The sequence below is a fragment of the Teleopsis dalmanni genome, chromosome 1 (assembly GCF_002237135.1).
Source record: "Teleopsis dalmanni isolate 2A chromosome 1, ASM223713v2, whole genome shotgun sequence".
Taxonomy (NCBI): domain Eukaryota; kingdom Metazoa; phylum Arthropoda; class Insecta; order Diptera; family Diopsidae; genus Teleopsis; species Teleopsis dalmanni.
This window is the reverse complement of record NC_051846.1, coordinates 177,990,960-178,135,138: the sequence shown is the minus strand read 5'-3', so window position 1 is coordinate 178,135,138 and position 144,179 is coordinate 177,990,960. Positions and strand designations below refer to the sequence as shown.

Genomic DNA, 144,179 nt, shown 5'->3' with positions numbered 1-144,179 from the left:
GTTCATAATTTTTTTTACTAGTGTGAGTATTTAGACTGTATATAAATTGCTGGTAGTTGCAGCAATTTTGATAGCTCTGGATATGAAAATTTTTATCATGAGCACCAATAGACTAGTGATCTTTGTAAACCGCCAAGAGTTTTGCCACTTTAATTCCACCATTTAATTCCATCATTGCAGTATTTTAACTTGGATATTGTTATTTAGCTTCTCTGTAGCGTATAATGATCTCTATATAGTCAGCTTAGATTAGGAATGTGGAATGCGTTTATTTGTCACTTGATATTTCTTGATCGCAGAAAATGCTTTTTTTTTGACATGTGTTATAATAAACCAGTGACCTCCATAAGCCTCCTTGACTTTTGCTACACTGGTAGCAGTACTATCAAGTTATATTGTTGTTTGGAGAAAAGATTCTTCACAGGCTATAATGATCTCAATACAGTCTGACTAGACTTGATATTTAAAAATATTGTCACTTTTCTTTGTCTTCTCCATTTCTTACAGGATAGTGCAGGATAGATTTTTTTTAAAATTAAATTTTGATTTTTATTGAATCTTCTAAAAATCAACTTAGAACTAACTATAAATTATCGCTGCTAATTGCTGTATTAAAATATTTGGAAAAAGAATAGATAATTAATTGTCCTTAGCCAAAGCTTCGTCCAATTTCGTTACCATGTCGGGCGTTATTCTTGAATAGCCGGGTTTATAGAGTTTCTTTTGAGTCGCTGAGTTCCAGCGCTTTGGGTAAGGTTGCTGATAATTACATCTGTGACCGTGTCAATTTGAAGATCTCTATGAATATTTGCGTTTTTTATATACCAGGGGGCACCGACTATTTGCCGGAGGATTTTTGATTGAGTTCTTTGGAGTTTTTCAATGTTTGATGGAGAAGCAGAGCTCCAGATTTCAATTCTGTAGGTCCATATGGGTTTTATCATTGTATTGTAAAGTTGCATTTTATAGGTGAGATTAAGTTTAGAATTTTTGTTTATCAGCCAGTTTAGTTCTTGTTGTTTGAGTTTAATTTGGGTTACTTTGGTTTCTATATGCTTTTTCCACGTAAGCCTTCGGTCACGGTGCATTCCTAAGTATTTTGTGTCATTGCATTGTTGTATTACTTTTCCCTTAATACGAAGGGCAGGGCAGATATCTCGTCGTAGAGTGAAAGTTATGTGTACACTTTTCGATTCGTTAACTTTTATTCTCCAGAGATCGAACCATTTTTGCAGTTTGTTGAGGTGGTCTTGAACTGATTTTGTGGCTGTGAATGGGTCGTCACTATGGCTGAAAATGGCAGTGTCATCCGCAAATGTTGATGTTGTTGTACAGTCACTGGTTGGCATGTCTGCTGTGAAAATCAGGTACAGCAAGGGGACCAGTACACTACCTTGGGGTACACCGGCCATAATGGGGAAGGCATTGGAGACAAAAGAATTTTGTTTTATAATATATCTTCTATTTGAGAGGTAGTTTTTGATAACTGATGATATATTGTATGGTAAATGTTTCTCAAGTTTTCAAAATAATCCTTCGTGCCAAACTTTGTCAAAGGCTTGGGTTATGTCTAGAAAGACGCCTGAACAATACTGCCTCTTCTCAAACGTTTCCTTAATTACTCGTACTATGCGGTGTACTTGTTCTATTGTGTTGTGTTTCTCTCTAAATCCAAATTGGTGGTTAGGTATTATTCTTTTCTTATTTATGTATGGCATTAGTTGTTTTATAAAAAGTTTTTCAAATAATTTTTAGAGAATTGGAAGTAGACTTATGGGTCGATATGAGGTGACTTGAGCGGAATCCTTTCCGGGCTTGGGTATCAACATGATTTTGGATAGCTTCCAGTCGTTTGGAAAATATGCAGTCCATAAAATAGCGTTATAAATAAAAAGTTATTGGTCTTTGGCGATTTGTGGGATCTCTTTCAGCATTTTCGCTGTAATTAGGTAATTAGGCTTTTTTGGTATTTCAATTTTTGATTTCGCTTTTTAGTGTTTTTTTACAGGATATATGTACAATATTTTGAATAAAATAGAATTAATTATTTCTTAGATAAAAAACAAGACAAAAAGCTAGGTTATGTTTCCAATATAAAGATTATGAACATAATGTAGATACAAAACTTTTATTATTTCAGAAACAAAATAATTATTTTTTTTGTAAAAACCATCTGGGTATATACAAAAAACTAATAGATTGAAATAAAAAACTTCACATCATATACTAAAATAATTCAGTCATGTGTAGAAATAGGTACTCTCTTAAGGAATGTTCTCTAAATACAATTTTTATTATATACATCAAGTACCTGTATGCTCTACCCAAATGAAGAGGTTATTCTGAAATTACAAGTCATGCATACACCTATACTAAAACAATCAAAAGTCAACATGGTATTACAAAAAATCTAAACAATAGAAGTTTAGATAAGGCATTATAAATGGTTCAAATCCAAACTGCCAGATTGAAATTTAAACTTAGCTAAAAGCGACAAACCCGTTTTTTTCCTAATTAATGCTTTTATTTTATATACAAATCTTGTATTAAAGTTTTACAATTTCATTTATTGTTTTAAGTTTAATTTATAACTATTCAAAGTATATATATTTCAAAAGTGTCACCAAGTTACATTTATATGTTACACAAATGCACTTTTATTAAATGAAACCTTTACGCCTTTTCGGTGGCTCGCAAGTATGGCAAAAAACAGCAAGTTGCTGGCCTATCCTGGCCTAAACTGGCCGAAATGTACGCGAAACAACAAAACTATTTTCTCTACTTATGCCAGTATAGCTATGTTGGCCAACCACATCGGCCAGTAATAAAAAAAGTGTTACCAACGCAATAAGCGAACTATTGTGAAGCTTCATTGGAAATTCCAACGAATATTGTAATCATATGTCAAAAATTATATGTAAACAAAAATTCAAATAGAATTCAAAAATTTCATAAATTTGAAAATTGGAAGAAAGAAAAATTTCAGAGTTTTATTTTGAAATTTTCAACATTTTTTCCATTCCTCTTGATTTTGTATTCATTTTACTTTTCAATCTATATTAATTATTTATTTTTATACAAAATGTAATTTGTCAAAATATAACACTTTGCAGATTGCAACAGTGATACCAATGGCTCACGTGACCAATATAGGCCAGTATGCATGTTTTGCCATACTTGCGAGCCACGGAAAAGGCCTTTTGTTTTTGTTTTTATTAATAAACAATTGATTTAGTTATTTTTCTTTCCTTTATATATATATATCATACTAAGCATGAAACGCTGTATATACTATATTAAAGCTCTAGTAAAAACTTGAGGCATTTTTATCATAAAATGGAATAGGGGTAGGTTTTTTTAGCAGGTTTCCAGTTGAAGATTACAAAGTAATCGATAAATGGCATTTTCAACTAGGTATTCTTCTATATACTGATTAATTCTATTTATTTTATAGGTTATTTATATATAATACATTAAAGAAATGCTTTAAAGTAACTGAAGTGTTCCACACGTTAGTCATTAAATTCACTCTTACTCGAACAAGGTGACTTAATACTCGTATATCATATCGCATCGCAATAAAAAGTATCTCAAATGACTATTTTATGAACTCAATTTTATATTGTTTATCGTGAGTAAGTTGGAGGAATTTAAATTTGTTACCACGCAATTGTTTTGTTAAAAGGACATAAACGACAGCAAAAATAAGCAATTAAACTGAAATTGTTTCATGTGGCAAATGTTATCTGTAATAATAAAAAATAAATGGAAATTAAAATGGCAGCAGTGCCAAGAAAATAAACTTAAATCGTTAAAGCACAAATTACAAAATACAAAATACCAAAATTCAGAATACATTTTTTTATGACTATTTTTCTATAAATTCATTAAACTAATTGTTTACAGAAGCAAATAAATATTTAACACGATCCGAAACAATAAAAGCCAAACTACACCAATAATGAATATTAAACGGCGCCTCTGACGTTAAGTGCAGAGAACAGAGACCATAGACCATAGACCAAGGCGCACTGAATTGCATACACTTGGAGGCATGTTTACTTGAGGATTTGAGCATGTTTCACCATTCGCCATTCAGCATATAGTACTCAGTATTTAGTATTTAGCATTCACCGTTCAGCATTCGCCATAAAAATGTGAATTTTATGAGCTGTTTTCCACAAATGAAGAAACTTGCTTTGCTACACTGGCGAAGCGTTTGGGCCCATCGAATTAAGGGAGGTCTTTTAGAATAGTGTTTATGATTGTTGTTACACAAACACGTTGATTACTTGCTGTACGAAATTTGGTACTCTTCGCGAAGTACTACCGAATCCATGGGCACATATGAAGCACATGAGAGAGGAAGTAGGCGCTTCGACTTAAAATTGGTGTGGCAAATGTCTGCACATTTCCAGATTTTGTTTATAATATCTGCTTCTGTTTTGTTAAGCATTAAATTTAATTATAAACAAAATTTGCGGGCAAAGGCGCTAAAGATTTACGAAATCTTAAGACGTCGTTTGTGATTATTTAAGCACATTTTTTTCTTTGTCGAACCAAAAGTTTAAATGCATTTTTGTCTTAACTTTCTTTAAAGAAAACTTTAAATCTTAAATTGTTGATATTTAAAACAAAACGAGATCCATAAAAATCAAACTTCACTGTAGACTTCACTGTAGGCAAATATATATGACAAAAAAAAAAGATTGAAATACTTTAATTTTGAAGAGTCATCAAGTAGCCAGTTGCTGTTTATTGTTTACTTTTTATGGATTTTATCGCTTTGATTAAAGACATTAAAAAGATAACAAAGCCTTCCTGTTTACATAACACCAAAGCGACTTTTTAAATTGGAAGCAGTCTTAAAATTCATTAATGATTGTAAATTTTCAATAATATTGTCGGCTCAGCTTTTTAATTCAATCATTGAGTACCTTATGACGGTGTGAATGAACATAAAAAACTGGCAGCTGCTTTGTCTTTAATAAATAATTTGGTCTGTTATTTGAAGGAACAATAAAGTTTTATTTATATTAAATTAAATAAAATCAGGTGAATCTATTTTTCCTTTTCCATATCAAGAGTTTCAAGGACTTTTATAGCCTTTCTAAATAATTTAAATTGGATATTATACTTGGGTAGTTTCAATAGATTTTCAGAAAACTAATAAATCCTTTGACACGTGGTAGTATTTGAATTGCATATACAGTCAAACTACCAGAACTCGAACTTCTGTAACTCGAATTTTTTATAACTCGAACTAAATAGAGTGCAATAGGGTTTAGAAGGTAAATTACATACAAGTAGAAAAAAAATTCTTTAACTGGAAGTCCCCATAAATCGAACCTTTTCTTTGCAAAATGATACTTCGACTTATGGAAGTTTGAGTGTACTTCGCAATGAAATGTTGAAACTATATTTTGTAAAAATTATTATTTATAGAATTAAGCACATATATATACTAAATAGGCAGAAAAATCCCAATTGTGATATAAATATAGCGCTTCTGTTGAAAGAGATATGTTTTCTAGTAAAAATATCAAATATATCAAACATATCAAAAACATGTTATCTTATCTATAAATAAACACATTCAGAATTTTATTACAATTTGACCTTTAGTTAAAAAGTTATATTAATCTTGAATACTTAATACCAAATTTTTTGTTTTTAAAACAATAAATTGTATTAATTTATTATTATAGAAAAAAATAGGAAATTGATACTAAAAATACCTTTTAATCTGTTGCTATGCCTGACAGATACTGATGACCCATAACGCGCTGGTTATAGGCTTGAAGCCTTGCATATCTTCTTTAAAAAATATATAAGAAAAACAAAATATAGGAAACCAAACCAAAAAGTAGCTTCACTATAATTACTTGCTTTTAAAACAGAATTCTATTTTTTACATACAACTTTTCCTGTGGTTCTTCTTTTCTTAATAGTTTCAAAACATTTAGAAATATATTTCAAACCAGGTATTTGGCTCTTACATTCTTTAAACAAGTGTATCTCTTGACAAAAGTTGGACCTAAGTATTTCTTAGTCTAACATTATCTTCCTATTCTATTTTCATTTTTGTTGATTCCAGCAGAGTGATAATCACTCTACTATGGGAGCTTTATTTCAACACAAGTTCTAAGTAAATATCTAAATTTCCCTAATTAAAACAACTATAATTATTAGAAGGGTTCCAACAGTAATGAAGAAACAACAACAACAACAACAAAAACAGTGTTTTGAGTATTGTCTAGTACTCATCTCCACTAATCTTAAGAAATATTTAAATTATAATTATATTATTTAATTAATTTATGGTCCGTATATAATTTGTTGGACTGCATGGGCCAAGTTACTAGTTTTTCTTTCGTCGTAAGACTCGTCACATTCGATAAAAAAAATGAACTTTTACTGTAATTATTAGTAAATTATTATAATATTTTTTTGTTATCCTTGTTTTGCCATATAAATATGTACATAAATATACATATTTATGTTATTATTATCAACAATATTTTTTAACAAATTCTAGCTATTATCAATTTATTAACATAGGTATTATATGTAGGTATATTGAATTTATGTGATGACAAGTTAATATGATATATAAAAATGGTTATTGAACGTTATATCTCTTTATATCTTAAATTTTTTTGTGGTTTTATTTAAAATCAAATATAAATAAAAAATTAAATCGTATCTTCGTTTCATAAATAAATATACTACCGAAAAAATTCAATCAAAAAACTTCATATTAATATTCAGAATAAAAGGACATGGTATGTTTCGCTTTAATTGAATTTCGCATTCATTGCCTAATAATTTTTGTTTGAATACATGAAGTTATGATTTCTGATTTAACGTGTCCTTTTTTGTGCCTCAGTGCTTTTCACTTAAATACGCTCAAATAAATTTTGGTATCTTCCACCTGCTTAACTATGGATAGCAAAGTGGCAGCTTACTCAAGTGAAAATTTACGCATAAGAACCTCCACAAAGAAAATTTTAAACGCAAAGTTTCGATTCAACTCGACTCGATTGGGCTCGACTCCCTAAAATCCAATGGGAAATAAAAGTACAGCAATCTGACTTTGACCTCAAGCTTCTGCTATTTGTTTTGGTTGTTATCCATGCCGTTGTTATTTTTGACTAAAAATTAACAATAAAACAACAACAAAAACCTAACAAATAACTTGCAAAAAAAAAGAAATAAAGAGTAACGAAAAAGGACTTCCAAAAAAACACAAAAAAATCCTTTGAAATTGATGCTCATAAGTCCTTGTTTGTAGCTTAGCCCAAAGGAATTGAATTTATACTTTTTTTAATTTTTTTCAAATAACTTTTTTTGTCTTAAGAAAATATTTACTTTTTGCTTTTGTTGTTGTAGTTTAAAAACAAAAACAGCAGCAACGAAAAATCATTGTTGAAAATTAAATTTTGTCTGTTTCAATAAAGTTGGTTTTGTTATTTTTTTTTTGTTTTTGTGTTTTTAAACATATCCTTTCATCGAGTCCTTGCTGCCTTTTGTTAGAGCTACTGCTGCTGTTGCTGCTGCTGCTGCTGTTACTGCTGTTTCAATTGTTACATTTCACATGCAACTGTTAGCTTGTCAAATTTTACATGTTCTATTAAATTTGGAATCCCTTGAACCCTTTTGTGTCTGAAAACACATCAGCATATGTGCGTTCGGTCTCATATTTATACAGGGTGGAGCAATTAAATTTTATTAAATCTTCTCAATTGCCCATCCTTTAAAAAGAAACAAAACAGTACAGCTATATTTCTTGCCATTATTTTGGTTGTGTACAGAGCAACTTTTATGACTTTACATATAATAAACTACATATTATTAAAGGACCCTGTATTATTGTGCATTTTATGCCATTTAATTTAGTAACATGAAAATGGAATGCATAGGTGTTAAATATGTAGCACCTAGAAGTGACTTACAATTCAAATATGATTCTATGGAATTCTCATTTATGAATACCGTCAAAGTAAAGGACCTATGTCCTTCATTGGATGAATACAATAAAAATGTGCTTCTTTAATACTGTCTAAGTATTATGATCGCGCTTTATTAACAATGTAATTATCACTATTATGCTACTACTAGACACTCAATTTCTTACTATAAGGATATTAACATATGCTTTATAATAGCAATATTTTTATTACTTAGAATTATTAGAAAGTCCACTTACCAACAGTACACAGGGATTGATACAATACATATTCTGCTTATATTGCATTCAGAATAAAAAAATGACTAAAAGGTTTGAATATTTTATATATTTTGGTTAATTAATAATTGACCAAGTGAATCAATTATCAATTGATGCAAGGACATCAATTTATTAACTATATATAGTATACAGTTTTCAAAATACCGTTTTTATTTTAAAACATTTAAAAATTTATATTTAATATTGAAAATCTTCGCGATCAGCATCGCGATAAATTTGATATAGTGTATTGCATTTCCTCCGTTCAAAATATATTCGGAAGAAAATAGAATTCAGAAGGGTTAAACTGATTATATTAATCTTCCCATGTTCTTGATGTATTATTAATCTTTAAAATCCTTTTATTCATCATAATATTAATTAGTCATTCATATTATTAATCATTTCATTTGATTCGTATTTCAATCATTTTTTTTTTACATTACATATAGATACTCTAATCCTGAAAACTAGATTAATTAGTCAGCAATTGGTATCCTAAATTGTCTTATACTCTGGACTGATGAAGTGATGGTTTAAGTTTAGACTACGCAGATCGGTAATAAATTTGTCCCTGAAGTCATATTTGCATTATAGTTTACTTTATTTTATTATTGCTATCAGGATTATCGCGAAACAAAAATAATCTTCTTCACTCCATTCTAGCCATTCTAGGCATATCACATTATTAATTGATATGAGAGCCTTTAATGGTTTAACCACTGTTGTTAAAAAAGTTTCTTAATATGCTTCCATCACTATAAAAGGAATGAAATCACTGCATCCTGGATAAGTCTAAAGTGTATAGTCTTGATCCTTAACACCAATGGATTTAGATTTTTTTATAAATTTAAACGCAGCTTAGGGTTTATTACTCTATAATATATACATAGGAAGAACCATACCACCTAAGTAGTGGGTAAGACTTTAGCTTAGATCCGGTTATTGTGCTTGTCAGACTAATTAAAAATTGAAATAGAAAATTCCACTTAGACAGGATGCTAACTGTTTGCTATGATTCTTTCTTAGTATTAAATGATTCTTTCAAATGACTTAAGCTATGTCAAAGTTTTTAATATACGAATTAATTATTATTAATTTATATTCCTTAGAACAAATGAATTAAAATAATAGCCGAAATGAATACCTTATTTTTTTACAATGGTATTAGTTCGATTTTAATAAAAAAAAACGTCATCTGACGTAGATCTTGGCGTATACCTCATTAACACAATAAGATTTCAGAGTCTCTGATTGGCATGTATGGTCTACAATGTCCATTTCTTATGAAAATTGTTTATCTTATTATTTTAAAAATACTTTCTTTTTAACTACGTCACTAACCTTCCTGCTTCATACGTAGAATTTTACCTTAAACCAAAGTTTCTGTCCTTACGTCTATATAATAAATTTTTTTTTATTTTGTTTTTTAACTAACAAAGAGTAGGGTGTTTTACCCTTCATTTCATTTGTTTGAAAAATGGGTCTTGACACACGATTGTTTGGGCAATTAATCAAAAGCTCGTTTAGAACGCAACGGAATATCAAACATATTTAACTTGGTTTTCTTTTTATTAATACTTCCATGAAGTTTAATGTTCCTTTTACTGCTTAAATAATTTAAATATTTTGGAACTTATTATAATAAATAATATTTATAAACTTATGAAAATTATAACAATTCAATATTTATCGAATAAATGATATTGTGAGTACATCTTTTGCTATTTCATGCTTCACAATTTTATGGATGAAAGGTATATTAAAGTTGTTGGGATATTTGTTACTTGGTGAATGACATTTGAACCACATATATTCATTATAATAATACAATGTATATCTGTTCTTCTCTTTCGGTTTGTCTATTTACAAGACAAGAGGAACTTAACTCCATTACGTGAGTCAATTTAGTATTAGGTCCACTGTCAGCATGGCGCTAGATTTTAAAGTTATAATTATGGAATACTATCCTTAGCAAAAAAAAGGTAGAGTTTGTAAGCGCGTCAATGATATCGAAAAGTTTCAGTGCTTTGTCGAGTACGTATATAGCTAAATTTCTGATAGGATTATCTCTATTCAAGTCCGTTTATCAAATGTGAACGTTCTGACGTTCCGCAGCTATGTTGTTCTTTTGAAGCGTTTGGAATTGTCTGTTTAGTCTAGTCGAATGATATAAATATGAATAAATTGCTTAGCTGAAACAATCTTTAAAAATTGAGATATATAAATTTTTTATATATATAATGAAGATAGAATAATTATTTATATATTTTATATCATTTACAAACAAAAGCTTATAGCTTATGCTATAAGATGTATAATTGGATAGTGAGCCACAAAAAAATTCAAATATAATAATTCACACGTGATCTCCATGGATGTTGGTTCAGGGCTGAGCTTCCAAGAAAGCATTTATGTTACTGTATTGGACTATATAGTTGTATGGCTTAAACTGGATTAAAAAAGAATCAAAGTATTTTTTTGTGTTGTCAAAAAAACACAACTTGAACCTATAGTTTGTGTGTACTCATGAGGCACTGTTTACTAAACCGATATTGCAACGTTGATGAAATCGAATGATCTTCTATGTCTGTCTCTGGATCTGCAGAGACACTCTAAGAACATTTCATCATTGATCTGGTAGAGACATGAAAAGTAGATGTACTGTGTTTTCTTCACTTCATCGGAAAGTTTAAGTGGCATACTTAGACAACAGATAGTACTACACTGTTCTATAGGGATTAAATCATTTTACTGTTAAAAAGGGTAAGAGCTGATCTTTCTAGTTTCGAGTGTCTAAAATTTGAATTCAGACAGTATATGAATAAACTAGTATATGATAAATATGCATTAGTGCACTTAAAACAGCACAACCAAAATTCCTCTTAACACCCATAAAGGGTTTTCTAAACCCTACCACTTCTACTCCTTTTTTAAAAGTTAATCTAAGTTAATTTATCAAACTGATAAGCTAATAGTTTCATTTTAATTTCTGGAAATAATTTTCAAACTATTAAACATTATCAAGACAGTATGTGCCACACTCCGTTAACCAATAATGCAAGCTGTCACATTGCAGTTTCCATTAATAACTGAAATAATCATTCTACTTGCCTATGGATGGTTCGAACGAACCTTAAGCCATTTAACCCCTAACATTTGACGGTAGTGCCTACATCTCGTGTCACATTCAAGCTACTAACTTGTCCATTTATAGTCTGTGTAACTGCCCATATTCGCATGTCGTATGTACTGCGTACTGTCAGTACGTTCATCAGTCTGCCTCTCAGCCTGCCAACCGACCAGCTTGCTAGCCTGTCTGTCTGTTCATTCTGAGTTTTTGGCTTCCAGTTTCGGTGTTGCCCATTTATTGTCGCTTGATCCGCGCCTTTTGACCGTTAGCCATTGAGTACGCATCACATGTTCATGTCACATTTTATTATCTACACGCCTCGCATGCAACAACAACAACACATACAGACACACGCACACCTTCAGCAATATGCACGTATGCACTCAAAAATGGATGTAACAAACACATGTGCACTTACTGTCAAATTGACAGTTGATTTATGATTTTGCCTCTGATTGCAGTTTACGACACTGCAGTGTTTTACAGTTTTATTGTTTTTGCTATTATTATTGAGCTTGTTTTTGTTTTTGTTTTTTCTTTTCACAATGTTATTCTTATTGTTGTTGGTAGAGTTTTTGCGTCGGTGGTGTTGTTGTTGTTGTTGCCATTTTTGCTATTATTACTGCAGCATTTGTTGTTGGTGGTGAAAATTTTTAATTGTTTTTCGCTTCATTTTTGATGTCGTTACGCGCAGTTAAATTTTGTTCGGCGGTTCGGTACTGTAATATTTGGTTCCCGTACGTGCTTTACTATTGTGCAGTATATTTAACTTTAATGGTTTCCACATACGAGGACATCCTAAACCTTTTTATATTGCTGTGTGGGTTCACTTAATGTTCGAAACCATTAAAACGTATTTAGTTTGGGAACAATTAATTTGCACCAGGTGTGGCATGTGACAATTTTTCGTACGAATACATGATATTTTAAACTATGGAGTATGTAGAGAATTTTTTTTAAATAATAACTCGTAGATATAATTTGCGTTATTTTGCAGCCAAAAAAATTATTTCACTTTTAATTAAAAGTTTATACTTTTCAATAAATGAAATAGTCAACTTTGACTTTACATTAATATTCGTAGCAATTGATATATTACTACCAATTACCCACTACAGACTTTGTATTAAAATACTTTATTTTTTTAAATCCAATACTTCCACATATTTAAATACATAAGTTAATAGGCGTTGAAATTATTATGGGGCCGCTTAATGATATAGTCACTTACTGAGTAGTCCGATCAACTACACTCTAAGTCCACTTTCCGCCTAATTTTTTTCCCAGATATCATTGTCTACACGCATCTGGAAGCATTTGCGTCTCATTAATCAGAAATTACATTTCCGTTTGTTTAAAGGAACTAATGCATGTGTAATAACGCACTATTTTACCGGAAAAGTATGAATGGTCATATACCTTAATGTAAATATATCATCCGGATCTCGAATTATATATAGCACACTATAACATAAATGAAAACGTTTGTTAATCGTTAAGGTCATCTGTGACAGAAACGATTTGATAAGTTAAAACTTGAAACTAGTAGTGCCGTGGGAACCAAATCGTCATTTACAGACACTAAAGTGGATATATTGAAAAAAGTAATGCTCAATGTAGTCGGTAAGCCGATTTTATTGGAAACATAAATTAATACTTGAAATAAGCTTGAATTAAATATTATAAGTTCCAAAGAACAAATGATTTCACTGATACTCGAAAGATTAACTATAAGTGCGTTAGGAAGATCGAAGAAGTAGCTGTTTCCCTTCCATGAAAGACGATTGGAGAACAACGTTTCTTCGGATAAAAATAAGATGATAAGACAAAATGTAGAGATTATATATAAGTATGGTCACAAAACATCCTGCCAAGAGGCCATAAAAGTCAACCAATGTGGTGGTTTAGGTGGCTGTGGTGGCCGATAATCGTACCTTCTAAGTGTTATTAGATGGTGGTATCTAGATTAATGCAAACAGACAGGGAAAAACTACCTAAATCTTTTAGTAAGATAGAAGATAGAAAGAGACAGAGAGAGAAAGAGAGAGAGAGTAAAGGAATGAGAGAGAGAGAGAGGAAAAGAGAAAAGAAATGTATTAACAAAATTCAGCACCGTAACGCAAAATGTATGTCACTGAAAATTTTTAACAAACATGGTTTCACTTTACATATTTCTCGTAAAATGGTCAAGTCGCCTTTACGATTAGCAAATGCAAATCTGTCAGACTTGCAGATATGCACCATTTTATATACCAAAATACGCACTAACCTATACCTATATGTTTACTTACTTAGTTGGGCATTACACACGTTTGTCATTCTTGTCCTGTCAAGTAGTCTGTGCTGAGACTAACTCTTCATTGTCTTTGAAATGTAATTTTTAATGGTGGGTTCCAAGTCCCACGCATAATACCACCATATATATCCATGACGAGGATTTCGCTGCATACATTAGTTCAGTACTCACATATGATTGTAGCTATTCAGAGGAGGCCACCAGGAGGCTGTGTGTCAATTTGGAGTAAACAGTGACAAGTATCGCGCTGCCATTTGTCATTAAAAGTGTGTCACCAATTTAATACTATGAAATGGATTTTTTACCAAAAAAAATTTTTTATTTTATACTTCTTCTTAGACTACTGATGTCACTATTTTCAGATAACATATGTAATTAATCAATTCAATCAAAAATATTTTTACTTAAAAATGGTGCCAGTTGGCATTGTATTATTTTCACTTAAAAGAAATTTATCTTATATATGACTTCCTTGATTTATGGAAAGTATACAGTGTTACCTTATTCGTTAAATAAATAGTAAACACTTGTACGTATACATTTTTACAGTGAACGACATAAGGCATGGTAAGGCAGGTAATGTGCATGAAATCACACAAAACAAATCAAAACAAACACTTGAAAATTACTTCTGAAAAAATATCTCAAATTCGCTATGAAAATAAATCTTATAAATTTTGGCCTAAACTAACAGTTGGTTAGATAAATTGCGTCTTCAACTGCTGCCCTCATTTCCAAAGTATTTCCACAGAATCGTAATGCCTACGGCGTATTTAATTTCTTTTGTTTATCCTTGGCATTTGTTACTTTTTGTTTTAACTTTCCTTGCGTCCGCAGTTTGTATCTTTTATGCCACAAATGTAGGCGTAATAATATTTCAACAGTAACATCTCATGTGCATCGCTCCAGCACTATTTCGTATTAAGGACTCGTCATGAAATGTGCGTCAGCTGTGAATGACCGAAATTCTTTCAAATATTGTGCATAAATGATAAAAAGGATATTGCAAAACACAAAATAAATAATGTAAAAATGAAAGTAAATAGTTTGCAGTGAAATATGAAATGATTTCCCATACAAAAATGCGCACATGTGTTGATATATTGCTTTTGCCACATAATATTTTGATAAATATATAAGTAGATACGTGCATGTATGTGCATGCATACACTGCTAAATATTTAATAAACAGAAATTCGCCAAAAAAAGGCAATCACATATCTATTTGCAATAACATCAGTACGGATAACATGAGCAACATCAGCGGCAATCATCTTTGCTTTTGGATCATTTGTCAGTTACATATGCCATAATGGCACACCATGAATTTCTGTCCAAACCATTGTCCTTCCACACATACGAGCACTTTCCGTTCATACACTGACAAATTCGCATTAAGGATGCGCGTGCATATTTATTATATGTGCTTTTATTTGTATTCATGTTCAAATTTTTCTCATTCTTATTTATTTAGTTTTATGCTCCTTTTTTATAATTCCTGCTGAATCTCAACGAGAATGAAACATTTTTAGAATTTCAAAAGTGCATTTGCATTTACAATGAGCATTTTCGACTAAACAAAGAAATGCATAACTGTGTTTGTGTTCGTGCTTGCAAATGTAATGCAAACATTATTACACACATTCACACACACACGCACACATCTACATATTTATATGATATGCATGCAACGTGTATCCTTTCCGCAATATATGAAAGCTGTTGTCTTTTGTAACGTCCTTGCAAAGGATATCGGTAATACTCGTACGTATATGCACTCAGATTGGCTCCTCGTTCATATCCTGCACCGCAGTCGTAATATTTTTTTAAAGGACTTTGTGTTTAATAATAAAAGCTTAAATTTGAATAAGACTTGGAATTGGTGTATCCTTGCATGGAGTTCTTGTAATCAGATGAGTTGGGAATTAGTTTTCGAAAAGAACATTTAAAAAGAAAACGATTCAACGATGATTTTGAATGTTTACATTATAAATGATATTCGTTGTAGAAAGGGAGTCATCACATAAAAATCTAAATATAATTAGAAATTTGTGGGGTAAAGTAAATATGGTTGAAAATATCGTTCTTTTATAGTGACAATTCTATTAAATTCTATTAAATAAGAAGAGGGACAACTTTTCTGCAAAATGTTGATTACAATAAAGATAACGTATTATGAGGGGCTAAAAGTCTACTGAATCTGAGATAATTTAACCAGAAAATTCAGCATTACTGCTGACAATACAATAAACCATTGAAAGCAGAGCAGAGTTCCTATAAAAATTTTAGAATAGTTACGTATCACCAGTGCATAAACATGTACTGAACCGGAGATAATTATTCTAGAACATTCGGTATTATCAGTGGTATTAGAATAAACTACCAATAAAAGGGAGAGCAGAGTTTCTATAAAAATTTTAGAACGGTTATTGTATTGGGACTACAGAGCAGAGTCTCTATAAAAAATAAAAAAAATATATATAGAAACATTTTGAAACAATTACTGTATCGGCACAACAGAGCACAGTCCTTATAAAAATTTTGGAATCACTGGATCTGAAATTTCCAGAAAACTTCTTCGGGGAAATATTAAGCTAAGTTAGGTTGTACCGTCGATCCAAACGGATTCACTTAGACCTGTTGGCCCATTGTATTATCGTATAAGGAAAAAACTCAGAATTTTAAAACCACATTAAACCATTATCAGGTAGTATGACCTAATGGTAGCTTCTGAAACCTATCATCAAGGTTGTTTTTCATAGTTAACATATCCTACTTTAAACTCGTTGGCTGCACCATTAAAATCTTCTCTTGCAAAATGAACTATTATTAAATATAATTTTATAGAATAAATGTTTATAAGAACAATAATGTTATTAAAATTCTGAGTAGAATGCTTTACAAAAAATGCAATAATCCCTTTTTTATTACTAAATAGGATTTTACTTTAAGTGCAGTATTAACAGATATTAAAATCCGATGTAAATTTAGTTCAAATATACAATACTACCATCAAAAAATTAGCCACCAAACAAAATTAATCAAAGTGAATTATGGTTGTAAAACAAATTCCTCAAAAATACGTCAAATTAGGTACTAGCGTATAAAAGACGAACTACGACAAGTTGACATTTAATAAGAATTCGTTTTCTAACCGACTTAAGTGGTTCGGGAATGTATCAATAACGCTACATTCGAAAATATTCAAATACAAATCTACAACGAAGCCCCATCAAAAAAAATCTATATGACATACAGGATTTATATTCAACAAAAATTTATCAGGCTCTTTAATAATAGATGTAAAGTAATAGGAACAAATACAAAAGTATCATAAAGGAAGAGAAAAAGAAACAACTGAACACTTTCTTTGCGAATGATGAGACCTGGTTCTATTGAGACAATTCACTATAAAAGTCTATAATCCAAATAAAAGCCAGATGACAATCTAAACGTAGACCTCAAAAACACAATTTTCTTTATCAATCATAACATATAAGTTGGATTTGAAATAAAGTTTCTTATAAACGGGTTTGAGGTTAATAAATGAATTAATATGTCTGGCAGATTTCTACAACGTGGACTTTCAACAAAAAAAATACCCTTGATCAACCATTCAGGTTGGATTTAAAACTGTAATTTTCCATATCCGAGTGTCTAGTAACAAAATTTCGCTTATGAATTACTTATATAAAAAAGGCTGGATGTAGAATAATCCACAAAATTCGAATAATCAGCTATGAGGGAATATAAGGAAAGTGCAACAGCACGTATAAAGTACAAAGTAACAGATATTTGTTCGGGCCACAATTCACTGTAACGACAATAAAAGAGTTGTGAGTGAAAGAAAGAGACAGAAGTTAACAGAATAAGATATTAACCAATTTGGAACATATGTCTTATGTTAAGATGTAACTTTAGATTCCTCTTAGTTTTTGATAAGAGCGCTTCTAAGATGTATCCATTAATATTTAAGTGTAAGAAAAGTTTTTTAATTAGTTTTGGTTTAGTGCAAGTAGCATTTTTCTTAGAACTTTTAGAAAGTAGTAAAAAAGAATTACATTACGCAAAGGTTAACTAACATTAAAATTTTAAATATTTGTACTTACCGCATAACATTTTCGGCGTACCTGAAAGCCAACCGCAGGTGCTACAGCTGCTCATACAACTTTTTTATAGTTTTTCCAACGCGTTTTCCTTCTACAAAAATTCAATATTACAAAAATTTGATTTTTCCTTAATTTTTTGTTGTTTGATTTTCACTAATTTTTCTCCTGTTATTTATAATGCCAGCCGTTTACCACTGCGGATACAAAAGTAAAGATACACGCCAACCGTTGTTATTTCTACAGCTACTGTTGTTGGTTGTTGCTGGCGTAATATCGGCAACATTCTGACATACAATAAACTTGTATATTTTTATTTGTTTGGTTTTAATTTTTAATCATATTGTTGCCAACACAAAGTGTGGAAAATTACATCACATCAACGTAAAAAAAAACATTTCCACTTCTCCTCTTACATTTCCTCATTTCGGTTATTAATGTGAGATACTAAAATTTAATTGCAGCAATTGCAAGTTAGAAGAAGTATCTTTGTTCCGAAATTCCATTGAAGTCATATAACGGAATTTCGGCGTCTTTGCGGAGGGTGAAAGTACCAGTATACATTGAGGAAGAGTACGAGTTACTATGGTGCCAGGAAGAAGATTGGGTTTAGCATTTTATCTTAATAATGTAGCGTGTTATTCGCACAAGTGCTTCTGTTAATTAGGCAATTTTATTTTATTTTTACACAAACCGAAATTACTAAAATTTATTTCATTTGCAGCACCTGTGTGAGTTCCTAAAGAAAAATTATCAAACGAATATAAAGATTTATATTAAATATCTCAATAATATATTATTGTAAGAAAATATTGTATCTAAAATTTTAGTAGAATTGGGAAAATGTTCTAATTACTGAGCAACCATATAAAACTATCAAAATGTAGGCGATTAGTCACATCTGACCAACGGAGTATCGACATTAAATATGTAGAAAAGAAATAGGAAGTCTAAGTTATCAAAAGAATATTATTTTATTTATACTATTGGTTAAAAATGTTTAGATTAGGTAAGAGTTTTCATTTTTAGGGTATGCATTGGAATAAAAACAACGAGTCCTAAAGCTTTGCAGTGAATCCCTGCAGTTGTTTTAAGATAATACAGTAGAGATTGTATCACAGAAAATATTTTTAATGATTAACGAAGACACTCACAGTTTTCTAGGAAAAATCCTTTTTCTAATGCAGTGAAGCTCCATGTGGTACATATTTTATGGGCTATACTGGTTCTCGTCTTAAACTTAATCATTATTTGCTCTTCGAACCATTTCATGAAAATTGAATCAAGTTACGGGGTGAATTTTGTTAAGTGTAAGTAGTTCGCTTCAAAGGACTTTTATAAGAAAACTATTTAAATTATTCGCTTTTAAACCACTTGGAACTTTTTTTAGGTACACATTTGTATGAGAACCTATATATCGATGAACTCTCGAACCCAAAAAAATCCAATGAATATAAAACTGAAAATAGCTTCCAATTTACCATTAAAGCTAATATTTATTTCACATGAAAAGTTAACTTGGTATTTCATATAAAGATATAATGACCATAACGTGTTAATTTTGCATTCAATTTGTATAGCCTTTTATGCTAATTTTTCATACGATATAAATGTCAGTACTAACTTTAAGATATAAACTAAAAAAAAATTCATTTAATTATATTTTATTTCTTATCTTATTTAACATAATTTGATCTAAATATTATTTAATACACTAAATACAACTACTGAAACAGTACTTTAACCGACATTAACTCGTCTTCTCAATGATACACGATCAATTTTTCCGCAAGTTACACGCGGTAGTGATTTCATGAATAAAATTTCATTTATACTGTTAAATTGTTCTTCAGAAAGGTTTGCTTTGAGTTTGTGTCTTATTTTATTACGTAAAACATCATGGTCCTCCATAATATTATCTTTCAATTCAATAAATAAGGCACCAGTTTCACTAGAATCATATATGGATTTCTTACAACCCACGAGACGTGCAAAAGCCACCTCTGGTAATAAACTCACAAGATCTTCAATGTCGTTTGGTATCAACTAAAATGAAACAAAAAAGTTAAATCTATATTTATATTACCTCTTCTTCCTTACAGTAACATTTCTGGTATGTACTAAATCCTTATAACGTCCTGCTATATGTAAATCATTATTTTCGTCCACAAATCCATAATCACCATTTAGAAAAAAATTATCCTTTAATATGTACTCATGTTTATTTGTTTTTAAATAGCCATTAAAAGGTATAACTGGCTTTATGCAAAGCTGTCCATGTACATTAATCCCAACTGGTTCCAGTTCTTCATCTAAAATTTTTAACTCTAATCCAGCTAAGATTTTTCCACCATTCATATCCTTTTCAATAGTAATGCAGCCTGAAACTTCAGTCATACCATAAACGCTAAACAGTTGACAGTTTTTAGCTTGTATTTTGGTAAGATCAGAAATTGACTTTGGTGATGGTTCACCACCTAATAGAGCATAACGTAGAGTAGACATGACATTTTCATTTTTTGCAGTATATAGCACATCTTGAAAAGCGGCGGGGGAACCAAAAAAGTGTGTTACTTTTCCCTTCTTAATAATATCTGCTCTAGCTCTGCCACTTGTATAAATACGTTTAATGCCCAATATGCTGGATTGTAACATTATGGCAATAGCACCTATCCAGCGTAGTGGACTTGAAGCAAACATCACTGAATCGGCAACAGGTACTGAGCTGTTGTCAGCATTACACCACCACTGTTTTATGCCGCTGAGCATAGCTGCATGACTTAAATTGACAGCTTTAGGAAATCCTGTTGAACCTGAAGTGTACACTAATGAAGCTGTTGTCTCCTTCGGGTACGGAATTTTAACTGTCCTAAAACTTTCCATATGTTGTACAGATGTTGGTTTCAATAGTTCGCTCTTGATGTTTGGAAACTCTTTGCTATCAATTGATATTAAATATTTTAAAGTGACTTGTTTGCATCGTTTGAGTGATTCATCTATGTCATTTCTGTATGCTTCCTCATAAATAATCATAGTCGGTTCCACTAAGCTTAATCCATGGTCAATATGTTCTGGTAAAAATTTTGTTTCAAAATACGTCACAACTGCACCAATTAAATAGCAACCAAATGCGAGCACTGATATATTAGGATTATGCATGGAGTATAGCACTACGACATCACCTGGTTTGATGCCAATTCTCTGCAGATTCATGGCTATCACAATTGCTTCCTTATAAATCAGTTCAGCCGACTTCTCTTCATTAGTATCGTAGAATAGTTCCAGTACTTTATCCTTTGGCATGTTTAGCATTGATTTGAGAAAGGCTTCACCTAGAGATTGATTAGCGAAATTATGTTCCTTATAATTCAATGATCTCCATATTTTGTTTTCTTCGTCGTATACAACTTCTCTAAACGCCTCCATTTCTGTAACTTCTGCTTTCTTTAAAAAATTCTGTTGAACTGTTAATGAATCCACAAATCTTTGTTAATTTATAGGTATCTTTATTTATGACTTACAAGATTTCGAGATTAAGTTTACATATCGTGACTACGTCAGTTTTAGGAGCGCAGTGCGTTATTAAGTTTATTCTGATTATTGTTAGAAGATAAGATGTTCGGTTTGATTTTAGAAATTTTTAACGAATACCGAAAGAGAAGTTCTTAGAATTTATTGACCCTATTGGTTGTATATAATATTGAGTGTCTATATAATTTAATACTGAAATTTAGAACCCCCATTTGACTGCATTGGCACTGGATATTGAGTGTATCTGTTCAAATTTACGCAAAATATAGATTGTACTATTTTCAGTTAAGAAACAACGCTCTGAAAATGATTTTAAGTATCACAATTAAGTGTTTATAGTATCAATAAAATGGGACACACTTATTTGTATTTTAAACAGAATTATTCCGCTGTAAGTAAATCTGGTGGTTTTATATGACAATAGTACCTTTTATAATCTTTTATTACTTAAGTTTTAATTAATGAGATTACTCAGATTTCATTTTCTTTTCATTACTAGTTTTTTCTGAGAAATAAGGTCTAATTAAAAAACGTGGTTTTTTCCCAAGCAGTTAGTAACAATACGAAATCTCTTATCGATACTAAAATGTGCAGCGAAAGTGCAGTACTTGGAAATTTCCAAAAACTTTAAGACTTTTAAAATTTTTATTCGCGGTGGGTAAAAAGTTTTAAAAGCGATTTTGAGAACCTCAGTAATCAAAACCATATAGAGAAATAGTAAGTTTAACACAAATAAATCGAAATTTATCTTAGTAAAGCAAGACGAATATTTATGGATAGTTGAGCAGGTAGACAATTTGAAGAAGGTAATTGAGTATAAATGGTAGAATCGGGTTTTGAAAACTACGGTTATAAAGAAGGGTGGTATATAGGGTATAAATGTCAGAAGGAACTTGTTATATAGATGGTTAATATATCACCGGTCTTTCTTTTTCATTCAGTTAGAATAGTGGTTTTAGAAAATTTTATCATGAAATGTTAAAATATATATGTCCGCAGAAAAAGCATAGTCTGTAGAATAAGTCTGTAGAAGTATAGAAATGCTGAGTTTTTCCTCATAATATGATAATAATTTATTTAAGTTTTAAAAAATGTTTTTAAAAAATATACGATTAGAAGTGTAGACTTCAGATTGTAATACTGATTTAAATTCATGCCAGTTTTTTATTTATAAAAATTTTGGCACAAAAATATCAATAAAGTCATTTCATTCTATTTTAATAATCAATATGGTATTGGCCTACCACAAATGTCTTTCAATTAAATTGAAGTTCAGAGCAATATTTTAAAACTAGGCTAAAATTGACATAATACATTCTCGGATTTTATAATGAGAAACAGTTGTAATTGCTAGCAATAGATGTACTGAAATCTTTCAAGAATTTATTGACTCCTACAAGAACCAGTGTTTAAGCAGACCGATCTTATAATATGTGTCTGCAATTGGATTGTTTAAGGACTGATCCGATAATTTTTTGCTATCTCTTTACCATGTGTTGGGTATTCCCTCTTTTAGCCTTGTAAGTCTTCTAGCTCCTAATGCATAGTAATATATTTCGTATAGAATACATTACATCCTTTCAATGAATTTTTGGTGTTGAATTTAATCCTTTAGGAAATATGTATGCCACCGTTTTATTGTACTATATATCAGCTTTTATTTCAAATATTTCACTGACGTCATTGGTGTTTAAATAATAAAGATTATTTGTTACTTTGTTAACAATTTTTATTGTAGTTTTATAGAATTTTTATTGTTTTCTCATTCTATTACTTATTTACTTTAAGATTATTGTGAAATAAAGATGCCATGCAGTTTTGCGGTGTTTTTAAACAATAATAAATTATTGTTTTATGACAACTACTACATTGTTAAGAAAGTAATCAAGAAAGTGATAGTTTATAACGAGCAATCAGATGAATAAGTGATTAATGGCATGCTTTTGTCTCGTGGTTTATTATTCATTCATCAAAAGAAAAAAAAAGTATTTGTTATAAGAGACTCAGACTCTTTTGCAAGAGATTCAGAAGTCTAAAGCAAAATATGTTGCAGATTTTGGCAACCCTAAAATTTCGGCTTGACGCAGCATGTCTTCTCAGGCGCCTCTGTGGCGTACGTGCCTCCTTCATTTTACTACATCAAATCCGGCAAGTGCTTCCTCAATTCGAGCACTCCACTGGAGATACGATCTACCTTTACGTCGTCTATCTCCAACTACTACTTCTAATACCATTTTCATTGACGCATCTTCATCCATTCTCACGATATGACCAAGCTAGTGCGAAATTGACCTGGCACGATTGAAAAATCAAATAAGAGAATTTGTCATAATTTAAATCAATCAAAATAATACTCATATAAAAAAAATAGAAATTCAAAATGTTTTAGAAAGTATCGCCAGGTGGTGTTTTGTCAGAATTATCATGAAGCCGTCACCTTCACACGTTAGTTGACACTTCGGTCATTAATTTTCTCTCCAAGTTTCATTGGTATTTTATAAATATTTTGAACTGAATAAATAAAATTTAATAGATATGGTCCAGTTCATAAAAAAGTTTTTATTTATAGAATATTAACCAAGAAATATCGTGATATTTCAGGTAATTGCCAAACTAGAAAGGTAGTACTAAGTACAAGAGACATGATCACTCAATAAGCAAAGTTCACTTTCCTTATCTTCTCTAGAAGATATATTTCTCTGTAGTTTAGAAAGAGATTTGACTTGTAGTCTTATTCACTGAGACTCCCTAGTTTTGATCAGGATCTAAAGTAAAATACTAGGCTAGAAGACTATTACCCCTAAGGTATAACCGTGTGATACTAGGAAGTGATTATCAAGGCACATTTTAATTTTCTTTCGAAGAGTTGACTGTTGCTTGATCGAAACTTATATAAAATATTCGTTACAAAGTATCAATATTCTGCTCCGTATAGAGTTTGAAAATTTCTTGACTTTTGTTTTATATATTTAAATATAGTAACGACTTTAATGCAGACAAGCTTGAAATGCAATATATACTGGATAGATATTGTATCGAAAATTAACAACAATTTTGGAGTATCGTAAACCAAAAACACCAAAATGAAAAAGACCACTGATGATGGTTGTTTGATAATAGTTTATCTTGTCAGTCAAAATTTCAATTAATCAAAAACAAAAAAAAAATTTTGTTAAACTCTTTTTATTAAATATAGTTACATCTACTATAAATTTTTGACATGAGACTCTAGAACTAGTAATAAATCGGGCATAGAAGGGTTAACAATTTTTTAAAGTTTTTTTTAAGTTAAGCCAAACTATTCTCGTATAACTATTGTGTCATAAATATATTTGTATGATGTATATATAAAACATGTTGGCTATTTATGCGAATAGTATCTGCCTATAGGTGACATTGGGCATCAAGGGGTTAAGAATTGTATGCGATGATACTTTTTTTAAGTTGAGTACCGAACTTTCTAGATTTTTTTTGCGTATTTTATGAATAATAATTTCAATTAATGGGAAAAATATTTATGCTATTTAAGATAAAATTCTATGCCCAAATGAAAGCTGTCAAGTCTATTTTTATTTAAAAAAAAATATTATTGGTAATGAAATATAACTTGACCTATGCTCACTCGTCAATCGGCAGAATTATTTAATTTTTAGTAATGAAAATTAAGCAGTAATTAAATGGTATTGTTTTTATCTATTAAAATTTATTGTCGATACTTTACTTTTAAGAATTCTGTTTGTGATGTTATCATCATACAAAATACTGCGAATTATATATATTGGAAAAGTTTATTATCAATTTTTATGAACGAATAAAGAATAATTGTTTTTGTAATAGAATATATATAAATTAATACTAATTATTTTATAAAGATTTTGAATTATATGAGTCTTTTCGCATAAATTTTTATAATTGTTATTGACCCATTATAGTTCCTAAATCGATTAGAATAAAATAACAGATTACTATAAATAAGCATTTATGATGAAGAAAAAACTGCAAATGGCTATGCCTATATTTAAATAAAGCGTTTTTGAGATATTGTGGGCTTTTGGGTAGAAGATTTCTCGAAAATCAATTTTTTAGGTCTACCTGAAACTGGCACTCTGTATTTGAGTAATACTGAAAATACATCCCTACTCCATATAATGTTTTTCGTTTCGTGGGTAATGGAAATTGAGGAGTTGAGTGAATACTAACCGGACTTGATATACGAGACTGGAGAAGGCGCGCACGCTGCATAGGGTCCTGGAGAGACATGGTATGTCACGCTGAAATTCGGTAACGGGTTGTTATGGCTAAATTAGTCAGTAACTTTGGAGAATGGGAATGTTTTCCGTATTATTGCTGAATAATTCCGAAAAACTCTGCTTATATTATAAACTAATAAAGTAGTAAATGCCGAAAGAAATGCCTAAATCCTAGAAATAAATATAATCGACTATCAAAATATCTTATATAAGTTTATAGTAAAAGTTTGGTGAGTTATTATTAAATAATTGGAAGTAATAGTAGATATTTTGTTTTCTCAAATCATTATCAATAGTTTAATAAATTTTTTGGTAAACTTAAAATGTCCACTGACTGATTAGCACCTAACGAAATTTAAGCTGAATAAATTTTAGATTTTGTAATAATAAAAGTATATTATTCATACAATATATTTAATCAGGTATCGATGAAGCAATATGTATCATTTTAACTTATCGTATTTATTTTCTTATCTAATAGTTAAATAAATAATCTATATGCAATAATCGCTGACACATGACAATTGCGTCTGGGTTAAATATTTCTTAAGAGATTTTCTTATCCAAGTAAACAACGATTTTTCAAAATCTTTGGAACACCAGACATTTTAATTTATTTTTATTAGTTGAAGATTAAATCTTATGAATTTTAAAATTAATAAGGGTTTATCATTTAAATGTTGTGTAGGTAATACAGATCATGAATATATCTTTCTACTTATACAACGTGTTATTTTCCAATATTTGCCTATATCTTTTTTGAATATCTAAAACGATTTACACATGATTTGTAACATTTAATTAAAATATCTACATTTATAAAGTCATTTTCTGGGCTTGTTGTCTTAGAGTAACGCGATTTACTTTGCCAGCTGAAGTCAATGGCATAGTATCAATAAAGTGGATGTGACGTATGACATCCAGTTGAGCAGTGGAAAGTGATGATTCTAACAAATAACCAATTTTCGAACGTATTTCTTGCTTTCGTTCATCTTCTTTAAAATTGTCCTTTAATGCAACAAATATTGCACCGACATCATAAGCGTCCTCTGGAGATTTTTTGTAACCAACCAAACGAGCGCTTGTTACTTCAGGCAAGTCGGCTACTAACGATTCAATCGGATTTGGTATTAACTGTAAGTGTTAAAAAATAATATGATAAATAATTATTAAGTAATTCAGAAGTATTGCTAATTATTTAAACAAAACCTATAAAAACAGTTAAATACTCACTATTCCATTTTGTGCTCTCACTAAGTCCTTATAACGTGACTCTACATGTAAATTATGTTTTTCATCCATAAATCCAAAATCACCAGTCAGAAAAAATCCATCATCAAAATAGTACTTCGAGTTATCCATTTTTAAATAACCCTTAAAAGGCACTGGAGCTTTTATACACAGCTGGCCGCGTATATTAGGCCCCACAGGCTGTAGATTGTCATCTAAAACTTTCATTTGTAAGCCAGGTAATAGTGGACCGCCATTTATATGTTCATCATTCGAGATACAGCTAGAAACCTCAGTCATGCCATAACAACGATAGATTATGCTATTTCGTGCTTTTTGTCTAGCCAAATCTATGAGTGCCTGTGAAGGTGGTTCTCCACCTAAATGCACAATACGTAATGAGTCCAAGGCATGTATATCTTTGTCAGAAATTGCGCGTAAAATTTCAGTAAAGATAACAGGTGTTGAAAAAAAATGTGTAACACCACCTTTCTGTATAATTTCACGACCATAAGCACCACTTGGTAAACCGCTAGCACAAACGCGTTTAAGACCCAACAAAATAGATTGTAGCATAAAATCTACTTGACTAATCCAACGAATTGGACTAAAAGAAAATAATATCGAATCAGCTTGCAAATCAGCACGATTGTCAGCTTGACACCACCAAGTTTTGAAACCATTTATGAGCAGTGCATGACTTATATCAACCGCTTTTGGTATACCAGTTGAACCCGAAGTAAATACCAATGAAGCTGTTGCTTTTGTTGAATCTCCCAAGTTGACGGTCTTAAATTTTTCCAATAAAGTTGGTCCAACATCTATTAATAGTTCAGTAGTTACATTAGGTGCAGCTTGACTATCAATAGAGAGTAAGTATTTTAAAAATAATAATGGACTGCGATTAAGTGAGTCTCTAATATCAGTTTCGTAAACATCTTCGAAAAGTATAACTTTAGGATCGACAATGCTGAGTGCATAATCAATATGTTCTGAAAGATTACATTAAATATATACATTGTATATGATGATCTTATTTTTGAAATTTAATTCCATACCTTGTTCAAATTTTGTTTCAAAATAATTAACTACTGCACCGATTAAATAACAACCAAATGCTAAAGCAGATATTTTTGGATTATTCATCGAATAGAGTACCACCACATCGCCTTTCTCGACACCCAATCTTTGTAGATTTATTGCTATTTTTACTGCATCAGAGTAAATTTCTCCAGCTGTCCTCTCAATACCAGTATCGTAGAAGTATTCTAATACTTTTTCTTCATCCAATGTGGACATAGTTTTTAGAAATATTTCTCCTAGTGTTTGCTTTACATAATCACCAAAAGCATAATTATTCGATTTCCATATTTTATTTTCCGAATCGTACACCATAGTTTGCGGTTTCATTTTGTTAATATGCGAGTTATTCTGAATAATAAAAAATATAAATTTTTTTTTATTGAAAATTCAACTACTCCCTAACCTATGAGTCTTCTTGAGCAACTGAATTCGATTCGTTTCGTTTCTTCTAAACTACTAAAGTACTTCGCTTAAATTGTATTTAACTAACCAATTTACCTGCTATCTCACTTTGTCGGCAGTGATGAATTTTTTGTGGTGCTATTTTGCAATGTTTAGCTAATTGCTGTGTTAATATTATAATTATAAATTTATTTATTTTTGCTGGGCTTATAGACGTTTATTTTTAATTTAATTAAAAATAAAATTTAAAAAAATTTTAATATATGTATTAGTTAATAATTTTCTAAATTAAATAAATTTAATAATATTAAAGAATTAGTTTAATTTGATTTTCAATTGATGATATAAACGAGGCAAAGCCCGGTAAACGTAAATTATGTATAAATTGTAATCGAAAATAACTTTATATTATTAATACAGATTCTTTTTTGAAATATTGTACTTAATTATTTCTGCAAATATTTAATAAATCGGTATAGGGAAATTAGTTAAAAGTGCAATTTCTATTAGAGATAGTATTGCTTACCAGAGCTACTTAATAAAAAGAGATGTGAATGCTTCAACTCATAAAGAAAACTAATATATAATTGCATGATCTTATATATAATTGATGAATAAAATGAATAACTTTAAGTTGTTTAAGATAATTCGGTTTCGTCTGCCAAATGCTTTAGCCTAATGACAGGCTGCTCGAACTAAACAATCTGTTTAAATAACTGATAAGTATCAGCTAAATCAGAATATTGAGAGGTATGTGGAGACTTCTGATAGATAAGTTCTTCACCAATTCCTAACAGGTGGTTTTAATAAATTCAAATCTCGCATTGTGGCCTTAAATACTTTCCACCTTAAATTGTATATGGTGACTCTAAAAACCGAGTTCAGTAGTTATAACAGTCATAACTTTACTCTCAAAATTTACTTAAATGTGAGTTAATACAGCAAAGCTAATGATAAGTTTGAAACAAGTTAACTAGTTATATCGGCAATCAAAGGAGACACTTAGGCTTATTTGCCCATGAGGACTATCTCTGTAACTAAACTATAGTACCTCTTTATTATTCTTCAAGTGCCACCCTTTGCACAGTATAGAATGTCTCTATTAAAAAAAAACACAATTTCATTCTTTTATTATTATTCATATTAACAAGACGAACTAATGGAAGTAGATAGTCCACACTTCGAACTAATGGAAGTTTAGGTCCACACAGTGGTTAAAGTGTAGATGTAGCTGACAATTAACTCCGAACAAACTATTGTGCAACACAGTATGATGTCACATAAAGATTAATAAACAAATGAATCGATCGGAAGTTTTATTATTGATGTTTTAAAAACGTTAAAACTGTATAAAGTTTATATATAACACATAGAGTGATATTGTTATTGCTGACAGTAGAGTAATTTGACTTGTGAAATCTCACAGTTGATTAAGATTTTATTAGTTGACATATGTGACATATATTGCCTATTGCCTTAAATTTAATTTGACTCACATACAGCTGTTTATAGCGATAAGATACTTTTATTATTATTTTTTTTTTATTATTGAGTAGATTTTATTACAACCATTAATATCACATGTTTAAAATATACTAATTATTATTTTAAATTATTTAAATAACTATTATATTGTAGAATGACTAACACAAAATTACCATAAATGACAAACTAATAGTTTGTAAAATTTCTTAAATAAAATCTTAATGCAACGTTTTTCTAAAAGATATTTACACAAGTATATATATATACAAATTGATTTTTATGGTGCAAAGTTTGAAAAAAAATATACTAATAAAAATTATTTTAGTTTTCACCGAAAAAAGTTTATTTCTTTAATTTAAAATTATCATTTGATGGAAAATTACCACTAGAATTCTTAAGTTTTTTGTTTACAAAAATAAATAACTTTGTTTATTAAATTTTATTTACAGTTCTAGTTTTTTGCAAATTCACTGTTCTACTTCTCACTACAGACTGCCGTTATTAATCTTTTATTTTCGTATCTTAAGCCCATTACACAATTGAGTCTTACTTCATTGTGATTATGAACTGTGACGTTATTGGCAGTTCAACACAGGCTTGATCAGCAAAACTTATTATAAACAAAAAATATAATAAAAAATAACACTGACATTATAATGCCTATGACTAGAATATACAAAAGTATTACTAAGACTACAAACGCAATAACAATAATATTTTCCAGACAGATATCTATCTGTCTATATATCTATATGTTTATCTTATCGTTGCGTTATCGAATTTTTAGAAAATTGTTAGTTTAACTATGTATGTTTTTACACTCTTTACTCTCTGTACTTTTCTATACTCAAATTTTTTCTAACATTCACATTATTGTAATTATTGTGTATATTAAGTTAGTCAATATGTGTGTAATGCACTGATATCGGAAACCTATTATTTACATACGAGTATTATTGATAAGAATGACAAGTGAAATTTTATTTAACGGAAACTGTTTGACGCTCTGTACGTCTGACCGCTTGTTCACTAAAATGAGAACTATAGTTATCTCTTAGTTTATGAGCTCATCAAACTGAGCTATTTACATGATTTATTGTATATGTAAATGCAGGGTGATCAAATCAATACTATATATATTTTAAAAGTCATTGCGGACGTTTTTATTTCATTTGATTTTCACCAAAACTGACATTTGTCTAGTGTACAGTTTTTTAAATCATTTTAAACGAATATGCAATTGAACATTTTAAAGATTATAGCGCATATTTGTATAATTGAGTAGTATTTATGAGTGCATAATATATATTAAGGCCTTGCGGCAAAAAATCGTACCGTGCGCTTACGTAGTTTTTCTGTAAGTCAGCATCGGCACATATTATGGTCACCTACTTGCGTGTACGCACCTTTTTTGACCGCAAATGCTTAATTCCATCAGACCTGACATTTAACTCAATAATGACTAAAACCGGTTTCCGACCTAAAAACTATTCCGTTATTATAGGAGCACCTTTTCTTTTTTCGCTTCGCATACCTATCTATAGATTCTTACTATCGCTGGATACATAGTATATATTATATACTCTTATATAACATTAATGACTAAAGCCAACCGGTTTCCGGCCATATACAGTTTCGAGTTTATTTAGGAAGACAGTCTTTTTCCGCTTTGCCTACGTATTTACAGACTCTTTACTATCATTGGTGATTTACACTTATTCAACATAAAGTACTGAAACAAACTGATTTTCGACGGAAAAAGTTTCCACTGAATTTAGTAGGTATAGATTCTTTACAATCGCTGGCGATTTTCTGTTATATAAAGTTCTTTAACAGTACTTCTTTATACAGATCTAATTTGTGTTTTCGTACCTATATTACAATTAAGCTTTACGGAGTATTGAAATTTTCAGTTTTAAATAATATTATCTTGAGTAGAATTTAAGACCGTATTGAAATCTCATAGCTTTATAAAATATCATTATTTTGCTACCATATTTTGAAAATGAAACCAAAAGCCATTTTTTTAGAACCCAGGGTACAACAGTTTTAAGAATTACACATTTGATCAGATCCCAAGACACTCGGGTGTGTAGATATAAAAGGAACTCAGCATAAACAAAAAAGTTAAGATCCGGTCAAAAATATTCACACATTTGCTGTGTCAAAAGATCATTAAAGATATCCTGTTATCTCGTCACTAAAGTGGCCATTGTTCATACTTCCTTCCATTATCTTCTCGAAGTTTGCACATGCGCTATAAGATCTTTCCAATGATCTTATGGATATTTCCAAAAACAGCATTGAAGGTATTCGTCACTGCTGTAAGCAGGGTTTGAATGATAATTAATAGTTTTCATTTATTTTGTAACATTATCTGTTATCTTGAGGCTTAAAAATAATGCAACTTCTGCTTCATGCTCTGTTCGGTTGAGGTTCAATAGATTTTGCACAGTTTTTGCACAGTTTTTGCTTGGAATATATCTCTATTTGCTATATCTGCTACCAAACTGGTGTGAGTGTTTTGCAACTACCGTTAGTGTAATTTTATCTGCGAAACCTGCTTTTTATACTCTTTCTGGTTATTTTAGACTCAGTGTGCCGTATCGTTATATTCGTACATAATAATGCACAATATTGGGTCCAGCACTAAGCCGTATGGGATCGGTGATATAATTCGGTACTTTCTTTTATCTCTGCTCGCTATGAAGAGGAGAACTCCATGATTTATTTTTTTTTTCAGCTTTGAAGCATTTTTTAACAAAAATTAGAATATTGAAGTCAATTGATCTGAAATCAATAACACTAAAGATGGTCTACAAAGTGAACAAAAATATCTGTTAAACAAAAATATATAGATAACAACGGTGAAATTTTTATTTATATTTCATATAAGTTATTATATAAAAATATAAATCCTAAAGCCCGGCGAAATTTAAACATTTAAAATAATAATAAATAATATATATAATATAAAAAATATAATATTATTATTAACTTGAATTTAATATTATTTATTATTATTATTTATTATTATTATTTATTAGTCGATGTATATATCGATATATATTTATCGACTGTTTGTGAATAATATATATATCTTATATTTTGGTGAATTAATTTATATTCTTAAATGCAGTAACAACAATTGCTATATTTTTGTGTTTGTTAGATATACACAAACTTACTCGTATATAAAGACAATAACCATTGTTATGCGTCACATTTGCCATACGAAACTAATTGAGTTATGGAACTAATCAACGTTTCAATAATTTTGTATAAAACTGCCTTCATGGATGTGGGCGAAATTGAATGTATGGGAGAAAAAAAGACTAACCCTCACATCAACGTCGGAGTGTTAAGTTAAAGCACACAGCAGATTAAGCAGAAGTGCATTAAGTCTGTATCTTTTTATCTAGCAGAATCCGCAGACATGCAATGAGCCAACCACGGATTCACTGTCCAACGTCATTAGCACCGACGCAAACATTACTTGCCATGTACGAGTAACGCGGCTGCCAACACTTTGCGGTCGTTTAATTTACAAAATTATGACGAATGGCATATAAATGACCCCTTTTAAATGGAACATAATTTTTAACAAGGCATGGAACAGGCATGGGCTCTGGGTATGAGTACTCACTTTTCGTGAGCACAAAAATCGCAACGAAGGGAAAATAATGTACACATTTCAAATTTTTTGTGTAGCAATTTTCGTGTATTTACACAAATTGATGAGAATGTTTCAATTAATCCCAACGTGCTGTGTTAATGTTCCAAATTGTTATTCTAAACAAATACGCATTTTGTACTTACACGTACCCATTCATCCCAGACTCCTTAATGGCTGCAGTACCGTTGGTGGGATTGAGGGCTGATTAACCATAGCCCACTAACGACATGAAAAGTCAACACAATGTTGCATTAATTTCTAACCGGATTTCGGAACTGTTGCAACACTCTGCGCGCTGCTTGTTAAAGGAAGAAAATTGTTGCCACATAATTTTAAATATATGCGCTAGTGCTCTACGGGTAGCTATGGTGCGAGTATTTGGTATGAGGCACTGTGATTCTTGGGTCAACTTTGAAAATTCGTTATAATTTTGTGTCCTGACAATGCGTCGATTGCGTTTCTTTGTCATTTGGCCATGTTTTTTACTTTTTATGCGTTTAAAAACAGAGTCAACATTTTGTGTTTACGCAGTCACGTGGATAATTGCCACCGCATGGGTTCATGAGGGTAGGACACAGCATGCTTAATGACATAAAGACAAGTGATAACTGCAGCAGAAATGAACGAAGGGAAATGCTACCAAAAAGTCTGTACCGTATTAGCAGGCAGTAGTGAAAATTTGTTTAATGGAAACCCAGAATTTTGGAAAAAAAAATTTTGCCTAATATGACAATAATTGCCAACAGTTTTCTAACGAATCTAAGGTTGACGTTATTACATCTATCTAAGGTTGACGTTATGGAAATAACTACAAACATGAGTAATAAATTTTTTTTTGATTTTTTGTCTTAACAATTTAAACAAATATAATTTAATATGAAATTTTATTCAATTCCGTCCCATCCACTATATGCGCAAATATTTACAGAAATTAAAATAGTAAAAATATTTAACTATGTGAAAACATAAGTTTTCTTATGTCGTCCCTTGTTTTATTGCACACCACATATGCATTGTGTGTCCTAAAACAACAAACCGCCAAGCATTCCTTGTCCAGGACACTCAAGAGATGAAATGTGTATTTATACGTAACGAAAAGATGTAAAAAATTCCATGTGCTCATACGAGAAAATCTTTGTCCTCTGCGGTTCAATTATGCGGTATGTGAAAAATTATGCCAGACAACACTTAAAACAACAAATCATAACACTGCGTAATGAAGGCAAACACAACACAATTTCAGTGTTTGTTTTTCCGCTCAGCCAACAGCAAGGATACAATATATTAGATGGCAAAATATTAATACGGTCACCCATATATGCTGCTGTCCTTAGCTGAAAGGTACATAAGTGGTGGAATAAAACTTGTAAACAATAAAGTAACAAGATGTTCAAGATATTTAAATCCTTAACAAAATCCGTATCAGTACAATCATCTAAATTACTTTAAGATATACCACAAATAGTGGGACATACTATAAGATATTTTTTAAATCTCATTGAGAGTAAACATTTTAACTCTCATTGAGATAACAAAGGATATGGTATTAAGAGATAAAGTTTCTTATCAATAAATATTTTATCTAACGCGTATATCATGTACATGGTAGGCTATATAAGATGGAACTATCTGCCTTGTTTCCGATGTCAAATTTAGAGATTTTTTGCTGTGGAATAGTAAAGACCAGTCGTATGTGCTGAAGCACAGGAGAGTTTTTGGCAAACAATCATTTTGAATAATGATGCCTTCTTCATGTTAAATGGTACCGTACCCAAACAGATGTGTCACCGGGGTATGACAAATGAACTTTTGAGGCCCATTGTCTGTGAAAATAGTAGGCAGCACTTCTGACTTTAACAAGATGGCGCACAACCTCATAAACAAATAAATTATTAAAGGAATTTTAACCGGTTGTTTGATATCAAAAATGGAAATTATGACTGACTTCCTCGTACACTCGATTTGACAACGTTCGACTTACTCCTATTTCAAGCCAAAAGTATATATTAACAAGTCAAAGACTATAGACAAACTTAATCCAACATCTAATCAAGAATAAGTCGCTAAAATATCTGAAACATTGGCAATTACGATTGGAAATGCTAAAAATCGGTCACATTACGCCATTCGAGCTAAAGGTTGCCATTAAAGGTGATCTTATTAAGTAGCGTTCTCCAATCAGTGGTCCGCTGTCGCCAGTCGTTAATAGCAAGTGTCTCAATATCGTTGGTCATTTGGTTTTTCTACGCAACATGCGAACGTCCTCTACTCTGTTTTCCATTAATATGAAGATAACCGCTTTTTGCCCATCGTTCGATATTTATTACCAACGGTACCACAGATCTTCTACGAATTATTTTCCCAAAACTGATTTTTCCGGAAATCTGTAAGCTATAAGCTAGCTTAAGAAGCTTAAGAAGAAAAGATTGTAATAGCTTTTCGTCGGTCTTAGTAATAGTTCAGGTTTCTATATTATACACCACAGGATGATAGATGACTTGAAGAACATTGTTTTTGTTTGTTGGCTCAATTTGGGTGGTTCGTTCTTGAAATAAGCGGTGTGTATGAGTTAAGTCTTATCAAAACGAAGACTGTATAGCTTATTAAATACCTCAATTATAAGAGGAATACAGTATAATACAAATTCTTACTTGTCTATCTCGTTTACTACTCTTGTTTATTACTAAGAGAGATAAGTTAATGCAAAAATATATAAGTAAATAAATATTGATTCAATGACAACCAACTTTTTAAAAAAATTTTTATTTAAACTAAAAAAATTTGAAAACTTTCATACTATACAACCTTTGGTAAACCTGGTAAATCTGGTACAATTAGGACCATATTAGGGAAATTAAACTCCTACCTATGGATTGAAACAGGCACTTCACAACAAGGTATATCGTATGTTTGTTATTAAAACGCATAGCGCCAATAAAAATATTCTTCCAAGATAGCTTCGTAACTATATTATCGGGACAGAAAGTGGAGAATATTCACTAAATCATAATATTAAAGAGTGTAGCCATATTTTGTGAACTGCAGACTACTGCATTTATTCACTGCTGGTTTTCCAATTCTTTGTTCTTAATTATGTTGTCAGTATGTCGGTAAATTAGTAACAGCAATTGAAAACTTTTCCAAAATCTTACTTAAAAGCCAGTACACTTTTTCGAGTAGCGTTTAAGTAAACTTGTCCAGAAGAAAAGGCACACTTAAGTTCGCTTAAAATCTATGCTCTTTTGCAGCAAAAGTAAACAACAGCAATTGTAGTTCTTCCAAGAAAATAAAAAAGATTAACAAAAAAGTTGAGAAAACGCAAACACGCAGCAACTGTAAAGGACAATGAACACTTTCGTCGCATGCCTAATAGGATACAACCGAATGAAGCTAATGATGCAGTTAATTGTGATAGTCGCGTGGAAAGGACTTTCATATAATGAGCACTATGACTACAATTGAGGCGTAACAATGAAAGATCCTTAATGAAAGTAAGAGAAAGCAACGGAACCAGCATCGATGGGAAGTTCACTGGCATGGCTTTTAATTAGTGTTAAGTTTTCCTTTTGCTTGTAAGAAGTGTAATTTTTGTTTATAACTTTTGGCTATGTGCTACATTGCAGCAATATAAATCTTACTACAATGTTTTACTTTTTACACTTTGTGCTCTGTAACTTTCGCTTAAGTTGAAAGAAGCCTTTCTTCGGAAACAAAGGTCATCTGAATACAAACAACTTTAATCTGCCGGCAACAATGACAATTTTATAAACTTTTTCTGTAACGAAAATTTATTAAATTTTACTTTTTGAACTGGCATCTGCTGAAAGCGCTAAAAGTAGCACTTTTCTCTGCTATGATTTTTAGTCAAACATAATTGCTGAAGTACTAAAAGTTTATATCCTTTCCGAATATACGACTTGCACACTTTAGTTTCACATAATTACAATTTGACTTGTCGGATAAAACAATGCGTAAACATGCCTTTGGTATATGACCTGTCCATGCCAGAGGACTACAAAGGCCAATATGCTGGTCCACGTCAACAAAGAACAGTTGCTCTTTGTGCAGATATTTTTGTTTTTTTGCACAGCAAAGTGTTTCATTAATGCAATTGTAATTTGGGGATACATTATTTTAGATACAAAATTTCTTAATTCAACAAGAAAATATTTTTTGTTGTTGTTATTGCCGTAATAAAAACAAATTTTTGGCCAGCTTTTATATGTTTTAGAGCTGAGATAAAATAAAAAGTATATGAAAACAAATAAAAATAAATACGCATGGCTCTCTGGTGTGTATCTTGTAGATATTCTTTTAGTGAAATTACAGCAAAAACAAAATAAAACAAACCGAAAATAACTTAAGAAGATAAACTTAAGCAAACGAAAATCCTTAGTATGCGCAATTTGGGTTGGGTTCATTGCGGCGATGGGGCCCATAAAACATATGAAGTACAATTGTTTCACTTGTTTGCGTCTTAGCGAGTGTAAGACCCATAATGATATGGTTGATCTTAGATTTGTGCTGCAGCATGATGTTATCTTCTTTATTACAGCTACAAACAAGCCATGGAATATTTAATGTTACTCATACGCTTAGCGTGCCACGCTTCTTATGATGCTCTTTGTCCTGATGTTTAAAGTGTTGCAATATCTTTAATTAAACCATATTTTTCTCGGTTCATATAAATTTGTCTAAATTTGTTTGAATTTGTCTGAGTTTGCCAGAAATTGTTATTTAGTTTCGCTTTTATACTGTATGAAATTTTTATTATAATTTAATATTATTTTCTCATTTTATTTATGTGTTAGCACGCTTTTCTCAAACACTTTAGTTTAGCACAATTTAGCCATAAAGCGGATTAACTGCCAATGCCCTCAAATCTTAAAACTGTTAAGAAATTTTTTCATTTCGAAGTCTGATTACAAATTACTCAGCAAATTGTGGTTCATTTGAAGTTATTCTATCAAGAGTTGCTCTTATATTTCATCCTTTATAAAGAAGATAATAATACGCTACATGGGTGTACCCAGACGTATAGTTAGGGGGAAAGTACTGTGACAGATTAACTTGATTTTCTAATGTAAGGCTACATATATTACGGAGTATACTGATGTGACAGAAAATATTCCTATTTTAATACAAGGCCACAAATACGTTAAAAGTGAGTTAGGGGTAAAGTAAGGGGGTATAGAAATGTAAATAAACAAGTTACTAGTTCCCAACGGAGCGAAGCACCGCGACTATAGTTGATCTTTTATGACGCAACTGATCCTAACGGAACAAAGGACAAGCCCTCTATCGAATGCAAGTCAGAATATCCACCGTTTAGGACTTTCTAAGGGGGTATACTGATAAAGTACCTTTTCTAAAGCATTGTCACCTAATGCATAGGTTGGAGTGGCGATTTGCACTCCAAAGCACACTTGAGCACAAATATTAGCCCATTGTGATGTAAGCAAATTAGTAATGAATTAATGACATCAATATCAATAATATTTGTGGAAAATGCTTGTTTTTAATTTTACAGGCACGTGTTCTAAGTCCGGCACTTGGAGTTCAATAAATTATATACGTACTATAAACAAATTAAATAATAATTCTAATATTTCCTAAGATCGCTTATGATGGGTACTTAGATATACTCGAAACAGCGTTCTATGGTCTGCCAAATTTTAATAAATTAACTAAATTTTTGTTGTTGTCTCTTCATTTCTATTTGACCTCTTCTAACTAACTTTTACCATATATAGTTTCTTTTCGTCTTAAGACGCGTCGCTCTTTGCAAGAAAAAATTGATATTAAATAATCTAATTTTTGTTATTCTTTGTTCATTACTCTTCGAACCCTACTATTTTCTTTTTATCATAAGATAAGTCATATTCGACAAAAAAATTAACGTTATAAATAATATTTAATTTTTTTCAGATTTATTAATTTTTGACAGAATTCATCGTGAATAAGGTGTTTTAATAATAATATTTTTATTTATTTTAAATCTTCTTACCTCTAGTTTAGTGTATACATTGTGACCGAAAAGCTTTCGGAAATTCTCATTTAAAATTCGCGCGCTGTATATTTTTCGATATTTTAAGTTTATGTAGTTTGGCAGCACTTTCCTTAATTACTATGCCAAAAATGAGCGCGATCTGTCAGACAGTTCGTTTACGGCAGCTGTTGAAACCAGTTCACCTCAGTAGTGCGTTGCGAAAAAAACAATGGAAAAAAATATTGAACAAAGAGTTTGCATCAAATTTTGTTTTTCGAACGAAATTTCGTGTGCAGAATCGTTGCGAATGCTACAAAAGGCTTATGGGGAATCAGTTTTATCGAAAACTCAAGTTTATGAGTGGTACAAAGCCTTTCAGGACTGTCGTACGACCGTCGAAGACATGCCGCGTTCTGGACGACCTTCGACCTCTACCACCGACGAAAACATTGAAAAGGCAAAGGAAATCGTGTTCAAAAATCCTCATGTGAGTGTTAGAGAGATAGCACGAGAGCTAGGCATCGGTCGTGAGATGGCTCGTTTGATTTTGGTGGACAATTTGTGTATGCGACGTGTCAACGCCCGGCTTGTTCCGATTCACCTCAATTTGTTCAACATTATCAACGATTTTAAGGCCAAACATTCAATAAATACCATCGAACAGCCACCGTATTCACCTGATCTTGCACCGTGTGACTTTTTCCTGTTTCCCAACCTCAAATTACCACTCAGAGGAACGCGTTTTGAATCCATAGAAGACGTAAAACAGAATTCGCAGAGGGAACTCAAAGCCATACCGGAAAGCGCCTATAAAAAATGTTTTGATGATTGGAAGAAACGTTGGCATTTGTGTATCGCTTCTAATGGAGCATATTTTGAAGGAGATAAAATAAATATTGATGAAGATTAAGAATTTTGCGTTTTATTTATTTATTTCCGGAAACTTTTCGGTCACAATGTATGTTATAAAGTGTTGTATAATAAAAATATATTGAGAAATATATAAAACCATTATCCCTGCGCATTGTTGTACATCATAAAGTGCTGCATAATAAAAAGTAAAATATATAAAGATATAAGTGGAACATTACCCTAGTACATTTTTGTACATTATGCAGTTTTGTATAATGAAAAGTATGATATGTTAAGATACAAGTGAAACCATTACCCTTGTATATTTTTGTATATGGTATACAGTATATAATGAAAAGTATAGCATGTTAAGATACAGGGTTGGATTACTAACCCTAACTACGTACACCCATGATTCTCCGTCAGTGTCTTTTTTAATTTTTGAGTTGAATATTTCTCCTTTCAACATGATTTTGGCTATTTCTTAACAAACCCTTAACTAAATCAAATTAATAAAAACTTAACGAAACAGAAAAAGATAATTTACCAAGTCAAAGTCATCGCTGAAAATGTTAGTATTTTCCGTTTAACTATCAAATGCTTCCAAAAATATTCCAACAAAAAGTAAATGATTGTCCTTATTGTCCTTTTCGCTTAACAAGCATAATGAAATACTTTTTAGACCAAAAGCAATAATTTTCCATCACATTATTCATTATCATTAGTCATTTCATTCATGAATAATTTTTATTAAGAAAAAACAATAAAGTTATTTCAATTTAATGCCGAAAGCTATAATAATCAAATTACAATCAGGATTAATTATAAAAATGATAAATTGTTAAAATATAGGAGAGATTAAAGAATTATTATATATAAATTAATCAATATTGATAGCCACATATTTGAGTGATTTCATCCTTAAAGCCAAAAGTAGATGAAAAGATCAATTTGAAATAGTTGACAACAGGGAAGATATTCACAAGCAAAGAGTAGCTGACAATTTTCTCTACTTAGGTAGATAAGTGGAGGATATTATTCTAATAGGTTTTGCCATTAGATCTACGATTGTGGTTGCTGTCGAACATAATGTTTTTTCGTTTCGAATATGCGTATCCCTTCTATTTAAGAAGGGCTGATGGAAGTCCAGATCGAGGACAAAAAAAACCGACATAAAAAAATTAACATTTTAAACGGTTCATATTCTATGCCGTAAATTTGCTTTTACTGAATGATTCGGTTAATATGAGGTATGAAGATGCACTTTATGGAAAACATCAGAATATTTGAGCAAACTGAATAGTAGAACCTACAGATATTATATTCAAACCAGTTGAAAAACCCTTAAGCGTATCTGACGATTACAAATTTTTCACAATATGATGAACATATTAATATTCCAAGATATGACGGAACCTATGAATGATTAAAAGCAAATACAAAAAATATCAAATGGTTAGACATTTTCAGGGGGTTAATAATAATGATATTAAAGTGAAATAATATTCGTACAAATTCAGAACTTTGGGTATCTTACGAATAAAGTTTTATGTAGTTCGAATTTTGTTTGTTCGGTGAGTCAAAAACTGATATATGAGACTGTAAAATGTTAAAAGGATATTGTAATAAGAGATTCCTCGGTTTGGTTTGCTGGTTTAGTTACGTTGTAAGAATGAGTTGGTGGAAGAAGACATGAGAGAATACCGTGTCTTCGGTTTAGGAATCAAGTTAACCGCACTTAATGATCATGACTAAAGAAGATACACAAGCAGCAGGCGCGCCTGGAGAAGATGTCTGTGTCAGACCGATATTCAAAATTGGTTGCTAAATTCAATTGAGTTAGTAAGTAAGTTTATGTTGTTTTTTTTGATACAAGAGGAGTCTTTTGACCGCAGTACCGGCTGATGAGTGAATTCCCACCACTACTTTTAAAAAAAATGTTATGCTTCACTGTAATTGATTTTAGAATATTTTACGCATTTCGGTGTTTTCTTTATCATCTAAAATATTCTATTTCGAAAAAAATTATTTGTGGTTTCCTTTTTATTCCTTGTTGTGCTATTTCATTTGCATTTTTATGTTATTTTTGTAAACATTTTCTGTTAAGTTTTTTCTTTTGTAATTTCTTTACCCAGTTTGACTTGTTCAAAGCTTAAAAATACATATGCATCTGTATCCTTTCGCCCTTTCGCCCTTTTGACCGCCTACAGATCCAACATTTGTACACTTGCATTTTTATAATTTACTACTTTAATGTTTCCTTTAGCATTGCTCATTACTTCCGACCACCCACTGCTTAACCTGATTTTCTAAAGCGTGCATCACCGACATTTCTTTTGTGGATTTATTTTTTCAACATTTACAACATTTTTGCAATTTATTGCATTTTTTGCCTTTGATCCTTGCGTTTAGTTTCATCCTTTCTGTATGTAACTATGAGTGTTTGTATATTCAGGATTGTTTGTTTTGCTTGTTTCTGTTGACCTTACATTTGGAAAAAGTGGCATAGTTGGCTTTTAAGTTGAAAATATTTGATATATTGAACAATTTTTTTTTTTCGAGCAAAAAAAAACTGCAGAACCTTTATAGAAGAAGCGAAATTTTTCACTTGGTTGCATATATTCATTTCACTTTTACATATGTATTCTATATTCAAGGTCAGAAAAGGATAAATAGTTGCAACTTTGATGCACTTTGATGAGTGTAATCCATTGGGAGTAGTTTCATTTGACTTGCATTAATAAAAAAATGCATTTAAATTGAATATTTTTATATCAATTTGGAGAATTAATTCTCTGGTGGGAATGATTTTTTTTAAAAATTAAGGAAGCATTAGTTACTTACTTACTGAGTAACTTACTGTATCATCAACTGAGTGATGTATAGTCAATATCACTCAGTAAGTGATTTTAAGCTCTATAGTCGACTCTTCAGATTTTCTATGCAATGAATGGTAGCTGTTTTTGACGATAGCTGGAAAGCTACAGTGTGGAAGTTAAACCCACTTAGATCATCAATTCTTAGGAGCGAGTTCCGAAGATCTTAGCTATCAGATTATGAAAGACTTTCGACTGGTTATTTATGTGGGTCATATTTTCCATTAAAGTTGCCTTGCTATATTTCTTCTATTTGTCAGTTATTTTCTGTTTTCGGTTATTGTTTTTTAGAAGACGTTTAAAAAAAAGTCCTTCTCAGAAATAACTGAGTTATCTGAAAAAGTAGTACCATTTATAACAAATTCATTAATTTTTCTGTAATTTTTTAGAACTTTATTATGGCCTACAAATCACTTATACGAATATAAAGTATATGAATATGATGTGAATGCAAATAACTTTTTTTTGCTTTAGTTTTTACTCCTCATATTAAAGTCTGAAAATGTCCTTTGACGATATAAAATATGAAAAACCATGAAATAAACAAGTCTAAGGATAAGTCTACCATATATATGCAATTTCATACTGCCGACTTAGTTATAAAATTTCTTTCTGGTACCATAAGTCCTAGGTACACATTATTTAAAATGCTTTGACTTGTCTTACTATAAAAGAAATATAATAAATAATTGAGTTCAAGTATGAGAATAAATGGTTTTATTTATAAAACATAAATTATAATTAAATTAGAGAAATAATTTATTTTATTTCGGCATTTTATTATCGGCATTGTAGTGCATATTCCCGTCAACCTTACCGAATTATTGCCTGTTAATAATTTCTTTCTTTTTTTGTATTTCCCTTGCGTTTTATTTACTGCGTTTTGTACATGTTTTGTTTTTTTGAATATTTTCCGTAGTGTTGCATTTATAAGTGCAACACAGAATCATTTTCATTTCTTTTGGGGCTTTTTCGACACTTTGTCCGGTTCTACCCACGCCACCAATTCGAAAGATTTTACCAGTTATTTTTTTTATTAACACCAACAACAAAATGAGAGGAGAAGGGGAAAAAAAAATAAAACACAAAAAAAAAACGAAATCCTTTCTTGTTTGTACTTTTTACTCGCTCGTTTGTTTGTTCTTTCGTTAATTTGGTATCGCTACTCGCTGCTTGTGTTTGTTTCGATTCCGACTCGGCGTGTTGTTATGAAGATTACGTTTTATGTATCCGTTTCCGTTTCATTATTCTTGCAATGCTGCTCAATAGTATCGTTGCATTTGTTGTACTTATCAATGCTTCGTTGGCGATAGCATAAAAAAGTTTATGCATGAAATTTTAAGCTGCATTTGTTGGCTGTAAGCAAATCGCTTGCCAGTAGAATTAAAAAATGCATTACAAATAAAAAATAAGACAAAAAAACTCAGGCCAATAAAAAAAATATCAAAGGTAGTTGAGAGAGTTTAAGGCCATCAAAAAGGATACAAAAAAATCCTTGGCATATTAGAAAAACTTTGAAGTTTTTAATCTTTTTCGTTAAAAAAAAAACGTAAATGTAACTGCTGCATTTTTAGTTGCAGTTCAGTTTTACTCGGTTGTTGCTGTTGTTGTTGTTACTAATTTTTCCCCTTTCCGTTTCGTGTTGTGTATGGCTGCGTTTGTTACTTTCCGCTTTTCTGGCCATAATATACAAAATGCAGTCTTTATGTGCAATGCGCATTCCGGTCGGACTATCATTGAGCGCGAGTCTTGTTTGGGTTGATTTTAGAAATATTATGTTTTTGTTGTTGACGGTTTTCTTGTTGTTGTTGTTTTGTTTGCTGCTCTGTTTTAATTGTGGCCAAAAGTGCACAAAACAAAGCGCAGCACCCAAACAACAACAACAATACTAAAATTGCAAATTTTTTTCCCCCCTCTGTTATATTTCTCTGCTGATATTAACAAAAAGCAGCCAAAATACGTTAAGGAAAATAATCGAAAAAAGTCAACAACAAAGAAACCTTAATCAAAAGCGGAAACGTTAGGAAAATGTACAGTTTTATAGCCTCCGCAGCAGCAACAACAAAAACAACATCTACGCCAAAAAAAAAAACAACAATAAAAATAAGACCCAAAATTGAAAAATTCTAACTAAAAATAAAATAAAAACATTTAACAAAAAAAAAAAATAATTTTAAAACTGTAGCTCACATATACACATGTACATGTGTTGGTACATTGGCATACCACACTCTACACAGTCTACACACATACGCATATTCGCATGTAAATAATTACTTATACACATAAGTAGCGAGTATTTTTAATTATTTTGCCCAAAGGTGCATAATAATGCAGAGCTGTGCCCACAATCATTGCGCGGGGATCCTTTGGCGTTTGTTGCCGTTGTCTAATTTGTCCAAACCAAACAATTTTTGGAATTTTTGCCGTTTTCGGAGTTTCAGTGTTTTCGCAGCAGCGCAACATGAAAGCGGATTGGAAAATTTGTTGAAATTTTATTTGTTTTAAATGGTTTTGGCATTTGAGGATTATCAATGTATCAACCTTTTTCCCGCATATATCTATCCACAAAATCCCATACTCCACATGCACTTCCCCACTTCAGTCTCACACTTACGGCGAAATAAATTGTTAAAAATATTCATTTCGCTTGCATTATTTTTTGCACCCGCCTCGCCGCGCCGCTTTGTTATTACATGGAGAGGAAGTAAAATTTAATAAAATTGCGAAACAAAAAAAAGAAAAATAAATAAATAAATAAAATAAAAATGTTTGAAAAAAAACTTTAAAAACAATTTGTGAAATGAAATTCTAAATTGTTTCTGTTACAAAATTTACGCTAATTTAATTTTCGTGGTACTTTGGATTAACAAAAAATATTTAATTGCATCATCATTTAGCGAAGTTGGGTTTTCCAAAATAAAACTAAAAAATTTATTGAAGCGAAAATTGCTTGTTTCACTTTAATAAAAATATTGTAATTTCATAATGAAATGAAAATACTACAATAAATATTAAAGCATTTTTTTAATATCTCGTTTAAGCTTAGACTTATCAAACCTCATTGGCTTATTTTTATATCGATTTTGTATAGATTTTGTATAAAATATGATATATGTATATTTGTCAAGTTAAGTACAATAGTCTGAGGTACGATTGGGTTAAAGTGGCGGCCTTATGCCTTAAGCCACTTAACCTCAAATAATGGTCCATTGTGATACTTAGATAACCCAAGTAAAGACCTAAACACTTTTAAAGAATTGTAAATATTAGATATTAAAGTAATATTTTATGCCAAACTGAAACAAATAATGTTGCGGATCACATATGAGATATGAGATTTCAATGCTGAAGAACAGTCAAAAGGAAAATAGAAAAGTTTCCTACTGGTATACAGAGGAAATATTTCAACTGTGGACAACAGGTTTCCGCATGTTATGAATATATAAATCTGTGATATAGAGGGACGAGACTACACCCAAGCCAAAAAGAACTTAAAAAACACAAATAGTGCAAGTCAGCAAAGAATATAGGAAGAACTTCGAAATTATATCAACCGAGATCCATGGAGTCAGTGGTAAAAAAATAGGCATGAAGAAACTAGGAGTAAACACAGTAGTTGGTGATTTAAAAAAGGGAAAATGAACAAAATTATTAATACTCTATTTTCAAAATCACAATATTTGGATTGACGAAAACGTCACACAAGTTCAACCATGAAATTTTTATAGATGGAGAACTTATGGTCACAGCTAAAGAACTTTAAAGTAATAAAGCACCTGGACTAGATGTGGTGTCAGCTGAGGTTTTTACAGTAATACCGACAAGTAAACATCAGTTATTGATCACAATATACAATGTATGTCTTAGAGAGGGATCTTTTTAAATATATGGAATGGATAGTGATTAGTGCTACTCGACAAAGGCAAACCCAACCGAAATAGTCTAAAAGTATTCAGCCTACCTTGTTAGATAGATAACACAGGAACACTAAGAAAAAATCATGCAGCCTTGATTAAATTGGGTAGTGAATGCATTTGGTGGACTCAGTATTAGACAATATGGTTTAAGAGCTAAAATATCCAAAATACGAGCTGCCGCTGGAGTTATATCAGCTGCAAAAGCATCCCAACATGGCAATCATTTGCAGTAGTACCTATACAAAGGTTCCAAACAGAGGTCGTTTTTAAGAATTTAGAGTTTCTTGTAGCGCCACATGAAATATTCATCAGCTGATGTAGGAATTTATAAATTATAATTGTTTATATCATAAAAAAATTATCTTTAGCAATAATTTTCATTTTTGTGTAAATGACTATGAAAATAAGCAAAATTAACACATTTGAAATAAAGACAACTGACACGCTGTCTAACAACTTCTACATATAAAACTAAAAAATTTTATATAAGGCAAGATATAGTATTACCTTAAATTGTGGTCGATATTGAATGAAAGTCTTTATTGAAATTAATAGAAAAAGTGTTTAGCAAGCATAATGCATTTCCTGTAAAAAAATTTGAGTCTATGCTAAAAGAAGTTTTAAAAATATTTAATCAAAATTTCACGTACTCATTTACTTACTCAATTGCCCAAAAGAACCTATTCCGGAACTACACCTTGAAGCGGTACACCTTTTTGGAGTCACTGTTGTGTGCGCGTCTTTTACAGTCTCAGAGCTTGCGGAACTTGCTCATTTCAGCGGACACCCGCTTTTTTCAAATACCTTTTTTTTTCCATATTTTCTTCAAATATCTTTTTATCAAATCTGTATGGGGTTATAAATATAACCGCATCTTTAATTTATATAGTCAATTAGATTACTTTATTTAAATGTAGCAGGTAGTAATCGAAAGTCTGTTTTCAAATTACGATAAAGTTTTTTTAGAGATCATGATCAGTCTTGTGTTTCTAACAAACTTTAGGAAAATTTTTAAGAATATCTTTTAAATATCTTTTATTGCAATTGGGTCGACGCATTATTGCGACATGACCAAACCACCCAATGTTATTTAATGCAAAGAAATTTCTCTTTATTTATAATGGTATTTACTCTAACTCGTATATTCAACACCTACGGTATTTCTTGTCTGCACATAATTGTAGTTTATCTATACAAAAAAAAAAGAATTAGTCATTTTTAAAAACTAATCGAAATAAAGTTAAATTCATTTTCAAACAAAAAAAAAATAGAAATACAAAACATTAATACTCTACGGGTTTTAAGGCCAGACTTCGAGAACATCATCATTCGATAGCATTGAATTAAAACAAACCACAAGTGAAATTGCCTTACACAGAAAATTATCAGCGGAAAGTTTTTAGTTTTCGAAATCCTCTGCTCCATTGCTTCCCGCACACCCGCTATTATAAGTCCCTTGTGACATGCCACAATTTCTAAAGCTTTATTTTGAAACAATTTCGTAAAAAGCCAGCAAAACTTAATCCTTTCGCAGCGGATGTGATTCGTTCACAAAGGGCTTCGCATGGTGCATAACAGAATTTTGTGATTTTTCTCTCATTTTAATTTGCTTCGGTTTTTTTTTGTTAGTGTTTGTGTTGCTTTGGTATTGGAATTGTTGAATAAAATTGGCCAAAACCAATTCTTTGGAAATTCTCATCAAGCGAAGCATGAGTTGTTTGTTGTTACCGCTATTGCAGTTGAGCAATTGTCGCTCGACAACTGCGATGTTGCTGCTGCCCGGTTGGTTACACTAGCATTAATGGCCCGGTCCGGCCCAGCCCGGCCCGGCCGATGCAGTTTGCCTGAAATGTTACTTGTTTTGTCGCAATCGTCCTCAGCATTTTTGAGGAAGAAGGACATTTTTCGCATTTGTGTGTTTCGCGGTTGATTGTATTAAACGAGCGACGATGGAGTAAATGAAGCTGCGGTGTAACTGCGGTGCTGTTGCTTTCGATCGAACGGATTGCGAATACTGGGCTGTTGGGTGATGGTTCAGTAAATACTGGACGTGAAATGTTTTTTTTCGGGCTTTAAGCTTGTATTTGGAAACATTTTGATTTTTAGTTTTTATTAATGCTGCAGTTTTAGTCATAGTTTGTGATTGTATGATTGCCAGCTAGCGTTGTTTTTCTTGTTGTTATTGTCGATTTATGCTGTTTTTCCTTATCAAACCGTCAACAGGCTCGATTTTGGTTATTCCATAGCGAATGGACAATTGTTATTTTTCCATTTTCCGAATGGCGTACAAAATGGAATATTGTTTTCAATTTTCTTTTTTTTTTAGGTTTTTATTTTGTTTTTTTGTAATTTTGTGTTTTCTGTTATGGGTTTGGGGCTGATGCGGTTTCATTTGTTGGCGTTTGTTTTTGTTTTTTAGTTTCTTGAACTTAAATTGTTGTTGTTGTTACTCTTATTCCCTTGTCGATTTGTAAAAATGCAAAATCCCGGAAAATCCCTGAAGGGGTTCCGTTGAAATTGTTGAAAGCAACATTTCAGTTTTCGCATTGCCCATTATGATATCGATGCATCTGAATGGTGGGAACCAACGCCATGAATAGAGACAGCCAGCCACATTGCTGTGAGAACGACATCAAATTTAAGTGTCCCCTGAATATTTAGCATAAAATGAAAACAAATTGAAATTAAAGAAAAATAAACTCTCACACCAAAAGCCACACGAACAACATAATCATTATCATCAACATTCCCATCAACTTCGCATCAAAATACACAGCATCGTCAATATTAACATCCACATCAACATCAACATCGTCATTCTCATCGACATCGTCATCATTATTGTCACCAACATTTGCATTTAATGTATATTGCATTTGTTCTTGTTGTTGTTGTTCTGCATTGCTGTTGCTTTTGCAAGCAACATTTGCGTTGCATCTCTGTTGTTGCAGATGTGTTTATTTGTTGCTGCAATTGCGTAAATCGTTATTAACAGCAATTTTTTACAAGTAATATTTTGTTTAAAAATTATATTTTTATTGCAATTTTTTTCTCTTTTCTATTTAGTTGTAGCTTTGCTTTGCTTTGCTTTCACTATTGAGTGAAGAGGATTTGAACGGATGCTTTGCGTTTGGCAGGATTGCTCCGGCTGATGACTTTTTAAAAAATGTTTTTGTTGAAGGATCCTTATTTACTTATTTGCTTATTTGCTTATTTTCAGCGTGGTTTGTTTAGTTTCGGCTTACTTTCTTTTGATTAAAATCATTCATTAGGCACGCATTCATTCATTTCTGTTGCGATTCACTTTTAAAATATAATTTATGCAAATTATAGTGAAATTTATTTGTTGAAAAGTTTTACTTTGAATTCATCAAATGCATAGATTTGCATTAACTTCACAATTTTTAGGTTAAATGTAACAGAGCAGCAGGATTTAATAATATTATTTTCAAATAATAGTTTTTTTTTTGGTGAATGCTGCCAGTTACTATAAAGTTTTAAACAATTTTTAAAAAAAAATGTGATTAAAATGAGTTCATTTTGAAATGATTTTATTTTAACATATTCTCTCTCTCTAGATTTTCATTTAGTCATGGGTTGAACGGATAAAACGTCTAACCAACACAGAAACTGATATATTTCGCAATTAGATTGAAATCTAAGCCCGGGTTTTTATATTCCATGCCAATTAGTGCGAGAAATTATGGTGCGTCTTGAATGTAATGCTACTTCACACAGAGAATTGCTCATGTTTTTTTTAAGAAAAATTTTAAATTCTAAATATATAAAACATTTAAAGATAAAATATCCGATAAACATTTTGTTTCGAAGATCCTAAATAAGAGAAGTTCGAGGAAGTTTGAGTGCGAAGCTGGTATAATATATGTATGTAGAAGTTTGAGTGCGAACTTGGTATAATATATGTTATACTAGGAAGAATTAATACATAGACTAATTAATAGATTAATATAACGGCCCATTATATATTTTAATACAACCTACTCAATTGCTGAAAATGCACATATCTTAAAGCAACATCCTTAAAAAAACTTATCAAGAGCAGATCCTATCGAAAATCTTAATGAAAGATACTTAGATCACGCAGTTCAACCTGAAAAGAATTTTATCCAACAGTGTTTTAAAAGTGACTAAGTGTCTCGTAAATGCGCATAAGCCTCTCGAAGTAATGAATTTAGTGGTTTGGATCCAATACTAAATAATCTTAGCTTATCAAAATTCTGTCACATAACTGAAATGTTATTCAAATTTAATTAATCGTATTGACTGAATGCTAAGAGTAGGTTCATTATCTGATCATGCTTTAAGTAATATATAGATGCAAAGAATAGCAATAGTAGGTTAGCAGATATTCTTTCAATTTTCGAAATTAACGACCTTTCGCCATTTTAGCTACCTTAAGAAACCTTAAAAGATAAAAAGAAAACAAAAACTTAATGCATTCCGTTAAGAATTAAAGTAATTTAACAAATCTTTTATTCTTACCGAAGAACAGTCAGACAAACTGTCCAAAAAAAAAACTGCCCTAAAAACCTGCTGTTTCCAGAAGCAAAAGCTGGGCATTTCCAGAGCTCAGCATTATTTTTATTATAAAATCCCTTAACTCCTACAGTGTTTATTGAAATGAATGTACAGCTCTGCTGAGCAAATCCCTAAACACCAGTCAGTAGAGAGTACTAGAGAGTAAGCCTTACAGTATTCAAATGGTTTCCTTTAATGGGTTCTCAAGATCTAGAATTTTACATGAAAACCATTCATATTCATTGGAAACTTACACATGACCTTTGCGTAATTCATTTATTATTGACAAGCTGAAAAATGTAGAAGAAAGTACTTCTCTTCACGATCTCTAGGGGATCTTCAGATAAGAATCCTCTCATTATACATTACGAATGAATTGGTATTCTCGTACTTTAAGAAGAGGGCAGTGATTGCGATATGGAAAAAGCTAGAGTTTGTAGCCTCGTAAAAATCTAGCATTACGGGGCAGTGAATAATCGCTTACAATGCAAGAAACACTGGGTTTATATTAAATAGCGAACTACGAGAAGTGAATTACATTTTACCAGCTTGAATTGATAATGTCGTAAACAAACAACAGAAAAGTGGTTGTGATAGGGAATTGGGTTGAGTTTGTAGCAACTAACATTATAGAACTTATTAGTAAAAACAAGAAAAAGACTTGAATTATACCAAATACTAACCTATGAAAGGTGAATACTCTCTTACTTGTCTCGCAAATTAATACCTAAATTAGTAATATTATGTAGAAACATTAAAGCACTGACAGTGACAGAGAGATGGGTTGAATCGATATATATCCTTCAATCTCAAAGTGCAGATGACTTGCGGCTTTTGAAGATTTTCTTCAATGTTCTTCTGGCATTAAAAAATAAAACATTTCCTAGATTATATTTCGATTTTTTCTCTCGTTTTCCTTTATGTTTCCTTCATTTCTATAGAAAGGAAATACTTACATATATATTCGTGTATTTATAACGAATGCTCGAGAGTGTTTGAAGATATCTTTCCGTACTTGTTTTGAATTCTAATTTAATATAAAAAGTATATAAATTAAAATTAATTAAAAACTATTTAAAATGAGAATACAAGTTAATTATTTTTTATTTAAATAATTTTTATTTATTTTCAATTTTATTATCATTTGTTTAGTTTCTCATATTTTATTTAATTCATATTTTTTTAATTTTTTTTATTAAATTTTAATATATTTTGTTTTTGCCTGCTGATACACAATAGTTTACATAACTATAAATTACAATTTCATTATTTTTTATCTTCTATTCAATATCTTAAATTAATGAATTTAAATTAACTTTTTTGTAATATCTTAAATTTAACTACAAATAATTAGAGTTATGCACTTTACTTGTTTTATGCTTACACATATATGTATAAAGATATACAAATTTATTTATATATATATATGAAAACAATTTTTTTTGGATTTAAAATATATGCGATTGCAAACAAAACAAATTAACTGCAAAGTAAGCGTTTTAATGAATTATTTTTAAACTTTTAATTGTAATAATTATTTGCAGTTCTATATTAGTTGTTTTTTTTTTGTTTTTGTTGTGTATTATTTTATTTTTGTAATAATTCACAAATGCTATTTGGAATAAATTTTAAGTAATATTATTTATGTTTCATATAAATTAATAATTACACAAATTTTTAAATATTTTTTTTTGTAATTTAGTTTTGTTCGCTAATTACATTTTTAATGCAATTTACAAAAAAAAAAATAAATACAAATGTCAGCCATTGTGTGTGTGGGATCGTTGATGCAAAAATTTTAAATATATTTGAAATAATTTAAATTTTACTTAAAATGTTTTTTGATGCATTTAAAAATTATCAATATATATAATAACAATTTAAAACTATATACTTTTGATTGAATTTTGATAAAGATTATAATGTATATATGTAAGTCAAATGAATAATATGATTTAAAAAGTTTTTAAAATTGTCACATTACCTCATCAACACATACCCACGACTTTCTAATACTTTCTTTTTTATATTTCATAACTCTTAATTTTTATTTATTTTAAGCAAATTTAAATACTAAATTTATTGTAAGTTTATTATATTTACAAGAGTTGCATTTTACCGTATTTTTTGTTGTGCTTATATACAAAGTTCAGTACTCATAACTGTTTTATTTTCTACTCGTTTCTGTTGGGTTTTCGATTTAGTACATTCACATATTCTTTTTCTATTCTTATGCACTAAATAATTATACAATTTCTAAGTTGGAAGATATTTTTGATTTTTTCCTTTAATATTTTGCATTTTTACAAGTAGCTTTGTGTTAGCTTTAATTTAATTAATTTGGCTAAACTTCGCAAACAAAAAAAAAATTAATAACAAATTCCAAAAAGAAAAAATTAACAACAATTGAAAACCTAACAAGAGTCCTTCACTGGGTTAAGAGTGTCTAAAGGAGTGCTTATTAAATATTCAAAAAAATTTTAATAAAAATTTATAATAAATTTTATTATTTTTATTTAATTATTTTATGCAAATGAGACTAGAAAACATATTATTCTAGCATTTTTATTTATTTTTAAAATAATATAAAAAAAAACTTCTCACTCAAAATCCTCTACAAATTACAAGACGTTTTTTTATATGCAGGGTGACGTCAGGTCAAAATTAAATGCTAAATATTATTTACATGATGTGGTTGATTATATAGGAAATTCTTTTAATGTAAAATATACATTAAATTATTAATACATATAGGAGAGAATTATTGGCAATGAAAGAGAATGAGTATGTAAAATCAATAAAAATGATTTGTTATATGCAATATTTTTGAGGTCTTCAATACAATAAAAAAAATTGAATAATGCAGAAAATAATAAAAAATATAATTTATGATATAAAAGAAGCATTAAATAATAAACAAAATAGGTAATAAAATAAAAAATAAAATATAAAGCAGTATACAAAATTATATATATAGTAGCATAAAAATGAAATAAATAAATAATTTATAAATAATTTTAAAAATATAGGTATATAAAAAAAAAATGTATAATAAAATATAAAAAAAATATATATAAAAAAGAATATGTATAATAAAATTAAAAACATATGTATATAAAAAAAAATATGTATAATAAAATATAAAAAAAATATAAAATAAGTATAAAAAAAAATATATAAAATAAGTATAAAAAAAACACATATAAAAAAAATATATAAAAAAATATATATAAAAAAAATATATATAAAAAAAATATATATAAAAGCGTATAAAAAAAAAATATGTGAAGAAAATATATAAAAAAATATGGAAAATATGTATAAAAAAATATAAAATAAGATCGTAAGTATAATTTCCAATATAATATGAAACTTATGATTGTTTTCTTCAAAATAAAAGTATACATGAGCTAATATATTTGTAGAGTTTTATGAAAGAGTAAGACTTATATTACATATATTAAATATTTAAATAATGAATAGTATGAAACTAAGAAAATTAAAAATTATTTAGAGAAAAAAAAAGCTTAGTTATATATATAAAAAGCTATATAGAATATAGCATAAAAATAAAATACGAATTAATGTGAAAAATTAAATAATAAAAACAAAAAATAATACTTTTAAGTAATCTAAAATATAATATGAGTTCGTATGGTTTAATAAAGAAAAAAAATAATATATTTCAATAATGCATATCATTAAAAATAAAATTATAAATTAAAATATTGGAAATAGCATATAATAGGCAATTAATAGATAAATTTTAAAAAACATTTTATGAGACGTTATACAATAATTTATGTAGAAAGGCATGTAAACTTAATTTTAAAAATAATATAGAAAATAAAAAAATAATATAAAAAATTTTAAAAAGAATAATACGAAATATAACAGGTGATATATTTTAAAAGGAATTTAAATATATAAGGCATGAATGATAATGACAAACAAAAACAAAACGAATTTTAACGGTTTTTTTTTGTATCGAATCTTTAGGAATTTATTATTATTATAAAAAGAAAAAAGTATTTAATAGAGAAAATATATTAAAAAGCTTTTAAAATAAAAAAAAAACTGTAAAAATTAATGAAAACCTTTCAAAATTAATAAAAGGCTTTGCAAATAATTAAAAAGCTTTAAAAATTAATACAAAGCTTTAAAAATTAAAATAAAGCTTTAAAAATATATAAGAAAATATTAAAGAATATGTATTATTTATCAATATTGCCAACATTCTAGTTATGGGCTCAGCTAGAACTCAATTTGTAGGTAAAAGAGATCATAACCTTACAAAATAATTTTTTTTTTGGTCATAATAAAGTCCCTAGAACAATATAATTGGCTGCCCATTACTAACAACATTATCTGAAGATTTCATTCAATAATTTTTGATTAATATTTATTAATTTTAATACTAAATACTAATATTGCTATTCACGCGCTCCATACCTTTAATGAATCAATACCACAATTGATCCTACAAAAACTTTTAACAAACTCATACATTATATATAACATATACATACATAATTACATATACATATGTATATGAGAACATATATATATATTTATATATAATTAAAAATATATATGTTTTATATTATTTACAGTTCTAAGAAAAAAAAAATAGCTAAATTTACATCACATCTAAATTCGAAAATAACAAAAACTGAACTTTTTTAAAAGTTATTAATTAATTAATTATTTAAATAATTTATGTTTTGAAGCAAATATTTACAAACTAATACATACAGACATTACATTATATACATGACACGCATATGCCATTTACACATGCAGCGTCCGTGTGTCAGCGGCAACTGTTGTCAGCGCAGCCGCGGATATGACTGTATGTGCTCCTTGTTGTTTGGCAGCTGTTGTTTGACTTGGTAGCAGTTCGCTGTGTATCAGAACTTCCTTATCAATGGCACTAGCGCCAGCAGGTACATCTTTGCGTGCAGGTCTTGTCAATGCATATAGTGTCAGTAAACCAAAGAAAACGACAACTGCACCGACAACAGCAAAGACCATGCTTTGTGTTAGGAAATCTGTTGGTTTAGCTGGCACCATTGGTGCAATTAGTTTGGTCCGCAGCACTGAATTCATATGTAATGTATTATCCTTTTTGGCATTAATGCTGTTGCTATTGATATTACTGCTACTCTTGTCTGTAGTGGACGAACTGCTTGAGATGCTATTATCAACGTTATTTGTATTATCTTTGGTATTTGCTACATTGGCATTTGGATTGTAAGGAGTGAGGAAATCCTTTGAGCTATCCTTTAGTATGCGCATACGTGAATCTGTCTCAGCTGAATTGGACAGTTCGTTGCTATATATATTGGGTAAAGTTTTTGTGATGCCATTACTTAGAGTTATCTCTTGCATGCCAGTTGCAATGCTATCGCTTAATTTGTGTGTGTCCACGATCAGTTTATATGAGCGACGCATGCCACCAGTTTCCTGTAAATAAAATAAAAAGAAAATTAATAAATAAAATTAATTTTATAATAACAATTAAAAATTAAAACAAGTAAGAATGTTTTTTTTATTATTTTGTTTTCTTTTTTTTAGTAATGTTTCAGTCGTAAATAATTTTATGCGGTGAAGTAAAACTGTTGAAAGGTACTTTGACTTGGATATTGATTTCATGTTTACCAGTTAAAAACTACTTGAAGTTTTTTTATGTCCTTTTCTCGTTAAACAATTTAATTTCAACAGGAAAATAAAAAAAAACATTTTTTTTATTATTTTATTTTTGGTTCTTTTAAAACGTTACATGCAATTTTGAGTGGGCATATATGGATGGATGGACAGCACGTATGCACTTTTCAACTGCATTTGTGCTGTGCTAAAGATCGCTCATGTCAGCAACATCCACTTGGATGTCCGATCGATCAATTATTCCTACGTCAATTAGTGTACAAATATTAACAACAATAACAAGGATATGATTTACTTTCGGCTGCAGTGCAGCAAATCATTTATAATTGCGTGTCATGTCAGGAACGTAGACTCACTAATCACGTGCACGCAATGATGCTGCGGTAAAGATGAAGAGTTCATCATTGCATATAAGCAAAAGTAACAAAACAAAAAAAAATTTGTATTGGAATATAATTTAATATAATAAAAATTAAAAAAATTTGTTATATATGCATATAACTATTATAATAATTAAGTTTAAAAGTTAAATGCTATATAATTTATGCACATAAAATTCGACTTACAAGAAATTTTATAAATAACATTTTTATATATAAATTAAAATAATAAATTATTGAAAAAATTTTTTTTTTCTTTTTGCAAAAATTTTATAGTAGCCAAATGCAAAATTCTTGACGACGTAACCTAATAATTTTACTGCTTCCAAATTTATGTTTTATATTCTCTTCAAGCCTAAGGCTTTACTTTTTTATGTACATTTTTTTGTAATTTTTGTTTTAAGCAAAAAATGCAATAAAAAAAAGTATCTTATGCATGCAGCATGCAAGGCCTGCAGCAAAGCCTTGGCAACATGCAATACAAATGCAACTGAAGGCATGCAACAACAAATTAGCCAGAGCTTATACGACTAACTGATATAATAACACTATAGTGTACACTAAACTTAAGTCAACTGATGGCTTGTTTGTTGTTGTAATTAGGCAATTATTGTTACTTTCACACCAAGTGTTGAAGATCTTTGCCACGAGATGCATTTGTCTACCCAACAACAAAAATTGCAATGTTGCCACAAACAGTAGCACGAACGATTTTTCCTTAAAACAATGCCAATGACTGTGTTCTCTTACTTTTGTTGTACACTAAAAACGAGTTCTCTACTCTAAGCCTTAGCGTGATCAAAGTTCTAAGTTTAAGTCTAATTCTGTTCAGCAACCATTGCATTATTGGCACTAATGTTGCTAACAATTGTTTTTGTTTGCTTGCAACATTTTGCTATTCAATTATATGAGTGTGTGTATGATGTAGGCATAGTGAATTCTCTTGTGCTTACCTTATGCTTGCACGTAACTTGTACGTGATAAACCGTATCTGACCAAAGGGATAATTCAACAGTGGAACTATCAGTCAACAGATTGCCCATTAGACCGCCTCCGGAGACCTCCCAAGTGACTAAGCATTGCTTGGATGCGTTTGTAATTGCCTGATCCCAAGCAATATCAGTGAGTACCAATGAGCCTTGCCGTAATGCTGAATTGATGTTCAGTGGGAAAGGACCCAGTTGTTGATCGCAATTATTCCAACACTAAAATTAAGATAAAGAAAATCATATTTAGAATTAATATTATATATTTCATTTGAATTGTTTTTATTATATAAAACAACATATTTATGTTAAGTATTAAATAAATATTCATATATTAATATTATGTTATATTAAAGTATAAAAAATTAAGATAAAATACTATATTTATTTATTTTCTATTTTATTAGATTAATTACTAGATATAGATTACAAAGACATCAGATCCATCATATTATAAAGCCCCGTATTCAGTTATTCTTAGTGTGACTTAAAACTGTCCACAGATAAAATAGAGTAAAGGTGCTGATTCACCAACTCAGACATCTGAATATCAATAATATATATTAATTTTAATCAGTAAAAATAATTTTCTTTTTTAAATAATAATATATTAAATTTATACATTAAAATGTATGCTAATGTTTTTATTTTAAAATAATTATTAGATGATTAGAGATACTATATAAGAGAGATATACATAGTACTGTGATTATGTTAGAACAATGTGGTGCAAATATTAGTCAATTTTTTTAAATAAATATTAATCAGATAAGGTATAATAGAGCCGTAGGTACCCAGTGGAGCAACAAATTGAAACTATGTAGAGTACAGTTGTATACATTTTAATTGACTTTAATTATATATAATAACCCGACAATGTAGACGATAATAGTAGACGCATGGGCACTTAAAGGATCAGAGAACTACACCCCTATAAAGGCACAAATAATCATTCTCATACCATTTATAGATATAAGTTAGATAAATACATGAACAACATGTATATAGACAGCGAGTTAAGTGGAACACTGTGATCGTGTAAGAACACAGTTGAGTATAATATAATTGATATTAATTTTTTCATAAATGATACAATTAATGAAAATTAAGGATAATATGCTACTAAATAAAAACAAATTAAGAGTCATTACAGAAATCTTGACAGCGTATTACGTGTGTTACAAAACTAGAAACTTAGTCAAATAGATTGTAGGTTTCAGGGGTGAGAGCATGAGACCATAAAATACGTGTTATGAACTTACTAGGCACTGATTTCTAAAAGCATAACGTAAGGAACAGCTAAAAGAGTGTCACTAGATCAGAGAATATGACAGTTTAAAAAAGGTTTAATACAATTTGTAAAGAATAGAAATTCATAAAGGGGTTACAAGAGATATATAGATCCTAGTGCAATCTATCAATTCAGTAATAATAATAATCTCTGTTAGTCTATTAGGAAAAAGTTCCAAAAAAACATATAATGAAAAATGTTTAGATCGCGAAGAATTGATCAGCTCAATTGTAGATATACTAAAGAAAAATACTTTTCATATATGAAAAAAAGATATAAGATAATTCAGATATATAGTTCTGTCATTTGAACTCTCACGAATTAAATTAAATCAAATTAAGTCACTAAAGTAAATTAAATTAAATTATTGTAAATTTTGAAAAGAGAAGCTTAAACTTTATTGTAATTATAAATATTTTTCAATTTTTAACTTTTTATTTAAATTTTTTCCTGTAAATTCATTCATTAACACAGCAGCAAATTTTTATTTGGGAGTTCAAAGTTCGTTTAAGTAGCGTTTAACCTACTTCAACTTTGTTGAATGCAGTTTGTTGTAGGCAATTTAAATGATTCAATTTTTCACTATATGATGCCTTCATGCGATATATTTAAAAAAAAACAAAATAACGTAAACAAAGCATATATAATTTATATAAATATTTATTTTTTATTTATATTTTAGGAATGGAAATTGCACGTAAAATGTAATTTTACATGAGTTGAGGTTATTGAAATCTGAGAATACAGAATTTATTTATTTATTATTGTAAAAAAGAGTAAGATATTATATGTTGTGACTTATAAGATGTATGGTACTAGTCCTATTGAAAAATTTCTAATCTAATAATTTGAGACTAGTTTAATAGTATTTTTTGATTTAAGATAACCGACTTTAATAAGTTCAATTGAAGCCATATCGGGGCTTATTTCTAATCCCATGTTTGTGAAGTCATATAGTAAAAGTCTAAGTCAGTCGCAATCAAACTTAGATAGGGTTCAATTTTTAACAGTTCCAGTCTAAAACCTATATAAAGGCAATTATATCAAAATATGCTTCTTAAGACTATTGATGATAGATAGTTTGTGGTATCCGCAATAGCTATAAAGTCGATTGATTAAAATTTTATTTTTAAATAGAGAATTTTTTGAATAGTAGTAAATTACAACAACGAAATTTTAATTATTTTTTTAAAAATTATTAATATTTTAATGGAATATCTCTAAATACCAATAATAAGTGTAGTTTTTCTAAATATTTCTTATATTTAATTACTTATATATAATTACTCTTATATTTATTTACTCTTATATTTAAATACTCTTATATATTAAACTCTTATACCCTGTCAAATTTGAAACTTAGAGTCATTGTTAATTAGCTAACTGATCTAAAAATTAAATTGTAGTATTTGAAAAATCTACACTATTACTGACTTAAAATAGTATCCCTGGTTTAGGTCTTACAGGTATCATCTTAAATAAACGCATGTAATATTTTTTTAATATTCAAAATAGGTAGGTACAGGAGTAATATTTATATTTTAATTAAGTAAATTTGTGTTTATTGCAATTTTTACAATATTTCACTCCTCTGGTGTTGAAATTAACAAATAATAAATAACTGAAATATGCATAAAGAAATCTGGTAAGTAACAAGAAGTCAAGTTAATTTACACTTGCTTAAACGTTATTACTCTTTCTTCTTTTATATATATACACGTCAATTGCTTTTAAAACAACAAAATGTCAACAAAAGCAACAAACACGCACATTTTCCTTAAGACAACTCTACTACACATCCTTTAACAGAAACAGAACAGAATATCGCGTTAGCAAGTATAGTACAAAGCATATAGCAAGGATATATGCAACACTTGCTTGCGTTGTTAATGCCAAAGTCATTTGGAGTTGAACAGAACAGCAGCAGCCTTCCAGCACAAATATTTTGCACCAAATTTTAATATGCTTTGTGCAAAATGGTTGCACTTCATATCCTTCAAATGCACACATACACACACACATACACATGGTATACTAAGTAACAAGTGTGTATGCGCCGTTGCATATGCAGCGAAAAGTTAACGAAATTGCATGATGTGCTTGGAAAGGAGCAGACGAGTGTATCGCTGCCATTTACCAACACCGCAACGACATACTAAACGCAAGCGGAAACACTTTTGCAGCCATTACAAGGATATGCAATCGCATATCCTCGCTTTTGGGATTTCTCATGTGTTGCTTTCGCTTGAATGTCGTGTGCAAAACGCAAATTTAAAAAGTTTTCCCAAAAATTCTAAAACTAAAAATAATAATAATAATAAAAAGTATATATTTCTTTTTCATTTATTTGTTTAAAAATAGTTCAAGTTGAAATTTGAAAATTTTAAACACTTAAAAGACCATATTCACTCGTTGTTGCTGTTGTGGCGCTAAGTACGTACTAGCGAGTATTTTGGCATGCAAATCAACAGTTGTCGGTTGGTTGCTTGGTTCATTGGTTGCGATTCCTTGGTTTAGTTGCTCGCAATTTCGTTAGTTCGTACTAATATTGTTGTTATTGCATTTAAATGCTTAAGAGACTCAGACACATTTATTTAAAAGTAAATTTAGTATATAATTTATATTCTAAAATTTTGCTTTTTTTTGGTTTTTATATTTTTGGTTAGAATTTTTACCATTGAATATATATTTTTGCATATTTTCGGTTGAATTCGGTAAATTGCAGACTGTTTGCGTAGAACTTCAGATTGGCAAGCTGCTGCCACTGGCGTTGCTCCCTCTATGTGTGTGTTTGGTAAGTACGTGTACTTGAAAATATGGACTTTAAAATGGTTTCACTTTGTAGTATATATTTTTTTATATATATTTATTGTTAAGTTAGAAATAAACTTTTACGTTTAGTGCAAGTTTTATTTATTTTATATTTTTCTTTTTTAAATAAATTTAAAAGAAATATTTTTGCCTAAGGAAAGCAGAATACAGAGCAGTTTGCTGATAGAAGACAGCAAATCTTTATAAGGATTTCATCGTTTGAAGATTAATGGACTGATTAATGGTTTAAATTAAATTCATTTTTAAGAGCTTTGAAAAAAAATTTAATTCTTTAAGTTTTTGATTGCAAACAAGAAACGTTTGAACGTTTCTTGAAAACAGAACTATGTATAACATAATAAAAAGTATCAAAATAAGATATTTACTTGATTATTTAAATTTATGGTTATGAATAATAATTAATAAATGTTTATATCGAAATAAACATATATACAATTGAGAAATCTTGGATATTAGATATTGGTAGAGGTATTATAGCAGACGAAATTTTGAATTTCTATGGTTTCTGAACTTAATGTACCAAATTTTCTGATTTATTTTATCAGATGTTTATATTTTCGTTACCAGTCGGGGTGTAGACATATAAATATTTATACATATTATTCTATTATATTATCATTATATATATATTCTATATCAAATATATAATACAGAAAATTTTAAGCGCAAAGAAATCAAGATCAACTAAAAATTTACTTTTAATATAAGTTGTAATACATAATATTACGGTAAATTTCTTTAGTTTAGAAATGAGGTCAGCCGAGAGATTCAACGAAGAGTCACTCTTTCTAACAGATGTTACTTCGGGTTAAGTAGGCAATTGAAAAACAAAATTCTCTCTCGATAAACAAAAATCACGTTTAATAAGTTTCTTATAGATGCCTTTGAAGGCAAGGCATGTCAAGGCTTAAACAATTACCAACAGTGATTTGTAGGCGTTAGGGAGTATTTGAGAGAAAAACTCTTTAGAAGATCTATAGTCCCTTATGCGTTGACAATGACTAATGATATACTGACATTGACATAGTTGCGGCCAAGGATGAGATTGACTATTCGGTTGTACATCAACCGGTGATAGCATGCCACTGATTGGGCTGACTGAATTTGGAGTCTAGTACCCTATTGATTTATGTTCTATATCATCAATATGATTAATGCTACTTTCATCATATAAAAACATCAACAGCAGAGTTTCTACGTTAGAACTTCTTTTTATGCTCTTTATGTGTTCTTTGTGAACCCAGACTCAAACGTTATAATAACTAATTAAGCAAATTTATCTTTATAACTATATAGTAAATATAATGAATACAAAGTTAATTTGATAAAAATATCTAAAAGGAATCATAATAATAAAAATATTTTTGTTTTTTGTTCTTCAAATTTAAAAGATAAATTTAATGAATTGAAAAAGATTTTAATAAAGAGGCAAAAATAATTTCAATTAAAAGCACTTGAACTAATTCAAGGATTGTAATGAAAAGCATAGAAAATTTGTTTGAGGAGCAAAAAAAAAAAATTTAGTAATCCAATTTAGCCATGCAATAGTAACGAAAAAGCATCTATAAAAGCATAAACTCTTAATAAGAAAATTTTGTTTACAAAAACCCAAAAATAGCAACGAATTTATTAATTCACGAGCCTTCATACAAAAGAAACTTTATTATCCTTGCATACGGCGCGGACGCTGAATACACTTGAATGTTAATTATTTTTAATTAATAAAAAAATGATTATTTTTTTTAATTTTAATAGAATAAAGAAAATATTTCTAAAGGCTATAAGGTTAAAGAGTATTACTAAAAACAAAAAAATTTGATAGTAAAAATGATTTTGTATGTTATATGATTTTGAATATATAAGCATTGATTTTTAACAATTAAAAAAAAAAAATATTTAATTATAAAAAGCAAACTGATTTGAAAGTTACTTAAGCTAAATTTGAAAAGCTGTTGTTTTAGTTAAGTTAGTATCTTTGGCACTCACCAGAAAACTGAACGCTTCTGGGATATAACTATTGATATTAGGTGGTGTGATGCACATCTGTAACGTAAAAAGAAGAAAAAAGAAAGAAGTTGTGTTTGATTCCGTTTTTTTCTCTTTTTTAAGAATTTTAGTTTTATTTAAATTAATTTTTAAAATTTTAAATAAAATTTTATTTTGTTCAAGTTTTTTTTTTAAATTTTTTTTAATTTTTTTTAAATTTTTATTTTATTTTATTTTTTAATTAAAAAAATATTATTTTTTTTAATTAATTTAAATTTCATAAGCAATATTAAGCAAATAATTTTTATTATTATTATTTAATTGAATAAAAAAATTTTTTTTTTTTAAATATGTTTATATGATATTTTTCATATATGCAAATATAAAATATATACTGAAATGGAAATGAAATGAGCGCACAAAAAACAATAAATAAGAACAAGCAGCAAAAATATTATTTAACTAACAGAAATGAATGAATATTATGCAAATAAATTTTTTATTTAATAAAATATGTGCTTTGGTTTAAATGAAAAGTAAAATATTAAAGAAAAAAATTTATCTTTATTGTAAATGAAAATTAATAAAAACAATGTTTAATGTTTATATATAGATATGATATATGATATGTTGGTTTTATATGAAATGCAATGCCAGTTGTGTTGATATTAGTTTTTGTCGTATATGTGATGCATTTCGATAGATACTTCTATCTATAACAATAACTATTGTGTGTTATATTTAAACATGCTCTATATAAAGGAGAGATAAAAATTTTTTAAGTTATAATTTAACTTTTCATTTTGATAGTAACCAAAAGTAAAACAAAAAAAAAAGAATAAGATTTAATTTTTTTTTCTAATAAAATGCTAAACTTCTCAAATTTATGACAACAAAATACGCATAACTTTGCTTACAACTTTATAAATACCGAGAACGGGTATGAGTACGAGAGATGGAGCACTACGGGAAAGTGCTCCCAAAAATCAAAATATATGGGAAATATAAAGATACAAGTAGAGGCAGGCAGGCAGGCAGCGGACACATCAGGGCAGAAGCCGGTGCTGGGCATATTTTAGCAATTTAAAATAATATATTTTGTACAGAAAATACATAAAATACATTAAAGTTAACAAGCTGAGCTTGTCAAAATGTTTTAGATAAACATCAGTTTGAGTTGAGTTTATTGTGTTGTGTGATTGAGTTCCGAAATTTTTGTGTTAAATAAAATAGCATTTAATAAATTTGAAATTTATGTAAATTTTCTTTTCAATTTTTGTTACATATATTGAGAGACAAACAATAACAACAAAAACAATTTCATTCGTCTAACAAAATCATAGATCGAAATATTTTCATTTAAATAAAAACATAACAAAAAAAAAAAATCCGAAGAAAAAAAAACTAAATACAACCAAAAAACAAATACAAAAATAGTTTGTTGATTTTAAAATTTAGAGAAATTAATTTCAATTTTCCCCAATTTTGTATATTTAATTTAAATAATTTATGCAGTCTCACCTGCTAGATACATTTATGAGATACATTTTCTGTGTGTGCTAGTTAGGAATATATTTATAGTATATTATACTACATATTAGATATATACAATATTTACATATGTGAAACATAATTAACAAGCTTGTTTGCATAGCAAATTGTGTACTTAACTCTATTATAATTATTGATTATTATATTATTTAAGTATCTAATTAACAAACAAAATACGCATAAATTTAGTATTAAATAATATTTCGATTTCGACAAGTGTGGTAAGGAAATTTTGTATACAAAAACAACAACTAAACCCATATTTAAATATAATTATACAAATTTTCATATGATTGACATAAAAATTGATTAATATGAAAACATTTGTATACATACATTAAACGAAGAGTTTATAAGAAGTCTTATATATATATAATACTGTGTAAAAGCGGCAAATTGTTAATAATTTTCGTTATAACAAGTTATTATTAATAACTAATAATATGGCATCAAAATTGCTTTAGATTATAACTGCCAAAATATTATTATTATTATTTTTTCTTTGTTATAAATTTTTTTATTATACATAATTTCATTTTAATATGTACCATTAACATTTTTATTAAATATATTTTCTTAATTTTTTTTTTATTATTGGCATTGGTTTTTGTTGACTGTAGTTAAAGTAGCCATTATCACTTTTAGCTTTTCTATAATTTAATACCAAAACATTTGTGTTTAATTCAATGTACAGAAAATGAGATTTATGACCACATAAAAATATTCAAAAAGATTAACCTATAAAAAAAAAATTAAGATTAAAAATCGTAGCAACATGATTTTTATGATAATTTTATTGGCAAACTTTAACAGAGATTTATAAAATATTTTTGCATAATAAATTGAAATTTTTTTATTTTAATTTGCCATTCTTTAAGATAAAACCACAATGGGAATAGATAGAAGCTAACGACTCATAAAATATTTAGACAAAAATTTCAGATGCGATATAATTTTATTTTTAAATTAAAAATATTAATTTATTTTTTAGAAAAAATTGCTTTGAACTAAATATACGAGGGATTTAAAATAGGAGAAAAATTTAGTACACATTTTTTTTAGTCTAAATCTTAGAGTAGAATATTTTAATTACGAACAAAAAGAATAATTTTTAATTAAACGTAATTAAATAAATTTATAACAATCAAAATTATCAATCGTATAGAATAGAATTAAAAAATTAGACCTTATAATATAACAATATTAAATAGAAAATTAAGTCAATAATTATAATTTGGGTCTTTAGCTCTCTACCCCTGACGTAAAATTTTGCATATTATGAGAAAGCCAAATACCGCCGCTAAACCAGAGAAGTAATTATTCTTAAATGACGTTTAAGTAGAGTGTAAGATTCAATGGATTAGGTATGTTTGAATTACTTGCTCCAACAAAACCCTTTATAAACCAATTCGGAAGACGACCATTTACGTAAATAGCGACGTTGCGGTTTTAGAGAAGACAATTTGGCAACCCCTTTTTTTTCCACAGCGCCATTTTTAAATTTATATTTAAAGGTTTATACAAGATTTTCTAATTTTATTATATCTACACTCCCTCGTAGTAATGTGAAAGCGATTCTGTGAGGAAATAAGTTTCTCCGAAGAAGAGGTCTTTTAGTTCATATACTACATATAAATGTTAAGGAGTCAGGCACATCATTTCGACGACTGTCGCTCTGACGGTCTGAAGAATATTTGTTTTTGTAGTTTACTGGTTTTAAAAACCTCTCTTTTAAATACCACAGTTTTAGTAAAGTCTCATATTGAAGTTAAAATCAAATATAATATAGTATAATAATATAACTATCAACTAATATTAGATATAATTTTTTTTTTGACCTAGTATTGCTCAGTCTTAAACGTACTGTGAACTTGATAAATATTCAATGTGCTTTATAAGGACCAATATAATATTCAATATATTTTGCAGGGACTAGTATTATGTATCTTCTTAAAAATAATAGCGCTAAAGACGAAAATGTAATATTTTATAGAGTGATGATGCTTAATAGCGTAGACCAGTATCAGTTCGCGAACCAACAGTTGAAAAACTATGATCTATAGTGAACCTTAAGTCAATTTTCTTTTTTTTTCTAAGTTCGGTTGGTATTTCTAGTTTTATTAATGTAGAGCATATAGATTCACTTGTATTTAAAGATTTTATGTAGACAATTAAGAAGGTTTTAACAAGTGCGAAATATAGTTTTCTAGCTAAAATTCGACAAAATCTTTTTAAATATTATTAAATTGCTTCTAATATGTAAATATCTCTAATCAAAATTCAGTAACTACAAATTTAGTCTGCCAAACATTTTTACTTCAAAAAACTGTTAAAAACCTTTACTGAATTCCCCAGCATTCTGAAATTTCAGCAGATTTATGAGAAAAAAAAAAGAATTCATTTAGGTATATCATTGCTTTGCTAAAAATTAATTCGTTATTTTCAACAAAATATCTCAACTGACCTAATCTCGAAAGTTATCAAACCAAAAAAGTAAATGTTGCTAGCAACCCAACGACACAATGGTTCAAATATTTACAAGATACGTGTAGTAATACTCGTAGTATGTGGCATCAAATGTGGGTTGGTATACATGTTTTTGGGTTTTAAAGTGCTCCAGCAACCTCTCCAAATGTCTGTCCATATGAATGTGTTCAGTTTGTTATATTCTTTTTTTTTGTTTTTTTGGCTAAGTTTTAGTGTAAGTGCCAGCAACAATTTGGCATATCAAATATCAGTTGACTCTTGTGTCATACAAAACAATTTGTCACAATTTCGTTTCGTTTCGTTTTTGTTATTTATGCTGTAGGAGTAAATGTATCTCAACTGCCATTCCATGCGATGTGCTATGCGATGATGTGACATTTCTGTTTCAACACTGCACACTGCATAGCTCTTAAGTAAAAGCGGTGATTTGATGTGGCTTAAGTGGCACTCTTGTAAGTCAAATTAAAGAAAAAAAGTCATTTTTCAATATACATATTCCAAAAAAAAAATATATATTTTAGTTTTGTTGAACTTATCTTAAATTTGTCAACAGTTGCATTTATATGACACACATGTTGAACTAAGTCCAATTCATTTCTTAACAAAAGTAGCACATTTCTAACACATCTTATATATTATATGCTTGAGATACATTGTACATAATGGAAAATATAATTGCTTGAGTGCATTGAAATGCAAAAGATTGTTAAAATAACATAAAATTTTAATTAAACGAAGTTTGGAAAAAGGATGCACTTAAGTGCTGTTTGGACATGTGTGCTACATGGTGTGGCTATTGTTTTAAGAATCCTCCAGCACACTTTTGTAGATTTAAGTTTTTGTGCTAAAATGTTGTTTTTCCCCCGTATATGTGCTATACTTGTTATAATTTAGTGTATTAAGAAATCGACAGAGTGCAGCATTGTGAGTGAAGTAGTAGTTTTAAATAGCCTGCGGGCTTAAGTGGCAAACAATGCCAAGAATATTTTGTGAAATTTTTATTTAAAAATAAAATTTCATATCATCTTAAGTACATTTATTTTAATTTAATTGAATTAAAAATAAACAGAAAAACAAATTTTTATTTAATTGCTGCACTTATGCCTTTAAGTAGTCGTCTGTGCCTCCCAACATTTGCTTTGTATCAGTTTCAGTTTGGAAGGCAGGCAGGCAGGCAGGCAGTCAACATTTAAAAAAATAATTTTTATCTCAATTTGCTGCCATTTTAAACTGATTGACAGTACATCAATATAATCAATGTGTATCTCAGCAGCGTTCATATACTACTACTCCAAAGAAAGTTTTGTTCACATATTTTTTTTTCTTCTTGGATATTATTTTTTTTATTTTGCTTACACTTAAAAATCCATTTGCATTTGTTTATTTCTTGCCAAAGCATATTTTACTTTATAAAAAGTTGTAGAATCTTTTTCATTTCATTTCCATTCAAATCTTTTACTCTGCTTTTCTTTTATTGATCACTTATTTAGCTTTTTTTCTGCTTTTGTCTTATGTATCTTGTATCTTGTGTATATTATGTTTATTTTTTTCCCATCTCTTTTTTTTTTTTTTCATTTTTGTTTGTACTACTGCAAATGGAATTGAATTCATCTCTTGTTGTGTTTGACTATGCTGCACGTATCTTCATATCTGCAGATACTTTACTCGTATATCGTGTAGTTTGTTTATTGTTTTTATGCATCATTTCAAAAATTGAAATCTTTATTTTGTCTTGTTTTAATTTTGTTGCTTATTGGGAAACTGTTGGTACTCTGTGAGCGCCCCCATTAATACAGGATCAATAAATATGTCAAAGTGACATGTACTCACTCATTCGTACAATACTGCACACACCAGGCCAACAGGCAAGTGTACTTATCAAACAAACCTCTTGAGCAATATCCACTCTGTGTACATTAGATTTTTATTGGTGTTAAACCATACAACATATATCCACACACCCCACCATGTAGCAAACATAAAGGAAAATATTAATATAAACGAAAGTGATTTGATTTTATTTGAATAATATTTACATATCTATTTTTTTTTTGTTTTTAATTTAAAAATTTTCTTATATTTTTTTTTAATCCATAAAAGTTTTTTTTTGTTTGATTATGTAGTTATCAATAGTTGAGCAGATAACAGATATGGGAAAAATTGCTTATTGTAATGTATGAGTTTGCAAAATACTTATTTATTGTAAATCATAGCGACATCTATCAGTTGGAACTTAAAGTGCGTTTATACAATAACAATTAACACGTTAAATGTGCAGTAACATATAACACTTAGTTATATTTCATACAAAATGTATTAACCAGGGTTGTTATTTGTAAGTGTAAGCAGTGCATAAGCAGTTATGAAGTTACACATACTGCTATTTAGTATAGAATTGAATATAAATTAACTTTGCAGTAATAGCGATTGTTACAAGTGTTAAGTTGTAAGCACAATTTTATATCACAATATAAAGTTTAGAACACGTAACAAATAACTAACTTATTCTATACCTAAAGTCTAAAAAAAAGTATTATCAGTATAGACTTCACTCTTCGTTTATTTAGCCCTAAGTGGGCACTCAATCGCATTCAACTCTGAATTATAAAAATAAAAATCATAATATAACTAAAGAGCACATTACTCTAAGCTTAAAACAAGTCATGTTTTTTAGTTTCTAATAATAGATTTTATAATTATAATAATTTAATTATATTCAAATATAATTTTTATAAATTTAATTATAATTATAATAATTTAATTATAATAATTTAATTATAAATTAACTAAAATTGTTTTTGTTTTTTCACTTCTATTCACTTCTTTTAAATAATTTCTTTTTGTTGTAATACAGGTAAGTTTTGACAAAAAAAATTTACATTAAATAATTTAATTATGTTTATACTACAATTATAAAAATTTAATTATAATTATTAATTTAATTATAATAACTTAATCATAATTTCTAAACACATCACGTTTTTTCTTGTTAACATTTATCTTAGAGGTATTATAATTCTCACTAACTAAAGCTATAATTTGATGTATAGCAAGTTGGATTAACACTAGTTTCCAATATAACTTTAATAATATCGTAACTTCTTGAAATTTTGTTTTGCCATCTAAACTGTATGCAAACAATTAAATGATAACGACTATTTTACAAATTACTTGCTGTATCTATACTATGTAATATTACTACAGAAATTAAATGGCAAATTATATGATAATAACCTTATTTAGCAGATTTGGTATTAGTATTTTTTGATCAGAAAAAGAGATGGTGTCTCTTGTAAATAGTATTTTGTATAATTTTGCACAATATTCTTCTATATATAGCTTACTCAACTCAAAATATATTGCAAATAAAAAAAATATTCAATATATTTATAAGGACTGGTGCCAATACCTTCTCAAACTATAGCATTGTTAAAGGCAAAGATATAATATTTTACAAATAGGTAGTGCTAATGAAATGGATCGGCGTTTCAGACACTTTGATAATTGAGAGGGTTAAATAGTTGAAGTATTGTTAAGACAAGGAGTAGTTAAGACAAGTTAATGAGATACAAGAAGACTGTGTCGAAAAAACAATATGATATTCAAGAATCTATCTATGTTATGTGTAGAAATTTTCTTCTATATTTGCACCGATTAGTATTTATACAGTTTGATATATCTATACAGACATATAACAAACCTAACGATACAATACTTGCAAATAACAACCATAAAAAATGCTCACACTAAATCCTAAAATACCTAGTATACATTAAAAATTTAAGGCTCCTTGCTGAAGGAGTCTAAAATATGCATTCACGTTTCATATTTACTCTAAGAGCAGCTGCAACTAGAAATTTGCGTAAAGCATGTGAAAAAAGAGAGGCAGCAATAATGCAAAAATGTTTGTATTAACTTTTCTATAATAAAAGAGAGTGTGAAAACAACAAACACATAAACAACAGTAATACCTTCAGCAGATTGAGTAGTTAATGAGCATTAATTTGCTTAGTATGAAGTGGTTATAATATCTTTAGTTGTACTGAGTGTCGATTCTATTGTATGAGAAATGTAATAACTAATAATTTTAATAATTAATGAACTTAATAATTAGTCAATATAATAATTATTTTTTTCCTTGATTTAGATTACTATGAATTTTAGGAATTGTTTACCTATTTTAATCAAAATATCTTAAGTTAATAAAATTAGTAGCTTTAGAAGTTTAAATTTATTAACTAAGAACATGCATAACTTAAGTATATGTTATATGATTCAATTAGTTAATTAAAGTTTCTACTGATATTTTTTTTTACTAAAAAGTTTAATGACTTCTTAGTTTAAGAGTTAGATTACTATAAATACATAAAAGTATCATTTATAGTACAGAAGGGTCAATTGTGATTGAGTTATAGGACACTCAGTGCATTCTTTTTGGCGCCAGTATGCCTAAAACCATCACACATAAATCTTTCTAAGTCTATCTCAGTGTTGTCAACTTATATCGATAAGAAATTTTAAAATGTGCAGCTCAATAGAAAAATTCATAAGATAGATACTTATATTATCTTTTGGGGGTACTGAAATGATTGAATATTCAACATATTTTTCATTTTCCTCTTTTGGATACTTTTATTTTTAATTTTTTCTAAATGTTATAGCTTAATAGTGTACACATTTTTGGTTCACCACAAATCAATCGAGCTATACTTAGCTTAGCTGCAGTAATTAGTAATTTTTTTTCAACACTTTTATTATCGTGAATATTTTGGAAAATTATTTTAAAGAAAATTTTCAGATGTTTTCACTTAAATGCAATAAAATCATTTGTACGTCACTCAACAATTTCATTACAATTCTTCAGTTTTTCCCAAAGATATTTTTGAGAAAGATACTCGTCGTACTACTAAATTAATACCAGATGATACCCTTACCTCCCTGCACTGTTGTAAGAATTTTCCTATTTAGAAAGAAATATTTTCCTTTTTTTTTTTTTTTTGAATTTTTCTAATTACTTTTCATTTGTGTGTGGTATAAACAGAATTTGTATCTGTTGCTGTGCTGTGTTTGCGGGGTGCGCTAAGTAAACGTACTTTAATTACTTTCTAAGTGTGAAAAAATTTGTTGATAATTTGAGCATTGATGGATTTGCATGTCAAATATTTGCCCAATATGTAGTATGAGAGTTTTGGTAATGGAAAAGGATAGTATGAGTATGTACACCAAAAGTATCTGTATCTGTAGCTGTGTATCTGAGTTTCTTTGAATGTTGCTGATAGCGGCGTTTGTTGCTGCTATGGTTTAATATTGACAGTTAGCTGTCAGTAAAGCAATGAAATTTGTGGGAATCTTTCAGAAGATTTATGATGTCTGAATTTTCTAAAATAATTCATTGCGCTATTTTGCTTTAAATATTCTGTATGTAGATATCGTCTCTTTCTGTTTACCTTAAGTTGCAAGTACTTACTTAGCGTAAAACCAAATGAAATTGTTTTGATTTTTTTTTTTTTTGCTTTAATGTGGTGTGTAAAACGCGTTCTCATTACAAATTCTCGTCATATATTGCAATGTAATCATTATCGCATTTTTTTTTTCTTTCCTATTTTTTCACTTTTTATTCTTTTGTGGAATTGGTTTTTTTTTGTTTTTTTTTTTTTTGTTTAGGGAAGTAAAAGTTCTTTTGTAAATATTTGTGCTTTGTGACAAAATAATGCGATACGCATTTCTATGAACGAACGAGTATATTAAAATTGATAAACGGTATTAGCTAATGTCATACACATAGAGCTAAGGCACACAAGTATCTATCTACAAATATCTATCTACAAATATATTAAAATACTTTTGCGGCGAGGTTTATGTTATGTTATCAGGCTTAACTGTGAGCTAAGCCTTCATACGCGTACATCCATGTCAGGCACTGTGATTTGGTTTGGAAGTAAGAATATTGCTGCATTATTTTGTTGACAAATGAATTTTGTAAAAAAAGTCACGCGCCATTATTTTCCTTATTTTTTTTTCAATATGAAACAAAACAAAAAATAATTTTTTTTTGTATATATATTTATTATGCCCATGTTAGGGTCTAGATACGTATGTGCTCATACATTTATGTATATTGAGCTTATATAGCGCATATAAAATTCAAATAAAAACATTTTTAATTTCTTACTGAAATCATGTTTCTCTTGTATTTGCTTTTATTATCATTTTTACTGTTTTTCCAATGCTGTTGTTGTTAATTTTGTGAATTTAATTTATGAGTAGCATAATTAAGTCTATTTTCCACTTTATATAGAATCTATCTATCGCTTGTGGTACAATAAAAGCATATCTTATCTGAAATACTCATAATTACAACTATGCATGACATGCAACCGTGTGCAGGAAGGCTTCTGCTGTGACTTATTGATTTAAATGCAACTATTACTCTTTGATATTTTTGTAAAGACATTCTATGAGATATAGTAGAGCAAGTCTCCACCTTAATGGCAAATTAAGAGTCGATAGTTAAAAGTGTTAAAATTATTGTTTTAAGTTTTAAACTAAAATCGAATAATTGCATTATTATTCCATATCATAATCGCCAGTATTATATCACACCCGGCTGGAACAATCAGGTGCACCTAATAGGTATTCCGGGACATGCTGGTACCCAAGGCATTGAAATGGCAGACAAACTTGCAAGAAGAGGCGGCACAGCCTTAAGAATGATAGGCTCAAAACCATTCTGTGGTCTAGAGAAAGGAACTCTATTCATTCTTATGAATGGCGCAGAGGAAAAAGACAGAGAACTCTATTGGGAAAGGCTTTTAAGAACTTACAACAATCAAAAAATAACCTGAGAATTATAACGGGTTTATCGACCGGTCACTGTAGACTGAATAATCACCAATCGAAGTTAGAAATTCAATCCAATTCTATGGATATAAAAAAAAAAAGATATTGTGTACTTGGTAATCTAAATTCGCATATAACCTGTTTCAATTAAGATTGTTTATTCTACAAAACATTCGCCCTTTTTGATATACTTAAGAAGTAACTCCAATTATTTTTTTATATATTGAATTTTTTCTTGAAATTTTTTTTTTTATTTTTAATTGAACCAAAGCAACTGTCAACTTGTTATCACAGCACGATTCACTTCGCTATTATATTGACAAGTGTTAATCCAACTACTTTAACCATATCTTGAACTGTCGTGAACGAATGTTAGGAGGGTGCGTCCGCACTGCAGCAGGTAATTCGTAATTCCTGAAATTTATAACTTTTTTTCGTGTACACAAACAAAAAAAAATATAAAAAAGAAAAAAGAATTCCTCTACAACTTCTTTACAATTTCACCAGTTAAATTTAAACTATAAAACCTTTTTCTATTTGCTAGCTATTTGCTGCCTTAGCTGTTAGCGTCGTACTGCACTAGTAAAAACGATATCAATTTTATTTTACCATTTAAACTTTATTTTAGACATTTTTTTCTATTTTTTTGTATTTTTAATGTATTATATTATATTCGATTAAAATCTTTAAATCGAAATTGATTTTGCTTTTGCTGTCCCCTGTGTGTAAGGGCGCATTACTACTGGCTTTCTCCGTTCGCTCCGTTTGCCACTATTGAGTATCATTGAATCGTCTTCCTCTTTGTACGGGTATCTTACATATTCTCGTATATTTCAAACAAATCTAAATCTATTTTCGTTGGTTTTAGATACTGAAGGCTGATAGTGGATTTTGATTTTATGTTCAATAAAATTTCTTAGAAAAATACGTGCACTATTATAAGGCAAGTAGAAAAATACGCTATATGTGCTCTGCTCTACTATGCTATTCTAGCTGGCTTTCCTGTCCAGTAACTTGATATTTTCTTTATAATTTCCTCTTTTTGTCTTTTAAATATATTAAAATATTTAATTTTATTTTGAGTTTTTTATGCATTTTTTATTTGTCTAGCTTTTGTTTCAATTTTGGTGAATATAAATTCTATATCGAACTCTACCCAATTTCTTTGTCATTTCTATCTACTTTTGTAATTGGTTGTAGTACATTTAGATAGTTTACGTTTTCTTCAGGATTTCTTTGAGGATAATATTGCATGATATTAGGAAATACTTATATTTAGAAAACATTCCTCTTCTCGTTTAGAATCAAGTTTTCTTTTGTGAAGCTCGTAGTACAAAAAGTGAATTGTATTTAATATGCAAATGTGATATTAATATAAATTAAATCGACTTACAAAAAAAAAAAAAACGAAGTAAAAAAAAAAATAAATTACAAAAATTTTTTATTTGATTTTTAAAGTCAGTTATGACGAAAAAAAACTGTCTTCTTAATAGAATTTATTTTTTCTATTAATTAATTAAAATTAATAAAATTAATAAAATTAATAAAATTTTGTTGTTACAATTCACTACTGTTCGAAAACTCCTCTCATATAAGGTTATGTTTAATTGTGAATCCATATGTTACATTGGCATATACCCCGCTCTTGTGCCTTTTTCTAACGATTTCAAATATTTCTATATAAAGAGGATTTATGGTTCATGCATACCTGATTCACGAGTTACCACCTACATTACTTCAATAACTAAATTTTATATGAGAATTTTGTGAGGCTTCAGTTATCACTTTCCATTGGTTCTTTGGGGGTTTAACAAATTTGCCAAGAGTTAAAACTCTGGTCTTTACTGAAGGTAAGCATCTGAAGAATAAATTTCAGCTTGATAATTTTTATTCTTTCTCTTAACACATGCCTTAAAGATCGTTAGTCAAAAATTTAACTTTCAATGTTTACCTACCTATTAAGCTATGGAAGATAGTTTAATAGGCTATTAAAAGGAAGACAAGATTAAAGATCACAGTCGTACTTCAGTTAGTTAGTTTTCTAGTTCTAACTCCGTTTATGACTAGCTGTGTTTAGTCTTCTTACTGAAAGTGGTTTTATTATAGTACTTAGTTTGTGTTTCTTTTTTTAAATTGATCATTTCTATGTTATATCTCATGTAATATCTAATTTATGTGATTATTTTTTTTAAATATATTTTTTTATTATTTTTTTTTTTAATAAATTTTCTTTTGTTATTTAGAATATATTTTTAATGTATAAACGTATAGAAAAATTATTTAAATTGATTCCAAGCGTATTTTATATAGTAAGATAACGATTCTATTTATCTGTACTTATAATACAAGAAGATATCCTTGTTTTTTATAGTTTTGTATGTATGTTTGTTGTGCTTTAGTTTTTAGATATTCAACTATAAATGTATTCAATGTTATCCCTTAGGGAACATTGTTTCCATTTTAACTATAATATTTTTTTTTATTTTTGTTGTTATTATTCCCTTTAGGGAATTTGCTTTAATACGGGGGAGGTTTCTATAATAACAAATGTTTCTATTGTGCAATATAGTGTATACATTTAATGTACAAAACAATGATATATGCCTTATGCATATGTATATGTTCATAAATATGCATTTACAACGACTTATATACCTAAAAGATTTTCGCTTTTGTTGTGATTTAAGCTGAAAATTACTTTATAGTTGCATTTTAACAATTCTATGTATATGCATGAGTGGCTACATAATATGAAAACGTGTGTACTCAAGTGTCAGGATTGCACATCGCATCGCATGGCATCGCATTGTATCCTTTTGCTTTTGCTCCACAATATTTAAATTGTGTACAGCACTGAACTTAAAAATTCCTTGTTTTATTATTTTTTTCTTTTTTTGTTTACTTTTTGTACTGAGAGAGAATTATTCTTGTTGCATATTGAAAAATTGCATTATATATGCAAGTTGGTTGCTTTTTGCAACACTGGCTTCCCTCTGCCATTGTAATAGCAAATGAATCAATGAATTGATGTCACTAGTAAAATTGCACAACACAGCTTCGCGTTGTGATATGTGCAGATATATGACAAGATTTCTCTCAAATATAACAAATATACTTTAAAAAAATGTAGATATATATATAATATATATGCAAAAAATGAGGTATTTTCTTTTCATGACTTCCCTGCACTTTGTTTTGAAGGTACACCACCGTAGTGTGTAGGTGTGTTTCTGTGGCACAGTGTTTGCATTTCAATAGGTCTTTGTGTGCTTTATCGATAAATTTTCAATTGACCCACATTTTTCACTTTTTGCTTTCCACAAAATCCCAACTTTTTTTTTGGTAATTTCCCTGCTTTTTATTTTATTTTTTTTTTGTAAGATTTGTGCAATTTTATGCTGCCATTTCTGTTCCAATAGTTCGCAGTAAAATTATTAAAAACAAATAAAAAAAAAAAGTATATTAAATGAAAAACATTAAATGCATATTTTATTGAAGACCAAATACGAATTACACTCTACGGTGCATAAGATACACAATGCCAAATGTACAATAGACTTTCGTTTGGTACGAATATCTATGATTTGTGAGGCCTTCATGCGAATGGCAAAAGCAGGGTTGACTATTGACTGTGGCAGGCAGGCAGGCAGGCATATTTTTGACAGCGAAAGCATTTATCTTTTTTTGTTTCCTGTGAACTATTTTTTTCACTTCTTACTCCATTTCTTTTTGGCTTAAAAAACGAATTTATATTAAATTTATTTTTCTTACTTTTTTCCAAAAGGCCGGAAAAATAGTTCACTGTGCTTTTAAAGCAGAAATTTGTTGGTTTATTGTAGTTTTTTGTTTTGAATCACTTTCATGTAGAATACTACTATTTTATATGTGTGCATTTCTCCGATTGCTCAGCAATAAATTGCATTTACGAGTCTGTTTTTCTCCGTAAAAACTGAATTGTTCTGAATTGGTTTTTCGTTAAAAGGCAATGGTAATGCAATGCAGCGCAGATACTTTTATGGTAAAAACTTACTTAGCTAAAAATGTGGAAAATATTGCATGTTGCCAAATACATATTCCTAAATGCAAAATTTACAATATATAAAAATTGGCAAAACTAATAAACTTAAACAAAATGGTTTGTTTATTACGAGTATAAGCAATAAAACTAGCAAAACATCAAAAGCAGAAAAAAAAATAAGGTTAATTAAGTTGATTTAGTTATTGACTGATTGTGCTCTTCTTTCCGGCTAATGCAACAAAATTATTTCATTAAATAAATAAAAGCTGCCAAATACAAATAAAATAAAATTTTATGATATTTTTGGTTTCATTTTATTTACAAAATAAATTATTGTTAAAATTAAAATTGAAAAAATTGTAAAAATTGTGAAAGAAAAAAGAAATATATATAGTTCAACGCTTATTTGGGTCACTTTTTAATTAGCACCAAAAGAGCAAATACGTATAAACATAAAAGAATTTGTAATGAAAACAAGTGAAAGATGTAACCCACTCAGGGTCGGCCGGGCATAAAACGCTCCAGCAGCCTATCAAATTAATTAGCACTTTTTTTGGCACTTATTAAATTGTGTAAGTGTAGATGTTTTAACTGAGGGACGTAGCAAAGTAATATCTTTTGTATTAAAAAAACAAATATTACTAAATTTAAAAAAAATTGTAGAAAAAGGCAAGAAAATAAATATTTTTCCATAATTTGGGGAAAATAAAGTATAATTTTTTATTGGCCCATGCCACACTTGAGTAAAATTGAGGATTAAAATTAGTTTTTATAACAGTTTTCGAACAGTTTACTGAATTTAGTGGATTGAAATATCACTCATGCTTTACTGTTGTGTAAAACTTGATGATATCAAATATGCACAATACTTTTCTTCTGTCATGCCTTGATATATACTTTTTATATTTATATAGGCTTTTAATAAGTAATGTCAGAACAGAACAATGTATGTTAAAATAAATGTATGTTAAATTTATACTAGTCCTGAATAAATACCTTGTTAAAGCAAAATTATTCAATTTTTTATATTGTATATATGAGATATAAAATAAATGTTCCCGTTAATTACTCTTAATTATGACATTTTCGATTTTTAAATTTATGGTATATTCTATTTAGATTGATCAAAGTTTGTTGCCCAATTGAACGTCTTTAGACTTATCTAATTTTTTTTTTGTTGTAATTATATTTTTCATAAATACATATATCGAATCAAAACACTTTACCTGTTAAGTCATATGAAACAGTTGTTAATTTCAGAGTAATCTTGCTACTCTGAAATGTTATACATTAATCTCAAGTGTTATACAGATTTACCAATCGAAAATGCCATTACTAAACAAAAATGAAAATTATAATTAAGATAAGAACTAAATTGAAAATGTTACGATACATTTATTAATCGAAAACGGCATTAATATCCATAAAACTATATGCTATATAATTAAATATATTTAAAAAAATAACATTAAATAATTTTTTTGAAAGTATATTATGTTATTAAAATTTTAGTACGAGAAAAAATATACATATAATAAATGTGTGATAATTTAACCCGGTTTAACATCCCTGTTGCATATAAAAAATATACTTAAAACAGTTAGTTACTTAAGCATATTTTTAGCTTTTAAACATATTCTGTTTTTTTTTTAACAAAATGGTAGGGTGAAGCTATTTAAAGTATAAAAATTAAATTTTTTTTTTTCGTATTATGCGATTCAATGATCAAAGGTGTCAAACAAATGTCGCAGTGATACACTGACATGTCAAGCATTGATTTAACTTTTTATATGGATCAATTTTTTATATTGAGCAGTACGTATATACATATATGTGGTAATAAATTTTTTGAAACCAGAAACAAAAACAATTTAACAACAATTTAAAATTTGCCTTCAATAATATATAAAATATATTTTGTTGGTTGTGGTTGTTTTTGTTGTTGTTGGCAGTTAGGTGCATTGACATAAAAATCCAACCACAATGACTGCAACAAAATGAAATGCATGCTTTGCAATGAAATGAAATAAAATACACTGAAGCACGCAAGTGGGTTGGTCAAGCAACAATTGCTGCTGCCATGGCACTTGGCTTGGTTGACAATAACTGCATAACTGCAACATGCAGTAGAATGGTAGAATGGTGATGGTGCGGTGCAATGACAAAATTGTAAAATGACGTTTGCACTAATAAAATGGCAACTGAACTTAAAACTGAGTTGAATAGCATACTACCGAGAAGGTAAAAATAAATGAACAAATACAAATACAACTATATATGAAAAAAAAAGGATAAAATGCACGCATAGCTACACTGACACACACACACACATCCATTATATAGAGATTTACTAGAGAATTTATACCTCAAAAAAAAAAGAAAAATTGTATAAATTAAAATGAAATCAAAAAAGCTGTGTAAAGCCTTAAGCAGTGGTGAAATAAAACCGGGCTCATTGTCTTTTCCAAGGAAGCAAGTTGTTTTTTTTTTATTTTTTGTTTTTGTTTTCTTGCATGTGTATGTCATAGTGATATTATGGAAGCCAATGCGGCATTTGACATACGTCATAACACAACAAAACCTGCAACGTTTTACTGTGCCTTTAAAATGCCTTAACTCATTTCAGAAAAGTAATGAAATTCAATACGATTTTTTTCGCTTTGACAAAATAAAATAAAAGGAACACTAAAGTGTATCTACAAGATAAAAACGTAAATGAGTGCAAAAAGCGTAGCATTAAGGAAATGCTCATATACACAAAAAACAAGAACAAAAACAAAAAAAAAAAGAATTATAAAATATTTAAACCAAAACTGAAGATGAGTGAAGAAAACTCTATAAGCTGCCTGAAATGGAGGTTAAGCGTAGTGTATACGTCTGGAGTGTTAGAGTAGCATACCCAGTAGCAGCAAAGCAAGAGTTGCAACTCGAAGTTGCAGTAGTAGTGGCAAGTGGACACTTTGTTAGGCGCGATTGCTATAGTGTACCTACACGCTTGAGTTAAGCCGACAATACTGATATATATACCACAAAGTACTGAACTACTAGCAAACATTTAACCAACTAACCAACCAACAAAACAGCTAACTAGCCGGGAAGTAAGGCAAGTAGAGTTAGTTTGCCCAACAAGCACTGGCAGCGTTTATGCTTACTGCCTTAGTAAACGTCACTGCTTTTGCCTTTACTGCATGCATATGCGGCTTAAGTGTTTAAAGCTTTGAAGTTTTTTTTCTGTTTTTTTTATTTACTTCTCATACATAATTTCACTTGGTCTTTGTAAAATTTTTTTTGTAAGTGCATTACTTTTCCGTTGTTGTTGTGTTGTTTTTATAATTATCGTTTTTAAACCCTTCAAAACGTTATTACACACAATACAAATGCGGGGATGTCATATCTACTCATACTTTGTAAAGCGCGCACATATGTTTGCAGTTCCTTTACTTCTTCCAGTGTTGAAAGTTGTTGCAACAATACAAGTGTCAATTGTCGCTTACCACGGTTCGGTAAGCCAACTACACAGCAACAACAACAAATGCTATTTCGCTGCTTATTTTAAGGTTTATTGCTTTTTTTAAGTATCAAAAAAAGTGTAATGAAATTGATACGAAACTGACACACACTTACACCGTGCAAAACTTTGAAGTTGAGTTGAGTTGCTTTTATATGTTTATATATGTGTATGTGTGTTGAATGTCCTTTATTTACTCCTTTTTTTGTGTGTGCTTTATTTGCTTTGCTTTGCCGCTGGCATTTGCAGTTACCATTAAGTTGGTATTTAATATTTTTAATTAGTTTAATTAAACAAGACAAAGTGCTACACAGCAACACTGGCTGCATTTGCAATGATTTTAATTAAGTGTATGTTAAATTGTAGCTATTGTCCTTACAAACCCTACAAACTTACAACTGACAACTAGCAACTGCTACCCAAAAATTTATAAATATAAAACGTATTTGCAGAGAAGAGAAGAAATAAAAATGCTACTATTGTAGTAAATAGCAACTTTACTAAGTAGCATAGACAATACCAATTCTTTTGTATCTTTTCTACTACTTAGTAATATTTTTTTACTATTCTTTTTAGTGCTTCTAATAACTATTCAGTGTTGTTATTGTTTTTTTTTTGTGCTTTGGCTTTAAATGCAATATTGTTGCAAAAAATGACGTGTATAAAATTAGTAGTAAAAAGAAATGTAACATAAGGCAAGGTTTTAAGTTAAATTTCCAGGAAAAATGGTAGGTAATTTGAAGTTGCTTAAAACGGAAGCTAAAATTTTAAGCGGGAAATAGTGGGCGTTATAGAGTAGTTGCAACTAATTTAATTAATAATGTAAAAATGTTTATGTTAGCACAACATATACATGCAATATAATTTGTAGTTAGTTAACTTAGGTAAGCTTAGCCAGTGGAGGGTATTTAAATATCACTTAAAATGCATGTAATAAGGTTACTTTAGTAGCTGTTATGTGAAGCATTTGAGAAGAAAAAATTTTAAAAATTTTTTAATATAAATGGTAATATAGGTAAGTACTTGCACGATTTAAGCACGCAATAGTGACCAACTGTAGGTATTGAGTTTATGAAAAAAAAGAAAGTGTTGCAAAAGAAACAAAAAAGCAAAAAACATAATTTTTTTTTTGTATATATAATATATATAATTTATTGTTCTAATGACTAAATTTATTTTTAATATACTTCTGAACGAGCGAAATGATCAATTGCTTAAATAAGACAAAATTTCTTGAATTATTTGAAAAAAAATATTTTTGTTTTGCCAGCAATTTTTCGACTAGTCTAGAATTATACGAAGATGATACGAAGACTATATGAAGGTGACTAATGAGTATAGTCGAAATATTAGTTGATATAAAATATTTTTATTTAAAAAAATTTTTATAGGCTGTGTATTAAACTAATAAATTAGCTCGGAAAAATATACATAAATAATATATATTAGGATATATTATTATTTATATTTATTTTTGAATATTGTAAAATTGTCAAGCGAATTATTTTTTAAAATTAACTATTTTCCTAACAATAAACGAAAAAATGTCATTAATTTAACCTGAGAAACTAATTTAAAGTTTTAATAGAAAAACCATTTTTGCTAAGAAGCGAAATATGAAATTCTCTTTAATAATCTATTATAATGTGAGTATTTGGTCATAACGCACTGTGACAAAAAACAACAAGTCTCTTGTTAAAGTCTCTAATTTGTATGTAAAACAACAATAATACTCTTTTGGTCTAACAGACTAGTTATGAAGTTTCTAGTATGTTACACTAAGAGATTGCAGAAAAAAATGTTACCAAAGCGTTAAGCGATCTGTTGTGAACCTTTATTGATAATTTTAACGAATATTTCAATCATATGTCAAAAGAATGTATAAAAAAATTTAAAGAAATTTAAAAAGTATTAAAAATCTGAGAATTGTGGACAATAAATAATTTAAAAATTTACAAACAATTTTTAGAAACATGAAAGTGTAATTAAATGGATATCTCATTTTTTTATTTGTTAATTGCAAACATTGTGAAAACAAATGTCTGACAGATTGCAACAATATGCCGCAAGAGACTTCAGCAAGAGACCTGTTGTTTTTTTGCTGCACTTTAAGGATTTTCTAATTTGAGTGTTGCTATTCTTAACTATAAAAACTATAACAATTTAAAGCTCATATTAAAAATATGTTATCTTATGAACATTAAAATAAAACAACTATCAATAAAAATATTTTTATTGTAAGTATATACTATGGAGTGAAGGGTGAGAGGGGGTGGGTACATGCTAACAATACTTTTGTTAAATATTTTTATTTATTTTGCATTTGTAAATTTTTATTACAAATAAATATTTTTTGATTTCAATAACATTTTATTTAATTCATAAACATTTGGCAATACTGCGGGTAGTTAAATGCAGGAATTTATTTAAAAAGCTTTCATATAAAAAATGTTGTTATATTTCTATATAAATATTTAAATGCTTTATATATTATGCAAAATACTGTAGTATTAATACTTAATATTAAAAGTCTTTTTGTGAGTATTTTTCTTTTTTGTTAAAATTTTATGCAAATCTATATGGTAGTTTCAATAAATATTTAATTGTGTATACATATTGTATATATATTGTGTGCATTAAATAAATTTTTAAAATAACAAATAATTAATAGAGTAAAACAAATAACTTAAAATTAATATTAATAAATTTAAAATTAATATAAATAAAAAACAAAAGAACAGAATAAGTAATATTTACGCACAGTTGAACCAATTATTTAAAATTAACAGTTATAGGATTTTTACTATAAAAACCTAACTGTTTTTTTTTGTTTGTTTTTCTCAGGCCGAATTATTTATTAATTATTTAATTTTAATTTGTAATAAAAAGTAGTGGTACTAGGTTATAAAAAACAGCCAACTCTTCAATTTAAATGGCAACTAAAAGTGCAGTAACTTTTCATTAATAAAGTTCAGATATTATAGAATTTTTCTATTACTTATTCTTTCTAAAATAATAATTATTAATTATAAATGTAAATTAATATTTTTTATATTCTCATAAACATTATAAAAGCCAATAAAGCATATATGTAAAAATATTCAATTCATATTTTATAATTTAAACTTACATTCTTGCAATCCTCGAAATCCATGCAGTGATGCCAATCTTGCACAAACTGTAAAAAATATAAAAAGAAAATAATTATTATTAAAATTCAAAACAATTTTATTGAACAATCAAATTAAATATGTTAAAATCAATATAAATATATATAAATAGTCGATTATTATGTATACCTAACAAAGCTATACTTATAACTATTTATGATTACCGCTGTCTATTTTTAATAAAAATATTTTATAGCCCACTGTCGGTATTAAAAACAAAGATTCTATAAAATTAACAAGAAATAAATATTTTTCAAGAAAAAAATTTTTTTTTAAGTATAAAGAAATGTACTTTTTAATAATAAAAAAAAAACATAATATAAGAATGAAGAGAACCTTTTTATATGAAATTTATGATTTTTTAATTTATGGATTTTTAATTTATAACTTCTGCTGCACATTAAAAAACAACTTAATCGGAGAACAAAAAGTGTTATAGGCAAATGCTTAACTAGTTAGTGTTGCTACTAACTTGTTAATTTATTTTATATATATTTTTTAATAACCGGAAGCACTTCAACTACGCCAAGAAGAAGCAGATACAACCGTTACTCAAACGGCGCGGCGATAGCACCTGAGCGCTTTATGGGACCCAACCAACTGCTGACTCTTCTGTTGAGCTCGCGTGCCTTACACGTTATCGTAAAAAAATGCTCATTTCTAGACAAGAACTAAACAAAAAAATAAAAAATATATAAAAATTCTATGCAACAAAAAATAAAATAACTACAAACGTACTTAAAAAACTAAATAAAAAAAGCATAAAAATAAAAAATAAAAAGTAGTAAAGTTGTAAAAGCTGGAAAAAAAGTACGCGTATGTGCCTCATTAAATTCAATAAACAAAAAACTATTGAAAAAAATTGTTTGTACAGAAAACAACTTAATTAAATGCATTTTCCAACTTTTCCAACTGTAATTTTATTGCTTATTAGACGCCGCCACTGTTGACTCTGCCGTTGAGTTGACGACGATGATATGTTGGCATGCACTTTCCCAACTATGCACTACATTTGCTTCTGAGTGCATACTTGATTGCAGAGAAAAGTTTAAGTGCGCTATACTCTCTTTTAGCAAAATTAAGTTTTCTTTCAGTTTGCAACAATTTGGTATTTGGTATTGAGTGCTTTTAACAATAATTTGCTGATTGACATGGTTAAAAACTTTGAAGTTGAGTAGAGTACCTTTTATAGTAGGCAAAAACAAAAAAAAAAGAAATAGTAAAGTTTCTTTGCTATAAAAGTCATCAAAGATATATGTGAGAAAAGTTCGTTGTTTGCTTTTCAAGCGTAGAAAAGTTAAAGGAAATTCTAGCAAATCAAGAGTCTTGTATATTGGATTTTTTTTTCAAAAATCTGACAATGTATTATAATGTATTATTAATAGTTAGTGAACCAAACTGCTGTGAAACGAAATAAACTGATATATATTTTTTCAGTTTGGTTTAGATTTTTGTTCCAGCGAGAATATCGGTCATTTCGGTTTAAGTTTTGGTTCACAACCATATTAACTATATGTTTTGTTTTAGTTTTGAAAAAAAATATTACTATACTAATATAATATTACTAATATAAATTGCGAACGTGTTGTTTTTATTTATTTTTTGTTCAGATTTTACATTTATGATATTAAATTTAAACTAATATATTTTTGTAAAGAGATATATATTATTCTTATTTTTATTGTCATCAATTCGTATTTATTTTTATTTATTTTATCTCCTTTTATTTATTTTATTTTTTTTTGTTTTTTATTTATATTTATTTTTAATTATTTATATTTATTAACGCATATCTATTTTTATTTACTTATGTTTATTTTTACACATTTGCTTATATTTATTTATATCTATTTTTATTTCTATTCATGAATATTTTTATTTATTTATTTTTGCTTATATTTATTTATATAAATTTTTTTTTTTACTTTTCAATTCAAAATTTCTCTCTTTATTGCTTATAAACATAATTGCAGCTGACGTTTTCACATATAAAGAATATTTATTTTGTTTTATTAATTTTCTTGATTGTTTTTTATTATTAATAATTTATTTGTTTTAGTTTTTATTATTCTTATTTTTTTCTTTATTTTTATTAATTTGTTTTTTTTTATTTTTGTTTATTTTTATTAATTTATTTATTTGGTTTTATTAATTTCTTTTTTATTTTATTAATTTTTTTCTCCGTAACTTTTTTAACTTTTTTTTACTTATTAATTTATTTCTTTATTTTTATTAAAATTTCTTTCTTTATTTTTTTGATTTTTGATTTCTATTAATTTTTAATTTTCTTAATATATTAATTTTTATTAATGTTATTAATATTTTGAATTTTATTAATATTTTCGTTTTTATAAATATTTTTATTTTTATTAATTTTTTTATTTTTATTAAAAATTTAATTTTTATTAATATTTTTATTTTTATAAATATTTTTATTATTATTTTTTTAATTGTTTAATATTTTTTCTATTTTATATATTCTTATTTTTTAGCTTTTTGTTTTTTATTTTATATTATTTTTAACGTTTTTTTATCATATGAATATTTTTTATTAATACTAATATGTTTTTTTTTATATATTTCTTTATGTTTTTTATTTTATATTATTTTTTATGTTTTTTTCACATATTTTTAATTATTACTTTCTAATCTGTATTTTTTTTGTTTTGTTATTAATTTCTACTCCATATTAATATAATTATTATGATATTAAAGCTGAACTAATATTTTTATCTCTAAAGCTAATATAATAATTTATTAATATTAATTAAATTTAATTTTTATGTAGTGTACTTTTGTAGTAATATAAACATAATTAGTCATAGCTTCCTATTCATAATTGCTATGACTCCGACTCCTTCGGTGGATAAGCAAAATGTGTATTTCACATTGAAGTATAAGTTTTCATTTTAATACTTTGTAAAGTTGATTATGCTCAAGTACGAGTATGAATATTAGGTGAATATATCTATAAATGCACCTGTACACATTTTGCTCTTTTTATTATATGTCAACATATTAATATACAACATAGTGTATAGTATAGTATGACTAATTCATATTTATTCCATATGTCATAATTTAACTTTACGGAAAAGGTTCACTCTTCTTATGACAACAAAACTATATGAACTTTGCAATAATTTAGAAGTGAAAGTGAAACTAATGCAAAAGAAATTGAAAAAGAAAATGCAGTTAAAAATGGTTCTACACTAATATTTACAATAAATTAAAATATAAAAAAATATGAAAAGTAATTAAAAATAAAAACAATTAAAGAAGTTATTGAAGTACAAATGGAAATTGAAAAAAAAAATTATTTTTAAACAAAATTATATATATTATATATTATATTAGTATACATTATATTATATATTTTATAATACTAATACTTTTTTTTATTAGATTTACATATTAATCTACATAATAAGAGTTTTGTTGCAAATTAATTATATTAGGGAAATACTGAGAAAATCGTTATGTGTTTAGATTCACAATATTTTTATACAATATTCATTATACAATATTAGGAAAAATGAAAGTTAATGGATGGAATGGACAAGTAAAGACTCTTAGTAGATCAGAGTTGGTTGATAGTTGTATCACCTAAAGTAAACTAAAATATATTTGAAATGTGATGATACATAAATAAAAAGCAATATTGCTTGACAGGTTTAGAGTTGGAATTAGCAAGGTTCTAAACGTAGGTAGACGAGCCATAGCTTCAAGAAGAACAGTTGAATGCGATTTGAATGACGCAAATTAAACTTGTTAACAGAGGTTCTATACTCCACTTAGAAGAAAAATATTATGTATTTTGTATATAACAATATAATATATATTTTGTACATATTATATATAATATGTATTATAAATCTGTATATCACGTTTTCAATAATAAACTATCCTGACATAGATTTTCTTTTATTAAGCTTGTTTTAACATACTGTTAACCTTGTTATTTAGCGAATTATTATAATATATGTTTGTGTTATTACTGTATATTGTTAAAAATGTTTGTTTTTGTTTTTTCAAATTAACCTCTCTTGTTTGTTTTGAAATATTTTTTCCAATTCAAAATCATTTCATTTGTAAAAAAATATAAATCAAAAGGCGAGACAATGGTAACAATAAATTCAAGTTTCAACAAGTTGAACCTAATCATAATAAATCAAACTGTTAAAACTCAAATTAAATTGTTAAATATGTATACATATCTACTAAATATAACACTATATAGATACATATATATAATGATACAGCTATGTTATGTAAAAAAACAAAAACAAACATTTGTCTATCTAAATTAACAATGGCAAAATTAGTTTTAAAGGTGACATAGCCAACGGAAAATAGTGCGGATGTGCTGAGTAAATTTAACAAGCCATAAAGTAAAATAAAATAAATTTAAAGAAATATAACAAAAAAAATAAAACCGATGATCGTGAAGCTCATCCCAAGCGTATTAAGTTGTTTCATAAAGTTTAATTTAAAATGAAACAAAAAAAAAATAATAATATAAAATATATATATACACAATGTATGTATATATATGAAGCACAAAACTCAAAGAAGCTGTTGTAAATCTAGCATGAATATTTGGAGGTCTTCACAGTTGCACTGGTACACTGGTACATCGTAAATCATTTTGTTGAGATATACACAAAAAAAAAAAACAAAACAAAAAAAATAAAAATAATTTGAAATTTAGGGGGGAAAAAATTTATTATTAAATTTAAATTAAAAGAGAGTTTTGAGAAATTAATAATAATATAAATTTATTATGAGCAATTTTATGCTCTAAAAAACTTTAGCCATATTTTGTAGAGAAAATTGTTACAATTTTCTGAAGTTTGGTATTAATTTTTTTTTGGACCATTTTGGAAAATTTTAGGTGTGGGGCGTTTTGTATGTCAATTTATGTACAAAAGTGTTTCGATTTTTTATTTCTATTTTGTTGAGATACTATTTTTAGTTAATTTTTGGTAATATACAATATATATTTAAGCCCTGTGCATATCGGAGCTTTTTTTGGTTTTTTTTTTTGTTTTTTTTTTTTTGGTGATTTATTGGGAAATAAATTTTATTCTCCTGCAAGTTTCTATTTAATTGGGTATTTTTTTATTGTTTAGTGTTAATATGCCGCTTATTTGGCTTACTAATTGGGATTAGCACAACTCTTCACAGATTTAAAGTATAAAATGTAGCATAATCTGACGCATCAAATGGGTTGGCTTAAATGCCAATTTGTTTTTTTTTTCATTTTTTTTTAAATTGAATTTTATTTCCATAGATTTTTCTTGCCTATATAGGCAATGCTTTGAAGTTGTTGACTGCCCTCGCCGATGGTGGCCGATTAAAATGTTAAGCAAAAGTTCAAAATAATTTTTGAAATAATAAAAAAAAAATTTTTTTCAAAAATAAAAATAAATTTCTATCTATTCTAAAAACAAAATGTGCCAGTATATTTTGTTGACTTGATAGTTTTTCCTTTTTTTTTGTGTTTCTTGCCTACGAAGCAAGCAGCAACTGTGTTGAAATTCTTGTATTTAAAAATATTTTCTTAATGATATTTTGAGTGTATAATTTGAATGTGAATTTATTGATTAGCTATGCTCATAAATTATTTAAATTAATTTTTTTCCGTATGTGAAATCTTTTTGAAAACGTAGAACAGCCTGCAATGCTTGAGATACGATTTTCATAATTAGAATTTTTCGTAGCTAATGAGCAAATGTGATCATACGCTGCCAAAGAATTTGCATAAATTTCACTGACACTATTGTAATGCTAAATTTAAATAAAAATAACAAACAAATTACTTATGAGTATTTGTATAATTTTGTAAATTACTTTTGAGTATTTGTTTGTATCTTTGCCCCTGCAATCGTGTTCATGACTAACAAGTAACATTCAAGGAATATCACACAAAAGCATATTTCAATTCATTTGATAACATCGGAGTTACCTAAGAAAAGAAAGCACAACACAAAAAAAAAAATTCTCAATGAAGTAATCTCACAATATTGTAGTTGCAGTAGCAGAACTAATAACCCAAATAGTTCACTAGAAGAAAAACATAAAAATAAACTAAATTAGCATAAATTCAATTACTTAACATATTTTTACAACAAGAATAAGAAGTTGAAAAAAAAAAAACACATTATATAAAAAGTATGTTATGAAAAACAAAAATAAAATAAAAACAAAAACAAAAACAAAAAAAATATTTATAACACAATTGCACAGCTGCTCGCATTCATAACCAGCAAAGATAGTAGTAAGATTTCCTGCTTTATGATATGTGTAGATGTGAATATGTAGTAACTGGCATCCGTACTCTACTCATATACAATGCACAAAAGAAATTAGGTTTTGAACTGTAGATACTGTCACATCAGTAAAGATATTTGAGCGCCCGCAGGGACACAAACATACACACGCACACACATGCATACATATCCATGATCTCAATACTCAACCCCAATAATAACAACGAGTATTTCGCTGTTGAAGTAGTGCTTGTATACAGCATAGCAGCATTACACAGAGGGTATAAATCCTTAAACATAAATATATACTTGTATTCATACAATTTTGTTACTCAACATAATACAGACAGATAGCTATACCGAGAGATAGTCAGTCAGTCAGTCAGTCACTCATAAAGTCCGTTCATAATACTTACAACAAATAAGTGAAAAATACACTGACAAGTTGTGAAAGGCAAAGCAACTGCACTCTATATAGTTAAATCTTGCCACTGAAGTTGCTTTCAGTATTTGCCTCAATACACTATAATATTATGTATACTTTGCCTACGGCATTTGCTACTGCTCCATTGGTTAATGACCTACCGCAGGGTAGGTAGCTTTTATTTTATAACAAAATATAAAATAATAAAAATTAAAAAAATTTTTTTTACTTATTACTACGCGATGACGCACTTCATAAATTCCGTACATTTACGATTCACTCTAATCCTGTAAAATACTTTGATGGTCTTAACAGCGTAACTCACAGATACTTTTGGTCATTGTATGTTAAAAATTACAACAAAAAAAAAAAAAATGAATGGCTCTGAAAAATGTGCACAATTTCCGCTGAGTGTCACTGTTACACTCACTGCTATTTGCACTCGGAGCAGTGAAGTAATGCCCTTTGACCGCCTATATATGTACCGTCGTGTGCATGTGTCATCTGTGCATGTGCATTGTTGTGCAGGAGCATTGATTAAAAGGATAATAATGACTATAATAACCATTATAGTTTGATTTTAACAAAAAAAAAATTTATTTTTGTATAAATTTTCTCAAATATAATTTTTCAAATTTTATACCTTTAATGTCATTTTAGGTGCTGTCTCTGATTTACTTTTGTTATTAGAATTTTTCTCTTTTAGATTATTTTTTTTTATTTCATTTATTACTTTTTTTGTTCATTCTCTAACTGCTAACAAAAGCTACCAGCCAAAGTCTTTTGAAATCTCACAAACAAATATTTGTTAAGAATGAAGTGTAGTCGGATGTCGACTTGACACTAGCACGAGTAAAAGTAACAACTACTACTACGCAATGGACAAAAACATCTATAGGTCCTATTATCCACTACGTTGCAGTTGCATTAAAGTTTGAATAGAACACACCTTCATTGGTACATAGCTATTTATTTTCTATCATTTAAACAGAAGTGAGGAAAAAAAAAATTAAAATTTTTTAATGCATTCGATCATAGCTTTTCAAAGAAAGTGAAAATCTTTGTTCAATGTGCAAATAAGAAGAAACTTACTTTAGAAAAGTGAAGTCATACCGACCTATAAATTACTTACATATATTTCCAAGAGGATATAGCTTACTTAAACCTTCTTAGAAAGAACTATTATAAGTTTTAGTCAATAAATAGTTAAAATTATGGGTCGTATTATAGTCTGCTACGTATGTTTATTTTTCATAGGTATTGCTTCACAAGCTTAGGCCTTACTAACTCGATATATAGGCTGATAGGTTGAACAATTTTTTTTTTTTTGCTTTAGAAGCTTAGGATCTACTAATTCGGTTTAGTGTTTTGATAGTCTGAACTAATTGTTCGATTTATAAATTGGTTAACTTTAATTCCATGAATTTTAGCGTATCGTTTCAATTCGGTTAAAAATAGTGGTTCGGATTTAAAATGGGTAGAGCTCACTCGCATCAAGTTTGAAGATATTGATTAATTTAAATAAAAAAAATATTTGTTGGTCTATGGTTTCCGATAAGTTATCAAATGAGCAATATTTGGGTAAGATATATGCAATATTCCGCCCCATAACGTAGTAGATTGGTTCTGCGTTATAGGAGTTTTTTCGTATAACCCGTTTACACACGTGTAATGGTAGCCGAAGCTAAATATGAACTGTACAAATCCCCGCGTTATATGGGGGAACGCTCATGTTATACGGGGGATTGAAATCGCGTGATAGGAAAACTCGTTTTAAGGATACCGACTTATAGGGGGGTCTTACCGTAAATCGTTTCCTATATTCATATATTCATCCGTTGGTTTTCTAGAAAAGTGCTTGGTTTTTTTATTTACTTTGATTTAAATTTTGGGTAAATTTAATAAAATTCCTTCATTTGTTATTTTTACCTTCATTATAAAACACTCTAAGTTTATACTATACACTGTATGCTTTAGTTACAGACACAATAATAAATTTTACAATCAATCATTCAGTCTCCTATGACCAATAAATAGGTGTACGTAGCGGAACATTAACCAGGAATTTGCCTTTATAAATTTTATGCCAGCGAAAATGAAAACTACGTGCCATACACACGCAAAAAATAGGGAATTTTTCTATTTTATGCTATTTTATGTTCTAAAAAGCACAAAAATTCAATTTTATTACATTTTCACTGAGAAAATCGCAATGAAAAGGTTCATTTTTTTTATTTTATTTATTTAATTTTTTTTTTATATTTTTGTTAATATAATTTTTTTTTTTTTTGCCTTTGTGCGATTACTCTTACTACATATTGCCCCGGCAGGCTTGCAGCAAGGAGGCAGGCAGTGCAATTGCATTTTCCATAAGCATTCAGCGCTAGCAGGGCATTTATCCTGTACGCTGCATTTCATTGGGTCCTGTGCTATGTTTTTTTTCCGATTTTCGGTCCTCACTTTTCGTTGTGAAAGAAAAACTGCTTTTTAGAATTTGTCGCTACATTCAAGACTTGAATTTGCAATTTTTGTGCAATTTTTATGATTTTAGCCTAAATTTTATTTATATTGAAATTAAAAAGGATATTCGTGCTTTGACTGCTAATGCATTTGTTCCTATTTCTTCTACTTTTATTTCATTTTTTTTAGATATTTTATTTTTATTTATATTTTTTTTTTCGTCTTATGCACGTTTTCAATATATTTTTTAATGCAAAATGTACATGAAATAGAAATTTTGTGCTTTTAAGTGAAATTTTTATGCATTTTATTGAGTTTTCTTTTTATTTTGTCGTTTTTGGTCAGGGACAAAACAATTAAATGTATTTCCTTTAAATAAAATTTTTCCGATAAAATTTTTTTCTTTGAATTTTTTCAGCTAGGAGCTATAAATTATTTTACTTTTCACTTGCATAATTAGAGATAGCGGATATGATTAAAAATAATTGAGTTTTTGTGGTAATATATATATTTTTATTTATGTTTTTTATGATATTTGTGCCATTTTTGCGGAGCATTGCAATCATGACTGATTATATACATTGTATAAGGAGAATAAAATAGAAGAAAGAAGAATTAAATCAGAAGAGAATAGATTAGAATCAGAATAGAATAAGAATAAAATAAAAAAAATAGAACAGAAAAGCATAGAAAATGGAAGTGTATTGGCTCCTTATGAAGCAGAATAGTACGATCATGGTCGATCCTTTGAGCTTCGCACTAATTTCTTCTGTGACTCTTTTGTGCTTTTCACTGACCTCAGCTAAACAGAAAACACTCCGCTTTTCTAATAAAAGACAATATGTCACCAGTTGAGAATTTTTTTAATATTAAGCGGTGGTGGAACTCTTGGTCAAATAATCTCCTTCTGGCTTAGATCAAATTGTGGAATACACAAAGAGTGTGACTTACTACTTTAAGATAAAACCAAAGTTTTGTATCTTCAAAAAGAGCTAGCTTGTTAAGTTGGAAACGCAGGCTTTTATAAATCGTAAGATAAAGAACTAAGATAGTGAAATACTTTTATATACATAATAATTTCATTAAAAATGTATATTATAATAATCAAATGAAATATAAATCAAATATTTCTCATTAGGTCAGGTTTAAGGACGAGTCTACAGTAACAAATTAGAATGTTAAGTTCGTAGTACCAGCTTTCTAGTACTTTAAGATAAAACCAAAGTTTTGTCTCTTCAAAAAGAGCTAGCTTGTTAAGTTGGAAACGCAGGCCTCAATAAATCGTAAGATAAATAACTAAGTTAGTGAAATACTTTTATATACATAATAATTTCATTAAAAATGTATATTATAATAATCAAATGAAATATATATCAAATATTTCTCATTAGGTCAGGTTTAAGAACGAATCTGCAGTAACAGATTAGAACGTTAAGTTCGTAGTACCAGGTATAGGGATTTGTTCAATAAAGACCTAAGGAATTGAATACTTTTATATACATAATTTTATTCAAAATATATTATAACATATGTATTATAATAAGGAAGCGAAATATAAATTATACATATAAGTTTAGGTTAGGTTTAATTTGTTGCAGACTTCACGTACTCTTGTTTTATTGTATTCTTCTATTAATGATTTGTTTTTTTCCTTGTTCAACATCAAACCCACATTATTTTAACCAATTTATTTTCTTTAAGAATTTCGTGAGGCTTCAGATATTAGTTTGTATTTGATTTTAAGTGTTCTCAAAAAAAATTTTCCAAGATGATATATAATAATAGACGAGAACTTTATAAATTTTTTCTTTCTTGTTGGCTAAGACTACAAAATTCTTCGGTATAATATAATATAATACAATATACCTAAAAGGGATTTGAAAGAATAATAGTCTTGCGTTTTGCTAAGATTAGACATATGCACAATAGCTGACAGTTTCAAAATTATTTCTTTTTCTTTTGGCTAAGTTCAAATCGTTCTTGAGGATCCTCAAAAATCAGTTTTTCAAGATTTGTAGTCCTGTTTCTTGCCTCGATTTGACATTTGCACGATAGATGACAGCTTTATTATTCTTTCTCTTCTTCTTGTTTGATTGTGTTTTTGTCGCAAGGATTATCAGTTAGAATTTTAAGTCTCTGTGCATGTCTGCGCCTTAAGCAATGACCTTTTACAAGGTAAAATATATTTTAGTTTTTAACAAAAAACAATTATATTATAAAATCATGAAATCCATCATAACCACTTCAGTTTATTTTTTTTATAATTTATTTATATAGCATGTTCAACTATCCAATTAAACCTTAACTATCCACTGAATGTATTTTTTATCCTATTTTTTGAAAGCAAACACTCGTTTAAAAGTATGTAAGCCTCTGGTCATTGTGCATTAATGAATCACATAATGCATGCCATGTAATTTATGAGGTCAACAGAAAAATATAAAAAATGAGCAAAAACTATGGAAAATGTGGAGGCAGAAGGTAAAATAATTTAATATCCTTTGTCAGTTTGCTTCATTTTTCCATTCATTATTTTATTGAAACAATTTTGAGTTGAACATTTATTTTTCTAACTGAAAAAAATGACAGTTCCATTGTATCTAAAGGATAACAATTAGACTACTACACACATACAATATACAAGTATTTAAGTAATTATACTGGCATATGTATGTGTCGTATCTATAGAATTTTTGTTTGTAGTTCTGTAGTTTTATTGGACGATTTAATGTACACAAAGGCTTGCATGCGAAAATTCAATTGAGCGTAAAAATATATTGTCACAAGGACATCTTTTGAATTCTTATTGTGTATAATGATGACAAAGTACTTGTAGGCTGGAAAAAAATGGCATATCAACACATTAAAGTAGAGAAACAGAAAATCTTACAAATAAAAGATATTCTATGTGTAATTGTAGTTTTGTATTCAAAAAAAACAAAAAAAGAAAAGTCAGTTGAGCTGCATATGCTCAGCTTAAAATAGACATTTGGGCTATAGGTCCTGATCCTTTGCCATTGCTCGTCGTTTGTCGTACAAATAAAGCAGTTAATGCTAACAAGCTAAACACAATTTCATGCTAAATTATCATTTTGCACGCCAATATATAAATAAATTTGTACTTTCCCACACCACTTACTTTACTTTACAAGCTGCTGAGACAGCCAGATACACGTACTTTTGCACATACTTCAACGCAGCAATACGCTGGTGCTGGTTGGTTATTTGTTAAGGCTTATAAACGACAAACAGACAGACTGACAGACAGATAGATAGCAAGACAGACAGCCAAATCCGGCATATGTGTAACATATGTGTGCTTTGTAACAGTTTAAATGATTTGCCACCGCAACTCAAACGACAAGATTTCGTACTTATTTTTAAATTTTACGTATTTGTTGGTTGGCTACGCGTTTTAGATACTTTTTGCTTTCATTGCTATAACTCGTTTAATTTAAAAAAAAAACGCTTATAAATAAAATTAAATTAACAATTTAAGCTTTATTAAAAGCGATTTATGTGAACGTATCTATAAAAAAAATCAAAAAAAAAAAAATAACCTGCGGCACACTTTTTTCAGCTAAGTAAACTTATTGACAGCTAATTTATCGTTTTAAATGTAACATTTTGTATCTCAAATGAAGTAATATTTCGTTGTTGTCATTTCGTTTTTGGTGAATTGATATTTTACTAATTTTTACGTAAATAAAAATTAATCAAAACATTAAGCCAAATCGAAAGATACTCACAACAAGAAGGAGGAACGAGTTTCATCTTAACTGAATAATGTGAAAATATTTAGTATTACACAATTAGTTCGACAGACATAGACATACCCATAGCCACATAAACTAAAACTTTTTACTGGCCAACATATCTATAGAAAACATACGCAATAATCTACCCATAACATAGTTAAATAGATACGAATAAATATGCACATTCTATACAAGTTATACACTCATGTTTTGTATCTAAGTTACTAGTTTATTGCGTACAAATGAGTTTATCTGCTTAGACTTAAGATAGTCGTATCGTACATTTACAACTGTACAAGAAAGCCTCAATTAAGCATAAAATACAATCCATTTTGAGATACTTAAATGTACGAGTGTTTTGTGCATCCATTCCATATGCTCTTAAGACTTAAAGATACATTCATCTGAACTGTATAAATACACATGTATGTACACTAGGGTGTCCCAAAAAAATCAAATTCTTTTTTTTTCAACGCATACCCTGTAATTATGTTTGAATAGTGTCAAAACAATTGTAAATAAATTTTCGTGTCATTTGAAATAAAGGAACCCGTGCCGACTTGTCGAAACATGTCAGAACTTGCATCCTTTAGCGCATCACAGCAAAGTTATTGCAGTGCTCGTTATTATTTGTTTGTTTTAGTAGTAAGCGCATTATTTTGATTCAATCAATATGTCAATAGGATTACGCAGTTTTAAAAAGGAAATATTTTTAATTGGGGATGTAAAACATCAAATCACTGGTTCAAAACTTCCCTCTAATGGACAAGTATTGGCAGTTCTGTTCTACAACATTCGTGAAGTGAATTTAAGTATTACTGAAAGCGCAAATCTTACTATTCGTGAGTGCATTATTTATTGGGAAAAGGCACGTATACCAACTAAAGCTATACCTAACTGTGTTAAGAAGTTAATTACATTATACCAAGTTTGGAGAGGTTTGCAGAAAAATGCGAACAAAACACAATACGTGTACGAGCAGCGTCGACAAGAGTTTATTACAAACTTAGACAATTTGTTTGACATTGCACATGCTGACGCGCTTAAATTAATAAAGATAAATGAAGATAAAATCTTCTTGCAGCGCCAGAGAGAGCCAGGTCGACCTGGTTACTTAGCTGGAGCGGACAAAAAATTAGCCGAAAAAGAGGAAAAAGCGCATCTTAGAAACATTGAGGAACAAAAGCGTCGTGCTAATTATTGTTTATCCTTAACTGCTTCGACGATATCTTATCACGAAACTTTATCTTCTGATTCTGAAATAATGGATCTACAAGAAAATTTACCCATCCAAACTGGGAGTGCGCAGTCCGCTACTAAAAAAACTTCTATAAGGAAAAATTTTATCACTCCAAAGTTAGTGGCAGCTTTAGATAGGTGTCAGTTAAGTATGAGAAATTCTGTATTTATTATTGAAGCTACTCTTGAGGCACTTGGACACAATACTGACGAATTTCCTATAAGCAAGTCCTCCATTCAAAGAATTCGCACAGAAAAACGAAAACAGCGTGCAGAAATTATTAAAGTCGATTTCCAAAACGAAGTACCAGACATTGTAACTGTCCATTGGGATGGCAAACTGTTGCCGGCTTTAGATGTCCGCAAATGTAGAGAAGAACGTCTCCCGATTGTTATTTCGTATGGTGATAAAGAACAACTTATTGCGGTGCCAAAATTAGACAACTGTACAGGAAGTGAACAGGCACAGGCAGTTTGGAATGCGGTTACTGACTGGAATCTCGAAGATAAAGTGCAAATCCTTTGTTGTGATACTACTGGTTCAAATTCTGGTCGTATTAATGGTGCTTGTGTGCTTCTCGAACAAAAATTTAATCGAGATATGCTTATTTTTGCTTGCCGTCATCACATCTACGAATTGATATTGAAAGGCGTTTTTGAAGCTAAAATTAGTCAAGTTACTAACAATCCTAACATTCCATTATTCAAAAGGTTACAAGAAAACTGGACAAATATCGATCCTAAGAAAGTACAGTATCCTACAGAAAGGTTATCTTACTTGAATGCTTCAGAAATTGACAAACTGCTGGAATTTTATCGAACTGAATTGACTAAGAAAATTGTTAGAAACGACTATAGAGAATTAATAGAGCTTTCAATAATATTCCTTGGTGGAGATACAGAAAAGAAATTTAAGATTCGACCTCCAGGTGCCATGCACCAAGCGCGATGGATGGCGAGGGCAATTTATTTATTAAAAATTTCATTACTTAGCTCTCAATTTATAATGTCTAACAAGGATAAAGCGGCTCTGTTAGACGTCTGCCTTTTCATCGTGACATCCTACGTCAAACCTTGGCTGCAATGCATTTCAGCGGTAAAAGCACCTTACCAGGATTTGTGTTTTCTGAAGACCATGAAGGCTTATGAAACAATTGACAAAATTATCTCAAAAACAGTTTTACAAAAGTTCTGTCAGCATTTATGGTATTTAATTGATGAAGTGGCTGTCTTGTCCCTATTCGACGATGATGTTGATTATGAAAGAAAGGCAAAAATAGTTAATAACTTAGCCAAAGAAAACCCATCAGCCTACAGTAAACGATATATCCCTTCAAAAGATGAACTTTGTGGTTCACTTTACGAGAAAAACATCGATGACTTTGTTTCATTGAAAAGCAAGGCTTTGTTTAATCGACTCAAAATTGATGACAGTTTTCTCAACGAATGTCCTACTTCATGGTCTAGTAATGCTTCATTTCAACATGCTAAAAATAAGGTGCTGACACTGCGAGCAGTTAATGATACAGCAGAAAGAGCGGTTAAGTTAATGCAAGACTTTCATGGCAAAATCACTGTTGAAGACGAACAAAAGGAATTTTTACTACGCTGCGTACAAGAACACAGATATGTTTATCCTGACTGTAACAAACAAACTCTAAAACGAAAATTAAATAATTAACATCATTTTAATAATAAATACTTAATAAATATAAGAGACAGGTAAAATAGTGTTTTATTTACTAAATAAACATGAAGGTCTAAACTGTCTTCTATAGTTTCAATACAAACTTTCTGTTAAAAGTTTGGGATCAAGTCGGCACGGGTTATCGTTATCCGATACCAATAATATTTATTATTTTAGTTACTAGTATCAAATAGAAAAAAAATAAGAGGTATGCGTATTTCAAATCGAAAAAAAAAATTTCGCCCTTATACCCTGGGACACCCTAATGTACACGTATGTCAGTTTGTTTCGGTAGATACATAGTGTTGCCTTTGTAGTTATAATTGTGTCTGCATAAAATTTATGAGTTAAATTGAAACAAGTAGCGATCAAAGCTTTATGCGATGCATAAATTTTCGTTAATGAATTTAATTGATTGAAACAATTTTATTGATATTGTTGTGGCTCGGTTCTTATGTAGCTGAGATGCTGATGCTGATGTCGATGTTGATGTCGAAGTCGAAATCGAAGTCACATTTAACGTTGGTGTAACTGAATTTGAATGAATCCGTAACTATATCTCAGCTTGTTGTGAAGTTATTGAAATTGCTGCACATGTATAAAAACATGAAATCAATAAAAGAACAAAAATAATAAAAAAAGTAATATTTTACATATAAATTTGTAGTCTTCAACTGGAATTTAATAAAGCAACAATTTAAATTAATTGTTAGGAACTTCATGATTTACTATAATTGATTTCATTTTGCTCGACAATCAACCTAACCTTTTTTCTACCTATTTTTTATTGGCTTTTAATACACTCAAGCCAATTAATTGGTAAGGTTAATTGGCGTAAAATATGAATATGAATTTTATGAATTATGTATGATGATATCATAAATATGTGGAAAATTTGTACTAGATTATTATATAGAGTGAATGCATTTTATTTTGAAATAATCTTAAGAATTTTGTAACAAAAAATTAAAGTGTTAAGTATTATAAGTACATAATTAATCAGTTACATGGAAGTCGAATTCAATTGAATGATTGAAGAAGGTACAATCTTTAAAGTATTCAAAATTTATAACATAAATAACGATAAGTGTTGCAGACTTCTTGACAAAAAACACTCAATGAATGTGATTAACTAGACACTTCGAGGAAGCAGGTACTTCAAATTGAGTGGAGTTATAATTGCATAAACTCAGAAAGACCTAAAGAACAGTATTAAATGAATTAATCTATGAAAAATATATAGTGGATTGGGTGCAATGCTGACTATAGTACTATGATATGACCCCGTGCAACATTTATCTGTACGAGAAGCTACAATTTTTTACTTTGAAGAGAATTTACATGTTAAAAAATATATTTTGCAACAACAACGATGTTGTTTTCTTTCGCAGAAAATTCTTTTTTTCATATTCGTACTGAGAATACTTCTTTATTTCTTTTTGTGAAAGTTCAATAGACTATCTATCTTTTCTTCGATTTAGATTACATCTCCTTCTATATGTATGCACTTTTTTAAACTATTATATTTTTATACTATTTCCACATATGCTTATCATTTTTTCTTATTCATCTTCCACTTATGTGTCTCGTCTTTCTTGTTTCTTTCTATCCTTTTTCTACATAAGTCCATTTTTATGCTATTGTCATGTGATCTGATCAATCCTTTTTATGGTTTTTACTCTTTTCTTACTTTTTAGATTTTCCAAAGTAGTTTTCTTTCTAACTTTCTTTTATGTGAATCCTTTAGTTTTATTATTGTCATGTAATCTCAACACCTTTCCTTAATCTTCTCTAACTTATTTGTCTTTTTAAATTGGTTTTTCTTTTATCCTTCTTCTATTTTAATCCTCTTTCTTTATTGATATTCTGATGTAATATCTTATTTTCTTCTTATTCGTCTGTTAATTATTTGCTTATCTAAGGTTTCATTCTATTCTTGTTCTACTGTAACCAATCTTTATAATTGGGGCACCTTTAGAGTTGTGATAGAATGTCATTCCCATTTTATATTTATCAATTAAAATTATAATTTATTTCAATACAAAAGAAATACAGAACCTAATATTATTTACATTTTTAATTGGAGTCATAAATCTGTTTAAACTTTTGCTGTTAGCACTATTAAAAAAAATGGTATAAAAGCATAAACCAGAGGGACTCATCACTCCGGTTTCAAATGTTTCTGCTGCTATACGATATTTTAACCCAATTACTTGCATTTTCTGCTTATTTATGTACCTTAAACTATTTTAATATAAAATTCGCTTGGAACCGGCAACTATTATAAGTACAAACACAAACATTCTAGGGTACAAATAAGATACAAACAACGACTAACAAATAAACAAAGTAAATTAGTTATGCTTTTGTTCTTATTGCATTTAAAGTAGGTAATAGGGTTTTGTGCTGCATTCGTTTGGGTATTGCAGTGTTGCAGTAAAATGCACAAATTTTCTTAATTTGTGCCTTTTGCCTTACATTTCTCTTAGTTGTTGTTGTTATTGTTGTTCTTATTAATTTTTATTTGTTTTTTTAATGTTTTGTACTAAATACTCGTTCTTCACATTCTCTATTCTTTAAATTTACGAGTACTTTATACTTTTTTGGGGGGATTACATTTTTTAGTTTTTTTTTGGCAAAATTATTTAAGTTGCCACCTGTTTTGGGGCGGCATTAAAATCCCACCACATGGCAACGCTGCACACTTGCTGTTCCAAATTACTGCCAAAGCTTTGTGCCCGACTATGGGCTGCTCTTAGCCAAAAGTGAGTTGAGTTTGTAGTCTTGTGTCAAATTAAGCTACTAAAAACTTAAAATCCGCCCTCATTTCTTGCAATTTTTCTTTTTTCCTTTTAATTTCTTTGGCATTCTTTGTGTTTCCTTTTCTTTCCTTTTACTGTGTTATTTGTTTTGCCATTTGTTGTAGTTTTGTGTAAGTAATACTAAGCAAATACCTTGACAAGTTGCAACTTATGTTGCATTTACTGAGATTTGAGATTTGTTGTGTGGCATGCACCGCACTGTGGATTTCTAAAAATGAGGCAATTTCAGTTTCTAAAAATGAAAATTGCTTCAAGGAAAATAATCGCTGCCTTTTAAGCAGACAAAATTTAAGGGAAATACAAGTGTGCAGTCACATTTCATTTTTTGCTGCAATTTTGCGTTGAGAATTATTTCACTTTTAACAAGAAAAAAAAAGTAAATAAAATTCTCAACAATATTTTTTTTTAATTATCCACTTGGTTTAACAAATATTTTAGTTTGTGTGTAAACAATTTAATTCGAAGAAATTTAAAAACCAATTTTAAATTTTTGTTGTTTATTCCTAGTAATTTTGCGAATTTTTGTGGTAAATTTGCAACGGAAAAATGTTGTAAATTTTAATTGTTGGTTGTAATGTTAAAGTTAAAATACAATCCAACAATTTTGAATTGTTAAATTAAATTTTAAATTTAAAGTATAAAATAAGTTTAAAAAGTAGATAAAGTTAAAAAATTACGTACATAAAATAATTCATTTTTATTTACAAAATAATTTTATAGAGGTTTCTTCGAACAGTAGTGAACTACAACAACAAAAATTCATTTTTATGTTATTTAAATAAATTGAATTTTTGGATAATAATTTTATAATATTAGAATTGATTCAGTATTTCAATTTTGGTTAATTCTTTTTCTTCTTTTTTTGTATTAATTTTTTTTATTTTATATTGTCATTATTTTTTAATATTTATTAGTTTCTTTTTCTTCTTTCTTTTTTCTATTTAATTTTTTTTTAATTTTATTTTGTTTTTTTTTATATATAATTTTATTTTTTTTACTTTATTTCTTCATTTTCAGAAAATAAATTAACTTATAAGTAATTATATAATTTAAGTAAATTTAAATTCAGAGCATCTTTTAAAGCTTAACTGACTTGCATTTATTATACTATATATAAATTAAAATAAATAAATATTTAATTTAGGTAAATTTAAAATCAGAGCACCTTTTAAAGCATAACTGCCTTGCATATATTTAAATATTCATGGCATTTTGTATGTGGCAAGTCTAATTTATCAACGTATTTACAGCGGCTTAAAAATTGATGTGAATTTGTTGCTTTAGTAGTTGTTGTTGTTTTCTTTATACTTATTTATTTATTTATATATACATTTTTTTACAATGCTCTTGCTTTTTGCCGCTGAAGTGTTACTGCAACTTAAGCCCTCTCATTTACCTTTTATAGCTGCGCCAGCGAATGTATCTGCAAAGTATAGTATTTTACAAAAAAACAACAAAAAAAGAAGTAAAGCAGTGGCAAGCCAAACTAAAGGCAACCTGGCGGCGCTTAACAATCGAATGGCAAGCAGACAGACAAATGACATCCCTGCTCTATACAGTATTATAATTTTGAACGAATTTTTTTTGCCAGTGTATTTGAGTGTTACAAATGCGAATTTAATCCTATTTAAATTGTGCTTTTCTCGCGCTTAAAATACCAAAAAGTTGTTTTGGTTAAGAGTGAAGTGTAATTGTGTTTGAAGAAGAAAGGGGAAAAAAGCAACTACACTGTACTTTAGTTGCTAACAAATGGCAACCAAAAATGTACTAATATTAAAAGAGTCACTCTGGAAGATGGGGGGCTTTACACTATAGTTCAACTGTTAGAATTTTGAAAAGAATTGCATACCTAACATGCAGATTCATGCATATTCATTTTGCTATTAAATGCTTTAGTGGTAAAGGACAGGTTGGTTTTCTTTCCAATACTTTTTGTTATTGGTTTTAGTAGCGCCTTGGAGCAAAATGAACAAATAATTGTATTTTTTTTCTACATTTTTTGTTTATTTCAATGCAGTAATTGCATTTTTATTTTTAGTGTTAAACTACAGTTTTTTTTCTTTTTTTTATTATTATTTTGAAATTTTATATAATTTATTGTTGTAAAACATTTAAAAAAATACAAATTTTAACGTTTAACGTGCCAAAGCACAAAGTGAATACTCAGTTACTCATCCGTCAGCTACATCAGCAACAAAATCAAAACTGTGTACTGAACAGTTTTAACACCAAAGGCATTATATGGAAGCATCTATAGAATGTCTGGTTGGATAGGAAGGTAGCTTCAAAAGCTTGAATATTCTTGGCATGATGATTTTTACCACTTTAACTACTACAGGCAACACAGTGAAAAGGATTTGCATATGGTGCGAAAAGTGTTAGAGCACCGTTCATATGTGCTCTGTGTTGCATATTGTCATGTCATTGCAATTTGTTACACTAAATTCCTTTATCACAGATTTTTCTCTTTATTAGGTTTTATTTTTTTAATAATTTTTAAATTTTTTCGTGTTTTTTCTCATATCCGTTATCCTTGCAACATTTTGTACAAAAATTCGCTTTGTCGCGACATTGACAGCGCATTTTTCATTGTCATCCGTTGAATATTTCCAACGGATCTTCTCATCCATGTGACTACTACACCTTTTCTCCAACACACAGATGGTGTGTTGTTGTGTGTGATTTTCTCTTTAAAAAATAAAACGGAATAAATTTTTATTTAACAAATTTGTTTACTTATTGCTGAAGTAGCAAAACGTATGAGAATAGTCATCTAATATCTATTGTAGCTTTTGAATTTTAGTTAGCATAGCAAGCAAGTAGCTTTGGTAGAAGGGGTAGCATTGTTTCCTTACTGGTGAATCCATTTTTATTGAAAATAAAATTTTATTTAATTTTAATTCTGTTGCATATGCAGTATGCAGTATATAGCTCTTGAGCAAATCCTGCTAGCAATGGCCTCTAACTTTTGTTGCTGATGCTGATTCTGCTGCTGCTGCCTGTTGACGTTTGCAATTTCATTCATTCATTCACTCATTGAAATATGCAAGCTGCACTTTGTTGCACTATTCAAATACTAGTGCGCGTAAATTTTCCAGTCTATAAGTTGCAATGCCTGAATGAATCCTTTTTTTTTTGCTTTGGTTTGGGTTTGTTTTTTACTCTTTGCAACTGCTGTTTGCGCATATATGATGAGCCTTTATGTGTATTTTAATATATGTATTTATGTATATAACTATATCTACAATTGTATCTGCATATATGCACTTTTTGTATCTGCATATATGCACTTTTTGTATCTGTATTTGCATATAAAATTTATTTGATTCATTTTTTTCTAACTTATTTTTTTTCCAAACGCTTTATTTAACTTTTGTTTCAAAAAAATTATTTTCACTGCAACAATTTTATAAAATCTTTTCTACTACCGCTATTTTGTGTTTATTTAATATTTTTATATTTTAGTTGAATTTATTTATTTTATACTCGGAATGAATATACAAGTACTGTGTGTACTTTTTAATAGCTTGGCTTTATAGTTGAATTGAGTTGTGTTGAGATTTTATTGTGAATTTCTCCTCGGTACTTTCCTCTATGTATTAACGGCAAAGTTCAAAGTAGCAAAAAGTTTGCGAACAATGACGGGGCGCGCTACCCTTAAAATGAAGTTTCTTACTTTTATTTTTATCTTTTACTTTATTTATATTTTATTGCATATTTTCATTAAAAATTTTTATATAAATGTATATATTTCATTTAAATAATTTTTGTGTAAATTCAAATTCTATTGTGCACCTTAGCTGCTATTGCTACTTCTGCTGCTATTGCGGCTTCTGCTATTGCTGCTCATGCTATTGGTGCTCTTGCTATTACTGCTCTTGCTATTACAGCTCCTGCTATTACAGCTACTACTCTTACTACCCTTCATAGGTGGTGTGTTTTATTTATTTATTATTTTTTTTTTAAGAATATTTTTTCTTTCCTCTTACAAATTTGTTTGGAATTTTTCTGCTTTTCTTCTTATGTTAATACGTTTTTAATTTATGTCTTTTATGCGCTTTGAAAAACTTTTCTCATAAACTCGCATTTTCGTACTTCCTTTGTTTCTCACTTGTTTCTTTTTTAATTTTTTAATAGCTTTTTCCCTTTAAAGTTATTAACAAAGTATGAAGATGTATTGCTGCACCTTAACAAATTGAATTCGTAATGCTTGAACGGTAAAATTTGTAGCCAGAAAAAATATTTTAAATTCAAATTTGCCAAAAATACGCATATTTGAAATAGATATGAACGCTACGTTTTTAGGGTTGGTATATTAAGTTTGGCCATAACTCAAAATATTAATTAAGGAACAATGTAATAAAGTTTTAGGGTTATTTAGAGCCATTTTTTGTTCAACTATTGTCACCATTATTAGATATGTTGTATTTATTTCTTTTTACTTACTTACTCTTTTATAATTTAAGTCAAACATCACTGAATACTGATAATAAACTAATCCAATAATAGATCTAAATATCAAAAAACAGACTTAAAAGAGCAAAAATATTTATAAAAAAACAAAAACAGATTTATACGTTCAAAAACAGATACAAAAGATCAAAAACACTAATACTACGCTGCACATAACACAAAATATGAACACAATAGCAAATAACAGTAGTACTAATAGCAGAATGTTATCAAGCAGAAATTAGCAGAATGTTAAGAACAGAAAATAACAGTAATAGCTAAAATTTCTGTTAATTAATAACATTTGCTATGTTTACTATTCACAAATAACATTTTGAAATAGCAGATTAATTGATAGCAATTACTATTTTTATTATTACCAATAATAATTATTGTTTTTATATATTTTTACACTGCTTGTTAAGAGTTAAAAGAAATAAACTAAATTCATAGGTTGTAAAACATTGCTCTCATCCTTAGTGTTTCCACTAATATAATTTTTTTAGGATGAAAATGATAATTTACAGAAATTAATTTAAGTTAAAAGATAATTGGCTATTAACTGCACTTCTAAAAATACGTAAGTACTTGACAGTGAATCATATTGTATTGAGATTTTTTAAAATTAAAATTTTTGGATATATAATTGATTTTGAATTACTATTACTATTACTTCCTTATTTTATCTTAGTAATAATATTTTTTTATCCTTGTTATAATAAATAATCTTGTACTTAACTCATCACTAAGAAAGTTTCTATTGATAAAAAAATTTTATATTTTTGTACTGATTTCTTTCTAAAATTACAGTAAATTCTAAAAACTTTCTTCTCTAAAATAGTTGAAGTTAGTTTTGACTTATTCAAATACTTCTCTTTGCATTGACAATCCATTATAAAATCTCAAGCTCTTAACTGTTTGCATCTAATTTGTATGTAAATTTATAAATTTTAATTATTGAAAAAGGGCCAGAGAGCTTATAGAAAATATATAATATGCATAGCAAAAGTATCCCCAATGAATTTTATCAAAAATACTTGAATTAAAACCTAAACTTCACTCAAACTTTCTTCAACATATTTTAGTTATTTCTTTTTTTACTTTTGAGAAATTCTTAGGATTATTTCAGCCTAGCCTTATAACACTACGTATTTTCTTTTTCAGGTGCAGCTGTAAACAATTTGAAGTTCTAAACCTACTATTCCAATTCAGAGCATTAGAAATTATCAGTAAAGTTATATAAGGAATTTACTGAAGAATTTGCATTAATTTTCCAAATGAAAGCAAAATTAAATTGCGATTAAGTTTGACTGTTGGTGTGACTGATGCTGTTGACAACTGTGCTATACAAAAGCATTAAAATGAAATTTTCTGTACGGTATGGTTAAGGGGAAGTAGAAACATTGAAAAAGTGAGCGTTTTCAGTATTCTTATAACAGAAAAAAAAAGCTAAAAATTTTATCAACGCACTTAATAAATTCTTAGCATACCAAAAATTGCCGCAGCTTTAAAATGCAAGCTGCTTAAAAATTTAGAAAAAATTCAGTCAGTCAAGTCAGTCAGTCCTTCATCCTGCAAAACAATTGCTGTGCCAACAAGGGTGAGTTTCTTGCTCTTTAGTCAAAGCCAAAGCTGACTCGTATCTATGAAATATTTTGCACTTTTATATGTGGTACTAATCTTGTTTTCATACAAAAGTGTCACTAAGCTGCTTATGTGTCTATTGCTGCTGTCTGCACCGCCGCCTGTTGTCATATACTATCTTCAGATATGCATAACAAATCGCTATAGCGGTGAGTTTAAATTTTTTTTCTATTCTAACAAATGTTCATTTCATTTAACTTTTCTGTTGATTTAAATTTTTTTTATATCTTAATATATATTTTTTTTTAATTTTATTTTATCTTCAAAATATTGTTATTATTTATTTTAAAATTTTTTTTTTTCCAAATATTGTTATTCTTTAAAATATTTTTTTTTTTTAAATATTTTTTTTTCCAAAAAAATATTTTTTCGCTAAATATTTTTATTAAGTTATTAATAATAATTATTATTATTGATATTATTGTAATATAATTATTATTTTTTACTATCCTAACAAGTGCTCTTCCTTTTGTGATAATTTGAATTTTCTTTGTAAATCTTGTTTTATTTATTTTCAAAAAATTTTTTTTATCTTCAGAATAATTTTATTTATTTTAAAATATTTTTTTTTAAATCAAAATATTTTTTTTTTCAAAAAAATTTTTTACTTTTCAACATAATTTTTGTTTTTATATATTTTTTCTTTTTTTTCAAAATACATATTTTTTTTCACCAAATGTTTTTTAATATTTTTCTTCGCCTAAAAATTTTTATTTTATTCCATCAAATATATTTTTTTTCTAAAAATATTTTTTTCCTCTAAATTTTTTTTTTTTTGCATATTTGCATAATATTTTCCTGTAATCTACATTTTGCAACATATAATTATTATGTGTCAGGGTGGTGTGTGCGTGCAACATTTGCCGCAATGTTGATTTGCAAGCAAATCGCATTTCGCATATTTTTCATTGCTGAGAGCACACATGTCTATCAGTAACAATTGTTGTTGGTAAAAAGTCAGCTCATTTCCGCCTTTTGCTAAAACGGAAATGCTTAGAAAATATAATAATATGTATAGCGAGAAAAAAAAAATTCAATAATAGAAACAAACTAACAGTAGCATTGCGTTAATGATGGGTTTTTATTACCCGAAAAACACATTGTGAGCAGGTTTCATGTTAACTTTTTGCGAAATGTGATATATAATTTTATATTTAATTTTTAATACAACAAAAATAGGCGTGCTAAACAACACACAACACACATCACACATCGCCCAACAAACAGAAAACAAGAAACCAACATTTTAAGTCATAAAAAAGTATTTAAAAAATAATAAACAACTTTTTTTCTGTTTTATTATTATTATTAAATTTTTGTATTTTTTTTTTTTAAATAATTTTTGTTATTTAAAAGGGTGTAAATTATTTATAAATAAAGTTTTGAAGATCTGAAAAAAATACATTTCGTACATAATAATTATGTTTTAAATACACGTACGTAGAGCAGAGTTGCTTTGTTTGTGTAGTGTAGTGTGTAGTTGAAGTTTTTGTGTGCTTAATAAAATTCAAGGCACGTACCACACTCCGGTGGAAGTGTATTTTTTTTTATTTTTACCTTTTTTTAATATTTTTACAATCATACAAAAATATGAGTTTGTTGATAATAATAATAAAAATGTACAATAATAGCAATGGCAGCAACAATAGCAACAACAGCATAAACATTAATAGCAGCAGCAAACTACAATATTAAAAATTAACTACGCTACTACCTCTTCCAGTGTTGCATAGTAATTTTTGGTCGTACGCTAAGCTTTCTTTTTCAATGATAACTGCTACAATTGTTTTGTTGGTAGTTTATGTTTATTATAAGAAAATTTCATTTCTGATTATTATTTAATTTTATTTTTTATTAGTTCAAAAATATTACTTAAAAAAACAAAATAATTATTTGAATTTTTTTGTGGTTTGGATTATTGTTATTTGAACGCAATAAGCTAAATAACTTAAAAAAATAATTTAAAACAAAAAAGAAAAATTAAATAAAAAAGAATTAATAAAAAAAATATATAAAAACAAATTTAATAAAAAAAAAAAAACAATAATATTTAGAAAGACACTAGTGTGACAAAATTTACATACCATAACCATAAGTGGCTTGTAGTTAAAGAAGCTATGCTTCTGTAAGCCGGAGAAATATGGACGCTATCACAGAATGATAAAGCAGCACAGCGACAACTATCGCATTCGAATGAAAAACGAGCTTTACGAATTTCACGATATTGATATAGTTGATATAGTTAGTAAGAATGGATGTAACTTTGAATAGAATGGAGAGGACGATACTCCAGCAAAAAAGGTATTTGAAGTGGCAATTAGAGAAAAAAAGGGTAGAGGTGGAGTAATAAATAGTGATAACCGCATTCTATATATGAGATTATGGAAGACGATCATGAAGTACAGGAATGTGAAAACACATTCTGCACCAGGCCGAAACACGATATCGGAATGTTATAGCTATTTAAATAAGTTAATAAGTAATAAAATTTTACTTCATTCATAATTCAAGACAAATATTATCGGTGTATATAAGGTCTGTCAAAATTTAGTGACCCATTTATAATGAAACATAACAGATCTTAATGACCTCTGTTGTTTCAATTCAAACTATTCTTACAGGTTTTGAACTTCTTGTATGAAACATTGCAGATTTACTTTTCGGGAGTGGATCTTAATCCTCTGTTGGTTTTACCGAAATCGTATTAATACTATCTCGTATAACTACATAAATTAAACAATTCTTAATGAGTAAAATTAATATCAAACTATTTAGTTTTATACTTTTTGAGAGTAGACCTTAATCCTTTGTCGGATATGGCCGAAATTAGAACACTATATCCTATAGTTGCCGGTTTAGTTTTTGATAGTGTTGTCTTACAAACTGTTTTTTCAGATTATTATTATTTTATAAAAACTTGTTTTATTTATTAGTGTTTAATGCATTGGAAAACATAATTACTTTCCAACTTTAATAGCAACTGATGATAACATGAAGTATTATTATATATATGTTATTATATATTATAAATAACATTTACACATATATAGAAGTAGATTCAAAATTCAGTGTAAAGGGTATTTAAGCTTCGACAAAGCCAAAGCTAACATCTTTACTTGTTTTTAAATTAGTTTTTATTTTCTAAAATATAAAGTGAAAAAAATAATATTTTTTTTTCTTTACTTATACATAGCCAAGAAAATAAGAGAGTTAGATTAGTTCAAATATTTCTAAATTATGTTTTAGAATTCTTCATAAAACTGAATTCAATGTTTGACTTCTCGGACTATTGAAAATTATGTTCATCATTAATTTTTGTGTGCAGCGCCTCTGAATTCCTTTAAATGACCAACCAACAACACAACTGACAACAACTGCTGCAACTTGTTTTGTACCAATTTTTTACGACTGTTCAGAGCTCATTATGTTGCATACAGAGAGTTTGATGATATCAAAAAATAATATTCGGTATCTTATATTTTTTATGATTATGATATGTTGACAATAATGTTTTTATTGTATTTGTTTAGGTACCTAAAGATAAAGGTTTAAACATTTTTAGGTTGCTAGTTGTTATGACTCTTGTTCTTGTTAATAATTTTGTGTAATTTTTTCTTTTCTATTTTATGATATATTTTTTTTTTGGTGAAGAAGAAAAAAAAAAAGAAAACTAGGAGTAAAAAATTCAAACATTTATGAATGTATTGATCGTTTAGAAACGATAACAACGAGAATACTGACAGTCGCAGCAACTGTGACAGTCACAGTGACATCGACAGCGGCACCAACAACGACAGCGACAAACAAAAAGGGTTAGAAGTATCTTTGCATATATTAAAAACGTAAGGCATACGTATAGTAAGCGAACGAACTGCTGCTAACAAATATTTTTTTTAGGGTTAAAATATTTGGTACTTGGTTTTGTGCTTTTTAACACAAAAAAAAATATGAGGTAAATAAATAAAAATAAATAATACTCCTAATAAAAATAATCAAAATAGTAGTGAAAATGTAGAATACAAAATGAAAGCACGTTGTTCGCATAATAAAATATAAATATTTTATCAACACACATAAAAGATATGGATGGCAGGCAACAGCACACAGCAGCTTAAAGCTAAGTATGCCGGAATGCCGGGGTCAATAGCTGAAATCCTTTATGACAAAAAAAAAAAATAATAATAAAAAAAAATAAAACAAATTAGAAAAAATTTTTTCTAAAAGTATGAGAAAAAAAAATATTAAAATTAAGCTAGAAACAAATTTATTAATATTTAAAATTTATTACCTAAATAAAAAAATACGCTAATTAGCTAAAATGCTACCGAGAATTATTGTTCTTTTTTTTTTTAATTTTATTTGATTTTATTTCCAATCTGTCTTAATGGTAGGCATTCAATAAATTTTATTATACTATTGTTGTCACAGTGTTTTTTTATTTTTTTTTTTTTATTTCATTTTTCAACTTAATTTTCAGTTAACAAATTAAAACTAATAAAAATTTTATTTATTAAAGATTTTAGCACTTTTTGTGCCCCCTTTCATCTCATAAATATTCTCGTCGTGTGGGTATGATTGTGAGTGCTTCTTGATATTTATGTGGCCCGCCCGCTTTTACTGTCACAACTTACAACTCGCGCCCATCATCAACGCAATTTGCAAATGACCTCAAAATGCTTTTGCCAATAACTCATTAAACACACATTTTTCCAAAACAACAACAACGCCACCAATACATAAAAAAAAATGAACAAATTAATAAAAATATTTACTTTAAATTTAAAGCGAACAACTGTGAAAATCATAAAAAATTAATAAATATAAAATTAACAGTAAACAACAAGAAAGATTGAGTATAATAAATTAATATATATATATACAATATTTTATATATATATAAATCTATATATAAAGAAATTATATTAACGTTTGGAGCTTATTTTGCGCGCATCGCATCATTAATATGACGCCCACGAGCAACATTTTTTTTTAGAGATACTTTTTTTTGGGCCGTAAATACTGCAACAGTTTCAAGTAAAAAATTTCAAAAAAAAAAAAATATACAACTATATATATTCCAAAATATATATCCTATATATGTACATATAATATAAAATTAAAAAATCGTTTATACGAAATTTATTTTATCTTTATTTTTTGCTAATAAAAAGTATTGCGTGGTGTATTTGCTTGAAGGCACATTTGCTGCGTTGATGCAGTTTTCGAGTTATAGCGCCGTCAATGTGCGTGCAAAACAACAGTAAACAAACTTAAAATAATTTAATTAAAACATCATTATAGATTATATTATGTCTAGGTTTAATAATTTCATTAATATTAAGTTGTATTTTATTAAATTTAATTTTTGCATAAATATTTTATATATAAATTATTCATAACGTATTGCAGTCAAGCAGAAAATTACGCACAAAACGTTAAGTAAATTTGTATCTGAAAGGTTTTGAACTACAAAAGTGTTGTTTTGAGTATTTAAAAAAAAATTTTTTTTATTGTACAACTTTTTAAAATATTCCTAGTAATTGCAAAAAAAAAAATTGTAAAGCTGCCACATGCTTAAAATTTGCTTGCAACAAATTAAAAGTTGTTCCTGCTTTACTAGTTAGTGTTGTGCGCTTCTGTTATTGCTGTCGCTCTTCTTCTTCTTCTTCTTGATGTATCTTACAAGGCGCAGCAAAGAAAATGTTTGCATTGCACGCAAAATAGAACTGACAAATCAATTAAACAATTTCCGTATTTTACTAATACAGAAAAATAAGCAATAAAAAAATAATAATATAAGAATAAAACGCAGAAAAGATTGAAAAAATATAAAAAAAAAATTGTTTGCTTTGCAATTTTCATATAAACCAGCCCCACTTCAGGCTAAAAATTCTTGCTTTTAACAAAATGAAAAGTATCTACTAGTCCAAACGACAGAACGACAGTGTATGTTGGTATGTTTGTGCGGTGCGCGCCATCAATATTTGCTATAAATTATAATGCAGCAAAAATATTTTTAATTAAAAATACAGAAAATTATTGCGAAAATAAAAAGTGAAGATACAAAAAGCTAAATATGCAGAAAAACCAAATAAAGTAATAAAGTTAAGCTGTTGAGTAACAAATGAATGCGCGCTATAATAGATCATTATGACTATAGCAGTACAATTGTAACTGAATGGTTATAATATTTAGAATATGTATTTAAAATGTACTTTATGACAATAAATACAAAAATTTTACTCAATACATATAAGCTTTGCCAAAGGTTCTATATGATTTTAACATTTGGGTTTTTAATAATACGGTAGCACAATGGGCCTATAGGGATCGCCTATAGGCTGCAGTCTGTGACATGCATGACACAGACTGCAGTTGGTATTATTGTTAATGTGATTTAATGTATGTAAATATTAATGTGTTATTTATATATGTTTATGCATTTTCGAATGCATTATATGAATAACATGTGCCCAAAATTAACGAGCAGTCATAACATAATCCAAAACGGATTCTCAACCGCTAGTATAACTCATAATACAAAAATCTTTCAATACCCTGAACTGAAATTACTCAAATGAACATGCGTACTAATATAATATATTATATATGGTAACTTTAAGTCAAAAGTAAAAACAATTTTAATAACTAACCTGACACGCACTATATTAATAAACTAATTAATGCTGTAATTATTAATAATAAGATTATCTAAGGTAGGACTGTCCAAACCAGATGCGATCGCGGGCGTATACAAATCAGTGTATAGATTAGGGGGCCGCGAAAAAAGGTACATTCCTTCATAGTTGTTTTCGACAATAATAAAAATACGGTTATAATGTTAAATTTAGTTTTATTAATTTATCAATTTAAGCAGCCCTGATCTTAGGTATTGTTTTATAGACTATAGATGATTAGAAGTCATATATACTTTTTATATGTAATTTAGTTAAACTATAAAATTATACTCCTCATCAATAAATTGATATTGACAATATCAAAGAAATGTCAGTATCAGTAAGATATTCTTTTAAAGGACTTTACTTAGAATAATGAACTTTGCAAAACTTCATCACAATCGTGTCTAATCTGCTATGAGAACATCAGTTATTAAAAAATCTAATATATTTTACATACTTCTCAAAGTTGAGTACCGCATTCTTAGTAAAAAAAAAACAAAATATTATACTATATATGATCTTCAGTGGAGAGGAAAATTGCGTATTTTATATATTTTTTTTGTGATTTGTTTTATTTATTTATGGTGTATCTTTAAAAGTACACAACATAACACGCACATTTTATATTATAAAAGTGTTCTACAACTTTTCTTAAACTTTTTTATTGTTACTTCGCTTATTGCTATGACTTTGTAGATTCGCAAACTCTACTGACTCAATTATAGCCAGAACAACGACTAATTCCAGTCATCAAAACTACACACAATATAAACAATTTGAAACTATCATAATAGGCACATACACATCACATCACAACCACGGATCACAGCATATGATCGCATTTTAATTTGTTTTACATGTCAAGCGCTTGGTACGTTTAGTTCTATGCCATAGCGAAGACAGCGGATGGACGGATGACGAAGTTGCCAGCGCAAAAAATTCCACTCGACATATGCAAAAATGTTGATTGGTTGTTTTTTTCCTGATACTCTACTAATTTTAGCTTTTTATAATTATTATTTACTTATATGCGCACTTTGTTGCAGTTGTGAACAATTTAATTTATTTCAGAAAAATTTTTTTATTAAGAACAAAACAAATTTTTATTAATAATAAAGAAAACAAAATATTTTTATTAAAACAATTAAATATTTTATTTTTTTTAAAAATATATTTTTATTAAAAAAATTTGTTTTATAAAAAATAAATATTTTTATCACAATAAAATATTTTTATAAGAAACAAAAAGTATCTTTATTAAAAAAAATATTTTTATGAAATAAAAAATGCTTTTACTAAAAAAAATATTATTTTAATTTAAAAAAGTATAAGTTTATAAAAATAAAATATTTTTATTAAAAAACAAAATAAATTTGTTATAAAAAAAAATAAATTTTTTATAAAAAAAAATAAATTTGTTATTTGAAATTTTTTTGCCGGGCTTTAGGTCGTGGTTTTTAATTTTAAATTTTTATATAATAACTTGTATTATTATTTTATATAAAATTTCAAATAGAAATATTGATGTCGACACCAATACGAACATAATAAATTTGTTGTAAAAAAAAATAATTTTATCAAGACAAAAATATTTTTTAAGAAAAAATATTTATATTAAGAAAAAAATATTTTCATTGAGAACAAAATTATTTTTAACACAAAAAAAAATATTTTTTATGAAGAAACAATCTCTTAAAAAAATATTCTTTTAAAAAAAAATTATATATTGTATTAAGAAAAAAAATAATATAAAAATATTCAATTTAATTTCCTTTCAAATTTGTATGACATACAAATCACATGCATAGTTGCATTTGTGGTACAACAAATTTTGACTAGAGACCTACTTGAGGCGGAAGGAAAGGAGTGAGCTTACTAGACTAACAGACTCCTGCGGTGCATTCATAATAAGAACTATAAATAAATTCATTTATTTAACTGTTAGTTCTTATAATGAAAACGAACATTGTTTGATTTGAATAAATCTATAAAATCGTTATCTTTATCTTATTCTTTTATTAAATTTTAGCAACATTTGTGGCAAGTCTTTAACATTTTACTTTATTTTAAATTAATTCCTGTGCTATTTTTGACAGTTCTTTATATGAAGTTTTTGCTGTTTCCTTTGTGAAAGACTCATTTGGATGCACGTGTTGTGTGTTGGTTGGTTGCCACATTTGCATATTTTCTGCTTGATATTGAATTTTATATATAGTTATTTTTTTCTTTTCAATTTTTTTTCTTGCTATATATATATACATTCTTTTTATGCAACTTCATTTTTATATATATGTAGATATGTATTAAAAATAAAATATTTATTTAAATACAGACATGTGTATCTGTATCTACTCGTATATGGAGAGTGTATGTTGTGCATACAACGTTTTTATGATTTTTTTTTTCTGTTATTTCTTCCTTTTTTGCAACATTTTAAATAAACTTAATTTTCATTATAAATTGGCAATCACTGATGAGTTCTTTCTTCTACCTGTGCCATGTTTAGCCACCCACCTTTTGTCTTCATATTGGAGCTGCCATAACCGCACCAGTACCAGCACCAGCAACAGCACCAAAAGCGAGCGACAACAGCAGTAGAGAAGTGCCAGCAAACGGTATTAGATAGATACTCTGACTGACTCTGACTGACTCATTACATATGCAAGTCTTGTACATGTGCCTCCAAGATGGTACAATGAATGGTAGGGCAAAAAAAAAACCGAGTGCCTCTTCTCCACTGCACACAGCTGGCACGTACTTGTTTGCCATACACCCGTAATAAAAATGAAGGCACACTGTATAAATAGCATTTACTGGGATTTGGTACAGATAGTATAGATAGACTCATACGTAGAGTATGGGTAGTAGTAGTAGTAGTAGTAGTATCTTTTTAACCAAAAATTTTTATTTTCTTTTGTATTTTGCATAGGAAATTATTAAATTGAACGTTTGGTGAGGGGAAATGTCAATCAATATGCTGCACGTTCGAGTGCTAATAAACTGTGTTATAGAGTATAAAAGCTAATTAAAATGTAGACAAAACATGCATATGAATGCTTATGCATAATTAAATGCTAAACTGCAAAATTATGGTTGTTGGAGCATACATTAAAATGCCAACTCTGATGTGAGTTCATAAATTTTTATTGTATTTTTTTTTTCGAATACAAAATTTATGCATATATGTATATAAATTAAATTTATATTAATTTTTTTTTTGTTGTATTTAAAATAATTAATTTATTAATATTAATATAATTTAATATATGAAATTAATTATTATTATAAATTTAACATACAAATTAGTTTTAATAAGTTTTTCCTATTGAAGCAATTAGGCCCACATATATCTACAAGTTATAGATATAATATAGCATAAATTATAATGTTTATAATTAACTGATTAAATCCCTCGTATAGTAAGCATGAGTGTAAGTAGAGTTAAGTAGTGTTTATACTTAAAAAAACAGTTTTCATTAAGTTTCTACATGACGACATGTGCAGTAGTCTTCTGATATTGCGATAAAAATAGTTATGCCTTCTAAATATTTTATATATGTACTATGTTATCACAAAAAATACATAGGTGATACACCATAAAGAACGCCGATATAATAAGAGCTTGTTATAACCCACCTTTTCTTTAATTGACTTCATTTATGGTTACAATTCATTAAACTTTCATAAAATTAAGAATCTTATGTAGCAAATGACGGTTCTTTAAACATTTAGAATTTTATATAAAGCAAGAAATTAGGATATAATGGTTATAATTAAAGATATTGTAGTACATGTCAGTTCAAATTTCACAATGGTAGGTTAACATTGTACTTGTTATTATCAAGCATATTTCAGTTCACAAAACTAAGAGACTTGGAACAATTTGGAAAATCATGTTTTAGTTAAATCCAATATTAATCCTGATAATAGGCCAATGGAATTATCTGACACTATTCAATACACCATTTTCACACCATTAGCCTTTCAGAACTGATATTGGTAAAAGTTTCGCTACAGTCTTAAAAAGATGCGACTGATTGTTTTAAAAGACTAATCCTCTTTTCTGTCCAAAAATGTGAACATTATGACAAAAGAAATAGTAGGGTGGTAGTGTTCTGTTTCGTTTTCGGATCGGAATTCTTACTACCTTTTAACCAAATCTATATTCAGAAATTTATTTTAAATGGACTTCAAATGATTTTAAGTAATTGAAAATATTATTAAAAATTTATAAAAAATAATTTGTGTATGAAGGTTAGAATTAGGTTGACATCCATGTAAAAATGATTGTTTCCTCATGAGTTAACTTCTAGCTTTAGTCTGATAATAGAAATGATTGCTTCCTTATGAGTTAACTTTTAGCTTAAGTCTGATAATAGAACACTCTCGGAAAGATATGAAAACGCGCTAAATATTGTAACAGTTCTGTTAAACGATTGCCTTTGTAAATGCAAATCGCTCTCAACCTTGCAATATTATTAGTCCCTAGTTTTAATTTTGTATTTTTACAAAGTATCTAATGGACTGTTCCTTTACAATGTAGAATATTACTAGTCGCTTCGGTGTTCGTTTAAGACATCGGTAACTATATTAATCTCAATACATATCAAACTTTTATTAAATTTTTTTTCTCAATACTTTGGTAATAACTCTAAAATAATAATTCTGACATATGTACCACAATAATCTTCTCACCCAAAAGAACTTCTTTCAAACTTTACCTTTTTCTTGTAGCTTGAAAATTTCAATATTACAAGCTTAAAAGCACTTCAAATATATTTAAATGCACTTTTTTATTTCATTTGTTTTTATCTTTTCTGAAACCTCATAAAAAAAAATCTCTCAATACTTTTAATGCCTCTCAGTTTTTTTTTTAATTTTTTTCCCTCGAACTTTTTATATATTTTTAGCTAAAATTTTATGCATTTTATTTTTATTTGTTTTACTTTTTATTTATTAAAATTTTTTTGAAAAATCATTGTTCGGCATAATTGTAGCATGAAAATTGTATCTAAAGCTAAAAAAACGCACTTCACTTGCAGCAAACAACAAAATTCAGACAAAATCAAACAAAACAGCATTTTTGAAGTGTATAATTTGAAAAAATAAAATAAAAACAAATAAAAAAAAGATTTTAAAATAAATAAAAAAAAAACCAAAAAAAATTCAATAAAATGCTTTTTACACTTTTCGACTTAACTCATCTCAGATACATTTCAATTTATGTTTTAGGTGGAAAGAGTGTTTGGCAAGAGGGATAAAGTCATACTTTAAAATCAAAATTAAAAATGAAATAAAGTAAAAAATCAAAAAAAAAATATATATCACAATTTTTATGATATATCTAATAAAAAACCAAATAAAAATTTCAATATTTTATTTCGAGTGAACTTTAAAAATATTTCGAATTAAAATAAAATTTTTATGAAAAACTAATCGAAAACATGATTTCAAATAGTATCTCAATGTTTGAGTATTTCAAAAAACTGTTGTGTATAAAATTTAATATAACAAAGAATTAATTGTTATTTACGAATCACGAATGAAATGGAATAATATTGAAATATTTTTGGAAAGTACGGTAACAGAATAAGAGGAAAAATGGATCATATACAAAACTGCTGCATGAAAACAATCTAGAACGGGGAAAAATATAGGGTTCTATTAAGGGAGATGAAGCCTTGATTACCCACCATAGAAGTGAAGTTCTATGTTTGATTAGATTGCTTTTCTGTTTTCTCTTAACAGTGGTAAAACTAGAATTGATAACAAGAGTAGTAACGCTATAGGTTAAATGGGATATGCTAATAATATATATATCATAGTATCTCTTTATTCTGCTACTAATTATTATAACTTTACTGAAGACGACAGAGCCGAGATCGAATCACAAAAGTGACGTAGGTTGAAGAGGACTGCTGAGTTTATGTGAAAGGTAATCGAAAAATTTCGACTACATTAATAGTCAAAATTCCGACTACGGACCGAATAAAAGTTTTAGTTGAGAAATTACGGACTACTTAAATAACTAGTAAAGAACTGCTAATGTGCATCTACTGTAATAGTGTTTTTTATATGATAAGCTCTTAAAGTGTAAATGAAATTTGTAGTACAGTGTAGTAGAGAGCATGAGTATAACACAATTCTTAGCGATCACTTGAACTTATTTATTATCTATATTAAGCTGACAGATTGCAAATAATATTGCATATACTAATAACATTTATCAAGTAAAGGCAAATGACTTGTAAAGCAATATAATAAGCAGCCTTTGTAAGAGAATTTTATAGATATTTCAAGTACTACTACAGATACAATACAATGCAAACGAAACCTAAGATAACATACATATTTTATAAGTATATTAGAGGTTTCAAAGAGTTTCTCTTTGATTGAATTCAACAGCTATCTACACTGTGTTTATCTTGTCGGATTGAAACTGCATGCGTTTATAGCTTGTGGACTGCTCATGCCTTTGCCTTAAGTCAAGTGCTACTCAGCTAAGCCTAAGTAAATAAAAAGTTAAAGTAAAGTGTCGATAACAGCGACAAGAGAACAAATAAATTAAATGTAAAATATATATAATTTTAATCAAATAAGTATCAATATCCGCAGTTATTTGTATTTCTAGCAAATAATTTTTTTTTTTTAAATTTTATTATCATCGTTTACATTTCTTTTAAAGAATAAATATTGTAAATTTTTTCCAATTTAACATAAAAAAAATATTGTTAACATAGCGTCAAGCAGTGAAAATTTTATGTAAATGTTGCTTCTCGTTAACAGCAGTTTTACAATAATGTTCTTATTTTATATACATTTGTTATTGTTTTGTAAATTTGTTTGTGATTTTTGTTTTACAAATAAAAAATGTAAATTAATTACAATTTAATTTTTAAAAAAATATAGCAATCCAATTTCAAGTACACGAGATACTAACACATTAATGGAATTTTTCAATATAAATACATATGCTTTTCAATTTTATTGCATATTTTATGTTTAAACATTTTATTTTTTGTAAATATATATTTACTTTTAATTATTTATTTTATATAAATTACTTCAAGGCTTAATATGACCTTAGGTAAATATTGCAATTTAATGACTTTTTAACGAATAACTGCAATCGCTCACATATGACCACAGCGAGTATGTGATCCTCCCAGCGAAAAGCACTAAATTTAAAACAATTTTAATAGCAAATGGGTATGTAATAAATAGTTATTGTAACAAAAACAAAAAAAAAAACTAAATAGCTTACATACAATTGCAATTATTGATTTCAAAATGATTTTACCCGCTAGATATAAATTAAGGTTCTTACAAAAAAAAAACAACTAGAAAAAAAATTCAGCTGAAAGCTATCAATGCCAAGTCTTAGTCAAGGCGTAATAGAGTTACAGCAGTTACTTTAACTGTTTTTCAAAGCAATTAAAACATAAGTTATTTAAAAGATCCTCGAAGCCCATTAACAAACCCCAAGGCAAGTTACTATTAGTATATAAATCAACTAACAGCTAAGATCTGCAGCTGTAGTGTTTTTTACTTTAAAGTAGAGAGTGAATTTATTTTAATAATTTTTTAATTAATTTTGAAAAAATGTTTGTTACACATTTTTAATAATATATTTTATTTTACTATTAGTATATAAACCAGCTAATCTATAGTTGAAGTCGTTTGACTTTAAAGTAACGAGTGAATTTATTTTATTTAGTTTTTAATATATTTTAATAAATGTTTGATACCTGTTTTTAAAAAATTTTAATAATTTAACATTTTAATTGTATTATATGTGTATAAATCATTCAACTAAGGAGCTATAGCTGTAGACTTTCGACTTCAAAGTAACGAGTAAATTTATTTCAATAAATTTTTATCAATTTTTCGATAAATGTTTGTTATATATTTTGAATAATTTATTAATAGTATAATGTACTATTTATATTTACCACCTAATATAGTGTACTTATAGCAGTATATATACTATTAGTATATAAATTATGCAACTGGAGATCTATAGTTGAAGTCTTTTGACTTCAAAGTAATTAGTAAATTTATTTTAATATTTTTTGATAAATGTTTGGTATATATTTTAAATAATCTATTTTATTTTACTATTAGTATATATTTCTCACCATCTAATCTATAGCTATAGTTTTTTTATTTTAAGGTAAGAAGTAAATTTATTTCAATAATTTTTCGAGAAATGCTTGTTATATATTTTTAATAATTTATTTTATTTTTCTATTAGTGTATAAACTATCCAAATGAAAATCTATAAGTATAAACTATAGTTAAAGTCTTTTGACTTTAAAGTAACGAGTTAATTTATTTCAATAATTTTTTAATATTTCTATGATAATTGTTTCTTACAAATTTTCCATAAATTATTTCATTTTTATTATACTTAGAATCAATAATCAATTTTTGTTTAAAAAATTTAATGTATTTCATATTTTAAAGCTTAAGTATTTTATTTACTGTGTGCAACACATATGTAATGTATATGTTTATAGTGTCGTATCTTTTATGTTGTCATTTAATATTCTTTTTAAACCGCCCTTATGGGGCCTCATGTTTTTGTTCTTTGTACTATTTATGCATCGCGTTGACAAAAGTGGAAAGTCATAAAATTTTATTGTCACTCTATGCGCCGCTGAATTGCAGTTGCAGCAGCAAGAAGTTGTAAAACACTTAAGCTAGCGTTAATAAACAAAATCGTGCATAACTATATGCATATATGAGAACTGAACCATCTACCAGCTACCCAGTACGTCTGTCCGTTCGCACAAACATACTCGTATCTTTAAGATACTACACATGTTTGCCATGCGAGTTTATTAACATTTTAGCTTTTGGCATTTAAGTTTACTTGCTTGCAAATATGCAAGCAGTTAGTCACGTTAACAATCTCAAATCGCTAGTCAACAGATATTATGACTAGTATCTTGTATTTAGTAGCATAAGTTGGCTTTGGTTTCCAATGAACACATTAAATAAATTTTTAATAAAAAATATGATGACTTCACTTTAATGTACACTTTTTATTAATAGTAAAAATAATTCATGTGATGTTGTTTTTTTTTGTTTTTTTTGAATTTAATTGAAGCTATAAAATTATTTAACATGTTCGATTAGATAGTTTATTCTATATGCATTTACAATGAAAATATACATATTCTGCATATTAGAATGCCAGTGTCAAGGACTGTGATATGGAAACTATAATATAAAGTAATACTTTAGATTACTTCTCCCATTGAATGTAAAATTATGTGGTTCTCATAATATTGCCTTAACTAATACGCTGGTCTTAATAATAGAAATAATAGTGAATAATATAATAAGAATTAAAATTGAAATTATAATTCTATTGTATATTTAATTTAATTAAAAATAGAATTTAATTGAATATTTAATTAAATTGCAAATATAATTGAGTTTGATTATTATTTATTTATTTATTGCTAGATCTTTGTATTTATGAACTACAAAGTACAACTAAGGACACAGCATTACTAACAATGTCCTCAAGACCCATATTTATTAGAAACACATTTATTATATGTTTTATATAAAAGCAATTTTTATCAAAAATATATTTTAAATATTAAAAACTTCTTGACTTTTATACTGAATACCACAAAAAAAAAAACAAATTATGTGATATAATATGAAAAATACTTTATCTCTCCAACTATGTATAAATATATATTTTAAGCTTGTAAATATCTTAAAGTAATATAATATAAATGTTTAGTAGGCAAAAAAAAATTACTACAATGAGAATTTCTTGCGTCAACCTAAGACCCCGGAATTTGTTACTCAATTCTCACATGACTTCATTTTGCTTATCTATAGGAATTTTAATATGTTTCCTTTTAAAAATAGTTCTGCCTTTTTGTTGTTAAATTGTAAATGATATATAAGATATTTTATGTTATTAATTTTTTTTTCGTTATGCACAATTTTTGTTCTAATTTTATAATTAATTTGACACCAATGATTTTTCGTTGACTACAAATAATTTACATTTGTAAGCTGTGCCCGTGGCTTAGTTATGTGATATTTTGCTGATTAAATTTATTTTTATATTTTTTTTTAATTATTTGTTATCTTATAATTTTTTCTATATATTATGTATCATTCGAAAATAAAGCTTATTGTTTATATTAAAATAAAAACTGAAAATATATTTATAAAAAATACATTTATTTAATTTAATATATATAAATATTAAATAATTTATATTTAATACAAATTTATATATCAAGCATATATTTATTAGAAATAAATTTGTTTTTATAAAAAATAATTTTATAGTTTTAAAAAGTATATTTAAACTTAATAAAAATAAATTAATATTTATTAAAAATAAATGTACATTTATTAAGAATAATTTTATATTTTTTTAAAATAAATTTATATATAATAAAAATAAATTTATATACATTTTAATAAATAATCTTTTTATTGAAATATTTTTTATTTTATTTATTTTTTCATTTCATATATCTTTTTTTATGTATTTATTTTTTATATTTTTTACTTTTGGTTGATATTTAAAAATTTATAATTATAAACATTTATTTCAAATATATAATATAATACATTCTCCTCCGCTGTGATGTGCATGTTAAAGTTTTAATTCTGGATAGATAAAATTCCTTTAGTGAGCTACTTAGTCACTCTTACTAAATGTGATGTTTAAATTTAACACAAAAGATGTGTAGATTATTTTGACAAAATGAGATATTAAAATTAAAGATTTGCCATTAATAATACTTGTTCATTTTAAATGTTGAAATATTTCAAAGTTGTATTTTAGGTAATAAAAATCGGATGAATTGATTAAATGTCAAGATAATAATAAAATATATAAATTTATATATAGAACAGTTATAGTATTTATAACTCAATATTAATAAATATTCAAGACAAATGTATTGCCATCATACTTTTCTACATTAGATTATATTTAGGAGCATTAGTAAACCAAAATGCTCCTAAATAATGACAAATGAATGTTATGGACAATATCATTATTAGTAAGACAAGTAATAATTTTTTGTTATTAAAAGCAGTAGTAATACTAAAAAGTTTATATGCAATCATAGCTGAATTTATGAAGTATAAAGTATATAAAGTTTATAAATGCAATTAAAGAAGAAAATACATTCATTACTTGTTTTGGAAAGTATATAAAGTAGTATAAAATTAGAAATACTTTCAATGTTACCAAATGTCAACTTTAAACTATAAATTATTTATACTACAATTAATTCGACAGTTGCAGATATCAGCTATAAGAAACAATTCACATAATGTTATAAATATTAGTGGATATAAATTTTCCACTATAACTATGAGTATCGTAATTCATGGATAAGTTCTTCCCGGTTGAGAACTGTCTCTACTCTTCAATACACCATAAATTTACTCATAAATTAATATTGCAACACAAAACGTTAAAAAACAGATAAATAATATATTCATTTAAATTAAATAATTAATACTCATTTAATATCTATAGATTTAATGGGTTTCTCGTATAGATTCGACAAGATATCGATATTTTTATACCATTTTTAAGAATACACAACCAGTACTCTTAAAAGGCGCTAAAGACTAGTTATATCAAGGTTGGACTAGCTATGTATCTGACTTAGTTAGCTTTAGTATCTTATTGACTATCCTTACTTCTATCATATTTTTGTTTACTTGGATTATGTATCAAATACATACACACCATTTTTAGCTTTACTAGCAGCTAAATATATAACTAGTCATTAGTCTATTACTGCAAAGTATCTAGCTTAGCTGAATTTATAATCTCAATATTAAACCTCTATACTTTTTTTTACTTTTCATTTAGTTGACAAATTCACATGGATCATTTCTTCACATTTCTGTAAACAAGGTTTAGGTAGGTCTCGTATTATTGTTGCTTAACTTGCTATCTGTTTATCACAAAAAATAAAAAAAAATACTTCGAAACACTTAGAGACAACTTAGATCACTACTAGAAATGCTACATGTTGCTTGCAAATCTAAAAATAATTCATAAAGATTAATATATTACATCAAGGCATATATAGATCATAACCTAAAATGTTATATATTACTTGCACCTCTAAAAATAAATATTAAAAATAAAATAGTTACGTTAATGTGTTTTTAGAACCTTTAAAGTCACATGAAAAGTTAGAAATGATTAACAATTTTAAAAACTAAAAAACTAACTAATAATAAATTGAGTATGTAACATTTCATTTTTAAATGGTTTACTGATAAATTAAATAAGGCTGAAGTAGATCATTAGATTAAATAAGTAAGCCAATGCTCTTAAGAGTAAGAATACAGTTCATACTTCTGTAGAAAAATTATTGATTTAATTAAAATAATATGGGGACCAACGCATATTCTGGAAGCATTTTGTTCCAGTTATAGGAGTTATTAAATGCAACTTAAGTTTTAACTATAAAGCTATTAACATTATAATAATAGTTTTACCAATTGAAACTATTAAACATAATAATAATAATTTTACCAATTCAAACTATTAAATATAATAATAAGAAACTATTAAACATAATAATAATAGTCTTTTAACTTTTGAAACTATTAAATAAAATAAAAATAGTTTTAACTATTGAAACCATTAAACATAAAAATAACTGCTTTAATACTACAACAATGCTATTTAACAATACAATTAATTTTTTGATATTTAAATAACTCTAAAAAGCAGCTAGTTTTTGGATACAGCGAGCGCTTTATACTTTTTCCCCAAGTCTTTCACTTATTGCTTTACGATTTCAGTTACTATTTTGGTCGAATTTTTGTTTGCTTCGACGCAACCCCAGCAAAAACAGATGTTGACAACTACAACTCTAAGCAGATTTTACTAATTTCCAGTAAACACTTAATAAACAAGGACAACTCGTTGTTTGGTGACTTTTTAGGTATTTTCTTGATGCTTATGAGTAACTACTAGTTAAATTAATAGTTATTTTAAATAGATCAATTTCCGAAAATATGGTTTTGATTAGTTTTTAGGCATTCTTTTGTTGTTTATAAGTAACTACTAGTTAAATTTCGTCACTACTAATAGAATGAAATGAATTGATAGTTATTTTTTAATAGCTAAATTGCCACAAATTTGTCTATTATTGACTTGTGAGGTTGGCGTTTATGAATAAGACGATCACATGTTTTATAAATGCATTTGTGACACAGCAATCAATAAGTGAATTCCTTACTAATAAAGAGAATGACTTCATTTCATATAAAATTAAATAAACTTAATTAATTTCCAACTGTTTTTATATATTTAATATTCATTTAATTGTTCTTTGTTATTCTCAATTTATTTGACCGCAATTTTTAATCAAATAAATTTTATCTTCACACTTCGATTAACAGTGGTCACTTATTTTTTTTTTTTTGACTAGTCACTAAAATTGTAGTTTTCTATAGCTTCCGTAATTATAACAAAACACATTTCTATATTTTTTTTATATATATTTAATTATATATTTATGTGTGTAGAATATATTCTCTTCACGTGTATAGTAAATTAACCGAAACACAGACGCAACTTACCTTCTGATAGCAACTTTGGCGGCATCTGAAGAGATCTTTGGAGCCAACTGCCTGTGCATTAATAAATCCCAATAATGTTGTGGCAGTGAAGATCAGAAACAGCGCAGCATTCATTCTTTTAGACATTTTTGTTTATTAATTTTTATTTTAAATTAAAATAACAATTAAAATAAAATTTTAAACACAAATTATAGAAAAACACAAAATAATTTTATAAAAATAAAATTAATATTTTTTTAAACAATATTAAATTTATATATTCACACACACTTTGCGAATATATTGTATTTCTTGATTGATTGATGAATTATTTTTATATTTTTTGTTATGTTTAATTCAGCCAATTTTTCATTATTTTATGAGAACAAAACCACAAAATATCAAATAAAATTTAAATATTTGATTTATTTTATATTTTTTTGTTTATTTTATGAATTATTTGAGCACGTAAAACCCGTTGCCGGCGTCAGTTTGCTGCTGTTTTCAAATCAAATTCTACTTAAGAATACACAATATGTTTTGTTGCTTTATGTACGAGCGATTCGTTGCATACGAACGAAAAAAAAGTACGGCGAATACGTTTCTAGTTACTTTTTTGAAATTGAAAATGCTTTGACTACCGCTCACGACCAAATCAACCCAAGACAAATTCTATACTGAAGCAACTGGCGGCATCGACAAAACATTTAATAAAAACTACGAAAACCGAAAATAATGCTCGACAAACTAACGAACATAAAACGAATCAAACCGATTGTGTAGTGATGCACAATTGCGAAAAACACACACAGTGTATGTACGATGTGCTGCAAGTGTTGCTTAATATGTCAGTCAGTTGTATTGAAGAAGAATTTGTTTGGAAGCGTATTGTATGATGAGAATGTTTTGCAAACGTTCTGTTGTTGTTGTTATTGCTTTTGTTAGGCCAATGTTGCTGCTTATGTATCTTGGGAGCGAATCGAACTTGTAGCGTTTATAGTTGCTAGCATGGAATAAGAAAATACTCTGTGTCGCTTGTTGAGAGAAGCGATTACTGTTTGTAGTTGAATATGGTTTGGTTGTTGCATGAGAGCGACTGTTAGTAGTTGAATATGGTTTGCCGCTCTCATGGCAATTATTGTTTGTAGTGCAATATATATTGGTTGCAAGAGAGCGGCTGTTTTTGTTTGCAATTCAATATGTTTTGTTTGTATGAGAGTTCATGTTATCGCTTTCAGTTTGAAATAGTTTGATAGTCTGAGAGAGGCGCTTATTATTTGCAATTTAAAATGATTAAGTTTAATGTGAGCGGCTATTATCGTTTGCGGTTCAATATGTTTTGGTTGCATGAGAGAGAAAAGTATTGGTTTTTAGTTGAAAATGGCTTGATTGCATGAGAGTGGTTGTTGTTAGTTGTTATTTATTTCAAAATGGTTTGATTAGATGAGAGTGGTTATTGTTGGTTATTATTTAGAACAAAATGGTTTGATTGCATGAGAGCGGTTGTTATTTAGTTGGCAGTTTAAAATAGTCTAGTTGCATGAGATTGCTTATTAATGTTTAAACTTCCACATGGTTTGTTTGCATGAGTGCGACTATTATTGTTTTTAGTTTAATATGATTTGGTTGCAACTGAGTAGCGTTGAAATCTTTTAGTTGTATATTGGTTGGTAGTATGAGAGCGGATATTATTGTTTTCTACTTTAATACGTTCAGGAGAGTAGCTTCTGGGTTTTAAACAGAAAAACGTTTCCACTTATTGTTACATGTTGGATATGCTTTTCTTGCATGATAGCAATTGTGGTTTGAAGTTCATTGTTTCATAGGTGTATGATACAATTAGTTTGAGAGGAGCAATAAGTTTTCTGTTTAATATAAATTTAATTCTTGCTGTTTGTAGTTGTAAACTAATATGTATGAAAATAAATATTGAATTTAAAACAGTTGAAAACAGTTGATGTTTGAAGCAATAGAAACCACTCAAGATGACTATAGTTGTATGAGAAATAATTTTAATATGAAATTATAATAAAAGATTGTTTGTGGTTGCAAAGGGGAAGTTCGTTAAACAGACCAAACATTAGGTCTGATTGCTTATGTTTAAGCCAACAAAGCTTCTTGTTGTTAATGATATTATAGAGTAAGAAAAATTTTTGTTTATGTTTGAAGAAAAGACTTTAAAAGTTGCAATGGTTTTTCAGTATGGCAAAGTTTATTTGTTTTCTCTGTTAGAACTTCTAAGTTTGAAGTGCGAGTATTGTTTGCTGTAACTGATTAGTTGTAGGTCGCATGATATGTATTGTATTTTATGTTTATACACTGTAATAAATGATTATATGTAAAGGCTTTAGAGTCCTATTAAAGCCGAAAGTATTAATAGTAACCAGAAATTTACTCTATGTTCACGGGTCTGATATTATTTTTATTTAAATTATTCAAATAATGGAAAGGAAAACATTAGTTTGTTTTAGATTGAATCAAATTTATAACCACAAATTTACTTTAAGCCAGATTTTTTAATAAAATGTTATAACGACAATATTTTTTTCTTCGCCATTCAGTTTAGATATAATACGTTAATAATAATGAGACAACTGTAAACATATAGTCCTTCGATTCATTTCGTAAGGGGCAATTCTTACTCAACCCCACTTTAGATGCAGGCTTGAATTGAACGGTTTGTGTGCATATGATAAATTTAAAACTAAAACATTAAAATTGAAACTAAAACCTCTGAAAAGTAGCTGACCCATAGAGACATATATATTATATTTATGTGTATAAAAGTTTATTATTTAAAATCATTATTTATTAGAAGACGATTACTCCTATTTTATAACAAAGGGTAATAAATAATACGAAAATAACAAAATTTCAATTAAATTATTGGCTATCCGCATTATTTCGAGAATTGGGAATTATAATATATAATAATATTTAAAATATTTTTTTATTATTTTTTTAAATTATATTTCTTTAAACGTAATAATCTTAAAGTTGCATTCTAATTAATATAAAAAATTCGTATTTGAAATTTTATTTTATATTATATTTATGCTGAAGCTATTTGAGCCAATGCACTTGAGCACTTTTACTCTTTATTAACTCGAGGTATCTTCAAAACCCCTCTTTACGCTTAGACTGGATTATTGTTTATCACTTCATCAGACTAAGCAATAATTGACCTCACAATTTAATAAAACAATATATTTTTCAAACAAAAATTTTTGCTTAACCGTTCGTTACTTTTGTTGAAAAGTGAGTGTAAGTTTTTCATATTTTTCCTTAACCCTTACCTTCCAAACACTTTTCCCAAAAAGTCTTTTACAACATGTTGCATTTGTAACGCACATGCCGTAAATTAAGCACGTGTATTTTAAAAATACAGAAAACAAACAGAAAAAACACAATCGTTATTATTAACTACACGCAAGCGTTAGAAAATGTAAATAAAACAAGTTTTTTTTTGAAGTTTTTAGTCATGCGTTTTCATTCTGTAATACAACAAATGAAACCAATGAAGTTTACAAGTCAAACCAATTCGCAACTCATACAATTTAATTGAAAGTTGTAAGCAAGCTCGAACGCATTTTTCAGCAAAACACATAGCAAAATCAATTCGAAGTTGTATTTCTGTAGGGGAATTTTATATTCGAATGAGGAATGTTGTAAGAAATACCAAAACCGACAGTAACAACAGAAAATGTTTGAACGAACAAGTTGTAACGTACAACATGTTCGTTCGATTGTTAATATAACAATTATTTCACACAAACATTTTTATGATTTTAACTTCTTTGAAATTTTTGTTAGGAGCATCTTTTGTTTATGGTGTTTGAAGGTCATTTATACGCAGCAAAGCAACAAAAGCAAAGTATAAATGTTAGAATAAAGTTGCGTGCAGAGAAATTGTTGCGTTTGAATGTGAAGGATTTCAATTAAATGTGGCAGTGTAAGCAATATTGTTTGTAAAGATGTAAAGTGGTGTAGGCTTACATGGGTTAAAAGCGTGGAATTCCTTAAAAACCAACCACAAACTGAGGAACATTCACTGCAGTAACTTAGTTACTGCTGGAGAAGGGTTAACCTGAGATTATCCGCTAGAGACTTTGCACAGAATTTTAACATTTTTATCTACTTAAATGGAAATAGTGGAACGATCTTAATTTATGTGTCATATTTTAATGAAAATAATGTCTATAAATAGAATTAGCCTTAGCTTATTATTGTAAAGTTATGATTTGTGATATAAAAGATATTGTTTTAATATGAAAAATGTTTATAAAAATATATTTTAATGATTTTTTAAGCAAAACAGCGCTTTTATACACTTTACTACTACTACTGTATTCTCTTATTCCTAGTATATACAGTTATATTTCATTTTAAAGTTGAGTTGAGTGAAAAGAAGGATGCACAATGCAAAGCAGAAATTGTGTACAACACTCAAAACAACAAATTTGCAATAACAACAATGTTATCTTTTATAATATACGAGATTGATGTGTTTGAAAAAAAGTGATTGTGTAAATAAAGTTTTTCAATTCATTTTGGTTGAGGCTTTGGCGCCTATAGTCTCGCATGGCTAAGTGCATATGACTATAGATAGTTTGATGTACTCTATCTCAAGGGTTAATTAATTAATTAATTATTAGGTACAAAGCAAATAATTTCCATATATTTGAGAGCCTGAGCAGTATTTCATCAATAACTCACTTAGACTATTTCTTCCATTTGTGTTACTAATCACGATGTGAACTGATATGTGATACAGTATTAGTTTAGAAAAACCTAGATTGGTTAGCCTACTGATGGCAAATTTGATTGTGTAATGTTGGAAACTTCAGTTACGGCGATCTGCTTGGATTGGTAATAGGAAGTGCAATTTTGCTCAACAGTGGTTAAGAAGTCAGGTAGATCGATCAGCCAAGATTGGTAATAGGAGTACAATTTTGCTTAATAGTGGTTAAAAAGTCAGTTTGATCAATTGGTCTAGATCGGTGAAGTATGAAGCCATCTTAGTTAATAGCTAATGGTTGCAAATAGTGGTTAAGTTAAATTATTATTAATTATTAAATTATTAGTTCTATATATGTAGCATCAATATTAAGTGGTATCTGGATATCCATAGATATTGGTTCATAGTGATTACAAGTTCATGATAGCGGCACAAAAGATCAAAAGATGGTCGCGGTGCTCCGCTCCGTTGGGGGCTGGTACCATGTTTATTTCTAATTCTACTGATTCATGAACAATAGACAACTTGTTGGGACAGTGGTACTGTTATCGATTCCGTCTATAGAGCCCCGTCAGTCAAACCAAAAGTCGCAACTGACAGTGTTATGCGGATAAAATCATGGAATCTATTGCCAGCGTAGTAAATATGTCTAGTAAATTTTTTTAGGGATTATCTCCTTTCAAAATAAAAACTAAATTATGCTAAGAAACTAATAAACTATTCAATAGTAAAATTTCAATTTATCTGTGAATATAACGACTAAGTAAGTGTTCAATCTGCTTCATAGTAGGGAATTACAAGCAATTTCCTTCCATTCTCTGTCAGTTTTGCTGATTTAGTGTATTATTTATTTTTTTAAAATTTTGTGCTGTAAAATTTATTTTTTCCTTTACAAATAATCCACAACTACCTGTTAGCTACCCGATATCCATTCGTATCTACCTGCACGCAAACGTTTGGGTTAACAAAAATTTCATTTAAAAATTGAAAAAAATATATTTTCTCTGAATTTATTTCAGTTTTTTTTTAATACTTTTAATTATTTGCTCTTTTATGCAATTTTGTTGCAAAATATCGTTTTTAAAAAATCCAAGCCAAACAAAATAAACAGAAATAGCCGAGTTAATTGTTTGTAATATTTTCCCATAAGCGGTAATTTAGGTCGGAGAGGTTAAGAACCTTTTGTTTGTGGTTTTTTTTCTACATGTTTTGCTACTCTCATTTTAAAGAGAATTCTTTATTGTTTTCATTATATTTTATTTTTTTATGTTTTACATTAAATGCACAATTTTATTGTGACATAAAAAATGCATTACGAAATCATCTTTTTTGTTAAATTACAAAAAATTCTAAGAATGAGCCAAGCACTTGGTTCCTCATTGCGGAATTAGCCTTGCTACATGTTGAGTCTCTTGAGTGTGGATATTAATTTAAGACGAAGTATATATTTCCTTTTTATTTAAAATAATTATTACTATAAGTTATTATTTTATTACTTTAATAATAAAGTGAAATAAAAATCGTTGTTACTACACGTATAAATTTCAAAATAATTTCATTTATCTCGAGAAGCGACAAATATTTTTCCAATTTTACTAAAGTAGTTAGTCCTAATCTATCTATCGAAGGGAAAATGATTGTATAAGTGTCCAGTTGACTTGCACTGTAAGCATCACAACCATAGATAAATGCAGCTTTAGCATATCATAATGGATTTGGTTTCGAATAATATAAATTCCAGATATTATCATTCATCATCGATTACCGTTGCGACAAACCGAATGACTTGTCAATCGCGAATGATAATCTCAAGTTGTTCGAAATGAGTTTAAAATGATGTCTTTTAACTTCTTCTGCGATGATCGTAAATGACATTATTTCTAATTATTCCGATACTATGTCGGTATTAAATTGATTTGTGCTGATGAGTTTCCGTGATGTGCTTTTATGCTTGATTGTGAGTGGAGCACCGGCAATTCAAATAAGTTGAACTAATTTTTACTTGTGACTAATATTTTTTTATTAACTATTTTGCAAGATACAATGCAATCCTAAATTGCTGATGAATGCCCTTCATAAAAAAGTTATGGTTTAGATAATTAAAAATTGCATTTTTCTACACTAGCTTGACGTGGAGTTGAAATACTTTAACGTGATTTCGATATTTAATTGTTGGGAAGGAGAAAGGCATTTACATTGTAATTATTTTTTATATATAAATATCTCAATATCGTATATTCGAAAGCGAATGTCTAGCGAATTGAAACTAAACTTAACCTGTAGCCACTTAGAGATCTGGTTGCGAAATTTGTTTAATAATTTTAGATACATAGAAAGAAATAACGATAAATGGTAGATACCCGCGCTGGTTTGTGTTCCACGTCATCTTATATAGATCTGACTTGAGCCATTGGAAGTATAGCAATTGTAATATTATGATCAACATCATTTGCAACTTCTGTATCTCTCATTGGAGCATATGGCCTTAATAAAGTACTTCCATCTGGTTCTATTTTTCGGCAAAATTTTCAGCTCGTTCCACGTTTTTCCGGACTCCTCAATTTCCTTTTTCAATGTTTTTTTCTATGTGTTTTTAGGACGTCCCCTCTTACGGCTGCCTTAAGGGTGCTGCTCAATTGCTTTACCATGTAGGTTTTTTTTCTTTGAAAAGACTAGTCAGCGTTACAACATCGTTAGCGCTACTTCCCTTGATCTTATCAATATTATAGATCAGTAACCTATAAACAGTGTAACAAGTTTTGCCATATACAATATTATCGTTCATTTTCTATAACAATATGACAGGTATGAAATGGAGTAGTTTTATGGGATGTGATTTCTTAAGAAAACCTTGTCCTTAAAATAATATCACTAGATCCATTAATTTCAACAATTATGTTACAAAATGATTATTAATTTAGACGGCTAAAGCCACGTTGTATGTTTCTTACTGAAATGTACTCTTTAACTTAATGTAAGTGTAATATGAATTTGAAAGCTAATTAATAACTGTTTATTTTAATGGAGTAGGTATATCATCTATTTGTGCTATATCTACAATCGTAGCTTAAACAACTCTGATGAATTTGAGTCTAGCGCTATTGTCCCATATTGGCAAAAATCAGACTTCGCAGTCTCCACTTTGCTTTCCATTGGTTCCATTGGTTTGAGAGAGGTTCTTAGAATGTACACCATATACATCTTTGAAATAGATCTGTTGTATAAAACTGTCTCATTCCAAAAGAAACCTTCAGTTCAATGCCACATATAATGCCTTTTGTATAGACAACTTACCTATTAACTTATGAGATGTTGGTTTACATGTATTCAATGGTCTTCATTCCATAGTGTTAACCTTTTTACTAAGAACGGCACTCATATAAGACCGCTTTGAGTCACTTTGGTGTGATGTATCTCACTTATTAAATGTTCTGTGAAAGCATTTTTTGTATACACATATTTAAGGTGTACATGTGTTTTAGTTTATTAAATAAACTTTTCCTCATGGACGGAACTTTTATACATACAACAGTTAAGTTATTACTAGATTGTATCTCATGTGGTCATCGTAACTCATTCGTATGCGAATGGGAACAATTAACAAGTAATAAATTTTTATTGCAGAGAGAAAATATTTTAATACCAGAGAGTGTTAATATAATTGATGCATTCGCTAAGCGGCAACAAGGGAGTATAATAATAATAATAATAAAATTTATTATTTAAATAACTTTATCAAAACAAAATTTCAATTTTTATTTTTATTTTATTTTTTTTTTGCTGTTTGTAGAATTATTATTTTCGGATTATTTAATGGTGTGTTTTTAACGCAAGTAATAAATAGAATTATAATATTTACAGCTCGGTTGTGTTAGTATGCATGGGGATGTGGGTGGGTGGGTATTACCTTAATGCTATTAAAAACTCATTTGCCCTACGTATAAAGCAATTAATTAAATGCATAAGCCCCTCTCATTAATGCGGCGCATAACTCAAATGTTAAGCCACATTTGAAATGATATTTTCACACTTTTATTGAAACAACAAATCATAAACGATTAAAAACAGTTGCACATCAATACACAATTAGGCAATGAACTTTAATTGCAGCAAAAGTGCAAAATGCAGTTGGAAAAATAAATTGAAACGCCGTGCAACACTGGCACGCAAAACGCCATATTGACAATTGCAAGTGCAGAGTTGTTATTTATGAACTGTGCGATTTTTCTTCACTATATCGCAGTTTTTTATTGTATTATACAATTTTTTTTATTTATTTATTTCAAAACGTTTAAATGCAGCTATAAATTTACAGTTAATAGGATTTAAAACCGTCGTTTGACTGCATTTTCACGGCGGTGGATTGGGGCGTGTCTAGTGCATTTTTTATCGTTCAATTACCAATATTCATATGAACTAAATCCCGATCGTACGGTTAAATTTTATTTATGTGAAGACACAGATTAATCATGCCACCAAGGGTGTAAAATATTGCCGCCAAATAAAATCAGAAAAAAAGAAGAAGAAGCAGAAAAAAGTTTAAGTAACGCGTTACGATTATGCACAGTGCGCGCTTAATAAAAGCGTTAAAAGCGATTAAATATTGGTAGCTAACAGTGTCAGCAAAGAGAGAATAAGTTACAGAGGATTATTATTTTTCAAAAATAATATAAATGTAGACTCAGAAAATCTATTGTGGGCAAAGGTCTAAGCATTTCAGTTATTCTAAGTAATATGAACTGAAAATTCTATAGTACCCTATAAAAAATATGCTTCCACCACTTATTCAAGAACTTGTGGTTTATTAAGTTATTTTTAAAAAAACTAGGCATTCCAAATAGCATAACAAAGATTCACTGAAGAAAGTACCAAACCAAAAGAAAACTTTACCATAATCGTGGCTACATACGTACAATTATATATATGTATACTTTGGCAATACATAAACGTTACATAAAATTTTTTAATCGTTTTGGTTTAGTGTTGCACTTGCTGTCTGATGCCTCCATAAAACTTGCACGTCATCCGTTGGAAAAGCATCTTCAATCTCTTCTTGCACCAGTGCGCTTTTTATATGAAATTCTTTTTTTTTTCTATCAAAATCTGAGCTCACGGTTGGCATTAGATTCGTTCCACATATCAGAACGTAACGAAACCTTACGAAATCGGTCACGGGTTGCATGTGTGCATATAAGCGACAGCTCATAAATGCGTAAGTCCGTCAGTTTGTACCTTTGTCTGTCGGTCCTTCTGTCTTCTCTGCTCATGCCGTTGCCATTCCACACCACTCTAAAGCTAATATTTCGAATATTTATATGCACATATGATTACACAAAATTCTATAAGAATAAAATTATTTGGTCAAAAGGGGGAAATGGAAATTTCGTCTGTACCGCATATGCAAGTCCAATACTCCCTGCTCAGTGCTGCCATATACATACGCTGGGATAAGTGAGAAATCCCAAAATGATGCGGCTTAAATCATTCTAATTACGCATGGCTAAGGTATTTACCTTGCCTATGCGATACGTATTCCGACCTTCATCTGCAGCGTGTATGAAACGATTTCAAGCTGTAGAACGCTTTGTTTTATTTTAATCGATTTGCAGAGGGGAAAAAGTGCGGCATAACCAATTGCAATTGGTTACACTGTTTATTAGAAGAATTTGGTTGGTATTAATTTGACGTATGCCAAGTCCATTTGTGCACTCGGAGAAAATATCACTGTAGACGTAGTGTAGTGTCAACGACAATGCCAGTTGGGCTTTGGATATCAAAATTTGTAATGCTGCATATGCGAAAATTTTGTAGGCTATCAATTCTACATTCACTCGTATTAATGATATTTATTCTGTAATAATACTTTTTGATATGGGAGAGGTAATGAAGTGTAGAATAAAGTTAATAAGTTGCTGTTGTTGATATGTTGCAATTGATATTTATAGAGGTAATTCGAAGGGGTGCAGTTAAAATTCAGATTATGTCATATTGCTGATTGTGATTTTTGATGAAGTGTGAAGGTAATTATATGCTGAAGACACAAGAGTATGTGAAATATGATACTTTGAATCTTCATCTTTATTCATTAATACGACTACGAATATTGACAATCATATAACCTTTGCTTCTGTTTTAAAAACTGTCTACTTATTATTTGGTGTAATGGTGCCATACTTCAGTTATCTCTAGTGACAGAGTTCACCATTTCTCGAAGGATCGTCAGATCCATACAATATATTCTGTGATTTAATAATTACATAAATTATTGTCATAAATTACATTTCACCTAAAGTTAGTTCTGAAACCGTAAATGTGCGACTGTAAACAGCAAATTGGATAAGAAGTTGAAGTATATGGCTTACATATAAGTATATTAAGGTATTTCTCGTATATCATCCGTTTTCTCCAAAACAGTTTTTTATAGTTCAATTTTATCTATACAATTTTTCCCAATTTTTGAATTGGACTTCCATACTAAAAGACTACTGGTAATTTAATCATGTATTTATACACGGGCATCCGAAAGAGTTCACTGGAAAACTTGCTTGATTAAAAACGTTCTTTTGGGTTTGAACATTTCCTCTTTATTACCGCGCTTCTCTATTCGAAATAGATTTGTTATCATACGATACGAAACTTCTAGTAATAATGTAAAAAACACTATTATGTTTAATTATCCTTGATATTCAGTCTTATGATTATCTATCTTCTAAAATTTTAAACTGCTATTATCGAAGACAAGTAGCAGTGCTTTTTTTCTTCTTTATTGGCTTATGCGATATGAAATATTATAGCGTATACAAAACATTATATAGTGGAAAAACATCAACACTTAAAGAATATATAAACAGAATTATATAACTTCACTAATATAGTTCTGTAGATATATAACAGAAATACCACTATTAAATCACGGTATTTTCAAGATTCTTTTGTACATCCATATTTCGAAATCATATTGCCTGTTCATATCAACAATTTTTAGAATCCTAATCTTCGTCATGTAGATAATATAGATCACACTTAGTACAATATTTGAAGAAACGCATTTTTAACCTATTGTTGTTTCTAGACAAGAATCTTTTTGGCTGGTATTAAATATTAACTAAATAAATAAGGGTTTGTCTAATAAATTATCTAATGAAGTAGAGTTCTATTAGAAAAGCATGGTAACTGAATTCAACCTATAGCTTCAAGTAAGGGTTAACAATGTAGTATATCCTATATTGGGTTTCAAAATATGCTATATTGGTGTATAAGTTGTTTATAATAATTATCATACTGCATAATTCTGTCGGATAAAAAGTTACGTAGACAAGGCACGTATACAGTAAGGAAGGGGTTGAAGGTCTGGTCCCATCGAAATAAGTAGAAGGGCTAAGGGCTACCTATATATATCAATTATTAATATTATGTAACTGATTAATAACACAAAAAAAAATTTTTAAATTGCCGAAAATGTCATAACTCCCTTCTCGAAGTTAATTTCTGGCTTCGGGCCTAAAGTCAAGCGATTGATTAAATGAAGAGTGGATAAAGTAAAATATGTTACTTTGGTTTTATAACAGGGCTTATAAGCTTAAATGACGAACAGCATTGACAGGTGCGTATTGTTAGTAATCTGGAAAGAAGTTTTCATAAAATCTCGGGTCTTGTAAATATAGATATTTTTGTTTTAGATTTGTATATAAGAATTTAAATAGCTATTTTATCTTGAAGTGGTGTTGTTATCAAAACTTCAGTAACTCTTATAAACAACTCTCTAAGCAATACTTAACTAAAGAAATCATAACTTCTTATATAATTTTTCTATCATATTGTATCAACTTTGATTTAACTTTTATAAAGAGGTTTTTTGAACAGTAGTGAAATACAACAACAAATATTTTATTTTTTATATTATTTTAATTAATTGAATTTTTGGCTGACCATACAGCTTTTTTCAGTATTGCCAAATACCCATCATCAGTGATGGGTATCATATCTAAATAATGATATTTTTTCCAAGAAATGTGATTGCCTCTGAAGGATTTAAACCTATCCTAATATGTGGTATGAGTATTTATAATTAATCTAAAATAATTGTATACAATAATTCATTT

General features: G+C 28.4%; 3 protein-coding genes across 3 annotated transcripts; all 3 read right to left on the bottom strand.

Annotated features, from left to right (window-relative positions):
- Nucleotides 1-19,475: 19,475 nt before the first annotated feature.
- LOC119671236 (2-succinylbenzoate--CoA ligase-like) lies at nt 19,476-21,216 on the bottom strand. The gene is made up of 2 exons (XM_038081778.1): nt 19,866-21,216; nt 19,476-19,811 (listed from the first exon to the last, which is right to left on the bottom strand). Exons 1-2 carry the CDS (start codon nt 21,189-21,191, stop codon nt 19,506-19,508), a joined length of 1,632 nt encoding a protein of 543 aa, XP_037937706.1. The 5' UTR covers nt 21,192-21,216; the 3' UTR covers nt 19,476-19,505.
- A 4,995-nt stretch (nt 21,217-26,211) lies between these two features.
- On the bottom strand, nt 26,212-32,978 carry LOC119670411 (2-succinylbenzoate--CoA ligase-like). The gene is made up of 4 exons (XM_038080659.1): nt 32,935-32,978; nt 27,835-28,207; nt 26,780-27,768; nt 26,212-26,680 (listed from the first exon to the last, which is right to left on the bottom strand). The coding sequence occupies exons 2-4, from the start codon at nt 28,184-28,186 to the stop codon at nt 26,363-26,365; spliced, it is 1,659 nt and encodes a 552-aa protein (XP_037936587.1). The 5' UTR covers nt 28,187-28,207; nt 32,935-32,978; the 3' UTR covers nt 26,212-26,362.
- Nucleotides 32,979-56,216: 23,238 nt separating this feature from the next.
- On the bottom strand, nt 56,217-131,518 carry LOC119670410. Its single transcript, XM_038080657.1, has 4 exons — nt 131,361-131,518; nt 86,275-86,322; nt 58,599-58,850; nt 56,217-57,064 (listed from the first exon to the last, which is right to left on the bottom strand). The coding sequence occupies exons 1-4, from the start codon at nt 131,484-131,486 to the stop codon at nt 56,390-56,392; spliced, it is 1,101 nt and encodes a 366-aa protein (XP_037936585.1). The 5' UTR covers nt 131,487-131,518; the 3' UTR covers nt 56,217-56,389.
- Between the last annotated feature and the right edge of the window lie 12,661 nt (nt 131,519-144,179).

Coding starts and splice junctions, on each gene's coding strand:
- LOC119670411 (XM_038080659.1), bottom strand. CDS start 28,186: ATGAAACCGCAAACTATGGTGTACGATTCGGAAAATAAAATATGGAAA. Junction 27,769..27,834: donor TGAAACAAAATTTGAACAAG/GTATGGAATTAA, acceptor GTAATCTTTCAG/AACATATTGATTATGCACTC. Junction 26,681..26,779: donor TGAGAGCACAAAATGGAATA/GTGAGTATTTAA, acceptor TAACACTTACAG/TTAATACCAAATCCGATTGA.
- LOC119671236 (XM_038081778.1), bottom strand. CDS start 21,191: ATGGAGGCGTTTAGAGAAGTTGTATACGACGAAGAAAACAAAATATGG. Junction 19,812..19,865: donor TACATACCAGAAATGTTACT/GTAAGGAAGAAG, acceptor GTTTCATTTTAG/TTGATACCAAACGACATTGA.
- LOC119670410 (XM_038080657.1), bottom strand. CDS start 131,486: ATGTCTAAAAGAATGAATGCTGCGCTGTTTCTGATCTTCACTGCCACA. Junction 86,323..131,360: donor GCCAAAGTTGCTATCAGAAG/GTAAGTTGCGTC, acceptor TATTTTTTACAG/TTTGTGCAAGATTGGCATCA. Junction 58,851..86,274: donor ATTTCGAGGATTGCAAGAAT/GTAAGTTTAAAT, acceptor TCTTAATTTTAG/TGTTGGAATAATTGCGATCA.